The 144,179-nt window shown below is 44.3% G+C and overlaps 1 protein-coding gene across 2 annotated transcripts; it reads left to right on the top strand.

Annotated features, from left to right (window-relative positions):
• The first annotated feature begins 42,812 nt into the window (after positions 1–42,812).
• Positions 42,813–123,094, top strand: STOML1 (stomatin like 1). 2 transcript variants are annotated; one of them, XM_085643898.1, is made up of 9 exons: positions 42,842–42,976; positions 45,385–45,575; positions 46,318–46,568; positions 52,761–52,867; positions 58,975–59,124; positions 59,632–59,835; positions 60,561–60,798; positions 78,856–79,065; positions 119,189–123,094. In XM_085643898.1, the coding sequence occupies exons 3-9, from the start codon at positions 46,406–46,408 to the stop codon at positions 119,386–119,388; spliced, it is 1,272 nt and encodes a 423-aa protein (XP_085500024.1). In that variant the 5' UTR covers positions 42,842–42,976; positions 45,385–45,575; positions 46,318–46,405; the 3' UTR covers positions 119,389–123,094. The 2 variants fall into 2 exon arrangements, with proteins under 2 accessions (XP_085500023.1, XP_085500024.1); XM_085643897.1 differs by lacking the exon at positions 45,385–45,575 and having other exon boundaries at positions 42,813–42,976.
• Positions 123,095–144,179: the final 21,085 nt, after the last annotated feature.

Here is a 144,179-nt window from a genome sequence, read left to right as displayed (position 1 = left end):
TCGTCTCCTCACTCTCCCAAGGTTCAAATGTCTGTATTGGAAAAATTGAGAACATTTTTAAACATTTTCCACATATTTATTTTCAATTATTAACACAAATGCCATGTTGTGCTAACAACTTACATGGTTTCACAACATATTTTAATTTAACATTTGTTTTTCTCATTTTTACTTCGCAAATGTCATTTTTTAGCTGTCAATATCACATTTCTTATGTATTATTTACACTTTTTTGTTTAAAGGTTTAATCTGAAATATTGTCAGTGGAGGTGTAAACAACATTGCACAACTATTAGATTTAACCGCTGTTAAATAAAAAGATAAGGGATGGATGTGTTCATTTTACATCATGAATATCAGGCTGCAGATAGCAGGGCCTGACATTGAGCAGTGCTCGGTCAGAATCATGGGCCAGGCAGTGGATGAGCCACAGTGGTAAACAACTAAAGCACTGAGGTATATCTGGCATAGCAATATTTCCTTGTCAACTCAAATATGGAGGTCTGAGCAAAAATATGCTTTTAAAAGGATGACAATTGAAATGGAGAGTTACCTAACTAATCCAGCTAACACTTCATTTCTTTTTACTCTCATTTCAAAGTGTTCCATTTTCAAACTGCAGGCCCCTTACTCCCAGTTGCCAGTATTCACTGTGCCATAAGTATTTATGCAAGATGCAGCCCTTTTTTACATGTGAGATTTTAAAGTGCAGAAAAATGTTCCATGATATAAACTGTTAGAATATTTTTCTGTACTTTTAAATTCCCCCAATTCAAAAGGACATACAATTGCATGTTTGTGTCATCCGTGTAACGGTGCCACATATGTCAAAGGTGTGTCCTGTGCGACAAGTACATACAACACAGACTCTGTCACCTGTACATTTCAATCCCTTTCATCCGTGCACATGTTCAAGCATCCCCAAAGATCACGCTCTCACTGACACACATAGCAGCCATTTCATAGTGCCCTAAGTTGTAGGTAGTTCAAACTATAGTATCTGGCTCTATGGAATTTAAGCCTCGTCAATGAAGCTGGCCGTAAGGGTGTCTAGTAACAATGAACAAGTTGTTTATCCTTCAGTAGTTCACAATGTTTTTCACTGATCTGACATAGCTCACATCACAGAAAATGGCCTGGATTAGTGAGTTTAGCACAACACAAGGGATAAGGGTACTCAACAAGTCACTACAAAAGTGTGTATTAATATATTTGTTTTGGTCAGCATATGAAAATACACATGTTGTATGGTAACTTATGAGTCATGCATGTGATATATGTAGTAAAATTGTGTTACATCAATACAGACAAACAAAAAGTCACAAACCATTATTTGTTTTCCTTCATTTCTTGTATCCATACAGGTCCACACCCATCACAAGCAGGATATCTGGATGGCCATCGCCAGGAAGGTGCAGACCTTGGGGTCTACAAGTGGCACCGCATCCATTGCAGGAAGAGGTGGGAGGAACTTCGGCACTGGAACAGAAACTTAGCCGAAGTCCAGCTCGGGCAGTCCTCCCAACTTGAGAAGCTTGTGCACCACACCTTGACCCTCTTTATGGCCTGCATTCTTGTGGCGGCCTATCCCCAGCTTGATGGGTACTTGAAAGCCCAACAGCAGCAACAAGGAGGTAAGTTCTTCTTTGAGTTTCACAATTTACATGACTAATTTTTTGCTACAGCCAGGATTTCTACCAGCAACATTAGGGTGACCGATGTCTAACTCTCAAGAAGAGTTCTAAAAGGTGTAAGTTTTGCACAACGTGTATGACGATGTGCTTTGTCTATTAATTTGTTGTAAAAGATCCCACCTGATTCCTGTTCAATGCCAAAGGACTGGCATGGAGGTCTCCTGCTCAACATCTTCTTCACAGGCCTCTCAAAGCGAATAGTCCCTAGTGGTGGCAGACCCTACTGCTCCAGTTACATCTTCATCCTTGTCTGCCACCCATATATCCATCTCCACCCTCCCTCTTGCTCCTCCCCAGTTGTCCAACCCTGCACTTCTAAAAGGGTTGGGGTCTCCTTTGCCCTTGTTCAACCGTCTGTGCTGAGTGAGAAGGCTATTGACCTCCTCTGCAGCATTCCTGTATGCCATCCAAGGGCTTAACTGCCATATGCAAGTGTCAGTTTACCTGGAAGGCATTCATAGTGGTATGTCTAGCCTACAGCAGTCTTTTCAAGGTCTAGCCTCCTCAGTGACTGCAGCCTTCGCACCATCCCAACCTTTCACCCCACTTCCTGCCTCTTCCCAATCCCAATTCCTTATTCTAAGCCTTGTCCCAAGCACAGTCACACCTTTACACACACCCAAACCAACAAACAGCAGACACAGACAGCAAAAACACAGGCACACACCCAGAATTACAGACACCACACTCACCACCACACCTACATGCACCACCACCAGCAAACCCACAGATACTGCACACACCACCATATCCACATTCATCACCACCAGCACACCTACATATAGCGCACCCACCACCCCACATGCATGCACCACCACCAGCACACCCACAGACAGCACACCCACCACCACTTACATATGCCCAGCCACTAGCACACCCACAGACATCACACCCACCACCACACACACATTCACAACCACCAGCCCACCCACTGACAGCGCACCTGCCACCACATACATATGCACCACCGTAGCCGCATGCACCATAACCACACCCCACACCCAGCACCTCCACAGCATACCCATACACACACAATTAGAATCCATACACAGAAAACACAAATGCCTATACTCACCCATACAACAGATGCCTAGAAAGCAGCACACACCAAAACGTGCATGACGCACACCAGACCCACAGGCATCTGCACCCTCAACAGACACATTCACATGAGCCACTGCTACTCCCTCTACCTCCCAAACCAAACTCCCTGTTGAATAGTCTACCCGTTTTCCCATAGAAGATGTCCTTTTTGCCCTTGCCCTAACCCCTTTGAAACACCAACCCACCCCTACCAAAAGCAAAAAGTCACCTTCCACACCCCAAGCCACCCCATCCACATCCCACCCCACCTCTCCCAAATCAGAAACCACCCCTACTAAAACCAAAACTACCCATCCCAAACCCAAGACCACCCCTATCAAACCCAACCCCCCCCCCTGCCAAGTAAGATCTTTGAGTTGCCTGCTCTGCCCACTAGATGCCTCTTCCTGAGGAGGTTCCCCTTGGCAGTGAATTAGGAGGCAAGTTTGTGCCACCGCACAACATTGCACAGGACTTTGTTCAAATGTAATGGAGTGCCATTTGACTTTTAATGTATATTGAGAGACTTTTCTCATTGTTTGGAATAAATCAATAATTTGAATTTCACCAAGTTAGACCTGGCTTTAATTTCCCTTTGCAATGGTTTCATAACTAGCAATGATTCTGACTAAAATGTGGAGTACTTATCTTACTATACCATGATGGCAGGTAATACATCAAAAAATGTTAATGTCTACTTTGTTAAGTGCATATATTGGTTAACATAGTATGTGATAGCCATTCAAATTGATCTGTAGGCATTTATCATAGTAATGGCCACTTACACCATCAAATTGATATTCAAAACATTTTGGGGATGTGTTACTACAGGTGTATTTGTTTCACCTTGATTATTGATCAGTATGAGCACATATGCATTACACCTTATAAAATATAATGACTATTGAAATTGATTTACTGGTGATTTATAAGGTAAAGATTACACCTTGTCTAGTTCAATTTCTACATCTTGTTACATTGTACTTATGACATATGTTTTTACGGTGACAGTTTGCAAAATGTATTTAAACACACCTGTATGGTGACTTTTAGATTTTTTAATTGATATCCGTTTTTGTACAAGTGTCCTTTTTTTTAAGGCAGCTTGCACCAAAGTTATGCATACAATGTGATCATGCAGGTGAGTTTCGTGAAATTTCTTAAACATCAACATTACAGACATATGTATAGCACATTGGTATGCTATTGCTTCTAAGAGAGATTTAAAAATGTAATAGTCCAGTGCGAGTTTACCGTTGATTCTGTCCAATATGGTGTTGATTTTGTTCGTAATCAAGCAGTAGCGACAGCACTTGGAAGATCAGCTCCATGGCAGAAAAGGAAGTGTGAAAGTGAGAAAAGGTGAGTTTCTGCCTCATGTATCTCTTGCAATCCCGCCAAATCAGGTGTGGAGGTTTGACCGCCACAGTCACGCTGGCGTTATTGGCCCGGCGAACTAAATGGTATACCTTCTCCGTCAGCCGCTTTTGCCTATTGCACCATCAATGCGGGTGTACTCTGGCTGGTCTTTAGTCCGTTCAACCACCAGCATCTAAATTGAGCAGGTGGACTGCCTAGTAGGCGGGCAGAGAAGCTGTAAAAAAAAGGTGTTGGGGCCTGGTCCGCCAAGATCTAAATGTCAGTCAGCAAACTGTCATAAGGGAAAATGGTGAATGTTTTGTATAATGGGTCTATGGGCCACATGGGAGGGGGTATATTGTTGACACAATTATTTGCGTTTAATAATATGCTATAGTGCAACATACTTAAACCATTACTTATACTTATATGAGTGTATGCATTAATTTACTCCTAGATTTAGTGAAACAAGCGATTTTTTATTTTTTTTATTAACTATAGGAAGAACATTTGCATCTTAAAATGGACATGAGTCAACATTAGCGTAGGCACTCAACTCTACATTGAAAATAAAACGTTGCTTTCTGTTTGCTGTGCATAACTCTAATATTGTATCCAGACATATGACTCACTAATCAACATTACCATCAAAAAGCCAGACCTGTAGGGGTGACCCCATGATCAGGGGACTGAAGTGGACTGACCAGCATGAGGACAGAATCTCCTTATATGCGGATGATATCCAGTTATATGTAGCAGCTCCTTCGTCCTCGATCCACAGGTTTCTGCACATCTTTGCAATCTTTAGTGCCCATTCCGGATATACTATTAATTGGACAAAGTCTGTTTTAATTGTGCTGCAGGGCCCTGTACCGCGGATGCCCAAAGACACCACTATAACAGTTGCTACTGAGGGCTTCCGGTATCTCGGCATGTACATTACGCCACACCCGACACACTTCTATGATGTCAATCTTAAAGCCCCATTGAGCAGGCTTCGAAAGGACGTACTTCAGTGGCGGACGCTGCCCCTCACTTGGCTTAGAAGAGCGGCGTTGTTCAAAATGCTGCCACTTCCCCGGTTTCTATATGTATTACAGAACACCCCGCATAGGGTCCCAGATCCTTATTTTACCAGTGTGGAAAGCGAGGTTCGAACTCTCCTATGGGACGGGAAAAGCCCACGCATTGCGATACATAAACTGACCAGAGGGTGGTACGGCGGTGGGATTGTGTTGCCTGACCTGAAACAGTGCAACTGGGCTTCTCAGCTCGCAGTGGTTAATCAATGGGTCTTCGCTTCACCGTCTGAGCCGGCGTATCGCATGGATAGATGGGAATGGCCAGGGGAGGGTACCAGCGCACTCTATTCCAGTCCTAAACGACAGCGCCTCACCGGCCCCACGGCTCAAACAGTGGCACTTAGGCACTTTGCTACAAAGAAACTAGGGTGACACAAGAAATTAACACTGCTCACTCCCCTATGGGAATCCGAGCAATTTGGCACACTGAGTCGGTGTCCGGGCTTTGACAAATGTGATTTAATTGGGATTTCCTCAGTGGGGGACCTTTGGAAACGAAATGCTATGGTCTCATTCACAGCTCTCCAAAAAGAATATCAGTTAGCGCAGTCTGAGGCATTCCGTTACCTCCAAATCCGACATGTACTCACCACTGTTGTTGCCGGCGATGGGGCTTTACCCGAGGCCTCCCCGCTGGAAGACCGACTCCTGACAGACCCCCTAACACGTAAAGCGATTTCGCTTACCTATCGTAAATTATTAAACTATAAACCTGACCCATTGATACATCTCCAACAACTGTGGGAAACAGACCTGGGGTATCTAGAGTATGAAGACTGGCAGGCAGCCCTCTCCTCCCCCAGGGAAGTTGCCATCCCAATGCGACTACGTCTCATTCAACTTAAAATATTGCACAGAACATATCTATTGGCACACGTACTGGTTAAGATGAGTCGTCAGCCGAATACTGGGTGCCTTAGAGGGTGCACAGCTGAGGGTACCGTCTTCCACACGATATGGAAGTGTCCGCTACTCCAGCCTGATTGGGTGAAATTAGTCTCTACACTAGCGAGGGTCAGTGGGAAAGCCATCGACCTCTACCCATGACTCTGCTTACTGAATGTGTGGGAAGCCACAGACTTGACTCAAACAGAATGCAAATGGGCGTTCCTAGGGTATGTCCTTGCTAAAAGGAATATAGCTCAGGGGTGGGGAGATTTGCCTGTTTTCTAAATGGGCCAAAGATATGGATAATGCTATGATTGCAGAAAAAGATGCATTTAACCATAGAGGTTGTCCTGGGAAGTGGAACCACAAATGGGCAAAATGGAATATATTACGAGGTGAACTATGTATATCTCCCTCAGTTGAACTGTGGACACCTGACTTGGACATTGATCTTCTTACTATCTAATGTTGTCTTGAATCAAGAGTTAAGGTGTGTGTATGCTCCTGTGCCTTTGTCATTGAACGATACTCCTATGTGGCTTTGTGGCCCGCCACTGTAACATCACTATTGTTTAATAAAAAAAGAGAATTAAAAAAAAATTAAAAGCCAGACCTGTGATTTAAATATTACTAATGACTGTTGGATGGAAGTGGCCGTCAGAGTGTTTCAGTCAGTCACAATCTCTTTTCAGACTGTCCTTTGCAGTTGTTCACTCTTTTAGCCTCTTTCTTTCTCTCTCCACATCTTTCTGAAATTTCCATTATGCATATGTCACGTCTTCTCATGCCTCTTCCTCACTGTCTTTGTACTCTGTCCTTCTGCATGTACTTCCTAATGTCAGCCCCTTCGCCATGCTCTTGCTCACACACATACATGGCCCACTCTCTCCTCAACAGTAAACATGTTTTCTTTTCTTTTGCTACAGTCAGCATTTCAACAGCTGTGTACCTCCTTCACACAGTTCCATATAATATGGCATTTACAATTATCATATGTGATAATCACTTTTCTCTGCAGAGAGACATATGATTGGATGAGCAGGTAGTCTGAATACCATTATGATCCACTGGTCGGCAAGGTGAGAAACTCGTACTGTTGAAACTTACAATCTTGCTCTATCATTAATCTCTTAGCTGGTAAGGGGTTTATGATGGTGCAAGACTGTGAATACCTCACTTGTGTGGATAGACCTAGTGCCCAGGACAGGAAACAGTCCAAATCACAACATGGATACATCACATTTTTTTTTCTCAAAACGGGCCTGTTGGTTGCAAAGTGGGTAGCAGTGGATTTTGGGCCCTAGCTCAGCCAGCACCCAGGGAAAACTAGCAAACCTGCACATTTTTTTAAACTAAACACCTTGGAAAATCAAGGATGGATGACTTGCATGGCTCTTACCAAGTTGTTTTTCGCAGAATCCCTTGCAAACCTCAAACTTTGACTAAAACAAAACACATTTTCCTCACATTTCTGTAATGGAAAGTTCTGGGATCTGGGGGAGCCACAAACTTCTTTCCCCCCAATCTTTCCCTAAGTCTTTTAATAAAAATGGTAGCTCACTTGTGTGGGTAGGCTTAATGCCTACAACAGGAAATGGCCCAAAATTTAGCATGTTTACATCATTTTTTTCCACTCAAGACTGACCTGTTTTTTGCAAAGTGGGTAGCTGTAGATTTTGGGCCCCAGTGCAGCCGGCACAAATGGATACCTAGCAAACCTGCACTTTTTAAAAACTCGGCACTGAGGGGAACACAGGATGGGTGAATTGAATGAATCCCATGAGGTTTTTCTTTTTACTCACAATGCCCTGCAAACGTCAAACTTTACCTGAAATCACGCATTTCCATTGCGTTTCTGTGATGGAAACTTCCAGAACCCGCAGGAATCCACAAAACTCCTGCTACCCAGCATTACCCCACGTATGTTGATAATAACGCTGCCCAAATTCTGTGGCTGGGCCAAGTGTCAGCGACAGGAACGGATCAAACCGTGGTCAGTGGGAGCGCTTGCGTGGATACTCCCTTTGACCTAAGTTTGATCTGTACCTGTCACTGGCACTAGGCCCAACCACACAAGCGACACAGCATTTTTATAGGCACAAGTGGGGCCTGTTGTTATTTCTCGGCTCTAACTAAAGAATTGCGAGCCTTATACTAGCCGGGGGGGTTGAGCATTCCCAGTGGCTACTCACTGTGTTGTACTTAACCAAGGGCATCGATTATAATGCTTGAATAAACTATAAGACCAACTGAGTTCAATGCAATGATATTATGAGCGAATTCTCAAATGTATTCTGTAGTAAAATGTTTCACTTGTGCGTTGCTCATTGGTGGATTCAGAACCATGTACATGCTTAGCAATGTATGATTCATTTTCCTCTTTCTAGCGTGCGGCAGATTGCCGGAGGAAGGGGGAGGGATCATAAAGCATGAGGCTTCAAAGCATGAACAGGACAGGCAGGGAATGCCAGGTCTGCCTGCCCCCATTCCCTCTGACCCAGTCAGATAGGAGGCTTAAGGAAGGATTCTGCAGAGTTGGTTTAGTTAGCTTTTAATGCTCTGCTGATATTTCAGCCATCATGAATTTTGGAGGAATGTTGCTGTCTGGGACAAGATTATGCCACACTTTGGAAGAAGTGGCCGTGCTTTGAGGTGTTGGTTTGCACCTCATTGTCAGGGGTGCTCCCTTGCTTTACCCCACAGAACACTGAAAAAATATGTGAGAGGTGTAGAGCCTCTCAGATCTGCTGTTTGAAACTAAAAGAAGGACTGCCATGCTAGAAAGCTGAGTTGCACCACAAAGCCCTGCATTCTGACTGACTGTGCCTGCTGCACAATCTGGAATACTAGCCCTGTGGCTGTACCTTGTTTCAAAAGGATTAAAGAGTGGACTCCGTGCAAGCTATAGGTTAACAGAGCTCACCTGCATACACTCCACAAAGAGTCTTTGCCTGGAGTGCATCCAGTGGACTTTTAAGGGTTTTAGCCAGGTGCATTGTGGAAATAGTGGTGCCAAAGTTTCAAAGACCATCCTGGAACTTCCAGACCCTTGGATTGTGTTTTGGACCATTTTGACCCTCAAGTGGAACTTCAGAAGGAGTTCCAGAAGTTTGAAGCAACTTTGGAAAAAGCTCCAGAAGTTGACCAACTCAACCGCAAGGACCAAGCCGGCCACTTCAACCCTGGATTCCAGGTTCGTCCCGCTGAAGAGCTCCAGAAGTCCTACTTTCAGAGTTTGACAGGGAGCTCCCTGAAAGTTAAGTCTGTAAACCCTCACCGAATCCAGACTGGTTAAAAGCAGCGAGGGACCCCTGTGGAAAAAGTTCCAGAAACGTTTGTAAGTCCAAAGGTAAAATTTTGACCTGTGTCTCCCGCTCAGTGTATCTGCGCAGGGCTCCACAGTGGTTGGCCTGAAACATTAGACCAAGAAGGGGGACTGTGGACTATTAGAGAGGTCGGGCATACATGCCCAGGTTAAACATGACGAGAAAGGGTATGCAGTTCCTGATATAGGAGGGCTGAGGGGGAGAGAAGGGGGACTGGAAAGGTCCCTGACTACACACTGGTAGTATTAATGAGAAAGGGGAGGGACGGGGAAGTCCTTGCTTTCGGAATAAGGGCCCTCACACTCCCAGCCTGCTGGGCGTCATGCTTCATCATCGGGCATGCTCCTCATCGGGTCGACGCTGCAATACCCGATGGGCAGCCTATGCAGGGGCTCTCTGGCGGAGATCTTTTTATTCCTTTCCGTATGGTGCAGTGGGTGTAAGGGGCCTTGGAAGTGTAGGAGTGCAAAAGTGTAAATTAAAACAGGGAAATGGAAGAGTCAGGTAAATTAGATTTTAATAGTCCTGCCTTCCCCCTGATTAAAAATGGAGTTGGCGACTCACTGCAATAATGGGATCATCACCTCCCGGATCCGGCAGTGCGGATTGAACAGTCTTGTTTCTCGTGTGAGAGATATGAGATGTTACAATCGCAAGACAGTATGCGAAATATAATACGTACAGCGTAAGCAGTAAGAAGAAATAATACTGCAACAGCATTGTCTTCTAGCTATGACAAATATTCATATACACATACATAAATAACATAGGCTAAAAGTGGATACTCATTTGATACTTTCTAAATCATTCTACCCCAGTGTACCTAACCTAAGTGTTATACAAGATAAGAAGTAGGTGCTGTATTCTATAGTATGGTATGCTATAGTTTTGTATGCCAAGAGTCCCTCTAGGTTCTTGTCAGCTCCATACCTTAGAATGAGAGAGGTGGGAACCTCTTTCCGGGTCTCAAACTCTAACACCCCGCGAAGGGAGTCAGAACACTGGAAGCTGGATTCTCTGCGGGCAGGGATGACAGCGTATGGTCAGTGCATCAGGTGGGGACTCAAATTCTTTCAAACTTGCTGTGACGAGCCGTATCGAGCTGTGCAGCTGAGCCATGGTTTGCCATGGTAAGGCAAGGTATATTTATACCTGGGAGGTGCTTAGGAATGTTAGCATTGACGTTAAGTTGGGTAGAGGAAGACGTCATGAATGAACCCCCAAGGAATAGTAGTTCATGCATAATAGATGAGTTCTTGGAGAAATCAATAATCCTAGCTAGGAAAAGTCCCAAAGGCTTAAGGGTCTGGTTTCTAAGAACCCGTTGGGATGGACGGATGTAGGTGACCATGCCTGTATTTGGATAGCATGGCTAATGCCTAAATAAGGACTGGGATTCTATGCCTAAATAAGGGCAATGCGAATTGTGCCTATATAAAGACATTATTCAGGAAATCCTATGTACGGACATCTAATTCGAGTCACATCAACCACTCCACTTTCGAATGAACCATAAAACTAAATGCTAAACATGAAGTGCTAAACATTTCAAACTGAGTACCGCATGTTTGCTAAAAACATTTGTAAAAGCATACTAAAAATAAGTATTTTTAAAAAACTTTTGCTAGACATGAAATGCAAAGGTGCCGTACATATTAAAGCAATGTTTCATTCTAAGCATGTGTCTACAGTAAATGCTAAATGAATGGACATAAATATATACAGTGATGAAATGGCTCACGATTACAGAAGAAAAGGTCAAAGCCATTTTATGATATGGTACATAAAGAAATTGTGGTGAATAAAGGTGACAATGTGTTCCTGGAAGTGTTCAAAGAAGTCTTTTCTCTATGAATAGTTCTACTGTAAGCAGATTACTATGCCATAAAAAAGAAAAATTCAAATTTAGAAGAAAAAATAAAATTGTATGAAAAAGTTCCATGGTTTTGTCTTTGTTTTGAAAAATGAAGGCCAAATTCGTAGCTTTCCCGGTACACTGTGAGCCGAAGCAAAAGTCAGTGTAAGGGGCTGGTGAAAACATGAAATCCTCTATTCCTGTAGACAAAAGATCGTCTACCGATGTTGGTGATAGTTGGAATACCTCGTTTAGAAGATTAACTGCACATAGATGTGAAGCATTGCCAGTAGCAATGTTCGATTCCGATGTTACCTGTGTGCCTGTTGATCCATCTCGTACCTCAGCAGTAGCATTTTGCGTCTGTGAGATCTCGACGAATGCCGTTATCAGGATTGGTAGCCTCTGGGGACAACACAGAGCATGGGTCATTATCGGGTCCAGCAGAGTATCGATATCCGTTGGCATAACTGATGGGAGTGTTAGACAGATGTCTAGCACGCATTCTTCACCGCAAAGCAGGCAGCGTAGAACAGGTAAGATGCAATCTTTCCAGATTGGTCTGAATGACATTAACCATGTGGTATTTAATTCTCATAGACGAGGTAAGCCCAAAAGTTGTACTATGCGCTCACGACACTTCCTTTCCAGCAGAGCTTTCACCAAGGTGCTGGGAGTGACGCTGCTGGATTGGCTTGCCATAGCGTAGTAGTAGGAATAAAAAAAGGATTCCTGCAACAAGTGCTAGAATTAGCGGTAGACCACCAAACACTGAGTGCACGAAGTTTGGAATGATTCCAAGGACTGCTTGAAAAGGTGTTAACAGTCCTGAACATATGGTCTTAAATACATGCACAATATAGCTCGTATCAGACAATTTAAAGATAGATCCCAACATTTCTGTGAAATGCGTAGGGCAGTTTGTACTTAATGAAATAGCCAGAGGCAGTTCTGTCAATGGTTGAAATTGCATCAGGATTCGTTGAAATCGCTGGCACCAGCTGATCACGTGTTACGTTGGTGTAGACAGGTGTATCACGACGAACTGTTATTTGGGTTTCAAGAGGAATGAGTTCCATAGCATTGTTGCTCAGTCCTTCATTTCTTACTGCTGACTCCTCGATGGTGATGAGTCTTTCAGTTTGAACCTCTTGGATAGTAGCTAGAGGAGTGTGTCTGCTACTTGGTCGTAGTCCACAAGGCCTACTGCTTAGTATTGTCTTCATAGTGTGGTTTGATGAGGTCGATCGACACAAATCTTTTCTCCTTTTTTCCAGCAAGGGGCGGCAGAAGTACTGTTCATGTTCCGTGGATGGCTAGGACAGGTACTGGTTGACTGTAAGAAGGACCAAATTCCTTCTTGTCCGCGATCTTCTCTCTGACTAAATCCCCAAGCTTTGGAATCCAGACAGGCCTTGCTGGGACGGCTGGATTTTTCCCAGTGGTGGTTGGCTTCAGGAACACGTTGCTTTGTTTCGATCTTAGTTCATTTAAGTCCTGTAAAACAGCCAAACGATCTTTGATATCAAATGGTTTATTTTCCACCACTGTGCCTTTACATTCGACATCTGGAACCCACATTCTTGTCCCAAATAGGACTTCATATGGAGTGAAGCCGTTTGCAAAGCCCCCTTCGCGGCTTCATCAGCCAATGAATTCCCTGCAACGTGAATGCCATCACGTTGATGACTCAGCGTGTGTATCACTTGAGTGTTTTGTAGTCCGTTTTGCAACTGAACTACTTGTTCCCAAAGCATTTTATGCTTGATTGTGCCACCTGTAGCATCTTTGAAACCATTTTGAAGCCAGTTCTGTAAATATTCATTGTAGGATTGAACACAGTAAAAAGAATCGCACACTATAAGTGTGGGGAATTTGCGATCCGTATTTTCAAGTGCCAATTTGAATGCTTGTTGTTCAGCTCGCTGAGCTGTACAACCTCCTAGAGATTGTGTGTTAGTGACCATTGGTCGGAATTTAGCATCGCGCATGTGACCTTTAACTATTGCGCACACTACACTGTAAGCTTGCTTACTTTCCGTAGCGGGTTGTGCTGATCCGTCAGTATAAATTATAAATTCGTACTGATCAAGAGGGAGAATCTCAATATGCAGAGGATATTCATGTTCATATTAAAGGAATGCTTGTGTTTTTAAATAGGGATCAAAAACATATTCAACATCTGTTGCAGCAATAGAATTAACCCATTGTATCCATCTTGGATGTAAAGCTTTTGCATTTGGAATGCTCACTTTTGTAACTGCCTCTAAGGCTGGTACCGGAGTCGCGACAATGATGCGTTTCCCCTGAGCTAGAGCTCTTTCTTTTGCTACAGTGGTTTGAACTGCTGTCAGAATTTTTTCTGTCGAAGTGAAGCGCATTTCCGCTTGTGTATGCAAATGTGATTTGTATGCAATTGGTATTGTTTCACCTTCATTAAAAGTTAAGTAGGTGAATCCGCATTGACCCGAAATTACTCGGATCACTAAATTGCGTGTATTTACGCGTGTTTGTAAGTGATTTGTTGCTAACATGTCAGCTTGAAGTGAACGCAGGATATATGTGTGTTCCTGTGTCCAATTTTTGATTTTGAAATCAGGTTTGAATAATTCGTAGAGAGGTTTAACCCTTTCTGCATAATTCAGAATGGAAGTTCTTCCAAAATTCACGAAACCTAGAATCAACTAAGTTTTTCAGCGTTTTTGGAGGTTGGAGCAGCGCACACTTTTCTAAAAAGTTAGCTGCCAGGCTTTTGCCTTCACTTGAAAGCTCATATCCTAGGAAAAGGACATTGAGATGGGCAATTCTTGATTTTTTAAATTGAATTTGTAGCCCTCAGAGGCGAAGCCCAGTATAATGGTATTCACCCTGTTCAAGTGCTTATCCAGGTCATTGTCTGTCAGATATATAGAATTGTTTCTGTCGAAATGAAGCGCATTTCCGCTTGTGTATGCAAATGTGATTTGTATGCAATTGGTATTTTTTCACCTTCGTTAAAATTTAAGTAGGTGAATCCGCATTGATCTGAAATTATTCGGATCACTAAATTGTGTGTATATACGCGTGTTTGTAAGTGATTTGTTGCTAACATGTCAGCTTGAAGTGAATGCTGGATATCTGTGTGGTCCTGTGTCTAATTTTTGATTTTGAAATCAGGTTTGAATAATTCGTAGAGAGGTGTAACCCTTTCGGCATAATTTAGAATGTAACTTCTTCCAAAATTCAGGAAACCTAGAATCAACTGTAAGTTTTTCAGCGTTTTTGGAGGTTGGAGCAGCGCACACTTTTCTAAAAAGTTAGCTGCCAGGCTTTTGCCTTCACTTGAAAGCTCATATCCTAGGAAAAGGACATTGAGAAGGGCAATTCTTGATTTTTTTAAGTTGAATTTGTAGCCCTCAGAGGCAAAGCCCAGTATAATGGTATTCACCCTGTTCAAGTGCTTATCCAGGTCATTGTCTGTCAGATATATATCATCGACATATGACAATGCCTCGTCACTTCATCATAAATTTGTAGTAACTCTGTTACTCTTGCTGAGAATAACCCCGGGCTGTTCTTGAACCCTTGTGGGAGTCGACAAAAGTTACCCTGGGTCCCCATTATTGAGAAAGTTGTCAAGTACCTACTTTCAGGTGCTATGTTTTGACAAAAAAAACATTTGAAATGTCTAATGTGGTTTTATATTTTTTACGCACAATGTTATTTATTAATGCTGTACTGTGTGCATTTTGCACTGCAAATGTCTTAGAACAAGTGTTCAGGTGTCTGTAATCCAAAACTAGACGATATGTATTGTCTGGTTTGCAGACAGGAAACAAAGGATTGTTCATTGATGAGGTGCATGTTTCAATTGCCCCTTGGTATTCAAGTTGATCTAAGATCTCCCTGACCTGTTTTTTTAGCTTCTTGCTTAATTGGGTACTGCCTTTGTGAAGTAGGTTGATTTTTTAATTGTATTTTGTGGTGAGGTGAGTCCTCATCTCATCCCACATGATTTTTGTATAATGTTGGGGCCTGGGCAACTGCCCATTTCCTGGCATATGTATATTTTAGTTGTATTGGAACATGGTTGGTGAAGGCTAGCATAATGATGTCTTCGCCATGTGGGCACTCCATGACAAATTCTGGTGGCCAGTCCTGATCTGCTAGAAGTATACCATAACCTCTTGAAAGTTTTTCCCAAAAAAAGTGCTCTCACTTTTCTTGGTATGTCTCCCTCCATCCGGAGTGTTATTTCATATAGCCTTTGTGCAGTACTAACCCTGGTGTCTACAGTCCCAACTGTGATGCACTCATTCAAGTCCACTATCTCCAGAAGTTCCTTCAGGTTCTGGTGAGCTATTGTTACTTCTGCTGCACTGTCCAGCATTGTCTGAGCCCATTCTCCGTTCTTGAGTTGTGTTCGCAGAATTCTCGGCATGTCTGATCTTCAGACCTGCTAACTTCTTCTTAGTGAATTGAGGTTTTGGTTTGTTTTTCAGAACGTGTTGTTCGTTTTTTGGACTTTACGCGTTCTTCTTTGTGATCTGACCGTCCTCTTCTTTCGGATGTCTGTGACGATATCTGAAAGGTACGAGAGGAACGTGTATCAGTATCTTGATACCTGTCAGGTTTTCTCAAATTATCCCTATTCCTGAGGTTATGCCTCCTTTCAGAGGGCTCCTTTTGAGGAGACCTACCTCAGGATTGAAAACGTTTCTCTTTTGAATGTTGTTTGTTATTTCCCCACTTCTTTTTAGGAGATGTGGGATTGTGTTTAATAGAGTCCTTCTCAGGACCTTCCGACAGTTGTGGTTTAACTGGTTTCCCACCCAAACTATCTCTGCCTAATTCTTTATAGGATTTTTCTATTATTCTAGGTAGTTCTTGTTGATGTTCTGTTACATCAAATTCCCTTAAGCGTTGGTGGATCACCACTGATGCTGCCTCCCCTTTAATAATAGATAATATTATTGTTGAGACCTGGTCGAAGTTTTTAGTAATTTCATACTTAAATTCAGAGCAGGCTCTGCCCCGTATTCATTTTGAATTTGTTTCAGGACATCAGGTATTACTGCAATAGACGGAACGCCATGTGTTTTATTATAGATGGCAGCAAAGACTGTTCCCCAAGTGGTGAAGTCTTCTAGATGTGGTGTGATCCCCATTGGTAAACAGATTGTTAGGATTCTGTGTTTCTCATAAGGGCTAGTATTTGGAAATACAGCTTCGATTTGAGTAATTTTTTGAGCTATCCAGAATGGAATTTGTTCACGTTTTGTGGGCATTTTACCCATGACTGTGTGTAAAGTCTGTGGAGTAATTTTTAATGTATTCCCCTGATGAGGGGTTTGGTTTGGAATGGTTAATGGTGGTTGGACTGTAAAAGTCCGCATGACATATTGGACTAACTGTCTGTAAATTTTTATTAACTCTTTAAGTTCAGTGAGTAATTCATCGTCTGACATCTCTTCGATGTCAGGATGAGGTGTGTAGCCGGCTAAAATCGTCCATGTTACTCCTGGTCTACCTAGTGGACCGAGCCTGGTAATGTGATTGTAATGTTTTAGGGCGCCTTTAAACCAGAGATTATGCTCCTGGTATGTGAGTGAAATTTCAACATCCTCGAAGGGAATATATTCCTCAGGTGGTTCATCTTCTTTATAGAAGTGAAACACCTTTGTTACTGGATTTGATTCTGGGAATACTATCCATGAATAGAATACCTCTGCCCGAAAGGATTCATGTGCCTCTATCACAAAAACTGCTCTACCACCTCTTGGTGTTAGGCCGTGTTTTATACGTTTTAGAGTGATGGCTCTCCTTAAATTTGGATGGATGTTTATAACACCCTCATCGGTTTCATTTAAACCTGTAATATTAAAAGCTGTTACGACTTGGTCAGTTGCAGCTTCACCGGTCATGGTATTGTTATCCCCGTTTGGGACATTGTTTTTGTAAAATGTAGAACAAGTTTCAAGCAAACAAACATAAGGTGCACAATATTTTGGAACACTGTATCCTTCAACATTGAACAAACCAAAGAGGCTAATAAATAGGATTTTAGTCCTTCTCAGCTATGGCGGATATTAACCCTACCCACTCCAGATGTCATATGGAGTATTATGAGTAGGGGTCTCTGAGAAAAGCACGACTGAGTTACTTCAGTATCTAGCGTTAAATTAGTGCCTTACCAAACCCGGGCGCCATGTAGTGTAGTTCCTATTTCCCTTATAAGCTCTGCGCATTGGAATAATATACACTATAGTTGTGGCATAGGACTGAGGTCAGTATGCCTATATCGAGTATATTAAACTTAAATACTTTGTGTGCCAGCTAACTCAGAGGCCACTAGAACCTCCTTGAATTAACACGAAGGGAGTAGTTTCTGGAAACCGCATAAACATGACAACTTTGTTTCCCTTAGAATCGGAACATGTCTCAGAATCGTGGAAACAACAGATAACAGTTTCACTCAGTCAATCGTGCATGCTTAGTTTCTTCAGAGTTACACAGAAAGAATAGACAAGTGTTTTCAATAAAAGGATTTATTGAACAGTCTTGTCTCTCGTGTAAGAGATATAAGCTGGTACAATCGCAAGACAGTATGCGAAATATAATACGTACAGCGTAAGCAGTAAGAAGAAATATTACTGCATATATACACATACATAAATAACATAGGCTAAAAGTGGATACTCGTTTGATACTTTCTAAATCGGTCTACCCCAGTGTACCTAACCTAAGTGTAGTACAAGGTAAGAAGTAGGTGCTGTATTCTATAGTATGGTATGCTATAGTTTTGTATGCCAAAAGTCCCTCTAGGTTCTTGTCAGCTACATACCTTAGAATGAGAGAGGTGGGAATCTCTTTCCGGGTCTCAAACTCTAACACCCCACGAAGGGAGTCAGAACACTGGAAGCTGGATTCTCTACGAGCAGGGATGACAGCGTCTTGTCAGTGCGTCATGCGGGGACTCGAATTCTTTCGAACTTGCCGTGGCGAGCCGTATCGAGCTGTGCAGCCGAGCCATGGTTTGGCATGGTAAGGGAAGGTATATTTATACCTGGAAGTTGCTTAGGAATGTTAGCATTGACGTAAAGTTGGGCAGAGGAAGACGTCATGAATGAACCCCCAAGGAATAGTAGTTCAGGTATAATAGATGAGTTCTTGGAGAAATCAATAATCCTAGCTAGGGAAAGTCCCAAAGGCTTAAGGGTCTGGTTTCTAAGAACTCGTTGTGACGTTGGGATGGACGGATGTAGGTGACCATGCCTGTATTTGGATAGCATGGCTAATGCCTAAATAAGGACTGGGATTCTATGCCTAAATAAGGGCAATGCGAATTGTGCCTATATAAGGACATGATCCAGGAAATCCTATGTACGGACATCTAAATCAAAACACAACAGGACTTCCCAGTCCCTCTCCTTTCTCACTAATACTACCAGTGTGTAGACAGGAACCTTTCCAGTCCCCCTTCTCTCCCCCTTAGCCCTCCTATATCAGGAACTGCATACCCTTTCTCGTCACGTTTGGCCTGAAACATTGACTTTTTCACGGTCAAGCGCGACCAGATTCCTCAGAGTAGTGCTACAGGTTTCTATATGCTAGTAAGTAATTATTCTTTAAAAATTCATATCTCCAGTTCCCTACATTAGGTTTTTGTCATTTTGGTATCATTTTAATGATAAAAATATTTCCTATTTTTATAAATTGGTGTGGGATTTTTATTGTGTGCTGTGACTTACTTATTAACTGAATTGTTGTTTAAATGCTTTACGTACCTGTCTCCTAATTTAAGCCTGCCTGCTTGTGGCCAAGCTACCAAGGGTTGAGCATGGGAATAATTTATTGAGAACTATACTAGACACTAGATTGGGTTGTTGGCCTTATCGCCAGTGGCGGTTGCCTACTTCCCACTACTGATAACTGACCTTTCAACGTTTGGTGTTCAACAGCGTGGATGCGGACTTGTGTTTAAAGTACACCCTAGTGTAAAGTAAGTTAAGATCTTTAAAAACCCTCTAAATTGTCTTAGAACAAAGCTTCTGATTTTGAATATTTGAAACAGATTGTTAGTCCATTATTTTGATTTTCTAAAGTTGGTCTAAGTCTGATTGATAATTGTTGTGAAACAAAACTAGGGATACCATGGAGCTGGACCTGGCTAAACTGACTAAACGCAAGATGGCTGAGTTTACGATATAGTGTAGGGCAAGGGGGCTACCTGCATCCAACAAGATTAGGAAGGCAGGGTTGATTAAGTCCCTGAAGGCCTGGGCTGAGGCATCTGCAGAGATTCAACGGGAGGAAACAGATGACTCACCAGCATCATCCAGGAGTGGGATGATGATGCCTTCTCCATTGCTTTCAGTAGTAGGTACATAATTCCAGATGGTGGGATGGGGCAATGCCCTACAAACAGAACCCACCGCTTTCCCTTGTAGAGAGACAACTTGAGGTGCAGCTAACTTCCATTGCCTTAGAGAAGGAGAAACTGAAATTAGCTAAGAAGAAGTGGCAGAAGGAGGAGAGAAGAAACGGTGGCAGCGAAAGCGTAGAAGAGGTTGAGATGTCCTAGGGTGGTGGGTTTAAACTCCAGCTTGCCAAGGGAATAGTTCCCAGGTACACAGAGGGGATGACATAGATTAGTGGGTTACAGCCTTTGATAGGGGCCTTAGGATGAGTAGGGTACACTCTAAGTGTTGGGGTGCAATCCTGTGGGAGTAGATTCCAGTAGCTGGGAGAGATAGGCTCCTGACATTGACTGACTCAACCATGAGGACCAAGCCAGACACCATCAACTGCGACTTGACCCATATTCCCGGTTCGTCCCACCGAAGAGCTCCAGAGGTCCGACTTCCAGAGTTTGACTGTGAGGTCCCTGAAAGTCAAGCCGGCAAACACTCACCGAATCCGGACTGGTGAAGAGCAGCCAGGTACCCCAGCAGAAAAAGTCAGAAGGTAAACTTTTGACCTGGGCCTCGCACTTGGTGTATCTGCGCAGGGCTCCATCGCGGCTGGCCTGAAACATTGCCCCAGGCAAACACGACCAGATGTCCCAGAGTGGCGCATAGGATTATAAGTGCTAGAAAGTGGTTATTCTTTAAAAATGTATATCTCTGGTTACCTACAATGGGTTTTTATTGTTTTGGTGTCCTTTTAAAGATACAAATATTTCCTATTTTTATAAATTGGCGTAGGATTTATATTGTGTGTTATGTCTTACTTATTTACTGAATTGGTGTTTTTAAATGCTTTACATACCTGTCTCCTAAGTTAAGCCTGCCTGCTCGCAGCCAAGCTACTAAGAGTTGAGCATGAGGATACTTTTTTGAGACCTAGACTGGGTTGGTGGCATTATTTTCAGTGGTGGAGCCTACTTACCACTACTAATTACCCACCTTCCAACAGCTACCCATTGATTGTAAAGGTCCCTCATTCAATTGAAATCCTCATGACTCACACTTGCACGTAGCATTTGAAAAACAGCCGCTTAACCCGCTATGAATCATTTTGACTGTCGAAAAGGTCTCTATCAGAAGATGTAATACCGTAGACCCTGCTTCTCAGTTACTAACTCCAGAGGGAGACAAGGAGGGGGACTTTGGCCATGACTGACTCAGATTACCGAGTTATGCACAAAACCAAGGCCCGGCATACTGAATGTAGCTCTTGCGGAATCTGATCATACCCTTTTTGTCGATGGATCTTGATTGAGAGACCAATGAGGCATTCTAAGAGCCGCCTTTGCTTTGTGCACCCTAAGTGGGGTTGTTAAAGTATCTTACCTGTGCCATGTAACATCTGTGCAAATAGCTCCATTGATTTCCCTCACCAGTACATCAGAAAGCTCTTGAGTTACCATACATACTGACAGCCAGTATGGGTCCTGGTTTCTGCACAACTTTGGGCATTTATGGTCCCAGCGAGGTTTCTTGACCTCTGCTGGGTCCCCCATTAGAGACAGGCTATAGGTCTCTAATCTATTGGAAGCCTTGCAATTGCTGAAAGAAAGTGTGCTCCACGCAAGAGTCACAATGAGTTTGTCACCAGAGGCAACTGCTGTGTGGATGAAATTGCCTGATATTGTGCTCTTGACTCCCGCAGCTTTCACACATGGACGAGCTTTACAATGCAGCAAGGAAAAACTATGACAAATATGCTGTTAAACACCTTACATACTTTCAGTGAGCTAAGAGAACTGCAACACACTGCCCTAGAAATAGAGAATGCAAAATGGAAAAAGATGGGTTGTGTAAGGGAAGCCTGTGATATTTGGGTGTCTAGTGATGGTAACCCAGTACACCCGGATTTGATGCTACCTGTCATGGTACAACACATGCATGGTCCAACACATGTATGCAGAGATGGGATGGTGTCTACTTTTTGGCAGTACTGGTATAATCCCCATTTTCAATCAATGACAGAAAGTTTATGTTAGTGTTGTGCTACTTGTTAGAAAAATGTGGGCAAAAAGGTTGTAGTGACCAGGAGCCACATTGGGAAGTCTGTTGGTCCCTTCAACCATGTCCAGATCGATTTTGTTGAGATGCCCTGATGTAAACAATTGAGGTACATCCTCGTAATTGTATGCTTATATTCCCGCTGGGTAGAGGCATATCCCACCAGGAAAAGTGACAGACGCCAAACTATTGTCATAGGAGTTGGTACTGTGGTTCAGGATGCAAGTTCATCATGAATCAGATCAAGGCAGTCACTTCATGAATGAGATGAATGAGTGTGGACTGGACACCGATCGTGATGGCTGCACGTCGGTGAAGCTACCACCTTCCATGGACTCGCCCAGCATAAAAATCCATAAATAGATCTGCAAATTACCCCAGACAAGCGTCGCAGGGACAGTCCCATCGACGCCGCGGAAACGTGACCGCGAAGCACGCCGGCTACACAAGAAAACTGCACTAATTTAGTGCGCCCGTGATAAGACAAAAAAGCCCCGGACACGTGTTGGGAGCCACCCCGCCACGTACTTCCATCGGGGGCGATCCCCGTGACCGGTGCGCCACGGAAAGAAGACAATTACAGCGGTGCACAACAGAACAGTGCCACGGCTGCTGGTCTCATTTAGGGACGATCTCCCCTGTGGTGAAGGGACGTGGGGGCCAAGAAGAGCGGGTGCAGTGCTCACCTAAGGTCAGGGCTGGCAAGAATAGCGAGAAAGGCGGGAGACTAGTGGGATCTCTGGTGAACCTCCAGAAGACCCGGGGGTGAGTGCAGACAGCGCTGGAACTGCAGTACAATGGCTGACAATCACGCGACAACCTGGTCCTGGGCATGCTGTAGATGCGATCGTTGTCCGCCCAGAGACCTGGAACCAGCACAGAAGTTCCTGCCCACCTTCCTAGGCGCTATTGGGCTGGCGGACGCATGGCGGATTGGCCACCCAACTGAGACCCAGTTCACGTTTCACTCCAGGGTACACAATAGTCTTTTCCACATTGACTACATCCTCAAGCCTGCAGACCAAATGGGATACATCACAGATGTTAGACAACTGGCACGCGGTATATCTGACCACTCTCCAGTATGGGTGCAGGTGGGGACGGGTGAGGGTCAAGTAGGAAGAATAGCACCTCCCTGGCATGTGCGCAACCCCACTATAAAACAGAACATTACACGGTCATTTGAGCATTATTTCTAGGAAATGAAGGGTAGGTGGGGTCAGCAATGAAGCTCTGGGAGGCCTTTAAGATGGTTGTTCGGGGGCAGGCAATCTCTCAAATAGCTGGGGCAAAAAAAGAGAAAAATGCGGAAATGTACAAGCTGGAAGAAGAGATTCAAAAGCTAGAGGGAGGAACTGTTGAACTCCGGAGAACTCGATATTACGCACAGACTTAAACTTAAAAAATAAGAATTTAAAAGTGTGGCTACAGACAGAGCTGAAACACTTGTCAACAAAAGGAGGGATAGATGGGTAGGTTTAACGAGGTCCAGTGTACATACCCAAGCAACTAGTAAGACAAAAAAGGGTACAAAGTTCCTCAGATAAGTTAAGAAAAAGTAGTGATTTCAGCACAAAATGTCGTTTGCCATGAAAAAAGGCGGGGGGAAACCCTTTAGTTGGAACTAGGGCCCTCACACACCCAGCAAGCTAGGTGTCATGCTTCATCATTTGAGCCTGCCCCTCGTCAGGTCGGCGCTGCAATTCCTGACGGGCTCCCAAGATTGGGGCTCTTTGGCGGGGATCTTCTGTTCCTGCCGAAGGGTGCTGTGGGGGTAAGGGGCCCTAGGATGTGTAGATGTGGTGTATGAATAAAATAGGTACTGTTAGTCCACAAGAATTGAGTTTAATAAAGTGGTAAACAGCCTAGTTAAAAGGAAAGTGAGGTGGGGATAGCTACTAGTGATTATGATGCTAGTTGTGTATGCCCTACTCTCTGGAGGATCAACATGTTTCTTGCCCTTCAGGCCAGTAATCGGTCACGGCAATTCATCAGGATCAGGGAAAACAAAAACTATCTACAACAAGGTATGTGTGTTCTACGTACCGAAGAGGTGCTCAGGAGTCACCTAAGAAAAGATTGGAGACAGAAAACACATGACAAAACTGTACGGATAAGCAATACATACATAACAACATCAGCTGAAATCATCGAGAGTCTTATTCGGTGAAGCTCTCAGGGAGGGTATTAAAATAAAAAGCTCTAAAAAGACAGGACTAAGGGCTGAGACAGAGCGGAAGTTGTAAACTCACCTCTTGTGTGAGCAAGGTAATCTTGCAACAGTCTCCGGCGGGTACAAAGGACTCCTAACGTGGGTCCTGGAGTGAAAGGGAAACCAGGTGGGGACAAAAAGGAATTAGCAATAAAAAATATAAAATGACACGGTCCGCCCGGCAACCCATGTGGTGAGGGCAGTAACAGAGGGTATTGATAGCCTTGAGTGTCAAAAGGTGCTGACAAGAGCGATTAAGTGTGCAGCCATGGTGACCATCATGCTCAGGGGCCAGGGCATATCGCCGCCTAAAAGTGGTCAATGCGGTCAGGAACAAGATGCCACAAAGGACCCTAGAGCACAAATGGGGGGCGACCGCCATCGCCCCTGGTAGCGGATGGATCAGAGCAGGACGTCCTCACTCAAGCCGCCAATGAGGTCATGGAGGCGTCAAGAATCCTCCTTGAATATTACCCAAACTCACCTACTGGACGACGGTGTGTACGAGCCCTGATGCACTCACCTGCGTCAAGGGACGCGTGGGAACGAAGACCTACCCCTACCGCCGGACCTGGGATGGGTACCGAGCGAAGTAGGTGTTTTTCACGGGGGCCGTGGTGGGTTAACAAAGTCCCACGAGGATAGATACACTCACGCGGTCGGTTGCTATGGCAATAATATTATTAAAGACAGGCAACGCGTAAGTAGCCAGATGCCATACTGCAGGTAACACAAGGAGTGTGAGAAATTAAAAAGGTATAAACAAGGTGGTGAGATTCACGGGGGCCGTGATCGGTTAAAAAAGTCCCACACATAGTAAATGGGGACACAGCCTATGCAAGGGGGTCTGAAAGGGGGGGTTCACGGGGGTCGTGATGGGGTATCAAAGTCCCACACAAGTATTATGGGGATGTGGCCCATGCAAGGACTCCATCATTATTAGGGGCAGATGGCAGCGCGGCAACAGGTTCACAGTCGGATGACTGGACAGCATTGACACACTTGAAGAGGGAATGGCTTAAGATCACCCTACATGGGGCACTTATGACAGAGTACCTGCGGGCTAACATCGCACCCACAGGCCTCATTGTCAATAACTTTCCTAGACTGTTTCTAGAGGATGCCACTTTCAAGAAGGAGTGGTCCCTGGTGTCATGGAAATGCACCAGGGACTGGCTGGTCTTGATCATTAATACCGCAAAGAGATTAGCAGACGCCATCCTCGTGAGGATACAAATTGCGGAAGGGGCCCTTAAAACAACTATACAGCTAACAGCCTACAAAACTAGGCTAGCCGAGATCAACGCCGAAATTTCTGATAATAAAGACTACCTGATGAAACAGAAAATATCAAAATTACAAAAAGACATACAGAAATTTGATAAGGAAAGGGTCTACCCATACCTGAAGGCCGATTACACCTCGGATAAAATCAGCTACTCCTCTGACGAGACCTCGGATAGGAGAGATTCCAGCGATAGTAATTCTAGCACTAATAGCTGGGGAAGTAATAACTCGAGGAAAAACCAACGGAATAATCGACCCTACAATGGCCCTCCCTTCCAGGGCCCCCCCATGTTCCAAGGTCCTCTCCCGCCACTACCATACTGGCAGTTTCCTCAATACCAACATGGCCCCCCCCCGTTTTTCAACGGTAACAGCCAGCCTTTTTTAGGAAGAGGTTGGGGCAGAGGAAGAGGGCGCAACAGAAGAGGCGCACAGAAATCGGTCCACTGGCAAGAACCACCGACCAGCGGCATGGACACCAGGAGCAGAACGAAGGACAAGAGGAATTAGTAGTGAACCTCTCACATAGGGTCCTCAATGCTTCTGAAAAGTCACTACTACAGAAAGGCCTCGGTTTTGTCCCCACCCCTAGGGTAGACAGATTCAGGGATCACTGCGAAATCCACAGTCTTTTCCGGAAGATACGCCTCAAAGCCTTCTTTCAGGACCAACCTCACAATGAGGTCATAGACTCTGGATTAAGAAACCCCTCCACATTCACTCCACAGAACAACATGGTTCCTGTGGAGATTCTAACATTTGAGAAGGCGGTGTTGAAAGAGCTCAATTCACCCCATAGGGAGGCTCCTTACCACAATTTGACTGGGCATGAAACCATACTCCTAAAAAACCTCTCTGAGGACTCCACGATTACTATTAAACAGGCGGACAAGGGCGGTGCGATCGTAATCCAGTCTACAACAGATTACGAGATTGAATGCAGACGCCAACTCTCAAATGAGAGATACTACACTCCCATTGCGTCTGACCCAACTCCCCGCCTCGAGACCACCATCTGCACTATGGTCTATGAAGCAGAAGCCAATGGCTGGATCACCCACAAAGAGGCTGATTTTCTGATTACCCGTGAACCTAAGATTCCCTTTTTCTACACCCTCCCGAAAATACATAAGGGCATGACTCCGGTCCCAGGACGACCGATTGTATCTGGCATTGGCTCGCTCCTCGAACCTCTGTCAAGATTTTGCGACCACTTTCTGCAACCTCTAGTACGTGACATACCCTCATTCATTAAGGACACCACTGATGTCCTTAAAATCATTGATGACCTTGCAGACACTAGCACCATTAACTATCTTTTGACCTTGGATGTGGAGGCCCTCTACACTAACATCCCCCAGAGGGCCTCCCTGGCTGTTATAGAGTCAACTCTGCGGGCACTAGACTGGTCTTCACCCACACCAGTCACCTTCATCATTGATTGTGCTACCTTGGCTCTCACTGAAAACTTTTTCGAGTTCAACAAACAACTATACCACCAGAGCCAAGGCACATCTATGGGTAGTACCTTTGCTCCCAGTGTAGCATGCCTCTATATGGCTGATTTTGAAAAAACTGTGATCTCTTGCACGTCTAACCCTTTCCATGATAACATCTTTCTTTGGAAACGGTTTATAGACGATATACTCGTCTTTTGGAGTGGCACACATACTGAGTGTATGAATTTCATACAGTGGATCAATGAGCAGAATGAGTTCCTGAAGTTCTCCCATACGGTATCAGAACATTCGGTACCATTCCTGGACCTGAACATCACTCTTTCTGAAGGCACCCTCACCACCACACTGTACAAAAAACCCACTGACCGCAATAGTCTTTTACGTTATGATAGCCACCACCCTAAAGCATTGAGGGACAACCTGCCCGTTGGGCAATTCCTACGCATCAGACGTAACTGCACTCAGCTAACAGATTACAACTCAGAAGCTAAGTTATTAGCATCAAATTTGCGGGCTAGGGGTTATCCATCTAGGTGCGTTAGTAACTCTATGAAAAGAGCCAGAAACAACCCACGGGAGACACTACTGGTAACACACACTAAACCCGACACTGATGTCCTTACCTGTGTCACATCTTTCACGTCTGATTCAAGTAGGATCAGGAAGATCATTTTGAGAAACTGGGGCATTTTAGACAAAGGGAATCTCAACATACCAAAACCTAGATTTGCCTACAGACGCACACAAAACATTAAAGATCTACTTGTTCACACTAGACCTAGACTGCACACCACTGGTCCACAAAGGACGCTATGGGAACTACCCCCGGTTAAGGGCCATTTCCCATGCGGTTCATGTGTAGTGTGTAAACTGACTAGCACCTACAAGGACATAACTTTTACTAACAACTTCCACTGGACACTGAATAGACACACAAATTGCAATACTAAGAACTGCATATATATGATCAGGTGCCCGTGTGAGTTAGTATACATAGGCATGACAACCCGCATGGTAAAGACCAGGATTATGGAACATAAGAGTAACATTCGATGCCAGAAAGTGACCACTAAACTCTACACCCACTTTAAAACGATGAAACATCAGACAGATTCCATTAACTGGTTGGTCTTGGAAGCACACCCTGAGATGTCCCAAAATTCATTGTTTAAGCTTGAGCAAAGATGGGTACTGAGAATATCTTCACACGTAACTGGTCTCAACGACGACATCCCTTGGTCCACACTCATTAGATAAGTATGCTCCTTGGTAGGACCTGTGACCCTTCTGGAATTCTTTATTTGTCCTGGTTATGCCTACGACCACCTTGGCAAAACCTGTTAAACGTTGGATGCGTATCACTAATCAACAGCAGTGATTTTCCCTGTAATACACCTCTTGAATAGATCAGGAACTATCTAGATCCTTGTTCCACTGCTTTAATAACAGATACACTATACTGGTATCTTATTTTTTCTTGATGTGCCTTTTTTCCCCCCCCTGTGTGTCTTTATATGTCGGTCCCCTTAACGTCTGGCGGCCGCCCTGTTTTTAGACCCCCCCTTGCATGGGCCACATCCCCATAATACTTGTGTGGGACTTTGATACCCCATCACGACCCCCGTGAACCCCCCCTTTCAGACCCCCTTGCATAGGCTGTGTCCCCATTTACTATGTGCGGGACTTTTTTAACCCATCACGGCCCCCGTGAATCTCACCACCTTGTTTATACCTTTTTAATTTCTCACACTCCTTGTGTTACCTGCAGTATGGCATCTGGCTACTTACGCGTTGCCTGTCTTTAATAATATTATTGCCATAGCAACCGGCCGCGTGAGTGTATCTATCCTCGTGGGACTTTGTTAACCCACCACGGCCCCCGTGAATCTCACCACTTTTGTTTATATCATTTTTAATTTCCCACACTCCTTGTGTTACCTGCAGTATGGCATCTGGCTACTTACGCGTTGACTGCCTCTAATAATATTATGGCCATAGCAACCGACCATGTGAGTGTATCTATCCTCGTATAATCACTTCCTGATCCCCATAGTTTCCCTGGATCACCTGCACTAACATGGCCGCACCTATTTTGTTAACCAATGGGATTGTCACAATTGTTCTGACAACCTATCCCTGTAAACACCCCGACCCACGGAGTTTCACTTCCCGGCTCACACCGGAAATGGATGGTTGCTCGCTCCACCAGTTCCAACATGGCCGACCCGTAATTTTCTTCTCGACCAATGGGCTTGTTACTACCCTAGTCATGTGACACATCCCGACATCCTTATGTAGCCAACACCTACTTCGCTCGGTACCCATCCCAGGTCCGGCGGTAGGGGTAGGTCTTCGTTCCCACGCGTCCCTTGACGCAGGTGAGTGCATCAGGGCTCGTACACACCGTCGTCCAGTAGGTGAGTTTGGGTAATATTCAAGGAGGATTCTTGACGCCTCCATGACCTCATTGGCGGCTTGAGCGAGGACGTCCTGCTCTGATCCATCCGCTACCAGGGGCGATGGCGGTCGCCCCCCATTTGTGCTCTAGGGTCCTTTGTGGCATCTTGTTCCTGACCGCATTGACCACTTTTAGGCGGCGATATGCCCTGGCCCCTGAGCATGATGGTCACCATGGCTGCACACTTAATCGCTCTTGTCAGCACCTTTTGACACTCAAGGCTATCAATACCCTCTGTTACTGCCCTCACCACATGGGTTGCCGGGCGGACCGTGTCATTTTATATTTTTTATTGCTAATTCCTTTTTGTCCCCACCTGGTTTCCCTTTCACTCCAGGACCCACGTTAGGAGTCCTTTGTACCCGCCGGAGACTGTTGCAAGATTACCTTGCTCACACAAGAGGTGAGTTTACAACTTCCGCTCTGTCTCAGCCCTTAGTCCTGTCTTTTTAGAGCTTTTTATTTTAATACCCTCCCTGAGAGCTTCACCGAATAAGACTCTCGATGATTTCAGCTGATGTTGTTATGTATGTATTGCTTATCCGTACAGTTTTGTCATGTGTTTTCTGTCTCCAATCTTTTCTTAGGTGACTCCTGAGCACCTCTTCGGTACGTAGAACACACATACCTTGTTGTAGATAGTTTTTGTTTTCCCTGATCCTGATGAATTGCCGTGACCGATTACTGGCCTGAAGGGCAAGAAACATGTTGATCCTCCAGAGAGTAGGGCATACACAACTAGCATCATAATCACTAGTAGCTATCCCCACCTCACTTTCCTTTTAACTAGGCTGTTTACCACTTTATTAAACTCAATTCTTGTGGACTAACAGTACCTATTTTATTCATACACCACATCTACACATCCTAGGGCCCCTTACCCCCACAGCACCCTTCGGCAGGAACAGAAGATCCCCGCCAAAGAGCCCCAATCTTGGGAGCCCGTCAGGAATTGCAGCGCCGACCTGACGAGGGGCAGGCTCAAATGATGAAGCATGACACCTAGCTTGCTGGGTGTGTGAGGGCCCTAGTTCCAACTAAAGGGTTCCCCCCGCCTTTTTTCATGGCAAACGACATTTTGTGCTGAAATCACTACTTTTTCTTAACTTATCTGAGGAACTTTGTACCCTTTTTTGTCTTACTAGAGCTGAAACACTACATAGAGATAAACTCAGGAGGATATATGAGCTGGGGGACCTAGCAGGCATGTTACTTGCGTGGCTGAATCGACGAGATCACGCAAACCGTTTGGTCACAGAACTCACAGCTGAGACGGGGAGACAATTTCAGGCACACAGTTGATAGCAGATGAGTTTGCTAAATATTACACACGTATATACCAATCGCACTCTACTTTTCCAGAGGAAGAGTCAAAGGCTCTTTTAGCTGACATGACACACCCAATACTATCAGAGGAAGACAGTGACTTACTAGAGAGTGAATTCACGGATGAAGAGGAGGCACAGGCCAACAGGAGCCTTCAATCTGGGAAGGTGATGGGCCCTAACAGTCTCCCAATAGAACTTTACAAATTAAAACCCGACAAAATAGCCCTCTACCTCAAATCCATGTATGAGGAAAGCCGAGAGATCGGCTGATTTCCCCAAGACCAAAGGCTCGCCACCATTGTGGTCATACATAAGGAAGGGGAACCTAGGGACCAGTGCTCCTCATATAGACCCATTTAGCTATTGAATGCTGAAGCTAAGATATTTGCAAAACTGTTGGCTATGCGCCTGGTTGGAGTAATCTCTGGACTGGTCCACCCAGAACAATCGGGCTTCATGCCATTTAGAAATACCTCCTTAAATCTTTGTTGACTCCATGGAGTGCTGGGGAGAGTGGATACGTTGAGAAAGGATGCAGTGGTGGTGTCCTTGGACGCCACCATGGCATTTGACACAATTGAGTGGCCCTACCTCTTCGCCATACTGGACACGTTGGGGTTTGGCCCTGGATTTATCAGTTGGGTGAGGCTTCTCCACTCAGACCCGTTGGCACAGGTAGTAGTTAACAATAAAAAGTCAGAGACCTTCACCCTCGGAAGGGGAATGAGACAGGGATGCCCTTTGTCCCCGTTGCTTTTTACTCTGATGCTGGAGTCCCTGGTGAGCTGTATACATAAGGACCTCATCGTCGGAGGTTTGAGATTGTCAGAGGACTGGGAAGATCGCATCTCCCTCTATGCCGACGATATCCTGTTATATTTGGCATCACCGCGGGCCTCGATAAACGGAGTCCTAAATATATTTACCAACTTCGGCAGGTACTCAGGGTGCACCATCAACTGAGCCAAGTCGTTGATCTATGTGCTTCGGGGGGGAGGGGTTCTGCCCCTGCCCAGGTAATGTAGAGTGACGGAAGCAGTGGATGGTTTTAAATACCTAGGCATTTACATTGCTAGGGACCCTAAGCTGTATTATGATCATAACCTCCTGCCACCACTGCAGTGACTTGGGAGTGACATGGAGCACTGGAAGACTCTCCCATTGTCCCTATTGGGTAGAGCTATGATTTTTAAGATGATGTCCCTGCCCCGCTTCCTGTATATTTTGCACATCTCGCCCGCTCCTGCCCCAGCGACATATTCTGTGGCAATGGAGAGTGAACACAGAGCTCTACTATGGGTAAAAGGAACACCACGAATATCATTCTCTAAATTGGTGCGTGGTTGGTATGATAAAGGGATTGGGCTCCCAGATATTAAAAAATACTACCAGGCTGTGCAGTTGGCGGCCATTAACCAAGGCACATACCGACCATATGATGATCCAGGATACCAAATGGATAGATGGCTCCTACCAGGTGGATCTTATACCAGGGCACTCTACTCTAGACCCGCTAAACTACAACTGACTGTACCTATGTGGCATTCTGTCCAGATATGGCATGCGACTCATAAAAGTCTAGGTTGGGCCAGGAAAATCACGCAGGCCACCCCCTCTGGGACTCTTACCTGCTGTGAACCCTTCGGAACACTAAGGGGTGTACAAATGGGATGTGATCGGTCTGTTTAGGCTGGGTGACATGTGGAGGGAGGGCAAGGTGATAGCATTCTCGGTGCTGCAATGAGAATACGAACTGGCAGCCACGGAAAGATTTGGATACCTCCAGGTGAGGCATGCCCTGTGTGCATGCATTCCGTTAGGGGAAACAATAGCTGAAGCAACGCCACTGGAGGATAGACTCCTCGATTGGTACATGCCTAACAAATCAATATCCCTGACCTACCGGTAGTTAATCAATCAGGCTTCCAATCCGCTCATATGGCTCAGTTGGAAATGGGAAGACCATCTCTTAGAACTGGATGACGAGGACTGGCTGGAAGCGCTGGCTTCCCCCAAGGAGGTCGCAATCTCATCAAGGCTCAAACTGGTTCAATTAAAAATACTCCATAAAGTATACTATTCAGGACCAGCGTTGGTCTGGATGGGATATGGGGAGGACTCACGATGTAGGCGAAAATGTGGGAGAGAAGGCACGTTCCTACATATACTGTGGGAGTGTGCCTACATCAGTAAATATTGGACAGATGTTCTCAAATGTATGGAAGAAGTGCTGGGGCCGGACCTGACCCTAGAGGCCAAGAGGTGTTTGTTGAATGTGTGGGGATCATTGGATTTGAGTAACAAAGAGAAAACATGGGCAACCCTGGGTCATATGGTGGTGAAGCTCAATTTTGCCAGAATGTGGGGGGCAAGGTATGCTCCAGGTCTAAATTCATGGAAGCAGGACATGGATTGGTTCATGTTTCGTGAAAAAATAGTGTATGTTTCCAGGGGATGTCCGAAAAAGTGGTCTCAAACATGGGGTAAATAGAATGCCTATCGAGGAAATATCTGTGCTCCCCCTCTTCTTCCCCCCTTCCCATCCTTGATGAACCTGTACCTGATGAACACTGCAAAAACTAAACTAACATTACTGTACATAACATGAGTGATCACCCATAACTTTTGAGAACAAAATTCTGTACTCTCTAAGCACCTAAGAATATGTATGTAATACTTACTAAGTCGCTACTAATAAAAAGATTAACAAAAAAAAAGAATGTGATGATGCAGTTACTATGCACAGCGCTATTATAGACCTGAGGCTTCAGGTGTCGTAGAGAGACTGAATGGGACAATCAAATCTAAATTGGCTAAAGCCTCTGACTCTCTTTCTCTTGAATGGCCAAAGGCCCTTCTTCTGGTGTTGATGAGCTTACGAAGTACACCCTATAGATAAACAGGGTTTTCACCTCATGAGGTATTGATGGAAAGAGCCATGCAAATTCCTGCTGTTCCAGCTGCTGCCCTTGTGAATATCACAGATGATCTTATTCTCGAGTAATGCAAGGGACTGGCTGATTTGGTACGTTCTATCTCCCATCAGGTTGATGCTGCTACTCCAGCTTCCTGAGAGAATGAAGGACATGAACTGAACCCAGGTGATTGGGTTCACATAAAGAAACACATTCTCAAGTCTTGCCTGGAGGAGTGTTGGAGAGGTCCGCACCAGGTGATCCTGATCACCAACGCTGCTGTGAAGTGTGATGGTCTACTGAACTGGATACATGCCTCCCAAACTAAGAGAGTAAGATGAGAAGGAGAAGAAGCAGAGAAAACATCCACAAGCTCCTCGAGTCACCCTACGTTTGAAATCTCAGAGGCTTCAGAAGAAGAGGAAGATCAGTCGTAGGGCCCACATTTGCCCACAGTAAAGCATCAATAGGAACGAATGCCATGCAATTGCATCATCAATCCAGCAGCAGCTGCAGCCCTGTCCATGGGGCTAAGAATGCACATTCACAGAGACAGTAAAAACTCCTTGAGAGCTGAATCAAACACTCCAGAGGAGTCACGGGAATCAGAGAGTGGGACAGCAGGAGAAGATTCCACCTCTGAGAGTGAATCAGCCCCATCAAAGCCAGAGATCACAAGCACCTCTCAGGGCGGTGGCTCCACTGAGTAAGGCTTGCCAAAGACTACAACAGACCAAAAGTGACTGTTGATGACTGGAAAAAGACCAGAGACAATAAGGGAAGTTAGTGTGCTTGAAGAACATTTGCTGTCAAACAACTCACACAACCCAAGTGAGAGAGAAAGGTCAATCAAAAGTACTCAGGTCCGGATTGGACCAATCTTGCAAAGATCAATACTAATTCTGATGAGTGTTGGACCAACATTGATGAGCCTCCTTGAGGTCAGGACAATCTCAAAGGGAGGTCACTTACGAAAATCACTGGCATACGTTGAAAAGGACGATTAGAGAGCTAGGGTATTGGTCGAAGGCCGTTAGAGCCTTAGGCCTCAAGCTGATGCAGAATCAAAATCACTGTAACTTTCAAAATAGGGTAGTGACGTTAGGGTAAAGATCAGACGACTATTGCTTCACTCTGAGACGACGATCTATTTCTTTGATCTGATTTAAGCTAACATGGGGCAGCAATGCTGCAAATTCTTACTTGTAGCTCTGCCATTTGCCATTTCATTTTCTATAGTTGGATGGTTGGTGGGCATCTATTTCCTGGGCAGAGAGATTCCTCTTGCTCCTGTAAATACCACAATTAGACCCGTTATCAATAAATCATCGCGTGAAACAAAATTTCACACGTCCTGGAGTCCTGGAGCACAAGAGTGTTTATAGTTGTAATGTTCATTTCCAATTACTAGCTTAGTGTTAGAAATGGGATTTCTGGTTGGCTAGGGCAAGCGCCTAAGCCAGGCAGAAACCACCACTCTATTCAGGGCAAGGGAGTTACATGCTGAAGATAACCCCTGCTCACCCCCTTGGTAGCTTGGCACCAGCAGTCATGCTTATCCCAGAGGCAATGTGTGAAGCATTTGCGCAACACACTCACACAGCAGCGACACACTAGGCACAACACAAAAGAAACTCCACACAAGGTTATATCAAAAATAGCCTTTGTATTACTCATAAACACATTAGAATGTAATCACATATGTACACTGTGTCACCTGGCACTAGGTAATGCTTTGCAGGGGATTATAAAGAGGACAGGGCCAATCTCGTGAATAATCTAGTAACATAAACGCTTCGCACTGGTTAAGCGTGCAGGGAGCATATATCTTGACTCTCGCATTCTGATCTTTACTGCTGCTGCCTGTGAGGTCAGAAACGGGGGGCTTGTTGTAATTTTTAAAATCGCCGTCAAACTGTTTTAAAAATTTGGGGAAGAGAGAAAATTGATAAACTTACCCGCACTTTAAAAAATCTTCATTCATCTCTCTATTTTAGCGAGAAGTAGAGAATACTAACCTTCCTCAGCGCCATCTTGGTCAGCGCTCTAGCGGTTGGCCAGCTCCCAACTGGCTTCCTATTTAGGAGGAGCTATGCAAGCGTGCATTTACTCTGAATCATCTAGTAACATAAACGGTACGCGCTGGTTAAGCGTGCAGGGAGCATATATCTTGACGCTCGCATTCTGGTCTTTATTGCTGCTGCCCGCGAGGTCAGAAACGGGGGGCTTGTTGTAATTTTTTTAATTGCCGTCAAACTGTTTTAAAATTTTGGGAAAGAGAGAAAATTGATAAACTTACCCGCACTTTAAAAAATCTTCATTCATCTCGCTATTTTAGCGGGAAGTAGAGAATACTACACTTCCTCAGCGCCATCTTGGTCAGCGCTCTAGCGGTTGGCCGGCTCCCAACTGCCTTCCTATTTAGGAGGAGCTATGCAAGCGTGCAGCGTGCGCGTGCAGCGGTTGCGCCGGGGGTGTGCCGGAGACGTGCCAGTGGCAAGCCCGTCTGCGCCCGTCCGCGCACCGGCCACGCCCAGCGCCAGCAGCGCTGCCCTTTTAACAAAAAAGAGGATAAGCTACTCTAAAGAACTACTGCTCAGTATCGGTGAGAGGGAAGGGGGGGGAACATCTAGCAGCCCTGCCAAAGGCTAGTGTTGTATTAATGTGTGGCCTGATCAATAGCAGATCCTTGATAAAACATCACCAGGAGGTGTCAAGTCTGCTAGAAGATATGGATCTGGATGTTTTATTTATTACAGAGACCTGGAGCAGCACTGACTCCTCCGTTGAGCTGGGCTTTGCCTGTCCAGGAGGCTATAAGATATTTCACAAAACTAGGGTCTCTAGAAGAGGAGGGGGGGTAGGGGTAATATTCAAAGAAAGATTGAACTTCGCACCCCTAGAGAATGATAAGGTTGCTGGGATTGAGCTACTGGGCTTTACTCTGCAAGAGACAAAAGGAAGGTTGCTAACTGGTATGGTCTGTTATAGACCTCCAGGCTGCGATACTCAGTACCAGGCACTGCTCGACACCATTGCTGCTCTGACCCTGACACACTCTAGAATGATGCTCCTAGGGGATTTTAATTTATGGGACAATGGGACCTTAGGGAACCATCTTAGAGACCTGTGACATACATGTGAGAACCTTAGCCTACATCAGTTAGTACAAGAACCAACTCACTCAGGCGGACATGTGCTGGATCTCGTGTTCGCAAATCAGACCGAGACGGAGGTGATCGATATACTGCCCCAAAGTAGTACTGACCATTCATTAATCCACTTTAGGATTTATAATGCCCAACTCCATGAACAATAACAATTGCTCAGTGACCTATCGAAAGGGAAGACACTGGGCCAAACTATCAAAGGAGGGAACAGACCCAATATTTCCCAATCAGACCTTCTTTGCTCCTGATGATTCAGTGGACAAGAACTATGAAAATTACTGTAATTATATTACTAAGGTTTTAGATAGACATGTCCCCATGAAACGAACAAAGAATAGACAGAAACCCTCAGCCCCTTGGTTTAGCGAGGAGCAAAAATTAATGCGAAATACATGTCGAGAGGCTGAGAGGAGGTGGCGAAGATCTTATTTAGAACCAGATAGGAAACAGCTGAAACTTTAGTGCAGGCTCATAATATGGAGACCATCGCCAAGTCCAAAGCACTCTTTTATGCTAACTCCATTTTACATGTGCCTAATAGCACAAAGACTCTCTTTAATATCATAAGAGATCTTTCCAGTCTCGACTGTATGGGTAACAAAGTGGTTGCATCACAGAAACTATGAGATGAAATCGCCACTTTCTTCGACGAAAAGATCGCCAAAATTGTTGGTGGGCTTGATCTAGGTAGTACTAGCAGTCAGGCTGTACTACCTCAGATACTAGCTGAGGAATCTTGGGCAGAAACGTCTATTGAGTGCTTTCAACCTCTCACTAAGGAGCTTTTTAATAGTCTTGCTCAAAGTGGGTCCTCTGGGTCCCCCCTAGATCCCCTCCCTCAAAAGATCTGGAAGGAGTATGGACCAGAAGTATTCCCTTGGATGCGACAGATTTGCTGTCAATCCCTGGAAGAAGGTGTGGTCCCGGAGGCATGGAAGCAGGCAGTGGTAACCCCTCTGCTCAAGAAACCCTCCCTGGATCCTACAAACCCAGCCAACTTTAGGCCAATATGCCTTTTGCCTTATCCTATAAAAAATTTGGGAAAGGCCATCAGCACATCCCTTTCATGCTATTTTGAAGACAGTCACATACTGGATAGGGATCAGTTTGGTTTGCGCCCAGGCCATGGGACGGAAACAGCCCTGGCAACTGTACTGGACAATCTGCGAATGCGAGGCGACAGTGGTAACTCTTCTGTGTTTGTGTTGCTGGAAATGTCGGCCGCATTCGACACAGTGAGCCATGCAGTGCTGATGGGAAGGCGGGAGAGACTGGGTGTGAAAGGTCGAGCCCTGAAATGGTTGCAATCGTACTTGTCAGGAAGACGACAGGCTGTAACCATGACACCATATACCTCGTCGAAGTCTCTGGTACGTCATGAAGTGCGGCAGGGTTCGGCAATAAGCCCCATTCTCTTCAATATATATCTACGACCCCTGATTCCCATTATAAAATCCTATGGGATTGATTTGGTCAATTATGCCAACGACACTCAATTGGTGTTCTCCCTGGAGGGGAAGCATGCGGTGACCATGGATACCTTTCAGAAATGCATGTGTCGGGTTTCTGCCTGGCTTAAAGTAAACTCTCTGCAGTTTAATGGGGGGAAAACGGAGATGGTATACTGCGCTGCTGCTAAAATGACACAGTTTTTACCGCGCGAGTTTAGACTTACCCCGAGGGATGACCCCCTGGTCTCAGTTAAAACAGTACGCAACCTGGGCGTCCTGATTGATGAAGATCTTCAAATGGTGTCACAGATCTTGGGGATCAAGACAAAACCACTTCTGGTGGGCACTCAATATTTTATTTACAGTGCACAACAGTCCCCTTTGACATTGCAGGTCCTGGCCCCAGACACACCACAGGGGCAGAGCCAGGATTGTACAAGGCAGGCACAGACCTATTCAGGGTCAGGGCTACTCCTCCCACTACTCCAAATGCAGATCTGCCTATTCAGCCTAGCGCTGGCTCACCCAGCCCCTCTGGAGCCACGGCACCTCCCCAGTCTCTGTCACTCCAGAGCCAGACATGCAATACACATCAGGCAGGCACAAAGACACATAGCACACAGAAATGCCCACTTCTAAAAGTGACATCTCTAAAATAGTGACAATAAATCTGTGCACACCATTACGCAACATTTATTACCACTATTCCAAACATACCAAACTTGATCACGCTGCTCCTCTCATATCAGGAATTACCACTGAAACACTTATCAGGGAATCCCCAATGCATTCCTATGAGAGGGCAGCCTCACAGTAGTGAGAAACCAAAATGGCTGTTTGTCACTACCAGGACATGCCACACAGTTAAAGCACATGTCCTACCTTTTACTTACAATGCACCCTGCCCATAGGGCAAGCTAGGGTCTACCTTAGGGGTGACTGATAGGTAGTAAAAGGGGAGTCACAGGCGTGGCACTCACTTTATGTGCCATGTCACAGCGGCAGTAAACTGCGTGTGCAGGCCTTGCAATGGCAGAGGCCTGAGACAGGTTTGAAAGGCTACTTTGGTGGGTGGCGCAATCAGCACTGCAAGCCCACCAGTAGCATTTAATTTACTGGCCCCAGGTATCTGAGATACCACTTTACTAGGGACTGATAGGTAAATTAAATACGCCAAACAGGTGTAGACCAATCTTACCACATTTATCCATAGAGAGCACATGCACTTTACACTGGACAGTAGTGATAAAGTGCCCAGAGTCCTAAAACCACCAACACCAGGTTAGAAACAATACTAGGAGGAAGGCAAAAAGTTCAGGGATGACCCTCCAAAAAGGGTAAAGTCCAACACTTAGGGCCTCATGTAGGTAGCATACCAGTTACCACTTCTAAAATACCGAACGATACCGAATCGGTATTTTAGAAGTGGTAACTCGTATGTAGGTAATGAGTCGGTATTTTTTACCGATTCGTTACCATTCGGTAATTACCGAATCGGTATTTACCGATTCGGTAATGAGGCATACCTTCCCATTGATGGGAAGGTATGCCTCATTACCGAATCGGTAAATACCGATTCGGTAATGGGGGGAACACATACAAGGGTGGCAGGGTGTCACATTGACACCCTGTTGCACCCCTGATTCGGCCATGTGTGCACATGTGGGACACATACATGCCCTAAGGGCATGTATGTATGCCACATTGCACACTGCTACGCGCGTAAAAATGCATTAACACATACATTAATTATTTACCACCAACTATAAGTTGGTGGTAAATACCGACTCTTAAACACACACACACACTCCCCCTACATCTCGATTTTGGTTTCGGAATTTACCGAATCGGTAAAATTACCGATTCGGAAAAGTTACCGATTCGGTAACATTACCGATTCGGTATTATTACCGAATCGGTAATTTTACCGATTCGGTAAATTCCGAAACCAAAATTCGTCCCCCTACATACCAATAGCCAAAATACCGGTCGGTAACGGTATAATTACCGAAAATCGGCCGTTACCGACCGGTATTTGGCTACCTACATGAGGCCCTTAGTATGGAAAGTTATGTAGGTAAAGAACTGTTACACCTCTGTGGTTGACGGGATGGCATATTTTTAGTTGCCTCTGTCTCCTACTCCTTCTCCTGTTCTATCTATCTAAACCTATTTGATAAGCAGAATTCCATTAAGTTGTTTTATTCCAATTATAACAAGCCTTAAGAAGATGTACAAATTGTGACTGAGGCAAATATATATTTGTGGGCTACTAAACATGTTTATTTGTCCTCCAAGACTTTTAGATCAACGGATCAGCGTAAGTATAAGATGAAATTCTTTACTCCCATAACTAACATGAGCATTACAAATCAAAGCATGCAAGATGCAATCTGCAGAATTAGCCTTATTAAAAGAGTTGTTTTAGATTAGTTGAATGAGAGGATAATTACAGATGAAGATAAAGGGGAAAAGAAAGTTGACTTCAAACATGTTATTGGGAAGGGAACCACCCCCAATATTTGGTAATAACATTGCTAAAAGGGGAACTTGGTGTATAATAAGCAGGATGGGAATGAAACTGGTGAGGAATTGAGGTGGAGTGAATGTGAGCATAGTTATTTGATTAAAGGCACAACTTCTACTGAATTAGAAAGGAGTATACAAGTCATCTATTACGTATGTGGTAAGTCAGCTTATTTTGAGTTATCACATAACAGGGTAGGTAGCAGATACGCAGCTTTAGTCTTCCCCGGAATCTATTACACTAATGAGTTAGACTCACCCCTTGATTGCCACATTGCTATATTAATGTATGCCTTCTATAGGAGGTGCACTAAACAAAGTTAACATTAGAAAGCTCTAAGACCTAGTAGATCGGCTTGCTACTAAGACCGCAGGATCACTAACAGTAAGAAATAAAGAATTGCTTGCTAGGAGAGCTATGATCATGCAGAACCGCCTTTTATTAGAATTGCTGATTGCGAAGGAAGGTGAAGTCTGCACCATGCTGTACCACACCACGTGATCATTCTTGTTGTTATTTCTTAGGGCTAACTAAAGAATTGCAAGCTTCATACTAGATGATGGTGAGCATTCCCAGATGCATCTCACCGCTCCGTTCCTGACCAAGGACATCCCAACTGTCTCAGACTATCGTTTACACAATGGGTCAATTATAGTGCTTGAAGAAACTGTGAGAGCAACTCAGATCAAAGTAAGTGTATTAAGAGAGAATCCTCAAATGTATTCTGTATTCTGTAGAAAAATTGTCTCACCAACGCTGTTGGACGACCGACACCAAGCCGCTGCCTGCATCGTGCCGCGTGGGCACCGCATGCTGCACCGCTTCCACTTCACATCGCAACCACTGACATAGATTACATTGTGCAAGGTTACTGTGAATCTTTAGAAATTATGCAGCACTCCTTGGGAACGTTATCTTCTTGCTAGTCACTGTGTCAGGTCTGCCAGGTTTACTGTAAAGTAGACTGACCTCAGTGCCTCTCTGAGTACTGCTTCACTAGTCACAGAGTTTGTTGCTGGTATTTCTATGGCCGCCTGGGATCGAATTATGTGAGGGGGGAGTGCTTTTAATAGACCTGTACTGTCAGGTACTGAGTACCTGCACTTCTTTATTTTGAGGGGGAGAGTACCTGCACGCACTTCTCAACAGAGGTTCAACGCTTTTAATTGGAAAGTACTGCTGAATTTTTAAGCAAAAAATGCCTTTATTTTGGCTTAAATTGCCTCCGCTTCAACAGTAGTCAACAGGAGAAAACATTCTCCTTATCATGTTTTCTTAAATCTCCTCCTTTCCTCTTCTAAAATTTGGCATGTGTGAGTGTTGTAGCAAGTGTGCTATGTCCCTGCGCCTCAGTTCAAACAAGGAAAATGGGATACCTGACTGCTGGTTATAAAAACAGCAGTAAAGCAGTAATAAATAAAAGCAATAACCAGAGTACCACTGTACTGCTGCACCATCATTGATAGCTTGGTCCCCTGATAGTAGTTCATTTCCAAACAAACCCTGTAAAGTGCACACACGTCCTAGAATAAGATATGTGCTCTATATACATTCAACCAATAGTGGGTGAGTTGTACATTTTTGCTTGTAAAAATCATCCCCAAGAAACCTTAACCTATGTACTATGATGGATTAATGCTTTAATGACAATGTGCTAGAGCAGTGGTTTATTAACATGTGGTCCAGGGATCCCTGGGGATCCGCAACGCCTACATAGGGATCCGCGACTGTGTCAACAATTAAATAATATCAGATAATTAAATTGCATATAAATAAAAAAGCAGCATATAAAACTGAGTCTAAAAATTAAGATTGTATCCCCAGATTAATTTGTGAGGACAGTGCAAGTGCTTCCTATTAAAATGTTGTTGTTTTTTCTTTGATATTAGTTTGATAATTAAAAAAAAGTCATCATTTGTGTATTTGTTTGAAAGAGTGTTACTGTATTGTTTTGCGGTTCAAATTATCAAAAATGCTTACACCGGCTTAAAATAATGACTTGGTGGGGTCCTTGGATTCCAATAATGATTCAGTTCGAGTCCTCGGATTCCAGCACTGATTTAGTAGGGGCCGAAAAGGAAAAGGGTTAAGAAGTAAGAACCGCTCTGCATTAGGAACTCCGAAATAAATGTCAATGGAGCCTAGAACGCTTCTGAGCTCCGTTGTTCGTTACTCCTCCGGCCGCTAGGGGGCAAAGGGAGGTTTGCTGAATGTATGCAGAACAGAGCCCTTCTATTTGCTACTCCTTGTGCTTTGCTTCCTGTTAGATACCGGCAGACAGGAAACACAACAAGAAACCAGGAAGCACAGATGACAACAGTGAGAGCAGCCTCAGAAAACGCAGGGAGGAGGGAGAGATGGCGCCAGAGAAAACTAATAACGTACACTCTAGATCCTGGAGCTATGCTGTATGATCCCGAGCCCCCTCCCCAGGTGATCCCTTCCTTTATAAGTAACTTTTATTGTCATACAGTCTGGTGCATGCTCCTGGTATCCTGTTGTTATTAGTGCTGTGTTATTGATGCTTGTATAACACACAGTCTACCGTTAGTAGGGCCTTGTATCTGTAGTGTGATACACTAAGATTAAAGAAGTGGTAATGCTTAGGATGTTTTTATTCCATGCAGAGATACATTGAGATCAAAAGGTTAGTAATATCTGGCGTGTTGTCGTTTATTACCTGTCATGACACAAGGGGATAACAGGGGTGGGGTATGGTAAAGTGCTTAGAACTGCATTATTATCTGTAAATACGGCTGCTCGACTATAAAGTTCTTAGCACCCATCTCAAGAGGCATAGAGGTTAACTCTGCCTCCCTTTCCTAACTCTACTCTTAGTCTAACTCTTCTCCTCTCCTAACCCTATACCTCACTTATCTGTGTTCGCTTTTATTATCACCCTTCAACCTCACTCCTGATATGTATTTCTTTCCAGTGGATCTGAATGATTGATTTAGGGTTTAAAAATACAACTCTACACACTCGTATACCTCCTCACTAAATGGGCGAAGAGTAAAAGGCATTGTCGTTGTATGATATAGTCTATAGTCTAAAAACGGCCATGCCTTTTACTCTTCAACAACATTCCTATTTATATTTTTGTAGCTATACTGTAGACTCTATATAACCAATATCTATATATTCTAGCCTGTAATATCTGGCCTCAAAATGTAATATATTTCTTTTCACCAAGTTATTTTTCATGCCTCTTCTTCATTACATCCCCTCAAATTATGAGTTTACTTTTCGAACAGTTTGCCGCTTTCTGTACCCCTCATCATGTGTTGTATGTTTTCTGCTGTATTCTTGTTCTGTTGACTGATCCTACACACTCGAAACCTAGTTCATGCTCACCAAATTATCAAGTAAATATGTCTGTTAATATTATCTGCAAATCTAGAATGAGATGAAAGGTGTATAAGGGTCACGTATCTAGTTGTATTACATGCAGTGTTATGCTGTGAAATACAAAGGAAAAATGAAAGGGGTGTAGAAGCGTGGGGGTACACAGTCAATACCAATGGCTTCCGTCAGCGAAAGGGACATGCTTCATGACCAGCACACCCCCACGTGGCCTTATGCAAAATTGATAGTTGCTTCCTATTAAAATAAACATTTGACTTAGATCATGTCCTCCGTTAAACCTTGGCACTTTGTCACACTTACAAGATTTATGGTCTTGGACATGCCAACGTCGGCGCTTCTCAACATCCCCCTCATCAGTGCATCTTTTTGTCCCAGTGAGTGGAATATTCCCTCAACATCGCCATCCTCAAGAAATCCATTGCAAACCCTTCCATAATAGCCATTTTCAACCTATTTGTGGCCTAATACGTTTCCAAATTTCTCCAAGTCAGTCGATTCACAGCCTCTTCTCTTCCTTAGAAGTTCACCTTCGGAATCCACCCTTCTGAGTTTTATTGAGAAAAAAACATTACACCAAAGATCACGCTGCGCTGCCTCTCTACTGCCTGTGCAATCTGTAGCCACAAGATACTACACAAGTGAATAGGCAAACATGCTTGGATTCTTTGAAAGACTTTTAGTTGGTTCACGCCATTCCCCATTAACATAACCCACCTGGTCAGAGACATCACCTTACTCTCTGAAATCTCCACCATCACGTGCAGAGTGCTTCAAGCAAAGGATTTATTCCTGACCCTGTTCATCCCATGTGGCCAGCCTATCCTCCCAGCAATCATAAAATCAATCAACATTGCCCATCACTTGTGCACTGCAAACCCTTAACTACACCTAAAAGTACATGAAAGGTCTCTGAATCCGAACTAAGTCTTGGCATGCCTGATACTTGGATACAAGAATGTATACACCATTGCCAACCGTCAAGGCAGTTATTGTGCTAAGGGGTACTACGGATCCCATGACGCTTGCATACATCTAATGAGCCCCACCTCAACCAGTACAGATATTGCTAACATAGTGTTAACTATTTCCGAACTGAACTTCCTCCCTCAAGTCCAACTGATCACTATTCTTCCACCATATGTGCCTTTTACATTGGATTGCCCCCCTCCTCGCTCCTCCTACCTTGAACTTACATGAATGCACCGGCTCTTGCAGTTGTAAAATCATGCGTGTCCGACACCATTTGCGATTATGTAGAACTGTCGTTCAAGAACATTGGAAAACACTACAAAATCTGGATTGCTCCCCAGTATAGATCTTGTTCGCAGGTGCAGTGTAAGTGATCAAAGAAATAACCCTATGCAAGACTTTCCAGTACAGACGGCGGGCGGTAGATCACAAAAACACCTCATCGTGGTTATCCGCCCTTTGATTACCAGACACCAAATATCAGCTAATCTGTGACTTTGTTGCAGATGCGTCAGTCCTCATTTGCAAATGGAAGGTATAAGCATAAGAATCTGAAGAGTTGCAAAGGATTTGATTTGCCGGCAGTAGGAAAGAGGAAAGAACATGCAAGAGAAAAGTAAAGAAGATAAAAAGAGGATGCAAAGTGGAGGGATGGCATAATAGAAGAAGAGTTAAAAAAAAAAGAATGTAGAGAGAGGTAAGAGTAGTGGATAGTAATCCAAACGGCATCAGGTAAGTCTTATTGAAATCTAGGAGGATGTATTATGAAGGATTGTAGTGAACTAGTTTGTTTGAAGAACTGTCAGAGGACAGTTCTGTTTGAGTGTTCGCAGTAGAGACACAGGTTGCCCTATGATATTCTTCCTCTTATGTTTGTGGCGACCCGCTCTTGTAAAGGAGAGTTAGTGGCATACGAACTTAGAGTTAACATATTGAGCTAGAGAGTGACACAAATGCCGTCAGTTGTTTAACAAAGTTTGACAAACACTAATCTATGTTTCCCATTATTAGAAAAGTACCTTTCAGAGTTAGATGGGGGACCACTGATTTTAAATGTAGAGCTAGAAGTCCCCACACCACACTCTAATTATATGCCCCTCATCTTTCTGTTTCCGTATGGGTTTATTGCAAGCAGTGCCATTCAGTGACAGAGTGAGACACATATGATTGAGAATAATCCAGATATTGCTTTGCTGGACTATGGAAGAGACGTTGCTTTTCTGTTACCGTTCCCACTGTAGAAATAAGAAATGAAAACAGTTCTTATAGTGCTGTTAACATTAAGTGAGTAAGAATGTATAGTGCAGTGCTGCAAACTCATCTTCTAGGCGCTATCCTGTTGGGCTACATGAGCTGTAATTGTGTCGTCGTTTTTATTTTTTGTGTTCTTATGAATAAGACATTGCGGGGATTACTGAATTATGATTTTTAACTTGCAGCTTTCACCGCTTCTGGGTACAGTTGTCAGCGTTCTCTAGATCCTGTTCCTTCAGAGGCACGTATTGCACTGCCAGTGGTGTGAAAGACATGTTCAGCAGTTCGGGATACCAGTCTTTACCCGTGGGCGACAGTGATAGTTCTCCGTCTGACTCTGCTGTTTATGGATCTCAAAAGAGGCTTTTTGATTTTGGGCCCCCAGGAAGCACCTTTGATCCATTTTCAAAAGGTTCCTTGGCGAGTGACTTTTCAGGTGAGTCCTAGCTCCTTAGCAAATAATGGCAGCACTGCTGCAGAGTCTTAGCCATGCATGTTCTTCTCTAAAGCCCCAAGTCATGACATACAATTGTACAGAGCAAGAGATGAAGGCCTGTCTTGAGGCTGTTCCTCACATTGGTGGCGGGAGAGAGTGTGCACCTTGTGGGGAAGGCCACATTTCTGTGACTGTGGCAATCCGTCTCAGAGCACACGTGTTGAGACGTTAATATGAAAGTTTATAGGTAACTATCTGAATGACATTAGTGTAAAGGTTTTCAGAATTCTAGTTGTTGAGTGTCATTGGTGTGGCTGCTGTGTGAATATAACACTGCTTGTTAATCTAGAGCGTGTCAAATTGTATGCGGATTTTGGAGCTTGGCCTCACTTATTATCGCCACGGTTAGATGCTAGACTATGGCGTCCTTGTAACACTAATGTTCATCTGACCAATAGGCACCTTTGTCCTATTACGCTCACTACAAAGTCCATCCGTTCTACATCTCACCCTTGTTATAATGACCTTAACGCCCGACCACGCAGCTGCATTCTTTTGTTACATTCATTGCAGAGCCTGGTCTGTCTGGTTTCCTCCCTCCTTTTACACGACGGCAGAGCCTCTTCCCTGGTTTTCACCAGATGCACCAATTACAAACTCGCTGGATCTCTCCCTTGTTCCTTGCTCTGCTCCATCTCTCTCTGTGTCTTTAACGTGTCCTACAGGTTTCAGAGCCCAGCCTCCCTGGGTCTCACCCTGGGTCCACACAGCTCGTAGTCTCCTTCTCAGAAATCGAAGCGTCTGGCTGCAACTAAAATCTAAACGACAGAGTAGTGGTCTAGGATGTCTCTTACAATGCAAACATGTACGATCTTGATGTGTGATCCGCAGTCAATGTGTTTTCCATCCTAGGTGAATGAAGGGCAAGCCTAAAATGTCATCCAAGGTACAGGGGCGGACATCTCACCCTGCCAGGTACTCACACATTCATATTTGTATTGTACCACAGCAGGTTATGGAGTCGGAAACTGGTGGTTAGGAGGGGCATTGTTTTGGAGGTGTGTGAGAGCTTAGACCAACTGTTTCCTTGGCAAAAGACAGAAGAAATATCTAAAGATATCTGTGGACGTGACTTTTCTAATGCAAAGGTGTACATCCCTGTGCATTCAATAGCTTATTAGCTGGAAAAAGAGAGATGGGGGCACTTCCCTGTTGAGTACCACACATCAGGCGTTAGAGTAACGCATTTTAATGTGGTGGTCCGCATCGCCGCACTAAAATGCATTAGTGATGCATTATAGCACTCCTCGACCACCCTGGTGCGCTAGGAGGAGCTGCAACGAGTGCGCAGCTGGCAAAGTGCGCTATTGAGACAATATTGCCTGTGTTCAAACTGTCTATCAAAAATACACAATACATGAACTCTGGCCTTCCCGGGAAAATCATTAAATTACCCCGAATCAGGTGAGCAGAGCCACTAGCCTAGTGCTTTCAGTGGGGTACCAGTGTTGGTCATAAACAATACCAAGACCAGCCAGTGCCCCACGTGGATCTGGGTGGGGTGGTGCCTTGACTGTTGAGCTAATGAACTTCTGCTTCATGCAATCAAGTCATTAATCACCCCCAGGTCAAGCGGAACCCGGCTAGCACGTGTCTTCATTGTTGCTACAGAAACAAGCATTGAAAATGCAATAGGTCTCGCCTTTGATTAAGTTAAAGCCATTTGCTTTGCTAATGGTATTGTATAGCAAAGCAAATGGCTTTAACTTAATGAAAGGCGAGACCTATTGCATTTTTAATGCTTGTTATATTAGTGAATGCTTGACAGCTCCCCCAAAACAGAAGTTCTACACAAACCAATCACTGACAGCCAAACAGGTGGTAGCAGAGCCAGACATATTGGGATTGCTAGTGCTGGCTTTAATGTGAATAGTTTCTCATTTATAAAGATACCACTAAGAAGTTGGACTTTATCTCCCAGGACATACATGAATAGGGTTACATCTCTAACCACGGATATTAAGGGGTGCTTTAGCTTCACCCTCGGGCATCTAAGGATGCTCTAGAACCAGTTCCAAGAATGCCACTTGTACTACATCGCTAGCAATAATGAGCATGGATGTGACGGGACTGATTATGTATGCTTTTCTGATTGGTTAGTCCCTCTCTCATGTTCTGCTACATAATGCAAATCGCCCTCTGCTGATAGCCATGAGTTCAGCCTGGGACTGGATACGTCAACCATACATTATGAAGTTCCGCTAATACACCAGGATTTCCTAGCGCTCGCCAAAATTGTACCTTTAACTCAGTTACTCATCAGTAATATACTCTAGGTGGGGAATGTCTGAAACTTGGAACAGTTACCAGGTTTACTTTCATCTAAACATGCACTGTGAGCGACATGGTCATAAAAACATAACACAAAGAAGCTTACATTAGAAACTTTCGAGCTAGCACCCCATTTCAGGAAGCTCTGAAGACCAGCCACTAAACATTGACTGCCGCATTTCAGTAGTTACAAGAAGTCTGACAGCAATGTCGGGCGCTTCCTGTCACATGCCCAGAGCGGCGGTGGAGTAACTGGACTATGGGTGGAAGAAGTAAACTGCCTGTTTCAGTTGAAGGCCAGGAGGAGGCTACATACAAGACCCCGGTCTAGCAGCTTCTGCCTGTCTCAGCTTAACCTGCTTTCCCGGAACTATGCTTAAACTCAAGAACTTCACTTTAAATAAATAAAATAAAAAGTAGTAATAGGTCTTTTCACATTTTTACCTAGACTGGACCGACTCCTTCGAGCTGTAATGGCCGACACAACAGCATGCAGTAAACGCACACACTGCTTGACTGCGCCCGGCACCTGGGATAGAAACGGCACAACACATAGAAGGACACGTGTTCATTAAAATGTGTGCATCGTAGTAATGTCAAATCACGTGCCACTCCCTCCCTAACGAGACGGGGTCGCTCAACAGACTGCTACTAAATAAATGGAGGCAGCGAGAACCTTTTTATTTTATTTTACTTTTTTTAACTATCCCAATTGTATTTGTGACGTATAATTACGTCAATCTCCGTATGTAACATACTTGGTTCTATTGTAAAGCGCTCCGACACCTTTAGTTACAGTCCGCGCTATATAAAAAATGCAATAAATAACCAACTTCTGACCATCGACACACGTCCATCAAGACACAACAAAGCACTTTTGTACAATAGCAAGTAACACCCGAGAACGATAAAAAAACTTTTTCCGACAGTCCCCTGCAGTCCAGGAGTTAACAGGCGCCAATCAATCCAAACATGTTTAAAGTGCGGCAGATCACTTGTGGGGGCCTCGGAGCGCTTGAGCTATGTGATGCTGCGTGGAGGTTTGGAGCACTCCGACATCCCGGTCTTTAGATCGCTTCTAAATTGCCGGAGCGATGGGGCAGTCCTGAGGTGCAGAGAGGGGGTCATTCCAAGCCACAGCTCACCGCACGCCAGTGCAATGTATACTGCTTACAAACAAGCACGGTCCCGAAAGTGAAAGAAGACCGCGCTGCAGCCGGAGCATGGGGATCTCTTATCTTTATGGGGCCATGTGTTTCTATTTAGAAGCACATGGCCCCATAAAGATAAGAAACTGCTTTGCAACAGCAGCAAAGCAGGCGAGCCAGTCCGACATGCAGGCGAAAAGGCGTGAACCAAAAACCCTCATTTCCAATGGCAGGCCACCGTTTAGAATAAACGGTGATGCCAGCCAATGGAAGTGAGGGGCGGGGCTTAAAGCCCTCTTCTGAAAGTCCTTGTTAGCAATAAATCTCGCCGAGCAAGCAGCGCATGTGTGCGCTGCAACGCTAGGCGAGACCTAAAAACCAATAATTGCTGTCACCGGGCTATAGCAGCTCACGCAGAAACGGAGGCTGCGCCTTGCCTATTGTTGTTTTATGGCAAGGCATCTGCTCCACTGCACTGACCACGCACAGTGATTGGCCCCAGAGACAGACTCTGAGGGCCGGCAACTTTGCTCTTCCTTGTCTGCCGTTGTCAGAGTGTGGCTTTTCCTCTGCACACAAGCACCTGGAGGAGGTCGTACTCACTGACTTGCACTGTCGGTCCTCGTGTGATTAGTGAGTACAGCACTGATTTGAGATGGCAGGTGGACAGAGGGGGCAGTGTTGGAGGACGCTGGATACTGTTTACTGGCGTCAGGGAGAGCCATGTGATTGCTCTCTCCAGTCCCTGCAGGCCTGCACTGAACCTGGATTTAGCGGGCCTCATAATTTTATAGTTTTAATATTCACATATTAGTGACACTCTCATGAGTGAGGAGAGTAAAACTGATGCCTGTGACTCTCCTTAAGTTCGACTAGGACACAAACTTAAAACTGACGCCTACTGCTGCAGCCCTAGCCCCCGCCATGCCCCTTCCGGTTGAAGAACTTCAGCCCCAAGACATCTCACACATCGTGATAAAGCAAGCCAGCGAAGTGCTAAGCCTGTAAGACACACTCCCAGACTCTTGTGGACAGACAGCAATCTGGTGACTCACGTACTCTCAGTCTAATGACTGCACCAACTTCATCCGCTCTCTTCAGCAATTACGACTTGAACATACTGGGCCACACTTCCTGGCAGTTTACAGCATTCAGCCCATGATTTCCTTCATTTATATGTTATGCCAGGAACACCGACATTTGGCGGGGAATGAAGGGGAGGGGGATTTATTTTGTGTTTCACAAGTAGAATGAATAGTATTCATATATTAATGGCCATGAAAGAAATGTGGCAATTTCCATCCCGTGCAACTGTGAAAGTCATACTGTCAGAATCATTTGAAATAAATGGCTCAGATGCCATGCTCTGAAGCTAGTCTTACATATTTGCTAAAAATTGAAACTGCAGAGGTTTTTAGGGCGTACATGGGCATTAACTCTGACTGCTCCAGCAGCAAATGCTGCCTAGGTCTCAGAATCAGAAACAGGAAAACAATATTCTATAACTATTTTGTTCATCTTTTATTTTAGGTAACTACATAGAAAATAAACACACACCTAAATGAAAGATGATTAATCACACAAGTTAAAGAAATGTATGGGAAATACATTCTTTTATGTTAACATCCTGAAACCTCAGTTGGTTAATGAAATAACTGCAAATGTTGTGTGTTTAACTAGAGAGAAACTGAATTTTGTCCTGCTTGGCACATTGGGGGATAGTGACTTCTGTGTTGCTATGATGTCCCAGACTGCGACTAAAACAACCGTGAATATACACATTGTTTTAAAATTGTATTACATACAGTATAAGATGGACTGCCGCAAAATATGAAGAGAATTAGTGGCTATTATAAAGGAAGTGTTAACCTGCTATTCAGGGGTTTTGCAGCAGTTTCAAGATATTTTTAGAGCTTTTCAATGCTGAAAAGGGTGTAATTTGTGATATTTATCTGTTCTCATGCACTTCATTGCTTGGTTTTACTTCAGACAAAGTGTCAGTCTAAGTGTCACACATGTGACAGTTCAATGTGACTCATAAGTTCACATAAACCACGGAAATGTCACACATAAGCAATCTGAAAACTTGCCATATATGTTTACATATTTCCCTTGTCTTCATTGCTTGATTTTGCCCGTAAGAAAGGATCACTCCTAGTCGTTGAATGTCACTCATAATTACAATGAAATTATGAAAATGTTTCTCATAAGCAATCTGAAACCTTGACAGCTATGGGAATGTGAAGGGAGGGGAAAGAGAGGCAAAGACCTATAAGAAAGCAGGACATAGAAAAGGTAAGGAAGATTTGACTCAAGATGAAAAAGGAACTGATAAATTAAAGAATGATTGAAAGAAATGTAAGGCTGGAACAAATAATGAGAAAATGAAAGAGAAAAGGAGGAAATGAGGTGAGAAACACATAAAACGACAATAAATTAAGGAAGAAAGACTGATACCAAGTTGAAGAATTTCAAAATGCAGGGGTACACTCTTGAGACAAGAAGCGAAGCAGAAACTAATTACCCAACAATCTTTGTAGGTGGACTTGTGAGCACCAGTACTAATGCATATGTTTTAGTACTCTGTGAAAAAGAGGGGCATTACATTTGTTGCCTTTGTAAAAGAATAATTCCATTTGCAGTCTGGTTATATCACACGTTGTAAAGGGCCAGTCATGATACAGCCATATCTTTTTATCTGATCATTCTACAGATCGCTCCCAGAGCTGGCTTTCATGGATGTGTCATGGAATCATCTCATCTCTCGTCTTAATACTGCTTATTATCACTTTCCCCATCTCTGGATGGTTTGCGCTAAAGGTAAGGACGACAGCTTGCCTTATGTTGTAAATCCATCGCCAGTTCCATTACCCTTTCCATAAATCAAGACATATGTGTAATTATGTATTTTAGTCCTATAATGCCACTCATAGATTTTGCAGGAAGCTCCGGCTTCAGTAAGAGTTTGTATTCAGGTAGACTATGAAGCCATCTCTTCCTTTCCTCCTCGTTTTTCCATTGTCTATGCTGCTATGCTGAAATGCCCTACGCCTCATGTGTCCTAAAGCCATGGCTTTCCCTAAACTTGTGAACAGCTTATGAAAGCTTGCACAGTTAAACCATAATACCAAAGGGCAAGAGGCTTGCAAGGACAGAATCCAAAAATGCTATTAGCGATTCATAATATAGTTTCCAAAACGAAGTTTTGACCTGAATGGAAACCCTTATTTAACAGAAATGTGTGTCTGAATAGCCAATAAGCAGCAGTTTAATCGGATTAACAAAACAAAAGATATCATTATTGGGTTTTAATTCACAATAATTCAGCAATTATATTTGTAATTTCAAGGAATTTCCTCTTTGCAAGTGTTCATTGTTAGCAGTACTTAGAATACAGTGGCATACCTCTGCGCCTTCTTCACCTGCCCCCAGAACCTTAAGGGCTCAGTCTTTGGCTGTGCCGGTTGGACCGTGGGCGTAGAGTGTGGTTTTTGGCCACACTGTACACAGTCCCACTGCCCCGGCACCCACGGGTGATGCATTTTGGTAATGCTCTGTTGGCTCTTGGTGAAAGCTTGGCATGTGGTAACCAACTGAACACTGGCTGCAACAGTTCCATGTACTATCACTAGAAGTTACTTTCATAGTATTGTTTTGTATGGCATTGGTTTATTAATTGCTATTGCTCACAAATTACATAACTATCACAATGAGGATGCAAAGATTAAACTTTAATTTGGTTTGCACTTAAAATGTTTTCCACAGTAGTGTAAGAAAAATCATGAAATAAGATCGTCATAGTATGAGCCGGATGGTACCTTTAGATTAAGGGGACTAATTACCGCTAGATGCGATGGGATAAATGTGAACAGTGGCCATATGGAAAGTAATCAATTACAACGTAATCAAAAAGTGTATAAGCTCATTATTGGCATCACTTTGCGGGGCTAGTTCTGAAACCTGGATTGAGCATAGAAACAGGTACCCGGGCATAAAATGGCCCCCAAACCAAAGGGTAGGAAAATGTTATTGTCAATCCATTGATTCTATTGGGCTTCGCTGATGTCATCAATGTGTTTTCTGATGTCATCTGTTTACGTAGATAAAAAGGTTGCTGTAACTGCATGCACGAGCAATATGTGTTGCTATTTGCAATCTCATACATGAGATTGTGAGGTCATAAGTAGTGCACCGAGGGTAATGGTTGCGTAGTTCACCATAACACAAACATTTCAGTGAATTTTATTTTTGGGTCATGTCCAACACTTCAGTTCAATTAAAGTTTAATAACAGCGTTCTTTTTGTTTATGTATGATGCTGCACGCCTACTGATCTTAGTACAGAACTAACTTCCTTAAACTGTTCTTTCACAAGATGAGTCTTGGGGCCAGATGTAGGAACACAATTTCCCATAGACACAGAATGGGTACAACTGTTTGATACATCTGGCCCCTAGGGATTTTTATGACATGGGTTAACAAGAGCAAGGAATTTACTTGTGCCTGCTCGGCTCATGACTTCACACTTAATATCATATGACATCACAAGTCACCACTGGTGGCAAGATAAATCATATCAATATTGACAACGGTGGGCTTGGCCACCAGGAATTTTCCAGTATGCGGGAAGCTGCTTTTGGGGCCAGAGGGGCTGCTTGTCCATCTTTGAACGTAATTCTGCTATAGTGGTTGGTTCTCTTGCCTATTTCTCACTTGCCTATGGGTTACACAATTCCTGGACATTGGAGGCCCAGCCGGGGAAGAAAGAATGGAGCAGGCACAGGACCATGTGTGGATTGATGTTTGCTCTAGGCTATTTGCCCCACCTGTGGTCCTGTTAAATAAAGAGATAGGAAGTGTAGGGTGATGGAAAATACTGCTGTGTTGGCAGAATACCAAGGCTGCCTAGTCTTGGATGCTGAATGCCAAGGCTGCCTATTCTTGTTTCTCTCTCATGCCTCTTTCCTCCGTCATCCTACACTTCCTATCTCTTTTTCTCACTGCTGTAGGTTATTTTTAGCTGTTGTTTTCTCTGTTTGTTTTCCTACATTTCTCTTCCCCCTTTTTGCTCTCTTTTCCGAATTTTTCCCTTTGGCTCAGGATCAAAGTTGTTTGATGAAAAATAAATCCCAAATCCAAAAATAAGTGTTGGTGTCCGCCACCTGGAACAACTGTGCCATTTAAGCACGATATTAACACACTGGTGATTTGTGATACCGACCTCAGGATGTTGCTTTTTGTACTAGTTTTTTGTGGATACTGGCCTAGCTTCGTTACTCTACATGAGAGCCCAGTATGGAGACTAGCTAGGGAATAGTGCATTACATACTGGAATATTGTGGATACTGTCCTAAGAATGCTACTTTACATAAAGGGACATTGTGCATTCTGGCCTAGGAGATATACATACGGGGTTATTGTAGAAAATGGCTTGAGTATAGAGCATTACATGCTGGGCTGGGGCAATATTGGACAGGCTTTGGTGCTTCAATTACTGTGGAACTAAGATGTTCAATTAGGGCTTTTACTTTATAGCCCAAATATGACTGGCTTTAGTCCATGTCTTGTGCTTAGTAAGTAAGGGTGGTCAGCCCAGAGACTATTTTATCTTTGACCACAAGCTTGAAAAAAGGTCTTAACAAAGTTACTTCTAGTGCTAATTTGGATAATAGTCAAACCTTTGGCAACATATTGAGCAGGTTTAGTGATGTCATTCATGATGGGATATGTGTTCAACCAGTAATGTGATTTGAGATGTCTTTTGTAACACCATGGGAGTTCATGAACAGTGCTTTTGGGGCAGGCGTTAAGATTGTAGAGCTCAATTATCTGGTGAATTTGTAATGTGGGCAGGTTTTGTGTCATACAAGCAGCATCACAGTAGCTTTAAGATATTTTTGTTTTAGGTCTCTTGAATGCTTCCTAAACAACCTTAGCCAACGTTTAATTGAATGTCAAAGCTTTTTGTAAATTTGTATACCCTGTCTCTGTACTTAGAACACATAGTGCATGTTTTTTCCAAATACAGTGGGCATAGGATGCAGGGCATTGGCTTTGGACATGTTTGCTACCAGTCCTTCAGCCTCCAGAGCATCACTGGCCAGGTAACGCTTTGAATGTCTGAAACGGCCAAAGGATGCATAGGACGCATATGTGGTACCAATGCTCAAAAGCGGTGGCCGCTAAGCACTGTTTTTTGTTTTTGTGCTTTGACACTAGGCAAACATACACCTTGTTTCCTTGCCAGAAAAAAAACCTAAGCTCAGCCTAAAGACTTGTGTAATGAGCATTCACCACAGTATGTGGCCTTGGGTCAAAACCAGTGCCTAGTCCCGTACCACATGGAAAGCCTTCCACCATGTTGATTGGGCAGTGGGCATAGGGTATGTTTGTTTGCCATGCCCTTTGCCAAGTTCCAGTGTCTCCAAAGTCACTGATCATGACCTTTGGACATGTGCAATAGGGTTTGGCTGGACGGCGTAGCTTTTGCCATGCTCTGGGTTTAGTCTCCTGCCCAAGAGCCGATCCGATGACACACAGCCCCTAGTTGTGCATATTGCGCTCGCAGTGCAGGGCGTACAATTCACCCTTCCATCTCTCAGAGCCGGTCTGTTTGGCTGTACACTATGGACTGTAGGCACTGGGCATCGCCACTTTCATTGCCTAGTCTCTGCTTGTCAGTTGGTCATTGGCCATTTAAATTCATCACTCTTTCTTGGCCAGGCAACCTATATTTTCTAATCCTACCTACTTACATTATTGAGAGTCCAACTGACCTTTGTGATAACTAACTAAATAATCAATCCTACGCCAATAGTTTAGAGATGTATCATTTTAGATTCTATTACATATTACTGTGACTCAGAAACCTATATAATCTCTGCCATGAGCTGTACAACATTGCTGCAAACTTAACACAATGTAGAGACAACAGCAGTATCTTGATGCAAAGCCATGAAACTGCTCTTTGTCCCATAATAGACAAAATGTACAGTTTCAAGACTGAGAAAAACTTAGGTTTTTGTTTAGATTCTGGACTCAAATACTGAGAAGCACATTTTGGTTCCATGACCCTGGCCCATATCTCCCTCAACCAGCTTTCTGTTTTTGGTTGCCTGACACTCGAAAACTGGTAGATTCCATTTGTTTACAAGGGTGCAGAATTTAATAAAATATCTACTTGCCCAGGGCGCAGGTTGGTTCATAAATCTACTTTCGGCCCTTTTCTGCCATGTAATGTGGTGATAAATTATGGCAGCAATCTCATTATATACGATGATATAGCATCCCTGGTTATGCCAGGGCTCATACCACAGAAGAATTTGAATACTAGCAATTTCCCTTATGTTGCCATGTTTCCGCCGATCTACATACTTGTCCTGAAGATAGTGGTAAACAATAGTTCCATGTTTTGAATGCCCTTTTGAGTCAGTGCAAACCTACTAACTTACATGTTTTAAGGGTTTTCAGCAACTCTTCTCTAATCTTTTCCCATTCTGGGAAAGGTTGGAAATTTATACCTGACAAGGACACACGTAAAACTTCTTCCAAGGTTGGGAAAAAAGTGGTAGTCTTGTTCAGTGCCAGGAACTACTGTGACAATGAGTGCTTTTTGAGTCCAAAAACTATTTTTGCATTTGCCAATGTTTGTTATAATGGTGAGGGCGAAGCAGTTTCCACTCCAAAAAGATTTTACAAAAACCATGCCAAAACAAGTCACGCATTCACAAAATCAAAAGGCTGACCACCAATTTCAGACCTACTGCCTTTGCCAGTGCTTGTTTCCCATAATCTTATTGAAACTGGTTACACTTATTTTCCATTAGGAATAATTGTGAGAAATACTGGCATACATCAACACATTTTAATAAATGATGCTGCAAATAAATTGTACCTAAACTTTTACAGTAGTTTAGCAAAATGTTTTTTTTCCTACTTTTATATTTTCGGTGAACATTTTATTTTGAAAGCAAACGATCATCATTCTTGCTTTCAAGCTGCTGCAAATATTAGCATCAGAGAGCATTCTGGGAGCATTATACATAGCCTTATATTGCTAAAGTTTGAAAACGTGTGTACACATTTTTATACTGGAACCACTGTCAGTAGTGCAGTCCGAGCTTACAACATTTATTTAGAGCGCTCACCCTAATAATAAAGGCTTTGCATTAATAAACCATAAATACACATTTGAACAACATTACCACATGATACAAATATTACCTTAACTGCAGACAGTGTCCTTCCCTTATCTATATAATATGGTACTGTAAACTGGCAGGCAAAGGGTTTGTGCTGTAGGGGGTTGGGTCTACTAGTCCCAAGGACAGAATATACATGAATTGTAGCCCTTGACTCCAAACAATCTGTCCTGGGCATCGGGCTATAGCACACAGTGGTAGTTGGCTCTCTGCTACTAGTCCAGAAAAGTAGCACTAGATATTCTAATCAAAAAGACAGTGGCTTGTTTTGGTATTTGCATTGTCATCACTCAGTAACCAATGTATTTTGTCAATTGTAGTCACCCCCTTTAAGAGTTCATGGAGCTCCTTAGGCTGCCTGGAGTTAGCTCATTTTCATATGGGGCGGGGCTCTGCATTGTTACTTCAGGTATTTCTGGCAACACAGCAAGTATGGACACTATCAAAGAGTATCATCGGCAGTGTTTCACATGACTTGATAGATATTGCCATAAACAAAGTAACTTGGACAGAAGCTTGTGTGATATGATATGTGGAGAACTCGTATATGAAGAAAGAATAACTAAACAGGTGGTGAAGCAGTGAGCACAGCTGACACTAGGGCTGAACTTTTGGATCCCTCTGATTTATCCTGTTGGGTAATAGTATTACTCTGCTTCTCAGACCAGTGTTTCTTTTTCTTGAAAGAAGAATGCTTCTCAACTGATTGTATGTGTTTTACTTCCAGACAGTTCCCAATTATGAGCGAGTGGTTCTCTTCCGTCTGGGACGGATTAAAGCTCCCCGGGGTCCTGGTCTCATCCTGCTGTTACCCTTCATTGATCAATGGCAGCGGGTGGACCTGCGTACAAAAGCCTTCAGTGTCCCACCATGTAAGGTGAGTGGTGCCCAAATGTAATGCTGTGCTCTTCACAGTGTGGGGCAAGGTTTTCTAAATCATAGGAAGTAGACAACATGCGCTCCCTTCTCAATGGATGTGGGATATTATGTCAACAAGTTCTCACACGGTTTGAGTCCTCTGCACCAACAGGGTTTATGTTGAAACACTGCTGAGGTGGTTTTATTAGAGTGAGGGAATCCTCTCCTCCTAGGTATAATTTTTAAGAGTACGACTGGTGCAAGTATTTTTGAAACCCTAGAGATGAAACAGAGTGACAATGTTATACCCCACACGCTATACAAATATATGCCTAATATAACATGAAGATACTCATCATGATACAAAACAGATATTCCAAAAGCTTTCTCTGTTGGTGGTCAGCCCTGTGCTTTTGCCACATTTCCTAATAGGCAGCAAAAGTCCATACGCTTAACTAGAAAGTGCCTTACAACTGAAGCAGAGTCTGCAATTCCGACAGAGTATGTGTCTCATGTCTCCATGCAGGTGACCTCGAAAGACAGGGCTGTGATCTCCATTGGTGCTGACATTCAGTTCCGTGTTTGGAATCCTGTCTTGTCTGTCATGGCTGTTCAGGACCTCAATACTTCTACACGCATGACGGCTCAGAACCTCATGACTGCCATGCTGATCAAGAAGAACTTGCGTGAGATTCAGATGGACAAACTGCGCTTAGGTGACCAGCTGCTGGTGAGTTCATGTAAAGCCGCTCATTGGTGAATTTAACTTTTTGTGCAGGCACTGGATCATGGCTTAGCACTTTAAAGTTCCATATACTCACAAACACACTGTGTGGCTATGATTCCTCAGACATTTGAATATGAATTGAAGCTGGTCAGCTTAATTTTGGAACGGTGTGAGGAATCTTATTTTGTCAAGTGTTATTCATTAGGAGAGACTGCTGCACTGTTTGTGGTTTTAATCACATCAACAAATGCTCAGTCTTTCCCAGTTACCGACCTCATGCTTTTTAGAGGAGTCTTACTTGAGCGAGTTATGCCTTTAAATTGCATTGTGCCAGCGACACACATGACAATGACTGAGACTATTCCAAAGCCTGTAATGTGACTATATGTAGCATCCATTGCTCTTGATGAGTTTTATGATATATGAAATGAGTTAGACCCATATTGTGCAAGTGAATCTTTTTATGTGACTCCAGCAGACATTAGAGGTGGTTGGATCAATGATGTAGTAAGTCTACCAGGAGGTCTCCTGACATTTCGAAATGATGAAGGCATACAGAGTGTAGCAGATCTTGCTCAGTGTAGAGAAAGGATTAGATAGATTATTTACCCAGGTGTGATATCTTGATGCTGGCACTGTGCTACACATTAGCATGCAGTGTGAAATGTGCATATGATATTGATTTATCTCCCATATTTAGCTCCTTGTCTTTTCCACTGTTTGCTTAGGTGGACATCAACAGCAAGACCAAGAACTGGGGCTTAGAGGTGGACCGTGTGGAGTTGATTTTGGAAGCAGTGTTGAGGCAGCCCGATGACATGCCATCCAGCAACCTCATCATGCCACCATCCATCCCAGGAATGGAAGGGCTAGCTGGGCCTTTCCAGCAGCTAGCAATGCACTTCCTCAGCAACAGCCTTGCTGTCGCAAATCAAAATGCAGCCCAAGATCGAGACTTGATTGCTGGTAAGGACTGTAAAGCTGAGTTTTGGACAGATCAATGTCTTTGTATGTAGTGTTGAGAAAATAAATGCATGTTCTTCTGCTGCTGTGGGCTGCCTAACTGAGTAAAAGACTGCATTGCACTTGCCTTGTAAACATGACTGTATCACTTAAATACAAGAGTTTCCTCCTCACTTCTTGAATTCCATTAGAAGCTGAAATCCTGGCTTTTTAAGTAGTCCCACTAGGACTTATGTGTGGCTAGATTCACACCTGTTCAGCATCAGGATGACCTCCCGGGTGATAGTACGCTGTATAAATCTCCATAACATAACAAGCTGGGAGCATTGACGTTTGCCCTGAAGGGAGTCCAATTCCAAGTTGAAGGAGTTCCCTTACTCCTTTTGCTGCAATATACCGGTATGCTCTTGCCCCTGGGTCTCATTCAGCAGATTCTCCGACATCTAAGGGTCTTTCATTGTTGCTTTCTTTCTCACTCTGCAATATCTTGGTTCGGATATTGTGAAATGTTGATATGTTAGTTGTAGTGGAAATCGGTTGTAGTAGTTTTAGACTGAGCAGAGAAGTTATCGTGCTCCCGGTAGGACTATGCCGTGTACATTTATACTCCACCAATAATACTACTTTCCTATTCTGTATCTGTGGCTTTTCTTGGCGAGATATCTTTTGTATGGCCATCTGTTTCTTCATTACAACATGGCCCTCAAGCCTCAGACAAGCCCATCTCCCTTTGCCAGTGCATCAAGTAAAGTAAAAATCTCCATAGCTAAACCCATAGGTTAATAAGATCACTGGCTCTCCGTAAGCTATCTGAATTATACAAATAAAATGGCATCAAAAAGTTAAAAATGCAAAAACTCATTTTATATATTCATAAAATTAATCATGCATTCAGCACAAAGGGAAACAGAACATAGTCATTGGTGGCAAATAACAGGACTTTATTTCTATAGTCGAGAACTATCTACTTTATAAAAAAAAAAAAAGACGAGTGAATAGACAAATGTGTTACTGAAGCTGGCATACCAGTAATGCAGAGAGAATGAAGAAGAGCCTCGGCCCCCATTGTTTGGGGAGCCTGCTCTCGCAATGCTCATGTAATAACCAATTCCAGCGTGCAGCAAAGTCTAGAAATGTGAGTTAGGCTGCCTTCAAGTCTGCATAAAGCAGACTACTGTTTCGCTGCAACCATGGCCATGATGGTCAAAGCCCTGCATTGGATAAGTGTGAGAATTGTGGAGTATTATATGGTGTGGTTACCTCACCATGTAATACACTCACAGAACTGTCTTGTGCCCTGTCAGGCTCGTATGTTAAACCTTTAGCTCAACCCTGAGTAGCTGTGGCTTCGAGCAGCAAGGCTTAAACAAAGAAACAAGTGTAAACTATTTAGGTGCACTAAGCAATGAAATAAGAAAGTCAAAACACATGAAAGAAATCTGACACCTATTTATAAAAATAGATTATAATTTTATGACTTTTTAGACACCACAATGAGCAAAATCCAACAGCGGGTTCTGGAGACATAGATTTATCAGTAAAACGCAAATCTCAGCTTTTCACTCAAAAGTGCAAACATATATTGATAACCGTAAAGTTTTATAATTTTTTAAACCTTTAAAGAGTTGTGTTTGACCACTAGGGCTAGGACTGAGTGATCAATTCCAATATGGAGAAGGTCATGGGGGCCAATAAGGAGTATTAGCACAGTTACAGTGTCAACAAAGCAGTCTCAAGCTTAAATGACCCTTGTACTGGAACAGGGAGTCCTCCGCCTGACTCTTGAAGTTCACCTTCTCTGTCTGGGGCTATGGAACGACTTTTCCATAAGTCAGGTACCACAAGCACATTCCTTCCTGTGCTAGCCCAGGAGGCAGCCTTTTCTTCATAGTGAGATTCAATCCGACTTGGGTATTATCAGGTTGGATGCCACTATTAATTGGATACCTTGTAGTACCAATTTCGGTAGTCACGTTCAGAAGTTAGCACAGCTGCGGGGTCAGCATGTAACCCTGCACTTGCCAATGGGTCTACCAACACATCCACAGAAAAAACACAATTTGTGGGATTTATTGTTAGGACAAATGGAAATATATGTCCTAGTTAATAATATACAGCACCCTGCCTTGGGGCTTGATAGACCATCCTTAGAGGTGTTTTATATGTATACCATTAAGGCAGGTTTGGGCTTTGCCATACGTTTACATGTCAAATTCGAACTGGCAGCTTTAAAACTGCTCTTCCAATCTGCAGTGTCAGGCTGGGAGCCATGATGTGCCTTGTCACAGTCAGGGTGGCTCAATCAGTGCTGCAACCCTGGGTGGACACTTTAACTGGCATGACCTGGGGACCCCTGGTACCATATATAAGGGACTTAGAAGTAAGTTAACTTATGCTAATTGGGGATAGCCAATGCTATATATACTTTGCAAAGGGTTAGGACACTGGCACTTAAGTCTGGTTAGCAGGCCTCAGTGCACTCTCAGAGTCGAAACACCAACAGCATCCGTCCAAAACGTCATGCAAAACGAGGCATTTCCTTACGATAGGCAAAGAGAGAATTGTCCAAATCTGTGTGATCCTGGAAATGTCATATTTCTTCTGCCTCACTCTATCACTGTTATTTTGTATAAGTGTGCTGCAAATTTAATTGGTGCAAAACTTGAAAAGAGGACTGCAAGTGCTACCGCCAGGCCCCCACCAAACTTTACTCTAGTACTCAAGGCACAAATATGTAGGCAGAAATGTGAAATGTACATAAAGTGACAGCATTACAGAGAGATATGGAAGAAATTTACAAACATCAAGCAAAAACTGCTGTTTGTGGAAAAACATCCACATTTTTAGAACTGTAAGTTGGACTGTTTGGACCAAATGCTCAAAATGCTCTTTTTTACTTTTGTCCAAAAATATGATATTTAAGAGGTTTGAAAATATTTAGATTCCAACTTTATTTGTGGGGTGGGAGAAGGATATTTTGCCAGCATCTTACAAACAACATGAGCTGGGGTGTTTCAGATTTCTCTTTCTGAAGTAAATTTACATATATGCCTCAATGTCAAATGCATAATAAATACATTATCTGGAAGACTGTTTTGCTGCTTTTTTTACTTTGGGAAGTAGCTGCTTCACAGTTTCTTTAGTGCAAACTCATAGTAAATCCTAAACAGAAGAAAATATTATAAACCTAGCCGTGAAGGGTAAAATGAAATAGGCACAGCTTTTATTACCCAACGTGTTTGCGAGAAGGATTATTTTCTGAGATAAGAACATTGAATATATGTTGCTCAAACATTTTTACTTTGGGAGAGAGCAAGGGCAGTTTTAATGATTTTATACAAAATACAGAATCATTATTTGTTGCTAAATGCTGTTATAAATAGACCTGCTTAATGTGTATAGTTTTTTTCTTATGAACTCTTTGTCTTTCCTCTGGTCGTCCTTCTTAATCAGTGCGTGTTAAAAAGCCAAAATCGACAATAACCCTATAGAATGCTACATGAGGGGTCTTTCATAGCCTAGTATGCCAATAATTTTACATTTCGTACCTCAAAAGGTACTTTTTCCATGCTGCGTAATTTTACCACATAATTTAGCCATTCGCTGCCATATTGTTCCAGTAGCCTTGCCCATTGCGGTGCAGGTGAGTAGGTCATAGTCGCTGTTAGTCAGACTAGGTTTTGGTGAGCCTATATACAAATTTAGTTTTGAGTTTCTTTAATTGTTTCCCAGTGTGGGATATGGCTGTAGAAGCAGGCTTTAAGTTTTGTTATGCATAGTGCAGTACTGTGTATCTTCAATATTGTAAACAAATTCTTGTCTAAAATTTAAATGGGTAGGGCAGAGTTCCAATGCCTGTAAGCTTGAACCGACTGTGAATGCAAGAACATAGTTTCCAATGAGCTACCAGACTGCTGACAGCAGGAAGGACTGACAGAATCCTGGTCCCCTAAAACAGGTACTGGTTGGGCCCACCTACACAGATTAACCTCTGGTTGTGCTCAAAATTGTGGGAATGTGCTACTGCATTATGGTAGGCATGATTTCTGGTAGACAGTAGCCACTGCTCATTGTAGAAGGTTCGTCTTATCTGAGCACTGCCCCCTGGTGGCTGAATTTCCTCAGAAGACACTGTTCAACTGTGCTTTACCATGCAAGTATCTAAAACAGTATGCAGTGAGCATGCTGGTGTGGCATGACAACCCGATTGCCATGCCAATCGATCAATCAACCAGGGACTTGTATAGCACGGCTTCTCGCCTGTGAGGGTCTCAAGGCTACTGGTCAGACTGGGTGGAGGATTATTCGAAGAGCCAGGTCTTGAGGTCCCTCCTGAACTGGGTCAGCGACGCGGATTACCTAAGGTGCAGGGGCAGGATGTCCCAGGTCTTGGCGGCGTGGTAGGAGAAGGACCTTCCTCCTGTTCTGGTCTAGTGGATCTTGGGGACGGAGGCGAGAATGAGTTGGGAAGATCAGAGTTGTCTCGCGGGTACTTGGAATGTGAGGCGGTGGTTGACGTATGCTGGTCCTTCGTAGTGTAGAGCTTTGTAGGCATGAGTGAGGAGTTTGAAAGTGACTCTCTTGTTTACTGGGAGCCAGTAGAGCTGTCGCAGGTGTTGCGTGATGTGGCTGCAGCGGAGATGTCGAGGACCAGTCTGGCTGCGACATTTTGGACAATCTGTAGTTTCTTGAGCTGTTTCTGGGTGCCGCCGGCATAGAGGGCATTGCTGTAGTCGAGTCTGCTGGTGATGAGTGCGTGGGTGACCATCTGTCTGTATTCTGTGGGGATCCATCTGAATGTCTTTTGAAGCGGGCGGGCGGAGCGTGTGGAAGCAGGTTGAGGAGACTGCGTTGATTTGGCGGTTCATAGTGAGTGATGAGTCCAGTATGATGCCGAGGTTGCGTGCATGGTCCGTCAGGGTGGGGAGAGAGCTCAGAGCAGCTCGCCAAGTGGAATCGTCCCAGGCTGAAGGGGTGAGTCCCAGGATGAGTACTTCAATCTTGTCTTTCATCCAGGTAGCAATGGCCTTCATTCCATTGTGGAAGTTGATTCTAGCGATTGTGGGTTCATTGGTGAGGGAGAGGATCATCTGGGTGTCGTCGGCGAAGGAGTCACAGTTAAGTCCAAGGCTTTTGACGATGGCTGCATGGGGGCCATGTAGACGTTGAAGATGGTGGGGCTCAGGGAGGAACCCTGGGTTACTCCACAGCTGATCTCCGTGGGTTTTGAGAGGAACGTCGGTAGTCTGACTCTCAGGATCCGGCCAGTGAGGAAGGAGTGGATCCAGTTCAAAGCCTTGTAGCGGATGCAGATGTCGTGGAGTCTTGTGATTCGGGTGCGGTGGGAGACGGTGTCGAAGGCGGTCGAGAGATCAATTAGAATGAGGGCTGTGGTCTCACTCCTGTCGAGCAGAGAGCGGATGTCGTCTGTGGTGGCGAGGAGTGCAGTCTCTGTGCTGCGGATACTACGAAGGCTGGATTGGGAGGTTGTCCAGGATGTGGCTCATTTCGATGAACTCGGAGAGTTGGGCGTTGATGGCCTTCTCTATGGGTCTCTTGGCTGGGAAGGGGAGGAGTGAGATCGGTCTGAAGTTCTTTCACCTTTACCGTTTCCTTGACAAAATACGCATTTTTCCCAGTACTTTTAGCACCAGCTGCATTAAGTAGTAAAACACCTTTGACTTGTCACTAGCACATTTCTGGCTCTCTTCCCACCTCGTGATATTGTGGCTCCTCTACACTGCTATTCTGATGTGGCAGGTAGGATGAAAAAGAACCAATCAGCAGTCCTCTGAATAACAAGGTATTTAAAAGCGATCTGAAGTCGCAAGTTACTTGTGAAAGAGTGCAGCTTCTTGTAAAATGCATGTGCAATCATCTCTGTATTTTAAACAGCTTTATTGTACCTCTCATATATTTGTAAATTCTGAGGTCATCGCTGCCTGTGGCTTCAAACCATGACCTCCTAATGGCTTATGGCGAGAATCTGCTTAGTTTTGGGCCACTAGGACAGCACACACTACAACTTCTTTGTCCAAGAGTGGCAGATTTGGGGGGGTCATCATATAGCCTTGAGGTACGTATATAGTGGTAGATGGTGTGAAGCGGCAGCCCACTCTGCCTATCACTACCACAAAACTCCCGGGAAGACGTTACTGGGAGCCCGGATAGCTAAGCCATCTAGGTGTTTTTTAAAACCCAACTTATATCCAGGGTCGAACTGCGGTAGGAAATAGGCCCAGGTGCCAAAATAAAAGTGGTATACATTTAGGAAGTGTGTATTAAAAAGAACTGACTCTTCTTTTGTAAATCTGGCTACTTTTTAAGCCATACTGTCTGGGTGGTCTCAGAGGGGTTGACAACCACTAAATGTATTCTTGCTGCAGGCAGTGTGTGATGATGTTCAATAAATGCGGCTGTGAAAATGTAAAAAATATACAAGCATATCATAATACTTGCGTTTGTAAAGCACACATACACCCCTTTGGTGTATCTTGGTGCTGAATTACAAGTCTGTATTGTGATCAAACTCCGTGGTACTCATTTTATCAACTCTGAAGGATGAAAATGAGTGGACCCGCTGGGATTTTAATCTTTGACCACAAGGTCAAACACAGGTTTCTGGAGTGGATGCAGTAGTGTACTGAGCCACCACACCCGGCGCACATTGGCACATCCCTGCTCCTCTCACCGTAAAGTGCAATTAGGACAACCATGCTCCAGGCTACAAGATATCAGCCTGCACAGTGCTGCTTTCTGCTGCTGCCTAGTTTTTAGGTCTGGCCTGAGCCAGCGCGCATGTGCTTCTCTCTGAGGCTTTTAGTAAGGACTTCCATCTCACACATCTTTTCCTCATGTGTTTTTTTTATTCGGCCACGCGTTTGTTTGGCCATTTGCGTAAGGTTTCCACAAAAGAAAGCACGCAAATGGCCAAAGGCTCGGGTATGTCCCGCCTTATCTTTAAATGTTCCCTCCCATAGCCTATGTGTCTCGAGAGCACGCAGCGGCGCCATCTGTTTCCAACTATCTCGCCTGCGTCTCACGGTCGCTTTAATTGGAAACAGATGGCGGTCGCGCTGGCCCTGGTGCACCTTTGCTCCAAATGCGGCGCTTTCACTATCGCCGCCGACCTGGCACGCGTGGCCACGCTTGTTCAGAGTGCTTGCGTGTGCAAAAAAGTGCAAATGTAAGCAGCCCCTCTCTGCCCTGACCCCACCATCCATGCCATCACGGAATAAAAATAAAAAGTGCCAGCATTAATCACATTAGCGGTGGGACAGATTGTTGGGAGCCCTGCGCGTTGTCATCATCCGCTTTTAGGTCTCGCCTGAGCCAGCGCTTTAGCGCTGCTCTGGCGAGAGTTTTACTAAGCGGGATTTGGAAGTGCAAACTAGTGGCTTTTCAGGCCTCTAGCTACAGTGCATGTGCTCCGGGCGCGCGCACCATTTGTCTGCCTGCGTGATCACTTTCGCGGCCGCTTTGATGTTCTCAGTGAGCTGCGCGGCCACTGAGAACATCAAAGCGGCTGCGAAAGTGCACACCATATGCTCTGCTCGCATCTCCCTCCTCCCATTTCGGAACATGGTTCGCGGCCGCTTTGACATTCTCCTATCGTGCAGCTAACATTTCTCGTTGGCATCAAAAGGAGCCTGTCTTCTGCAATCTGTCCTACGTTTTTCTCACTCACTCTCAAGAGTCTTTGAATAAACTGCCCGGAGTTGTACAAAATCACGAACGCAAATGGCGTTCAAGTCCGTAAACTTTAGCAAATGCCATCGTAAGCCAGAGCTGACTAATTCATTATTCGGAAGCCAGCTGAGGTTTGTGATGAAGAGGGGGCTATGCTCGCACGTGCGCAGGCTCGTATCCATTTCACTCAGGGCACAAGCCCTAAACAAGCATTGGCATAGCCAATAGGTCTCGCCTTTGGGACCTTATAAGTGTTTAGCCATGCAACAGTTGCATAACTAAATACTTATAAGGTCCCAAAAGCGAGACCTATTGGCTATGCCAATGCTTGTTCTTATTGTAAGGGAATCCAGCGCGCGCCTGCTGGGGAGAGATAAGCGGCTCTTATCGGGTTTGGCAATCTTTATCAGAATGGGGATCAGGGCCCGCCGCTTATCAGCAGCTGACATCTAGCAGCGAGCACAGCAGAGGAAGAGCGGGCAGCCCGGCTCCTGCGGCTTCCGCGACTTTCCATCTCAAGTTCGCCTGTGTACATGTGTGTGGAAGAAAGGTCTCCGCACAACAGGAACCGCCACAGCGTGGCACTGGGCTCGAGGCTAGGTGTGATGCAAGGCATCCTGAGTGAACCGTGTGTGGGTGTGGTTGCATGTATGAGGACACATCCTATGGTCGGGCCAACTGGAATAATGCTGCTAGAGAGGACCAAGTTATGCGGCAAGGATGACTGACGCAGAACGAAAATGCTAATTATTGGGCATGGTGCTGCACATTTTGCGATAGTATCAGTTCATTATTTTGCCATTTTTGCACGTTAACAGTGGACAAAGGCTTCACCGTATTAGTACTAGCTTAACGCCCAAACACAGCAATATGCAACTGAAAGGCATATGAAACTGAAGGGTGAACAGTCAACTTTTGCGAACTGCCATCCCCTGCATAGCAACACGCGTCACCGCATTTTTAGAAACTTTTGATCCGTTTGAGCTTAAAACTATTTTTTTGTTAACATTTTCAAACTATGCAGCAGGTGATGGATTATGTGGCAAATGCGGCAAATCCATAACTATGCAAAAATCACCGTAGCCACAAAATCAATTCCGGTGGCCCGCCCATAATCCACATTATAACATGCGGTGGTAATAACAGTCCAGTGCTACCGACTGGAGACGGTACCCAAACCCCAGTAAACACCCATCATACATTTTTAGGCTAGAATGGGAAATAACAGGCAAGTCCAAGACTTAATGGGCACTTAGTGCAAGCAATTCACCCCACCCGTGGCCCTTTTCTGCAGACATCTTACAGATATGTTGCAAATGTATGCTGACAAGTGAACGATGTTACCAGGTGCAAATTTGCACTCGGTAAAACGTGTAATTGCGCTGGCTGGTAATTCACCATCATTCATCACTGTATGTTTTAGATTGATTCGACATTTAAATTAATGACCATTCTGCCAAACTTGCCTATTCACGAAATATTCCTACCAATGCAAAGCGCTCCGACGCCTGGTTGGCGCTTTAAAATGTCCATGAATACAAATATGTTTCCTCTGATTTGCTTGGATATGAATAGAGATGCTCTATAGATGTAGTAAGGGGGTGGGGTCATTGGGTCTAAAGTATGGTTCCTGCATCAGAGCTGCCCCCGGAGCCCCCCCCCCCTTATCTGGTGGAGCCCACTGTAACGGCTGAACAAGTTCCACATAACACTCATGATTGAAGTTAATAAAAGTGCTCAGGCCCTATCTTTGCAGAATCCACTCCCAGTCCTTATCAGCCCCTCACATCTCGCTAAAAGCAGAACAAAGAGACAGGCAGGCTGCTGCAGTGGCCGAGGCTGTTCTCTCGGCTATGATAATATATGGGGGGGGGGGGGGTGAGGAGGGAGGGGGAGGGGGAGTCAGGTTTAAGCTTCATCATCAATTGAAATCAAAACTCTTTAGATTATCAATGCCCATAATCTACCACTAGACAAAAGAGAGCCGAGAGTACACAGAAGAGAGTCTCACTTCAGCTTGCAGCCAAGCTCCACAAAGGGTGCTCCCTCTGGAAAAAGTATATGGGAGACTGCTGCAAGGGTGCCCCCCTCCTCCTTGGAGTATCAGAGTGCTCGCAGGAGTGCTCCCCTTGAGTAAGTATTGGAGTGTCTGCTCGCAAGGGCGCTCTGCTTTGGAGTAAATATCTGAGCGACTGCTGGCAAGCATGCCCCCTTTGAGTATCGGAGAGTGATCGCGTGAGTGCTCCCCTTGAGTAAGTATTGGAGTGTCTGCTCGCAAGGGTTTTCTCCTTTGGAGTCAGTATCTGAAAGTCTGCTGCCAGGGTGCCCCCTTTGGAATACCAGAGTGCTTGCTTGAGTGCTCCACCTGAGTGAGTATTGGAGTGTCTGCTCGCAAGGGTGCTCTGCTTTGGAGTATATATCCTAGAGTGCACTCCACTTTGGAGTAAGTATATAAGAAAAGGCTTGTGAAAGGGCTTGCCTTTGGAGTAAGTATCAGAGTGCTCGCATAGATGCCCCCACCTTAGAGTATATATCTGAAATAGTGCTCATGAGTGTGTGCTCCCTATGAACTATTCAAGTGCAAGCCCCCGAGCGTGCCGCACTTTGGGGTAAGTATTGGAGATTGCTTGCATTGTGTTGTCCTCAGGACTATGCATCTGTAAGAGTGCTTGTGAAGTTGTGAATGTGCACCCATCTCTAGTAAGTACATGTCAGGCGCGCAACACCCATTGGGCTCACCGGGCTTCAGCCCCCCCCCCCCGTCATGTGTGTCAGCCCGGCTGAGACAGCCTCGCGGGCTGGCGTCCGTCTAATTGCAGACGGACCCGAGTACTTAACAGGTCTTTAAAAGACCATTTACTCGTTAATGAGGCTTTTGTTGTATTTTCACCCCTTTTTACAGCCGTTCTGCCTGTGGCTAGAAGACTTAGCCCCCCCTGAAATTTTATCAACTCCCCCCCCCCCCCGCCCCCCCCCCCCGAAATTTGGCTCTAGTTGCCCGCCTGGTACATGTGTGTCATCATAGGCCTAAGTATCTAAAAAAGCGCTTACAAGTGCGCGGCCGCCTGGAGTATGCACCTGCACAAGTTCGCACTAGTGTGTTCCCTTTAGGACAAAGTACCTGAAAGAGTGCTCCCCTTAGGAGAAAGTGTTTGAGAGTGCGCTCGTCAGTAGGCGCCCCTTTAGAGTAGGCATCTGGGAGAGCACTTACAATTGTTCTCCATTTTGGAGTAAGCATCTGGAAAAGTGCTTGTGAGTGTGATCTCTCTGGATTATCTGAGTGAGTGCTCTCAAGTATCCTCCCCTCTGGAGTAAGTATCTGAGAGCATTGGCGAGTGTGCTACCCTCTGGGGTGTGCATAGGAAAGTGCTCACGAGGGTGCTCCCCTTTGTACCTGAAAAGAGTGCTCACGTGTGTGCTCCCATCGGCAGTAAGTACCTCAGGAGGAGTGCTCATGTGTGTTCTCCACTCTGCAGTAAGTACCTCACGAGTGAGCTCCCCTCTAGAGTAAGTACCTCAGGGAGAGGGCTCACGTGTGTGCTCCGCTCTGAGGTGTGTATAAGAAAGTGCTCACACCCTTTGTGCCTGAAAAGAGTGCTTACAAGTGTGCTCCCCTCTGGAGTGAGTACCTCACAAGTGAGCTCCCCTCTGGAGTAAATATCTCACAAGTGAGCTCCCCGCTGGAGTAAATATCTCACAAGTGAGCTCCCCTCTGGAGCAAGTACCTCACAAGTGAGCTCCCCTCTGGAGTAAGTACCTCACAAGTGAGCTCCCCTCTGGAGTAAGTACCACAGAGAGAGAGTGCTCACGTCTGTGCTCCCCTCTGCAGTAAGTACCTCCGTTGGAGTGTTCATGTGTATACTCCACTCTGCAGTAAGTACCTCATGTTGTGCTCCCCTCTGCAGTAAGTACCTCAGGGAGAGTGCTCACGTGTATTCTCCGCTCTGCAGTAAGTATCTCACTTGTATACTCCCCTCTGCAGTTCGTATCGGAGGGAGCTCTCGCCTCCTGGCTGTGGTTTTTCATCTCATTGAACACAGATCACACGTGGTGCCAGCTGCCTCTGTACTGTCCAGGTCTCCCACAGAGTTCTCAGGGGAGTGGGCTGACCCACAAATCGCCAACCACGAAAATATCAACCACACCTGGAAGTAGAGGCCCATCACCAACTTCCCCTCACACCAGGGGAGTTAGGAGGAGTTGTGGGGGTGATTAGGGACCCTACAGGGTCCAGGGGTGTGTTTACACAGGGTGAGGGAGCAGAGACACAGAGGAAAGTAGAGCGAACGAGAGCAAAAGAGAAAGCGCGAGACAGAGATTTTTGGGGTTGAAGATAAGGGGTTTTTGGGAGGCAATGACAAGGTTCAACGCATTCAGTATGACAGTTGAATGGGGGCTACATGGCAGTCTGCGTGGGTGGGCAGTGCCCATCTAAGGTCCATCAGGGGCTACAACATTGCCTATCTGTGGGATGTTGTAGGATATTTTGGGCGCCACAGGTCTCTTAGGAGGCAAAGCAAGGGAATGTGGAGGGGCCAAACCAAAGGTTATGCTGGGGGCGCAGGCAAAGTTCTGTTGGGGCTTAGGTAAATTTTTTGGTCGATGCCTGCAACAGCAAGGTCATTCAGGAATATTGGAATGTCAGTGGTTGTACCCTCTGACCCAGGCACGGGCCTAGACGAGGGCCAGGCAAGGTTGAGGGCCAGGCACAGGCCTAGTCGAGGTCTAGGCACGGGCCTAGTCGAGGGCCAGGCTCAGGTCTTTCCGGGAAAACTCTGTGAACAATGAGTGATGTGGTAGAACCCAAGGTTTTTTGTTTTTGTGTTTTTGCCAGGGCATTCTGTATTGTGGTAGGGACTTGAAGCTATGCCCACTCTCCACCCACATTTTTCATTGGCTTGTGTCATTGTTCACTATAAACTGTGGATGTTCATTGATCAAAAGGCTTAGTAGTCCCTCCTTAGCACCGCCTTGTCTCATTTTGTAACCTTCCATGGCGACATCCCCTGGTTCGTGTGTTGTTGCTCGGTAGGCTTTATTTACAGCCTCCGAGGACTATTTTCTGAAATAGCTTTCTCCTGCCTGCTGCTGCAGGAAGGACACGCTCTCTCCTAACACTTTTAAAAAAAATTAACGTCACACATTTGCAATGAAATAGGTCTCGCATTTGCGAGAGTTTAAGCTATTGGCATTGTAAATAACAATGCCTTTTATTTATGTGTTTTAAAGACAACACATGAATAAAAGGCATTGTCATTTACAACGCAAATAGCTCAAACTCTCGTAAATGCGAGACTTATTGCATTGCAAATGCTTATTATTTAAAGATGTTTATTACAGCAGCCACACGGTGCCACAAGGTGGGTTAAGGACACATACACAGTAGTGAAATCGTACCACACATAATCTGTCTGATTACCTATTTTCAGGACCCCTGGAACTATGCGCATTGGAGGGACAACTTATGCGGCGAGGTTTAGTAAATTATGCGGTAAAAAAGTCAAATTATGACGAACTATGCAGCACCTTTTTTTAAAGTATTAACGCTGTCAAGGCATTAGGTGCACCTTTTAAATACCATTCTAACACCCAAATTCAGTAATAAGCTACAGAAAGATGACCAGTCAACCATTGCAAACAACACCACGTGTTGTTGCATTTTTAGTAACGTTTTGAACCGTTTGAGGTAGATACAAAATGTATTTTTGTTAAAATCTGCAGATTATGCAGAGGATGATGGATTATGTAGCAAATGCGGAAAATCTATAATCATGCAAAAATCACCGCGACCGCACAATCGCATAATTCCAGTGGCCCTGCCAATTTGGTACTGCCAGACTGGCCAGTCCAACCCTTCCTTATGGTATGCATTGTAAAATGGTTACAGGTGGTATTGCGCTTCCAGTGCCACAAGGTGGCAGCATTGAATATAACAAACATTTTTCCTCTCAAAGCAACATATGTGGTAAAGTTGCTCATAGCATTCAGTTGAAAACAGACAAGGTAAACAGAAAAGGCCGTTTAAGTGGTAAAGGATCAATGACACAGAACCTTAAAATTTGCCAGTTAAGGAACTAAGCAAATCTAACTCCCACCGCACCATGAATTGCTTGGGACAATATCTGTCGGTCGGTCTGTCTATCTATCTAATTTATTTATTTTTACTTCAACATATGTTTATTAAGGTTATATAGAAATATTACATGGTTGAATATTCTCATAGATTAATACAGTACGATTATATACAAGCAAGATAGATTTAGGGAACCATATAAGAGAGTGCATTTCTCGAATGTTGGTAATAACTGCGTAGAAAAAGAGAGCGGTATAAAGAGTCAGAGAGAAAAGAGCAAGAAGCATAAATAAGAGGGGGGAGAAACAAGGGGAGGTCTAGATAGGTAGAAAAATGGGGGAAGACTTGCGTATTACGGTTGCATGGTGTTAATGGGTTACTTGCACACATGGATATGCTGATGAAAAGGTAATATTTCAGGTAATGAGGTAATGTTGCAGGTAGTGGAATGACTTGTGAACAGTGAGAGTTTATGGTCGTTTGATAGTTTTTCAAGGTATGCATCCAGTTACGTACATAAAGTTCCAGAATCTCCTTCAGCAAACTAAAAATAGACACATTTAGAGTTGGCCTGGACTTACCAAACTTTAACAACTACCAGATAGCTTTCCTTGCCTCGCAAGCAACCTGACTGCTTAACCCAGAGACCATCCCTCCGCCCCCCCCCCCCGGGTTGATATTGAATCAGATCCAGTCAAACCTCTCTCACTTACAAGTACATCTCCTTAAAGTCCCTAAAAATCCCACATTCACTACCCACTATCAAAGACACTGTACATGCTATTAGAGACCCCGATAAACTATTTCCAAACAAAATGAAAGGCTCCATACTTTCCTCCTTATGATGCAACCCAAATATCACGATCAGCAGACTACGGTGTTCCTGGGAAAAATGGATATAGGCGGGTATCCTTTTCATTCTGAACTATATACTCAATTATGAACATCTTATTGACATGGATATATTTCTTGCCTTAAGAACATGCAATTCTCTTTCCCATAAACATAGTGCACACTGTAAATTGTCAGACAAAGGGTTTGAGCTGCAGGATGTGCGACCTACTTGTCTTTGGCCCCAGAGAATATGTCCTCTGCGTTAGTTGAAAGCAATTCCATAACCCTAAGGGTTACAGAATCAGGTCCTGGCCAAGTGCCAGGCCATTCTTGGAGTATTCAAAGTAGGTGCTGCTTCCCTCGAGGATTGGTGTAGCGATGGTGCAGATGCGAGAAGCACCTAGAGTCTGCTAGGAACTACTGAAGTGGTTCTTGTACTCTATACCCATTCTCCTCCCACCCAGGGCTTGTCTTTTAGTACTGCCATGAGTTTTGCCTAATAAATTGCGCTGTAGTGTCCTTGAGTGACAACCGTAATGTCAGTGATGATGCCATGTGTTATGTTAACGATGGTATTTATGATATCATCTGCATTGTTGTGTGTGAGATGAGGAGCAGTGAAGTTGGGGTGAGTTGTGGTTTCATAACTGCCGATAACATGAAAATGCAATGATTTTTAGGTTTTGCATTGTAACCATAACATTCCTTCAAATGAGGTTTTGCTAGAAAATTCTTATGATTTTATCTTACTGATGTCGGTTTGTTATTATAAAGAAGACAACTATAACTTCAGTTAAAATTAAAGTTTTGTCATTAACTTTCAGACTTTTTTTTATGATACACATGAACAAGTGTATGGCATTTGCCTCTGCTCCTGCCCTCATCTCTCATAGAGCACGTTGTCCATGGCATGTCTTATGACTGGTTTCAATTTGTGGCCATGCATATTTGGCTTTGAACGCAGGGGGCGTATTATACAAGTGCCCCGGGGGTGCATCAGGCGTTTGAGCCAGCTTTGCACGTCCCATGTGCACTTTGGTATTTACAGCAGGTGCCGCAGACACTTGTGCAGCCTCGTTTTTAATTTAATACCGATAGTGCTAGCGCAAATAAAGCACCAGCCCTATCTTCAGAGGGGAGAAAGAAACAGCAATGTCTATGCCACCCAACCCCGCACAGCTATATTAGCACAGTAACAGCAACGTTGTTGGTGAGAACACAAGTAGAAAATTGACATGGTGTCCATCACCACAGGTGCACAATGTTATAACGTAGTGTCTTGATGATTTGACCGACGAGAGTGCAAGAGATAGATGGTATAAGGAGTATTAAGTTTGTAGATAATCCTTAGAGAAATCCCAATAGTTTAAGATAGGTTTGGGAAAGAGTTTTATAACAAGTCAACATGCAGTGACCATCGCCGGTCAAGTCAAACACCTGTGTCCCTTACAATATGTACACATGTACAAATACCATTTATTAATATTGTTTTGTAGCCTTGAAGTCTTCGGACGAAACACTTGTCGGCTGCCTATCTGTAAAGAAGAATGTACTTCTACTGAACAGCTACATGTCTGTCCAGATAATAAATCACCTTTAACACTACAATTCTAAAACAAGAAGATTATTATATGGAACGGATACTTCAATCATGGACTGTGTGTGTGTGTGTGTGTGCTCGGTTTTTCTACTGACTGTCTTTGGAGGGTGTTTTCTCATTTGCTTGGGGGGGTTCCCATGCAAATGAGGGAATCCCTTTGCCTCTTCGTCGGTGCTGTATTACAGACGCAGAAGCAGAGGCAAAGAAGCTCTCAAGAGGCGCACTGTCCGTGTGCCCTGCCCCTTGATGGCAGCCCTCTGGAGGAGTTAAAGGGGGTCCCATGGACCCCCAGACATCACCTTGCAGGTGGGTACAGTCACTCACTGCACCCGTGTGCAAGGATATCTCTATTCCCCCTTCAAAGTGCGGGCGGGTTGCCGCCGGCACTGTGAAAACACAGAGCGGCTTCAAAGCAGACTCTCTTTTTTTCACATGAATGCTCTACCCCAGGGCCGTTCATCATAATGTGGCGCATTTTCCTTCATTGCGCCGGGCACACCTTTAAAAGGTGCGCCCGGTGCAATGAGGGAAGTGCACCGCATGTATAATACGGCCCATGGGTTGGCATTTGTCCTATCCTTACACTCAGCCTTTCTCTGCCATGAATTTTTATTTTATTTTACCTAACATTGTCTATAATATTTATGGAAATGTGTTTATCAGTTTGTGATCCAGGAAGTCTTGTTCACAGGACTTGTGGCAGTTCTCAAATGAGTTCACATACTCCGCAGCGGAAATTAGAAATTTTGGATGTTTTGGGAAAGAAAAGGCTTTTTCTAATGTGAGCCCTCGTCCTCCCTCTGGATAGGATCTGCTCACCGTGCTCCCACTTGTCCCTGCAATCACCTTTTCAGAATGTGGCTCATAATGTAGGAGAGTGGTTCACATTCCGTGAAAGGATATGGAAAGAAAATAGTTTCCCTCTTCTTAGCCAATCAGATCCAAAGTTTAGTTTGTTAAGTTGTTGACAAACTGTGCATCTAAATTTAGCCTGAAACACCAAACGAATCAATGAAACTGCATTGGATCATACACTATTTTAAGGTCATATATACTGTGGGAGCTTGAATTGGTGACCTTTAATTTTCGCTTTTAACTCCACCTCAACTAATCTGCACCATACTTTCTTTAACTAAGCTTGGGTGCAGGCATGCACTTTTGGAAACTTTCATGCAGGTTTAAAACAGGGCAAAAACTTATTAGCAATCAAATGGACTAAGCATCATAACATTCACATCCGAGTCGCTGTTGTCCATTCTTTAAGAAATATGTAGTAATTTAAAGCATCCAAATTCTCTAGTTTGAGTCAACTAAAGATTGTAATGAAGGAAGGAAGTTACAAGTCACAATTTTTAAAGTCACAAGGACTCCTAGCTAAGGACAACCTATTACTTGGCTCTGAGCATAGTCGTAAGGCAATTGTTTTAAAATTGTGTTACATTCATGGAAAGAGAAGAAGCGGGCCGTTCTGTTCTGAAGGCTGAGTGGATGTAGCGCTCCAATGTGGTTTGTTAATGTGCTCTGATGGCTACTGTACCTACTATAGCCAAGAAGAAAATGTAGTCTTTTACTTATACAAAGTGAATAAAATAAAAGTGATTAACTTTGAATCCAAAAAATAATTATTATATATACCTTGCTGAGTTAGCGCTATAAAAGTGGTTGCAATTTTATAATAAAGGCTTATTAATTTAGACCATGAAATCATATATCAATATTCATGTGTCAGTCCTGCGTTTTGTACTGCTACAATGGTGACAAAGGGTTTCCAGATAAAGGTTCTCTGTTCTAGGCTGCTTGCACTTGCTATTTGCTCCTGGTTCATGGCTCTAACTTGCTGTCTGTACTACATTTTTCTCTTCAGAGCCTCCATCACAAATGATAGAGATGGAGAATGAACTGGCTGTTCCATCACCCTCTTGCAAAGCGGCAGGTCTTGGCGCAGATGAGTTGCTTTCTGCCATTGAGCTCTTCCTTTCTGAGTCTTTGGTCAGTCAAGTTGGTGCTTCGTACCATTTCAACATCTTACTTCCTGGGGGAGAACAAAGGACATACTTCCTTGACCTGACATCAGGTAAAAAGAATAATCATAGTTATCCGACCCCTCCTGTACTCCCTCTCCGCATCTTTCTCACCTTCAGCCAAAAGCCCTCTCTTTGCATCTTTCTCACCTTCAGCCCAAAGTCCCTGTCCGTCCTCTCTCTCTCTTTGGTGTGTTCCAGGACCGATGTGTTCTTCAGTAAGCAGCATGTGTCCACATCACCTCTCTCTGCCTATCTCTTCTTTCTTTTTGTGCCTTGTTCTTTCTGTATGTCTCTATACTTTGATTCCTAATTCAAAAAGGCTGGGTTTGGATGTGTATAAATAATGTACACTGTAGCTCTTCCTCCTGTTGTTTCTGTTCTCTGCTGTAATCTTTTGTGCTCTCTGTTCTTATGTAATCCTTATTATATTCTATGTAAAGTGCAATAATGCCACTATAAAATGAAGAAATAGTAAAATATCACTGCATGCAGCACATTGTACATCCATGAGAACTTAGCACTTTCTTGCAGTGACTCAGGTCTCTGAAAAAATTGACAAATTAAGATTTTGAAAAAATTGTACTCTGGAATATCGAGCACAAGAATATTTTGGCACATTAATATTGTGAACGAAATATCTAGGGACAAAATATTGAAAGGTAATTGCTCATAGAGAAGTAAAGATTACTCTTTCTGACTCCACATCTATATACCTTGGCGATATACATATATTGTCAAGGTACATAGACGTGGATTCAGGTATAGAAGATCTATACATACGAACCTTATGATATTTTGACAGTGTCCCGCAATTTTGTATAGTCAATATTCAGGATCCACCCTTGAAAATTACATAGCAATGTGTGACAGCTATGATTACTGTATAGGATATTAACCATATTAGTCTCCTTTTATAAACGGATGGTGATATACATCATTGGTTTGTGACATGAGATCGAAAATAGACGTCTCCATATGAACCATGTGACATCAAACCCTACCCTATGATGTTATTATTCAAAGTGAGATGGAGGTTTAACAGTGGGTGGGTATGGGTGTGTGTCTATATGTGTTTGTATATATAAATATATAAATTCATATTTATATTTATATCAGTCGCATAAGATGTATAGTGGACATGATGTTTACAGATTTATCCAAGAGCGTTGGACCATATTCTTATAGAATCATGATCAATCTTTGAGTGAGATATTTCATTATCATTCACTTGATATTCTTCAGTCTTCACAGATTATAAAACATACACTTGACATAACCGATATTGACATTGTTTGAAGATGTAATCGGATTTGTGTATATATACTAGGGGCTCATTACGATGTTGGTCAGTATTGCCTCTGACCGACACCGTCGCTGTCTCAGGACTGAGCAACCTCCAGTCGGCGGTCCCGACACCAAAAATATGATGCGGCCGCACATGGTGTGGTCGCATACGGCCATTTCTCTATGGGAGCTTGTGATACTGCCGTAGCACAAGCTTCCATAGATAAATGGTGGATTCTGTTAATCCCTGCACCGCATGGCAGGCACCTCTAGGTGCCTGCCACGTGGTCTAGGGATTAGCAAGAGGGCACCATAGGTGCCACCTTGACCCCCAACTGGAGGTCTTAGTGAGAAAGGGGCCCTGCTAGAGGCCCCCAAAGTTGCTTTCCGAAATACTTTCCATGACGGAAAGCCCGGCATGAAAAGCCTGTCAGAAACCAACATCGTAATCCCGACGGCTGAAACACCATCCTATTGGGATTACGTGCCGGTTTCGACTGGCGGACGGGCTACATGAGCCAGTTGGAATCCAGCTGGAATGACCAGCCGATTTCACTTTCAAATGCCTAGATTGTAATTAGGCGGTCGGAGGTGAAACTGTAGATGTTGGTTGAAAAGCCTCCGATCAACATAGAAATAGGCCCCAAAGTTCTACTCTAATTGATTAGATTTCTATTGTGTAGAATTATTGGAAACCCTCTCTAAGCACTCTTCTGCTATGTAAACTTCCAGGCTCAGTGAAATATGAGAACTTTAATCTTGCTCAGTAGAGACTGTAAAGTAGTCCTGCGTTATGATTCTAGTTGAACCCAGTCTTGAAGTTCACCCGCTGTAAAATATTTTAAACTGCCCTGTTGGCACAGATGATTGTCCAATGATCTAGGTAGTATGATGAGCTAGCTAGCCTGCCAGCTGACATAAGGTTAAAAATATTTTGGCGTCATCTTCACTTTATACATTTGAATAAGGCAAATATATGTAAATAAAACCCCTCTTTCTTCTATAAGCAGTTGAAGGATTCTTCTGGCCCCTTTATGTGATCAGATCCATATGCAAGACCCAAAAATTACTTGATTACCTGATTGCCCCCTCCTCTTGTCCGTTTCCTGTAGCTCTCAACCCACATGCCTTTGGTCAGTGACACACGCCCTAATGGGCTCCCACAACCACCCATCCACCCTCCTCTCTTCTTCACTGACCATTCCCCTTTGTGCTACAGGTTGTGGTTGCATTTCTAAGGCTCTGACACCGAACAGTCAGGCAGTTTCACAGCAGAGAAATAAATACTGCATGACGTAGGACATGCATTAAAGCAATGTTACTTTGAAAAAAAAGATCTCATGCAAGAATTGATGTTTATTCTATCCTTCAAACAAGTACAAAGATTAGTAGCCTAGCAATAGACTTTTTTGCAATGTACAGTGTTCTTTATCACAAGACCACAAATATGTTCAGAAATTAAAGTAATGTCACTTTTGGGTGAAAATTAATTTCAGGAGTGTCCCTAATGTGAATTTTGATATGAATAAGACCACATCTCACCCTCTAAGCTGTTACAAAATGTTCATGAGTTTCCTCAACCTTTTCTGTTCCTTCACTTGCTAATACCTTAGCTGTTTGCATACCTCACCCCTTCGCTCTCCATCTCATCACATTCAAATATCCTTTCCTATTCTATATTTGGCTTGTTTCCTTCAATACTCCCACAGAAAACTCTACTTTGACCTTGCTACTCTTCTTAATCCCTCCCTATAGATCCAGTTTTGTCAGTCAAGTTTCCGTTCTCCCCTCACTGCAAAGTGCCAGCAGTAATTCTGTGCTTTGGATACTGTATGTCTGTTCATCATTTTTTTCTTGATACTATGCTGGTCTTTAAACCCTCTTCGGCCTGATCCGTGCTATGTGAAACTTAAAAAAGAAAGATGTAAAACCTGACGCAATTACGTTTAACATGATTTCCTTATTTCTATACAATTAGTGGTACAATAGCACTCTCCTTTGAAAAGTATTAGGTAAGACATTATGAGGTGGAGAGACGGCATTGAAATCGGATGATATTACTAGAGTTATGTCATGTTAGAAAGTGTAGTGAGGAGCATATCTGAAAACAATGTTTTGTCATTGACAATACTCCCAACCACCAATGTTTGGATACAAAAATCGTGCCATCCCAAATGATATAGAAGTCTGCTTTGATCTAAAACTATCAATTTATAAAGCTAAAGCAAGAAAGGGGTAATGATCCAGCTAAGGGAATGTGACAATGTGAAGAATTCATACAGTTATCAAACAAGGTTTCAGAGAAAAGATTGTATCTCTTTGTGTTTCTAACTCTTGGTATGTATATAATCCCAAATATACTTTTTTATCCTGGATGCACAGTTTAGAAAATACAAATTCCATACCTTGAAATTTACCATTTTTTAAATAAATCTTTTGACCTCCTCAACCAAAATCTGCAGTTTTAACTTTGTTTTTCTAAATCATTTCAAAATTGGGATATATGAGGACTTTCTCCACAGTATCCTTAGAGGCGCCCTCCCCTGCAGCAAATGAGCCGTTGCATTGAGGAGATGGACATTCGTACATGGGCTAGGACTGTCCGGACCTCTAGCAGTCCATACAACTTTCACCATTATATATTGACTCTGGCAGTACAAGGCAGATGCCTTTCATTTCTCAAAGCCTGATCAAGAGTGCAGGGTGAGCCAGAACATGGCTGAAAGGTTCTGTCATACTTCTTCTTCACAAAACTTTATTCGATCTTTTAAAAAGATCGTAAAAGCACAAATTCATCCAAAATATAAAAAAACAACTTGTATAACCATGTGTACAAAAAGGCTTAAAGCAAATTCATAAAATTAGCCATACACGTAATAGAGATAATATCATAAAACCATTAAAAAACAATTAAAATCCTAATGGTCTGTTGGTAGCTCTTAGGCCCATGTTACGTAAGTGAGCCCAGTTGTATCCTAATTGCTGCTATTTAAGACAACAGCCCCCGAGTTTTCCTTTTTCTCATTCAGGCCCACAAAAATTAAGCTAGAGAAAAACGCACAAACGGATCCGGGAGAGCCTTTAGGAAATACCGAGCCACCCTACATTGTGTACATTTATGGGGCCTTAAAATTGGAAGAATAAATGCTTTTCTTTCATTAAAATAGTACTTGCAGAATAGTATTAGATGTAGGTCTGACTGAGAAGACTGAGAGTTTATATTTCCTCTCTGTTTACCCTAACATCAGTGGGATAAGGTTCAGTCGAAAACGCAATGGAATAAATCTATGCTGTGTATTTGTAATACAAGAGCGGTACAAAAAACCTTCCCCTGATCTTGGTGGAATAAAGTCGTATGCAAGCGATGTTTTTTGGAGGTGATTTTTTCCCTTCCGGGCATAATTAGCTCTCTGCATAAATAATTAAATTATTTTCTGCTTCGAGACCCTTCTACAGGAGTGGGATCCTGAAATAATTCGCCCTGCCCCAATGCAGTCAATTCTGCCTCTACATATGTAAGCCTACCAATCCTCTTATAGTAATCCAATTTCCGACAGTCCTTAATGATGCGTTGCGTTAAATCAATAGGGGACCTACACCAGATTGAAAGCCATAACAGGATTAGAGCCAGTCTTATAAAATCAATCAAATAGGGTAGCCCCAATTCTAAATGTAAAATGTAGTTTGAAAATGAGTGTGTTAATGATACTCGATTTTTGAAAAAGCTATCTTCTAGTTTCTGAAATTGCTCTACGTTTGCCATGCCCCATAGGTTGTTCAGCCTTAGTTTTTGCGCGGTAGATGTTTTTAATCATGTCCAGAGGGCTGGTACCTAGCTTCTTAGCAAATCTTTTAATAGCTTGGAGACTCCTTTCCATACCTTGGGCACTTGTTGCCACCAAGTTAGACCAAGAAAGTTTTTTTATCAAAAAGTATGCAAAGGAATCTACCACCTCGATTTTCTTTGAGGCTAGATTGAAATAGGGGTGTTTCTCTCCTCTACCCGCTCCCCCTATGATTATAAAAGATGTAGATTAATTTACTTTTAAGTCTAATGAGGCCATACATGATGTGTACGATGTTATAAGGGATTGTAAAGCTACCCCAGTTCTAGCCAATAATTCTGCGTCATCAGCGTACGCCAATATCGGAAGAGGAGTGTGATCAAATGTAGGCACATGCAAAAGTGAGGTGGTCAGGGAGGCCTCCACCCCGTTTGTATAGATGGAAAAGAGAAACGGGACGAGGACACATCCCTGCCTTACTACCTTCTCGATCTTGAAAAAACTTGTGAATTCTCCATTCATGCCATACCCTACACAGGCAGTGGCGTTGGCGTATAGCTGGCGAATAAAGCAGATTATCAGGGGATCAGTCCTCATCCCCTCCATCATGGGCCACAGCTTCTGGTGGGAGACTGAGTCAAAAGCCATGAAGGCCATGTAAATCTTTTCGCCTTTTGCCTTGGTGTTTTTATCTATGCATAATGAGAGATTTAGGCATTGATCCACCGTCCCCATTCCCCTCCGGAAACCATATTGTACCTGCATGAAAATGCTATGTTCTTCGGCCCAAACCTCCAGTCTAGCTAATACAAGCCGTCCCATAAGCTTGGCGGTGGTGTCCAGAAGGGAAATGGGGTGGTTCTTTGGGGACCCCCGTCTCCATTTTTGTATATAGGCACTACTACACTCTGTTTCCAGGATGATGGAGGACCCTCTACCACAATGGTATTAAAGACATTTGTTGGTAGGGGAACCCACATATCTTAGTTCTCCTGGAAAAGGTCAATTGGCACCCCATCAGGGCCCGGAGCCTTTCAAAGGGCGCAGGCCTCCAGCCCACTTCTAACCTCAGATAATGAGAAGCTTAGCCTGCCATGGGGTACGGGGTCTGGCTCGGGGGTAGAAACAGTAGGGAGGTGCTGGAACCAAAGATATTTTCAAAATGTCCCACCCATGCTTACTCGTCTACGTGTGGATTTAGGAATGGGTCTTTGGAATCTTTAAAATAAGGGGCATTTACAACTTTCCAAAAATCCCTACTACTACCCGAGATAGCTGCTTGTTCAAGATCTTCCCAGACCTGCTCCCTAAGATCCTTCTCTCTTCTTCTTCTCGCTTTTTTATAGTCATTACGTAATACTCTTATCATGACGGGATCTCTACGGTGGATTTTTAAAGCATTGACGAGGGCTCTTCTAGCTGAAGAGCATAATGAATCAAACCAACGGGTCGTACGGATAGTGTTTGGTGACTTCGAGCGAGTAAGAGACTCTTTTAATTTCATCAAGAGGGCTCTAAACTGGGTGACTAAGAATGAAGGAGAAGAGCCCTTCTCCAGACAATATGTGATTTCTTCCCTGGCTTGGGCTAGTATTTCGGGGACCAAGTTCAGTTTCTGTGCCTGTGTCCACTTTAATTGATAGCCGTTTTTTAGGTCTCGCCTGACCCAGCGCTTGCGCTGGTCTGGCGAAACTTAAAGTAAGGGCTTCAAAAAATGCTACCGCCGTCCACAGCTTGCAGTGCATGTGCGCGGGAGCGCGATTGAGCAGAGGCGCCATATGGCGTGATTACTGCTGCGTGCGCACCACTCGCGCACATGCACTGCAAGCTGTGGCCGGCGGTAGCATTTTTCCCCCGCCACGGCAGTCATTTCTCGAAGCGGGCGTTTGCTTTTTTTTCTTCTGTTTATTACTTCTATGTAGTAATGGCGGCACCCGTGCTTTAGCTTAAACATCTTAGGCAAAAGTCGGGTGCTGCGATTGCTTCAAAAGTAAAGACAATTATTTACTTTTGAAGCAATTTCGGCACCCAACTTTAGCTTAAGATGTTTAAGCTAAAGCACAGGTGCCGCCATTACTACAGACCAGTAATAAACAAACAAGAATTGGCATAGCCAATAGGTCTCGCTTTTGGGACCTTATAAGTATTTAGTTATGCAACTTTTGCATGGCTAAACACTTATAAGGTCCCAAAGGCGAGACCTGTTGGCTATGTCAATGCTTGTCCTGGTTAGGGTTATGTTATCCATTACCTGTTGATGTTCTTTCCCCTTACACAGGATGCTTAAGTGGATAAAAAAGGTTGCATGATCCCTATGATAAGAGAATAGGTTAGCTATGTGGGCCACTTTCCCTGTTAACGTGGCAGAAGCTAGGATGAAGTCAATCGTAGACTCTTGATTTCCTCTCCTGAATGTTTTCCATATCTCACCTGCTTTTATATCATTAATTGTTCCCAGATTCCACTTATGTAGTAGTCTATTTAAATCGTCGCCATATTCATTATGCATGAAATGTAGAAGAAGGTTACCATGGGGGTCATCTAAGCTACACACCATAGCCTTGCTATACTTACAAAGATGCGTATTGAAATCCCCCACCCAAATGATGTCAACGGGGCTCCTATTATTGTTTGCAATGGTTTTTTCCAACTCATTAGCTTGTTCTTCTGCCACTGACTTCATATTTCTCCCAAATTCATTGTTGTAGTAGTTAATCACGAGCCAGATCTCTTCTTTCATATAGTTGAGTTGGAGGAGCTAGAAATGGCTATTTAAAGAGCCAACCTGCCTTACTTGTAAGGGTATAGCGTTAGAGGTTAAGGTTATTAATACCCCCTTCACTCTATGTGACAAGGAAGGTACTGCGGGCATGTGAAAAGTACAGAAACCTATGAAAAAAAACTGGGTCCTTAGCCAACGTCTCCTGGAAGCATATAATCTCCAGTGATTGCCAGAATTTAGGCCAATGGGGATTTCCTATCTTGAAGGCTATTCCTGCCACATTCCAGGATGCTAAACTAGTCCTGTTTTTGTCTGCGACATTCAGTGGTGATCTAATCGAGGGAGTATCCTGCAAATCCGGCACCAGAGTGACTGCTGTAGAAGCCCTCCCTACAGATACTGGGATTGGTGAGATCTCCTGCAAACTAGGCACTGGGGTAACTGATTTAATTGCCCTCCCTACTAATGAGGGGGCTGATGGCGATAGTCAGTCGCAAGATTCTAGATCTGAAAGGGCTGTGAATCTATTATGCAACCTTATTAGAATCCTCCATAAATCTCGGGAAGGGTTGTTCAGGCATTCTCCTGACCCTATGACCCATACCTAACATTTGAACCTGCTTATAAAAATGCTCCAGTGGTAAAGGATCAATCTGCGAGCTCCTAGGAGAAAATCTATGAAGATTGTCTTGGAGAAAGTTACCCGTGGAGGTATTATTGAAATTTATCACCACGCAGTCACCAGTTATGGCTTTGCTAGAGCTGCCCACCCACCCCACTCTCCTGACCATGATAATTTTGTTGGCCAGTTGGTGGCTCCTCAATCCTGAGTTCTTAAGGTTATTTGATAGCCAGTGGAGACGTGTATCCATTAATTGTGTCGTGGATTTGTTCTGATTTTCCCGGAGCGCAGGAACATTCGTCAAAACCAGTACCAGGGGGGGAGGCTGCTGGTGGAAGATGAAGGACTTGTTGCGAATAATTATCTGCAGCTACAGCACAGTTTTCTCGTGTTTCTACTGGCTGGGCAACCACTCTTATTTCCTTCTGGGCTGTTGGAACCTGCTGAAATACATCCCTTATACTCATTCCTTGGGGATTCAGAACCTTCAGAGATGCATTAGAATTTGCACGGCCAGTTGGAAGCTATCCTAAGACCCTGGTAATAGAGGTAGATGGAGTTATCATGGTCGGTAGAATGGACAGTCTCTGATCCTCATTTGAGTGGGCTGAAGTTTCATTTATGGGTGCATTTACAGGAGGATGTCTTGGGGGATCTGCTCGGGATAAGGCCAAATAATTCTGCGTCTCTAGACCGGCTAGTCTCTGTTCAATTTGTGTCAGTTTGGTTACAATGGGCTCCAATATAATAATTATCCTTTTACTCACTTCTACCTATAATAACTCATCCAGAACTGGTGTGTCAGTAGAATAATTACAGTTGATGGCGGCGCTGGCATTATAGAATTCGGTGTAACCGCCGTGGTTTACAGGCCTTTAGGTTTGGGAACACAAGTTATTTTAGATTGTTTTGGCTTTGGAACCCCCACACCCCACCCTGCGGCGCTTTGCTGGGGGGTTGCGCATAGGTTCCTTTGGAGATGTATTGGAGGGAGAGGGTTCCAGCTCCCTCCTCGTTGTAAACTTAGGGACTAAAGTGGCCGGGGAGTGTCCACATTGACCTGGTGGACAATTGCATGATATAAGCAATGGTGGTGACTGAGTGTGAGGAGAAGCCGCGTTTACACTTCCTATAGGCGACCCCAAAGGGAAAAGAAGGGGTTCCTTTGATAAGCGCCTTTCAGTTAGTTCAATTTCATGAGAAAGGACACTAGACAAAAACGCATCCAACGTATCTACCGTCCTTCCACCCATTTTTTCAGCAAGTCCCGCTCGTTTTACCATATTTGCAGGTCTGGAGAAAAAACTGAAAGTGACAATACCTTGACTCAGGCGCACACGTTAGAGGGGGGGCCCAGCCCAGCCTCCTCAAGGCGTGGACAGGCCCTTGTTCTGTCATACAAAGTAGGTGTTTGTTGCAGAATTTGAATTGAGCCTCAAAGGGGGCACAGTCGTATCAGAGATTGTCATATCTTAATGACATCTGCCAAAATGGTCTACCTTTGCCTGGGCTGTTAATGCATACATAATGACTGTTTCAAGATCTCCCATGTAAAGCAGAGGGCGCTAATGTACTTGTCTTGAAGAGAGCCAAGCCTACATTGATGGTTTCACACATTCTTCATATTAAATGATGTCTTATGCATGTTCACTTCAGTCTGTTATACAAGAATGTCCTTGGGGTGTCTCTACTTGAGGTTCTCATGTGAATCTTCCTCATGTGTCTGCTCTCTATAATAATTGATGTTTCCTTTACAGGCTCTTTAATACAAATCTGTTCCGTGTGTTAATTTTAGGGATTGGTGATTTATTTGTTTCATAGTGTTTGTGCATGTGAATCACAGCATGAATCCAGAAATGTCACCAGAATTGCATCCATTAACAAAAGGCAAAAAAAAAAAGTTGAACTGCAGGCTGAATTTTAGAATTGACCCCCAGACTATTACACAATTACAAGGTCACAGACCATTTGAGCAGTCCAAGTGGTTCAGGCATTTCAGACTTTGAAGATTAGAAATCTTTGAAGACTATACATTGCCTGTTTCTCTAGTTTACTTAAGGAGCAGAATTAGGCTGTGTTTCTGTACAATTTTGTTAAGCATATCAACTGAAGAAATTGTGGGATTATGTTCAGTTTTCATTTGACACATTGTTTGCCAAACCCTAGTTCTGTTGTCTTACAGTGTGTTAAGTTTATATACTTATGGAAGCTCATGCTTGCAGAGTTTCGTGGCATTAAGTAAAACACAACAGTTAAAATACAGATACTTATAAAGAGAAATGCACCTGGCTGGTCAAAACATTCAATAAGGCATCCGTGGTTAAAAAGCCAGCTTTTGAAAAATCTATAAATATTCCTGAGACCAGATTTATCTTGTAGAGCAATGGGTTAGAGTTCAGTAGTTGAGAACTGCGGCAATAGGGATAGACTGGTCACTGATTTGACTTTGAGAATCACCAGGAGACATAGGTTTGAAGTGCATAGTATAAGGTTAGAGTTGTACCATGTAATTTGGCGGCGAGAAACTCTTTAGTGTGCAGGTGTAGCTCTTTATGTATGATTGACAGATGTTTGAGGCACTCTGCTTTGCTTGGGTAACCAGTGCAAAGATAAAATCACTGGGAACTATGTTTACTTCCTGAAAGCTCCTTGATCAATCGGGTGGCAGCTTTTTGTACTGATTGGATGTGTTTCAGGTTTTCTTAGGCAGAATTATAGATTGAAGTGGTGTGAATCATAGTATTGATGGCTGGGATGTATAAGTAGTTGTCAATGAAAATAAAGTTTTTTCTAAAATTTCTAAGTTGTGACAAGTAGATGTTGGGAAGCTTAGCCACCCAAGTCTCAGGAGACAGATTGTTATTAATATAAATATAAACCAATATAATTGCCCAAGTTCCTGTGTGCTTTGGTCAGCCTCGACGGTGAACATTTTCTAAAGATCAGACAATGTTGCTGCAGTGTGAGACATTGATTTAGATTAGTTTAAAACATATGTGTGTGTATAGTGCTTGATACCCATGATGAGGTGTTGAAGCAATGATGAGTAACACCTTTATTTTCTTTTAATTGAGCTCCAAAAACTTGATGGCTGGAATGTTTAACTGAGCACCAATGAAAAGAAAGATTTTTTTCAAAACTCTAAGGTGTGAAAAAGAGATGTTGGGGACCTTGGCCACTTGAATAACTGGAGACAGATTGTTATCAATATAAATATGAATTTTGAAAAATGGCCACGTTCCTCTCTGTTTAGTTTGGCTGCAGTGGTAGATCCATATCTAAATGCAATGTTACTTTAGAATGAGACATAGGCTTGAAAATACATATATATAGCCCTTGATACCCATTATGAGGTGCTGAAGCAGTGTTGAGTAGAAGCTCGACTTTTGTTGAATTGAGCTCTAAAACAATTGAAGGACATCCACAACCATGTAATGGCTAAGCATTCCAGGCCTAATTTGTGTTGAGGGTACATTGCTGATGAAATAGCCCAACACTTGGCTAGGTGTCAACCTCATACATATAAACCTTGCCTGGCCAGATGTTCAAGTACAGATTAAATATAAAAGGGAAATGTCCCCGGTGATATACCACACCTGAATTCCTGGAATTCTGAAGAAGATGAAGAAGAATTAGAGACCTAGGGCCTCATGTAGGTGGGCTTGCATTTACCACTTCATAAATACCGAATCGTACCGATTCGGTATTTATGAAGTGGTAAATGCAATGTAGGTAATGAGTCGGTAAATATTACCGATTCGGAAAAATTCGGTAATTACCGAATCGGTATTTACCGATTCGGTAATGAGGCATACCTTCCCATTGATGGGAAGGTATGCCTCATTACCGAATCGGTAAATACCGATTCGGTAATGGGGGAGCACATGCAAGGGTGGCAGGGTGTCACATTGACACCCTGTTGCACCCCTGATTCGGCCATGTGTGCACAAGTGGCACACATACATGCCCTAAGGGCATGTATGTCTGCCACATTGCACACTTCTAAGCGCTATTAAATGCTTATACACATCCATTCTTTATTTACCACCAACTATTAGTTGGTGGTAAATACCGACTCCAAACAACACCCACACACTCCCCCTACATCGCATTTCTGTATTCGGAATTTACCGAATCGGTAAAATTACCGATTCGGTAATTTTACCGATTCGGTAAATTACCGAATACAGAAATGAGCCCCCTACATGTCACAAGCCTAAATACCGGTCGGTAACGGTATAATTACCGAAAATCGGCCGTTACCGACCGGTATTCGGCTACGTACATGAGGCCCCTAGATCCTAATGTAAGTTAGGGAGGATTTCAGCCAGTCCAGAACAATGCATGCAAACTTTTCTTCGGGCCTGGTTTTAGTCAAGATATAATGATGAATGTTTTAGAGGGCAAAAAATAGGTCTATAAGTGCTGCGGCGAGAATTAAACCCCATTTGAAATAATTCAAGCGGCTTGGACTGCTGTAGTTAGCTGATGGGCAGTCTTTGCTTTAATCAATGAACACAGATAAAGTCTAATCTTCAGAATCTGTGAACTTTGTATCTCCGCTCCAGATTCTGTAATGTGAAACTGTCTCGTATGTTTACACTATAGACTTAGAAGAGAATAGGTGTTCATCATATAGGTCAGGGCAGAAGTGCATATCCCCAATAGTCTGTACCTTCACGCCAAATATATATATATTTATCTATCTTGACAGTCACCACTGCCCGCACCTTGTGTCCCGGGTGCACGTCTCCAGTGGTAGTGAGCCGCTACACATAAAACCACAAAGGCAGACAGTTCATCAGCCAAGAATGAGTGAACTCGCGGGAGAATTATAGCGAAAGCGAAATACGCAAGCCTCTAAGCACTGACAGATGTGTTTCGACACGATGCTGAGCCTACAATTTTGTTTCTTCCCCCTTTTTGGTTGCTTTTCCCACTGTATTAATGCTTTATCATTTTTAATAAATTCATTGGATATTCCATTTGGAAATTTGACATAGAATTCATCATATATCTATGTATTATGGTTAATGGTATCTCGGTATAAGGGACCCTTGTTCCTTCAAAATACTCATACCCATAGTCCCTTAATATTCCTTGGGTTTCCCTTCTATCTAAAAAACACAAACTATTGGCTGGCAAATAAAGCCAGAAAATTTGAGTGTTACAGACATGCAATGAAGTTTTGAAGTAATGGAGAAACGTAAGGCATGCAAGAATGTAAATGAGAACACTCTAAATGGGTGAATGCGAAACAAAATTGACCAATGTTGAAAGTGTAGGCACAAGCATCTGATTACATTACGTTAGATGGCAGTATTTTAAAGAGGGCATGCAAGCTAATACAACTGGAGTTTTTAAGAAGCATTTTGGCCCATTTGACTAAGGAAGGGTATATGGGAAGCTGAGCCAGAAAGAAGAGAAATAAGAAATCTTAATGGCAGCCGAAAGTGGACCAAGATTTATCATGAATTGTCAAGGATTGTATTGCTTGAGCCAGCAGTGATGACCCGTCGAGTGTAATTTGTGTGTCCTTTACCAGCAATTTAGTTCATAGCGATCTGGAATTAATTAACCATTCATACATTAGGTTCCTCAGAGATTCTGGGACAGGATTAGAGATGTGTCTAAGTGCATGATGTTTTTATGAGGACATATTCCAGAGAAGTTACTATCAGGTAATATTCAATTCAGAAGAGCAATTTAACCATATTTAGAGGCACTCTGTATTTGATATTCCAAGACAATGTTATACGATTGAAGCATAGTGGAAAAGTTTAGCTCACAAACAGAATGATGAAAAAAGGCATTGAAATGTCACTTTATAAATGGCAATAATCTATCTAGGAAATGTTGTGAGAGTGCTACCAGATGGCTGCTCCTGTCCCTTCTTCTAAGAGCATGTGACCCAAACATATACCTTATTTCTGATAGAGACTTCGAGCAACAAATTCCTCACCTTTTGAAGATTTCCCAGGCATCAGACTGGATCTGGAAACTTTTGACAAGTGCCTTGGTGTATTGTCAGTTGGCACTGTGCGGCTGCGCACTGACGCTGTTCCACTTCGGAAATAATGTGAGGAGCCTATATTGGCACCACCCCTGTGTGCTGAAGTCAGTTCCTTTCTTTTTACGCCGCTAGATGCAGATCCGGAGCTCTCTTGGTCTCTCTCTGAGAGATTCATCTTTAAATTTTCTCCAATGTGCAAAAGATGTCACACTCCCAAAATAACCAGTTTTAAACCCTGTAGGGACTGTCACAAACAAATATCTACAACAGATCTCTATTAGGTATGCTTGTGGTATCCAGGGTCGAATCAGGACTCCAAGGCCTGGAGCGACTGTGCACCGATAAACCTGAAGGCCATCAGGGACTGCACGCTGAAGCTTTACATCAGCAAGCATAAAATGACTCCTTGCCAGGACTGCACTAAGTGGCAGTCCACATCCAAAGTTCAATTTTGGTCCCTTTCCCTTTGTCAATGAAGCCGTTCTAATGGTCGGTCTACATCATGGTCAAAATAGTCAGGTAAGTCAAAGAGAAGCTAAATATATCTAAGCAGGATTCCTCTTCCTCGCACCATTCTCATTTGCCTGAACAGGCATGGTGACACCACCTCACCTCTTGATCTTGCTCCCGGAGTCGGCCGAATTAGGAGCCAATCCCGCAGCTGGCTGTACCTATCACTCACTGCAGGGTCACCCCCGAACGTTTTTCCTTTTACCCTTCACTTTTGCTGACTTTGTTTTGTTAGCCCCAGAACTCCATGGACTTTACCACTGCTAACCAGACCTAAAGTGATTGTACTTTCTCCTGTAAATATAATAAAAGTGGCTTACACCTGATTGCCATATTTAATTTACTTTTAAGTCCCTTGTAGAGTGGTATACCATATACCCAGGGCCAGTAAAGTAAAAACTGCTGGTGGGCCTGCAGCACATATTTTGCCACCCACCTAAGTGGCCCCTTAACACATGTCCCAGGCTGCCATTGCAGCCTGAATGCAGTTTCAAACTGCCAATTCGACTTGGTTATATAACTCCCTTGCCGAGCCTTAAACTCCCACTTTATTGCATACGTCAACTCTGATGTAGGCCCTAGGTAGCCCATATGGCACATGTACTTTTACGTTTTACATACCTTGGTAGTGATTAACACCACAATGTGTTTTTCACTACAATGAGGCCTACCACTCCCATAAGAAATCACTGGGGTGGCTTTTTACATTTAACAAGTGATAACTTTTGATTTAGTACAGATAAACATTTCATGTTTGGTATCTATAAAATTGTAATAAAAATCCGCTTTAATGGTAAAGTCCGATTTTAAATTGCAATTTTGAAAACACCACTTTTAGAAAGTTTACATTTTCTTGCTCTTTACCATTTGCTGCCTGGAGCATGTCCTAGGTCACATGACAGGGTGCAATTGGCAGTTAGACATTGTGAATTCTTACCATCCCAAACAGTCGCGCAATAGAGGGATTAGGAGTGCCTGAACAGGCCATCTGCTGGCAGGATGAGGGAGGGGCAGAGCTGGCCACCGCCTCACCGGCAACTGAATAGGCTGTGCTCTGCCATCACGTATAGGACTTGTCACCACTGGATTATTCCTGCATCCAGCTTGGAGCCAGGACAGGGGACTTCTCCTACTTCAAAGAATGCACCAGGTATAACAATGGGCCCTCAGAGACACTCTTGAATTCATCTTCTGGTTCTGCAGAAGTACTCTCAGAGGACTGCCTGTTGCTGTGGCCTGCTGTGTATTCCACAAGACTGCTTTGCTTCACATGGAAGGACTGCTTTTCTGCCTGGAGCCTGCCTTGAACCCTCAGAGGCCTCTCTTGCTGCTTGATTCCTGCCTCTTCACCTGAGCCCAGGACTACCAGAGTGAGTCCAAGGGCTAGTTTGCTGGCCTCTTGTTCAGAGTCACATGAAGATAATAGGCTCCCACCATCTCGAACCCCCACCTGTACCCAGCAGCAGTGAGGTCTTATCCTCCAAGTGGTGCCCCTTCAATCCTTCATTCTTGGTCGTGGTGCTAAAGGGACTTAGAAATGTTTTAGATATAAACTCCTCTGAGAACTGAGAGAAGTTTGCTTCCCACGGTGCAACACCGGAGCTCCCACTACATTCTTCTCTGCTGCAGCAAATCCTGGTCCGCTGGCCTACGCCAAAGGAGTATTCAGCATCCTGGAACTCTCGTCAGCTACAGCCTCCTACCTCGTTCCACTGGACATTTTTGACTTCGAAAAAGTGACTAAGCCCAAACATAGAATTCTTCTCTGTGGCGTTGTTCAGCAGCTCCCCAAGGACAACGCTCCCTCTTTGAACATCGCCTGGAGCCTTGCCCCACTGAACTTTACCTTCTCAGAAAAGTTTTCTTGAAAATTCTTCGAAGGTAAGCGTTGACTCGGGCTACTCGATGTTCACGGCTGGTTCTTTGATTTTTTTACACTCTAAATTTCTACTAAAACCTTTATACATTTAGAACTCTAGTTCTACTGATTAGATTTTTGTCATTTTAGTGTCAACAATGTACTCTGTTATTCTGAATTGGTGTGGGATTTTTCTTGTGTTGTGTTTTCACTGTATTGCTGTTTGTATGCTTTATAAATCCTTTACACATTGCCTCTAAGTTAAGCCTGACTGATTTTAGTGCCAAACTACCCAGGGTTAAGCATAGGTTAATTTAGTGACTTTTTGTGGTTCACCCTGACAGGGATTGTGGCTGTTGCTTGACTAGGGTTAACGCCCCAGTCAACCAACACCCCAATTTCTCACACCGAGTTTCCAGGCCCAACAACCACGCCACATTATATCAAAGAGTTCAGCCCTGCTATGCTCCAGCTCTTCAGATCCCTACTGATTCCCTAAATCGTGCGCCTTCAGGCCACATGGAACCAAGAGGCCCTCCATCTGGCATACCTTTGATGCCAGATGGACCCTCTTAGTCGGTCTTGCCTCCAGCTCCCCTTCCGAACCCACTTCTGACACAACGGCCTATGCCTGGACTTTGACCCTGATGTTGACTCCAGAGGAGGAGGTCCAGATCGGTCTCACCGATGCCAAATTGATGCCTGTGTGACCTTGATGGAAGTTATGCCCGATACCACCTCAGGCATCACATTCACCACTTGAATTACCCCTCCACAAAGAAGACAACACACATTGGATTCCCTTTTTAGGTCTCGAGCCTAGCGTTGCAGTGCGTAGCACTACTCGCGCAGCGCGAGACATTTAGTAGGTAAAAATGGGGTTTTAGAAGTTGACCTAGGAATGGCACACGCACGAGCGTGTGCTTTTCCTTTAGGGGCACGCTATTGTGTGTTTTTTACCAAGAGAGCACGCTCCGCCCATGGCCTATTGGTGTCTATTACGCGCACCGGCCGTCATGTGGTTTCAATTATCGTGCCCAGGACACCTGCGCGATAATTGAAACCACATGTCTCCCTGTGGCGCGCGTGCGCAGCACTCGCACAGCACTCGCGGGCTTCTTCTGTTTTTCGATCTATTTCCCAGGGAAGCAACTAAATGAAAGAAAGAAAGAGAGGTGGGCTGCTCGCACGCACCACTCAATAGTAAGGAATGAAGGTTGTTTTGGGCCATGGGGCTGTGACATTCAGGTCAGAGAACAAATCATTTGCAAATTTGCTCACGGTGTGGACAGGGGAAGGGCTTCCCACAAGGTAAAATGTTTTCCCTGTGAAGGAAAAGTGTGTTTGCACTGGAAGAGTATTCCACTATGCTTAAATCTGCGCTCCGCATATGTCCATGCTTGGGGAATTGGAGGCCAGCAGGGCTCCTTCAAACCTTTGTGTGGCACAACTTTATAGTTGTCATGGTTTCGGGCACCCTCACATGTTTCACAGCTAGCCATATACTTCCAGTGCTGAAGTTCACGTGTCTGCCGAATACCCTACCTTCTAAGAAGCTCTCGCGATCTAAAATGGGTATTTTTCATATGTAGTGAATTATTCTGTAGCGCTAACTTCGGTCGGAATGGTAATCATTGCTTGGCGCTACATCTCAGAAGTTTCCAACTATCACGTTCTTTTCCCCTTTACTGCTTCCGCCCTGAAACCAAACCTGTCAGGGGCTAACCCTATTTTAAACCAACGTTGTTCCTATTTTTAACGTTTAAACTGTAGAAAGGCATATGTTATTGTCTTTTAATATATGTATTTATGTGGGGACGTAAGGCTAGATTCACAGCGGTGGCCTTGGAGACCAGCACAAACGAGGCAGACCTGTGTTTAAATATATTTGCAATGACAGTGGAGCTCTCCAGGGAAGGTCTGAACCGGAGACAGCATCTCAGCCAGCCCCAGAGAAGCGAGGATGAGGCGGACAGCTGCCCGAGCCCCCAGCCCCCAGCCATGTGCTCGGCTCCCCGCTTCGTTTCCACTGGAAAGGGGCTGCTACAACCCCCCTCCCTGCCCTGCTCACATGTCTCTTCCTCATCCCAGTAGAGGGTTTGTGGGGGAGGGAGAGCCGTGCGCCTTAGTCCGAACCCCTGCGCTATGGTTTTTTTTAATCATGTGTGCACGCGTTTCGACGGTGAACTAGTTGTTTAGTAATCTCATAATCCTGACAGAATTGAACAGTGTAAATCTTGGGAACACGCTTCCCACCTGAGAAGGCCTAAAACATTGTGATTTAGACGGCACAAGCATGTATGCAGCACTTCCCAGGTGGAATTCGACTGAGGTATATGTCTAACTATTCAACCATTCAGCCTTCCGACTCGGCACACCTACCTTTTCATCTATTCGCATGCTTATCCATGTATGCATCAACCTATTCATCCGTCCTTCTATACACCCTGCGGTTAATACATCAATATGCCTTCCATCCATTCCACCACCTATATTTCTCCATCTGTTTTGCCACCAATTTATCAATATATTAATCCATCCATTCACTTGTCCTACAAATGATTTGTGAATACATCTATCAGATAGTCATCCATTCCACCCAATGTTTAATCGCTCTACCGGTCTGTCAACCTATACACCCTTCTACAAATCATTCACTCACTCACCTTACTCACCTATTTATCCCTTAATGCATCATTCATTCACCAGCATCTACCTATTCATATGTCCATCTGCCCATCCGCTGTACCTTGAGATCAGTGTGGAAATCCACCCTTCCACCTGGCTGCCTGTCCAAGTGTCCATCCAAGCATCTTTCACCTATTCACCCTCTATCTAATATCAAATCTTCAGCAACCATGCCACGCGCCTCACTCTGCCTTGCCGTGCAACAAGTCTCCCTGATGAGTACCCTACCTTTCCTGGTCCAGCAAGCGTTAACTCAATTAGGTGGCTTTATGGGAGAGATTTTCGTTACATTACACAGAGAAACATCCTGTATTTGAAGCACAGGGTGATTAAGCAATTTCCCAAGAATCACAGGATGTTGAACCGTCGCTGAGACTCAAACACAGTCCCCTAGTTCCAAAGTCGGCAGATCTGGCCACAATATGAAATGCCTTTTTTTATTCAAACACATTCCACCAATGCCCCAGGTGCCTTATCCTTCAAAATGGCGACCAAGGCGCTGGGACAGATAGCGTGCTTTGCTCCAGATCACACAGTTCCGTTGCTTGAGAAAGAAACTCAGGATTATAGCCTGGGCCTGCCATGTCCTATTGATATCAGTTATGTTAATTTCAAGATCCTTACCAGAAAATTCATAATTCGTAGATTTTAACAAAAAAATGCTTCCAGCTCAAACAGATCAAAAGTTACTAAAAGTGGAACAGGACATGTTACTGTGCAGTGAATAGCTCTTTGCGAAGATTGACTGGTCACCTTCCAGTTGCTTGTTGGTATGCTTGGGGTTAAATTTGAAAAGGTGAACCCTTTGGCCATACTCAGGGGCATATCAACAAGGCGGCCGTTTTTGGCCGAAAAGCGGTGATAATTTTATCGCTATATCAGCAAGGTCACGCTATCTTGTGAATCCTTGCCTTAGCGCCCTTTTCCGTAACGCCCACCTTTGCATCTCTAATGAGATGCAAAGTGGGTGTTCCGTCCCAAAATAACTGGTGAAATGTCGCTAACCGACATGTCTCCAATTATCAATAGGCACGCTAACAAGCATAGCGATAAGAAAAGTAGAGCTTACCATGGTTATCGCTACTTTCTTACGCCTGCTTTTAGTTTGACTTAGCCATGTTATCCAATGGAAGGTGGATATCATGGCTGAGTCTGTCCTGCCCTATCAGCAAGCTATCGACAAACGTTGTGTGATTATCGCTGTATTTCCAGCGATAATCGCACAATTGCCAGCTTGCGCCTGGAATTTTATCGCTTTTGAGATAAGTGTTGCTAATAGCACGCTATCTCAGCGATAAAATTTGGCGATAGCCGGCGATAATTATCCTAGCGCTAAATGCGCTTAGCGATAATTATCGCCGGTTGTTGCTGATATGCCCCTCATTACTTTAAATGGAAATATAGGAGTGCAGGTACTCACTATTTTAGAGTATCTGTTTGCTCCTGGGAAGTGCCAGTACGCTCCCATTAAATGTATTTCAGCAGTGAGGAGAAGTGCCGGTATTCTCCCTTTCAAATTAAAAGAAGTGCAGGTATTCAGTACCGTACAGTACCGTACAGTATCTGCCCATTTAAAGCACTTTATACTATGTTAACATGAGTAAAACGATGCACGATGCCTACTTTGTCTTCTCTTACTGCATAATATAGGCAACTCTGCTACATAAGTTGGTCTTCCCCTGTTGCATAATTCCAATAAACTGCTTATAGGCAGTCTTTCTGGCAGTTTCAGCAGTGAGGCGCAGGACTGGATGGGCAAGGACTTAGTGCTGTTATATTAACCAATGATAGCGGGGTGGGTGTTTGGACCACTTTTTACTTTCACGCCTTTGATTTGTCCATACATTGGTGAGCTGAGGCACATAGGTGATTTTTGGGAATGAAGCAACAACTGAGAATGAAGGTTGCCCAATTTTTGCTCAATTTGTTTATTTAAAAGCAGCTTGCAGTGCTGCTGCCTGTGTTCAGTGGCTGAGGGGTGCTTTCTTTGCCGTACCTGTTCTGTAGAGGAGAGTGTGCATTGATGCACAATGTGATCTACATGCAGTGTATCAGAGGCACGCACACAGATACTGCATGTTTCAGCTGTGAGTGCTAAACACGGACAACTGCTTCTGGTGCATTCATTGTTTTGCGTTTAAACGGAGTTTGTATTGCTGCTGTCTTTTGCCACACATGCCCTAGGGATGAAAGGTTGCACTGCTGTTGAATGCACTGCACCTGTGAGGGGAAGCCTGCACTGGTGATGCCCACCATGTCGTCCGTCTGTGTCTGTAAGAAGTTTGCAGCGTTGTTAGTTGGTATTTGTTTGTGTGTGTGCAGATTTATGTAGCGCGAACTCGGCCCGAAGGCATCAGAGCGCTTTACATGAGCAACAGTTGCATTGAAGACAGACACATTCATTTTTAGGGATGGGGAGATTAAGTGATTTGCCCAGAATCACAGGATGCTTGAGCCTCCCGTCAGACTCGAACCCGGTTCCCCACCTTCAAAGTCGGCCGCTCTACCGTTAACCTACATGGATATCTTCTGTGTGCTAGAAACTTTTGTGGCTAGTGCGTCTGCGAAGCTTGAGCACCTGTTTGTATATGAAGGAAATGTGCAATGTTGTCTGCTTCATACCTGTGCCCCAAAGAAGCTTGTGGTATGCCCCAAAGTTTAAAGAAGCTTGCAATGCTTCTGCCTGTGATGTACCTGATGTGTGAATGAGAGACACTTTCAATGCTGTTGTTTAACATGGACCTGTTCTTTGTGTGAGGGAAGCTTGCACTGTGGATATCTGTGTGGTTCTTGTGTTCTGTGCATGAAAGCGGGAATACCACTGCCTGCACTGTGCTGATGTCTATGAAGGAAGCCTATACTGCTGACGTCCATGCCACGCTTGTTCTGTGTGCGAGAGAAGCTTTCACTGTTGGTGTCTGTACTGAATGAGCTAGGTGTATCAGAGAAACAGTAAATGGCTGCTCATTGTACATGTTTGTGAGTGAGGAATGCTTGCAAGGCTGCTGCCTCAGCTGTACTTGTTGTGTGTCAATGCTTAATTTGAGCCGGACGCTTTTCATGAGCACCAGTTAAGGACAAATTCATTTATGGTTGGCACGGGGAGATTAAGTGATTTACCCGGAATCACAGGGTGTTGAGCGGATGTGGATGTCGAGACTCAAACCTGGTTACCCAGTTCTGAAGTCAACAGCCCTGTCCATTATACCACACCACACCCTCTCCTCATTTTCATCGTTAGTTGTTGGTTCTGTTTTAGGCCGCACTAACAGGAGAAACGAGCTGGTGCAAGCTGCCTCCTGATGAGAACCCGGCACATATTTTTATTTTAGAAATTAACCACTGTTGTGTGTATAAATGAAGCTTGCAGTACGGCTGCCTTTAATGTACCCACTCGGTGCAAAGGAAAGTTGCATGTCTGCTGCCGGTCCAGTGCCCGATCCATGTCCGAAATGCCTTTTTAATGATTTTTGCTGGGCGAGCTCTGGTTCTGGGTGGGTTTATAATGGATCACGACTGAGAGCTCTGGGCTGAGGCTGAAGGCAGTGCAAGTGTCTCACCATGCCTGCCAGTGGGACACAGAGGTGTACAGTCTCAGACGACTTGCTCGTGCAGTCCTTGGCCTCTCGGCAGAGCGTGCAGAGTGATGGTTGCGTATTTACATTTGATTCTAAAGGAACGTTTGTGAAGGGGGTACAGCAAACGAGAATAAAATGCTTTATTTACAGGTGAGGAGAGAGAAAGACGGAGCGGGGCGTGGGAGTGAGGGCACGGTGAAGGAGCGCTCACACAAGGAAATATAAGCAGAACGACAAGAGTGGACTGACGGTGCTGAAGAGGAAGGCCGTGGCGCGTGACGTGCACATGGGGATACGGAGAGATGAAGGGGTCGGTGTCTCACGCAGTGAGAGTGCACAAGGCAGCGTTGTGAGATGGAGGGTGATTGTGTGATCTCTGGACACACTGGCACAGCACTCAGGTGCTCTGCAGGGGGCCTGCGTGGTGTTGAGGTACATAAGTAAGCCACGGCATGAAATGCACAGATCCGCCCTCTTGGGAAGATTTTCTAGTTACGCTTTTTTGGCCTCGGACGTTTTACAGACACCCCTCCCCCTTTCAGCCATCTTTAAGCACTGAGTGAGATTGCACCCAGTGGGTGAGCAGGCAGAGGCAGTGAGGGGGGAGACATAATTTACCACACAGTCTTTAAAACGACCAGCCTGTACAACAAGGTTACAAATGCAAAAAAAGCATTTGCAATGCAATAGGTCTCGCAGTAGTGAAATTTTGAGCTACTGGCGTTGCAGCTAATAATGCAACGTCAATAGCTCAAACTTTCAGTAATGCGAGACCTATTGCATTGCAAATGCTTGTTGGTACAGTCTCCAAAAAGGATTATGATCCAGGTGATGAGTTTGCTCAACCCTACCAGGATGATAACTGGTACGATGGCTTACAAGAGGCTAGTTGTCTCAATACCTCCCCAGAAATGGGCCTACTCTGTGCGCTTCCTATGCCATGGTGATGCATAGAGTGGCTAAAGTGCTTGACCTCCAGCTTCCCACTTTGGAGGCTAAGACCAACATTTTGACTGAAGTCCTCCAACTGGGGCAAACATCTTCCGAGCCTCTTCTTCCATTTAATGATGCTCTGATGGATACATTATAGGTGCTTGGGCCAATCCTTCTTTTGGTGTCCCGGTTAATCGACAGATTGCCAAATGCCATTGCCCTGCTCCAGGTGACCCTACTTTTCCCTCGCAACATCCTACCCTTGAAAGTCTAGTGCTGCAAGCATCCATGACCAGGTCTAACCCCATCACCTTCCCTTTCACTGCCCCGACAGGGAATCAAAGGTGGTGGAAACGTTTTCCTCTACCATTTTAAGCACTCAGCATTGTTAACGCCAGCTGCTTGTTGCACCCTTTGGAACTGAGAAGTCCTCACTGGGGTGCCTGAAGATCTTCAACCTGTTCTCACTCAGGTGATTCAAGGCAGTCGTGATGCGGCTAAGTTCACAAGTTCATTTTAGCTTGAACTCCACCAATTTCATCGGGCGAGCCATCGGCACCTGTGTTGCCATTTGTGCCGCCATGCGAGGCTGCGAGCACCTGGGTTCTCAGGCAATGTCCATTCCTCCCTCATGGACATGCCCTTAGATGAGACCCATCTGTTTGGGATCAAGATGATTCCACTCTAGAGCACTTTAAAGAGAGTGGAGCTACTGGATGCTCTCTAGCTTCTGTCAGATCCAGGTTCCTCGGGAGCAGTACCCTCAAGTAGCCCACCTTCTGGCAGCCTCGACTCTGTACAAAAGTAACAGAGGATCAAGATGGCCAGACGAGGGGAAGGGAAATTAGGGAGGGTACTGCTAGGAAGGAGATCTGTAAAGGAAAGCAGGTTAAATTGCACAACACTATATTCAATTTACGTAAAACAATCCAATATTAATCACATTGATTTGTACAGTTCTTTAATAAGTAGTGAACTTCACACAATAAATGATTCTGGTTCAAATATTAATCCTGCGACCACTTCTGTAAAGTTCTAATATGGAAAGTAGCGACTGAAGGTCTCCAGAATGTGGATAGCGTTGAAATTAGGCCCGGGGCATATCGGATCACTCCCCGATATTACTACAATACACACGTTAATTTCTAAGTCCTCAGCACACGTAAATAGTATAAACTTTCAATCTATATATTGTAAGGAAACATCAATACAATGAGAACAGAACACGAATTTTATATGAAAAGTCTTCTTCTTGTCTTCTTTATTGTTTAGGATTGTTCAAGCGAAACATCAAAGTCACAGCCAACACGTGTTTCGTCGCAATGGGAATGTAGTCCCACGACTTTCTCAAGGCTATCTTCTCACTAGAAGTATTTTGAAATGTGGTTGTAATTCCGTCCCACATGGGGGTCTGACGTCTAGGCGAGGAGCGGGGAAATTTATATTCCTGTAACCACAAGGCTCGTGTGTGGCAAAATTCTCCGATATCAGCCCGTATCCCGTGCCCTCGTCCTCGTGTATCCGGAGCGGTGCGGGTTCGCCGAGTACAGCAGCCCGTCAAGTTTATACTATTTACGTGTGCTGAGGACTTCGAAATTATTGTTGCCAAGCTTTTGCTTACCATTGTAGAGTGTGTGGTTTCTCTACGCCTTACAGCACCGTCATATAAGTGAAGTAAAAGAACTGATGTGCACTTTCTCTGAGGCGCCATTATACCTATAACCCATACCACAGATCTGTCATAAGAATACAATACACGCGTTATCATCTGACTAGACGCCGTATTTATCCCATCCACCCGGGTTATCTCCAGGTCCCCGCAATCAGCAGTGCGCTCGGGAAGGCGACGAGTCTCTACTTTCAGGAGAACGCCTCGTCGGTTGGCTCCCCCGCTATCCTCTGGGAAGCATACAAGACAGTCCTGAGAGGGCAAGCTATTGCGTCCATTGCGGCGCACAAGCGCGAGAAGCGTCTGGAACTGCGGTCATTGGAGTTAGACCTGGCTGCGGCGGAGGCGCAGCAGGCCGCGGACCCGACGCCGGCGACCTCCAGAGGCTTGCGAGTGGCGCAGGCAAAATACAAGGAGCACCTGGCGGAGCTCACTAGGCAGCGGCTGGAGGCCACGCGGCACAGAATCTATGATGTTGGGGACAAGACTGGGAGGTTGTTGGCGTGGTTGGATAGAAGAGAAAAAGGTTCTAGGTGGAGAGCGCGGATTAGCCCAGAGACAGGTCCGGCAACGACTGACCCGCGCGACATAGTGAATATCTTCGCTGGACATTTTCAGGTGGTCTATTCTTCCACTTCCTCTATGACGATGGAGGAGGCGCTGACTTATGTTAAAGATCTAGTCATGCCCAAATTGGCCCCAGAAGCAATGACGGCTCTAGACGCCGATCTCACGGTGGAGGAAGTGCAGGCTGCGGTGGGGGCATTGCAGTCGGGTAAAGCGGCGGGTCCAAATGGCATCCCGATCGAGTTGTACAAGAGGACGGTGGGGACACTTGCCCCCCACTTGCTTACCATGTTTTCAAACAGCCTGCAGAGCGGCGAACTTCCGCCTGATCAGCGTACGGCCACCATTGTGGTAATCCCAAAGCCAGGCAAGCCGGCGGATAAGTGTACTTCCTACCGCCCCATTTCGTTACTTAATGCGGAGGCAAAGATCCTGGCAAAGCTGTTGGCGACTAGACTAGCACCGCATCTGTCCGAATGTTATACATCCGGATCAGTCTGGCTTAATGCCCGGCAGAAGTACGTCTCACAACCTGAGGCATTTGCACAGCGCACTGGCTCGGGCGGATCACGTGGGGGAACCAGCGGTGCTCCTGTCACTGGATGCACAGATGGCGTTCGACTTGGTCGAATGGCCCTTTTTGTTCGCAGTATTACACCATCTGGGATTTGGGCCCAAATTTATTGCCTGGATTCGGCTTTTGTACACCAAGCCGGTGGCTCATGTTACAGCTAACGGGCATATGTCCGCGGACTTCCCCCTGACGCGGGGCACGCGTCAGGGCTGTCCCCTATCGCCGTTGTTATTTGCCCTGGTGCTCGAGCCCCTGGCGGCGTGGATACGCTGGGAACCTTCGATAAGGGGCCTCAGGTGGTCGGATGGTTGGGAGGACAGGGTCTCGCTCTACGCAGATGATGTCTTGCTGTATCTGGCCTCTCCGCGGCGCTCCATCCTAACACTACTCAATATTTGCAAAGTCTTTGGCAGGGCATCGGGGTACACGATAAACTGGTCCAAATCTGTACTATATGTGCTGAGTGGTCCTCCGCCGCGGCTGCCGGCGGATTGCCCCCTTAGAGAGGCAGACGGATCATTTAAGTATTTGGGTATTCACATCACGGTGGATCAAGCAGATTTTTTCCAAAAGAATCTTCGGCCCCCACTGGACCGTCTTAAGCGGGATATTCGCCATTGGGGTGCGCTGCCGCTGACCCTGCTGGGAAGGGCGGCGCTCTTTAAAATGATGGCCTTGCCCCGCTTCATCTACGTGCTGGAAAACACGCCGTATCCAATACCACCGGCGTACTTTCGTACAATATCGGCGCAGGTGATGGGCCTTCTGTGGAGTAATAGACCGGCGCGTATCTTGCAGTCCAAGCTAACCCGCAGCTGGTATGACGGGGGGATAGCACTTCCTGACGTCCAGCTTTATTATTGGGCGACGCAGCTAAAGGTCATCAACCAGTGGCTCCACGTCCCGCAATCCGACCCAGCATTCAAAGCAGACAGGGATATACTTGGCACGCGGGGTATGTTATCACCCTTGTACGCTGGTAGGCTCGCCCCAGACTTCATTGGCCCCCTGATGCAGACTGTGGCCATATGGCATGCGGCCCAGGCCAAGCTGGGGTGGAGAGGAGTCCTGACACAGCTTACGCCTTTGTGGGATACGAAGCGGCTCGGGAGGCTTAGGCGCAGTAAGGGATTTGATAATTGGGACGACATTGGCATTTCCACGGTGGGCGACATGTGGCATGGGGGTGCAGTGGTCTCCTTCTCGCGACTGCAACAACAATATGAGCTGGTGCCATCGGAATGGTTCCGTTACACCCAAATCAAACATGCATTGCTGTCGCAGCTAGAGCCTGGCGCCGAGGTCCCGGAGGCATCACCAATGGAGGACAGATTGCTTACCGACTATATGCCTAAGAGGGCCACATCTTTCACGTACCGTAAGCTCATAAATAACCTGCCTGACCCTATGGGTCCCCTACGGGAGAAATGGTCCAGTGATGTAGGAGACTTTGATGACCCGGAGTGGAGGGAGGTACTGGCGTCCCCCCGGGAGGCAGGGATACCCTCTAGGCTCCGGTTGGTACAGCTCCGGATTCTGCACCGGTCCTACTACACCAGATGCACCCTGCACAAAATAGGTAGGGCGCCCCACCCATTTTGTTTGCGCGGTTGCGGGGAGGAGGGTACCTTCTATCACACCATATGGGAATGCCCTGTCATCCAAGAATACTGGAAGCGGGTGATGCGGACGCTGTCCCAGTCGGGGGGAGTGTCGCTGGTGCCGGAGCCCAGGCGATGTCTACTGAACGTGTGGGAACCCAATGACCTTAATCGCCAGGTTCAGGGCTGGGCCACGCTGGGGATGGTACTGGCTAAGCGGAACATAGCTCAGAAATGGGGTACGGGAGAGGCACCGTTGCTGTCAGTGTGGGGACGGGACATGGATAGGGCTATGTTGGCCGAGAGATCGGTGTTCATTGGGCGGGGGTGTCCACAAAAATGGAATAAAGTGTGGGGGGCGTGGAACAAGTACAGAGGGGGCATATGTGAACCACCGCCGACACAGGACGATGAAGCCTCTGACACTGACTAAGGAGAGGGTCTCGGGGGCATGGACGTTGGAATTGAGGCCTTGGGCGGGCGCACTGTGGGAGGGGTGGGTGATGCTGGTGAATGCTGGGCAACGATTTTGCTATCTTCAATTAATGTACTGTACCGTTTTGCGGAAAACAATAAAAATCTTTTACAAAAAAAAAAAATGTAGCGACTGAAACTAGAATGTTAGAAAAGAGAGTATCTCTATTTAGCCATTTCTTCACATAAATGAAAGGAGTTTCAATACATGATTAATCATGTGGTGCAAATCATTAATCGGTAACCAAAATCTCTGAACATGATTCCCCAATCTTTAAATCAAGACTTGGAACTTTCCACAAGGACAAATAAACTAAATTAGTAGCGTGCGTTTAAATAAACACTAGCTATGAAGTTAAAATGACAAGCTGCTGGAACACGAGTCTCTAAAATAAACATGACTCGAATCGAAGATCTAAAATCAGATTTAGTACTTCCTACCGTGATGCTGGAGAAAAGGAAATGGCTCGAAATACCCAGGAACTGACACCAAGGAATGTTTTCAGAACTCGGCAAGGGAAAGCACGATCTCAGAAGAAAAACGTTCCGAAAATCAGAAGGCTCCAGAAGCGAGCAAGGAAACTCTCAATTACCCGCAAGTACGTAAGGGTGGGGCTGCTATTTATAGCATTGTGCGTCTCTACGGCAAAAGGCTCAGGTCAAAAGAATACATACAAATGCCCAAATAAATAGTGCGCTTCGCTTGCAATTGTTGAATCTTAATAAACAAAATATCGAGCAACAAACCAAATCATTATTTCGTCTGAAACAAAACATCAGGCATCATGACCAATGTTAACATGTCATTTTGAATTGTGAAAATAAAGGCATTTTGAATTGTGAAAATAAAGGAAACCTTTGCACCATGACATTTAGCATAAATAAAAAGGGCACGAACAAGCGCTATAAAGGACTCAAGTGCTACGATCTTTTTGCACAATAAACAAAATATAATGCCGGACATGCAAATCAGGTTTAAAAGTCTAACACACACATGAATACTTTTAAGTGGCAAAGAGAGTCATGACAGTCCTCCCCATTAAAATCAGAGCCACCCTTCCTCCCACATTTATGCTGGAGACTGAGGATGAACGGCATGAAATTGTCGCAGTAAGCGTGGTGCATGAATAGCATGTTTAGGTTCCCAAGAATCCTCTTCAGAACCATAGCCTTTCCAGGACACTAAATACCACACTTGTCCATTCTTAAATTTGCTATCCTTGATGCGTTGGACTTCGTATTCCAAGTGGTCCCCCACTACTATAGGAGTTTTTTTTGCAGATTTCGTATAGTATTTTGATACTCTTGCAGGTTTAAGTAACGATGTATGAAACACCGGGTGCACTTTGAGAGAAGACGGCAATTGAAGTTTAAAAGCTACTGGATTTACACATTCAACGATAGTATACGGCCCAATGAACCGTGGGTGAAAAGGACTTCGCTTTTTAAACTGTAAATTTCTTGTGGAAAGCCACACCTTGTCTCCAGGTTGATACATTGGTCCTGGGGTTCTTTTCTTGTCCGCAAAGTTTTTATAAGCCACTTTGGATTTGGCTACGTTTTGTTGTAAAGCTTTCAATATAGTTTCCATCTTTTTTAGTTTTGTGGCCACATGAGGAATTTAAACGTCCATCAAAGGTGTCAGTGGTAAGGACCGAGGGTGCCAACCTTGTGTGGCAAAAAATGGTGACATTTTGGTGGAGGTATGCAGCGCATTATTGTATGCGAATTCAGCTTCCCATAACATATCAACCCAAGAGGCATAGGTTTGGTGCAGATAGCATCGGAGGTATTGTTTTAGAACCTGATTTACACGTTCAGTTTGTCCATCCGACTCGGGATGAAAGCTGGTGGATAAGTTACTTTGAATTTGTAGGGCTGAACACCATGTTTTCCACAGTCTGGAAGTGAATTGAGACCCCCTATCAGTGGTTATGGATCGTGGTTAACCATGTAATCGAACCACGTGAATAAACAGCATATCCACTAAAGAGGCAGTGGTTGGTAATCCGTAACAGGCAATAAAATGAGCCATTTTTGATAAGCGATCTACTACTACCAGAATGGCTGTCTTGTCTTTATCCTTTGGGAGATTAGTGATAAAATCTAAGGAAATGTCTTCCCAAACATGTGTAGGAGTTGGTAAAGGGAGTAATTTTCCTCTCTTAGCTACATGTTCAGATTTGGCTCGTACGCAAATGTCACAACCTTGCACATAGTTTATGGCATCTTTTCTCCAAGTTGGCCACCAGAAATTTCTTCGTACCAAATCTAGAGTTTTGGCACAACCTGGATGTCCCGCCATAGGATGAGTATGACACCATGACAGTACTTTGTGTTGTAATCTTTTCTGTGAAACATAAAGAAGACGTCCTTGAAATGGAAGACCATCAATCATTTGTCTTCCTTGATCTAGAGTTTTCCAGTTTAGTACCTTTGCCATTGGCATAATTTTTCTGATATCATCCAAAAATTCCCCAGACATTGTTATTCCAATTATGTGTTCTTGTGGGACTATGGATCTTACTTCTTGTTTGTCACATGAATTTTGCGTATCCTCGTAGCGTGAAAGAGAGTCAGCTTTTGTATTCGCACTACCAGGACGATAGGTTATGTGGAAATTAAATTCTGCAAAGAACAATGTCCATCGCAATTGCCTTGGGGTTAAAGCTTTAGCACAACGAAGGAATTGCAAGTTGCGGTCATCAGTGTAAACCGTAATTGGAAGGCACGCACCCAGCAAATAATGTCACCATTCTTTGAATGCTAATCGAATTGCCAAAAGTTCTTTTTCTGCAATAGTATAGTTCTTTTCGGCAGGCAAATATTTTTTTGACAAAAAGGCTACTGGGTGCAAATGATTATTCTCATCTCGCTGTGACAAAATAGCTCCGACCGCTGTGTTAGAGGCATCCGCCTCGACTATGAAAGGTTTAGAAAGATCAGGATGTTTTAACACAGGAGCTGTTGTGAAGGCCTTTTTTAGATCTTGAAAAGACTTCTCAGCCTCTGGAGACCATAAGAATTTTTGTCCTTTTTGAAGGAGTCTAGTCAAAGGTGTAGCTCGGTCCGAGAATTCCTGAATGAATCGCCGATAAAAGTTGGCGAAACCTAGAAACCTTTGTATGTCTTTTACTGATTGTGGCTGAGGCCAAGACTGTATTGCTTGTATCTTTCGGTCTGCCATGGTTATTCCTTGTGGTGAAAGGATAAATCCCCAAAATTCTACTTGACTTACATGGAACTCACATTTTGACAATTTGCAATATAGACCATGTTTTCTTAAGGTAGTTAAAATTGTTTTGACATGTTGTTCGTGGTGTTCTTCTGAATTAGAATAAATGAGAATGTCGTCTATATAGACGATAACAAATTGGTCCAAAAATTCTTGTAAAACATCATTTAGAAAAACTGAAATGCCGCCGGGGCATTACAAAGCCCAAATGGCACTACACAGTACTCGAAGAGACCATAACGAGTTCGAAAGGCTGTTTTCCACTCATCTCCAGAACGGACGCGGACCAAATGGTAAGCGCCTCGTAAGTCTAATTTGGTATAGATCTTGGCTGATCTAACCTGATCGAGGAGGACGGGGATAAGTGGCAATGGGTATCGATTTTTTACTGTGATAGAGTTTAACGCTCTCTAATCGATACACGTGCGTAAATCTCTGTTATCTTTTGGCACAAAAAAAAGAGGAGACGCTGCAGGTGACTTAGAGGGTCTGATAAAACCGTTTTTAAGATATTTATCAAGATAAGCACGTAGATGATCACTTTCTGCCTCTGGGAGTGCATATATTCGGCCACAAGGAATCTTTGCTCCTAGTATTAACTCGATTTCACAATCGTAAGGACGATGTGGAGGAAGAGTTTCAGCTCTAACTTCACTAAAGACATCCAGAAAGGTGGCATATTGAGATGGTAAAGACGTATCTTGCTCAGCGGCTGTGGCAATAAGATGGGCTCCTAATACTGGTGATGGAACAACTGAATTTTTCTCATCTTGTGCTCCTTGTGGAGCGAGGCACTCTTGGTGACACCAAGTAGAAGTTAAAGATAAACATCTCTTGGCCCAATCAATAGTGGGGTTGTGCTCAGTGAGCCAAAGCATACCCAAAATAACCCCAAATTGAGGTGCATCAATTATATTGAATTGTATTTTCTCAGAATGTCTCATTTTTTCGGCTTGACAAACCATAGTAAACACAATAGTAGAATGAGTGATAGGTCCAGATGACAGTACTGACCCATCTACAGCATAGACTGATTCGCACCTAGTCTTTTTCACTGTCGGAATCTGTAGTTTGGTACAATAGTTAGAGTCTATAAAATTTCCGGTAGCACTTGAGTCTACCATGACAACTACTTCATGTTTGAAGAAGCCTTCTTTAATAAATTGCACATTTAAGGTTAAATGTGAAACAGAAACTTGGAGCGTATTAGCTAAATATTGGTCAGAGGAATCCAAAAGATCATTCGGGGAATTCCCCTGTTTGTTCCTCAAGTAAATTAGTTTTCCTGCTTGGGTGGAATTGGTTCTAAACCTTTCTGAGCTTTAAATCCCTTTGGTCGAGTGGGACACTCTCGAACAAAATGTCCTTTTTTCCCACAATATGAACACATTCCTAATCTTCGACGGGTGTCTTTTTCCTCTTGAGAAAGAGGTTTCCGAATACCACCAATTTCCATGGGTTCACTAGTATCATTTTGAGTGGGATAAGATCTTTCTCGAACTCGGACAGTAGATCTGAATTCTATCTTCTTTTTATCTCCTTTCCTTTCGTTAAGGCGATGGTCTAGCCGAAGTGTTAGTGCTATTAGCTCAGAACAATCTCGGGGTTGCGGATCTATGGAAGCTAGTAAGTCTTTTAAGTCATCTTTCAGACCTTGGTAAAAGAGTGCTGACCTTTTTTCTTCGGGCCAATTTGTCTCAGAAATCAGTCTATTGAATTGCGTCAAATAATGGATAAGGTCTTTATTTCCTTGTTTTAGTTCCAAAAGTTCTCTGTCTGCTGAAACCGTGATTGATCTTCTATCAAAAACCTTTTCAAATTCGTCATTAAAATTACGCCAGCTATATAAAATTGGATCATCTGCATTCAAAAGAGGGACTGCCCACATTGCAGCATCGCCACTTAGATAAGATATTAAGAATGCAATTCTTGATTGAGCGTTAGGAAAGGAAGCTGGTTTAACCATGAAATGCAATTGAATCTGAGTTAAGAATGTTTGAAACTTGGATGAATCTCCAGAAAACTGCTCTGGGGAAGCCAACGGTACTGTAGAAGGAACAGTAACTGAAATACTAGGTGTGGCCGACTCTGACGAGGCTCCTCCATGGTTTACAGAAGGACTTGGAGCGATCTGTAGTTGAGTTTGAATATGAGCAACCTTATTTGCCAAGGTTGCTGTTTCCAACCGAGCTGCTGATAAATCTTTCTGCATGGAACCCAGCATTTTGCAAATATCATCCAAGGAAGCCATCTTGGCGGTACTGCTCAGGAGGAACGAAAATCCGTGGGCGGGTAATTCTGTCAGATCCAGGTTCCTCGGGAGCAGTACCCTCAAGTAGCCCACCTTCCGGCAGCCTCGACTCTGTACAAAAGTAACAGAGGATCAAGATGGCCAGACGAGGGGAAGGGAAATTAGGGAGGGTACTGCTAGGAAGGAGATCTGTAAAGGAAAGCAGGTTAAATTGCACAACACTATATTCAATTTACGTAAAACAATCCAATATTAATCACCTTGATTTGTACAGTTCTCTAATAAGTAGTGAACTTCACACAATAAATGATTCTGGTTCAAATATTAATCCTGCAACCACTTCTGTAAAGTTCTAATATGAAAAGTAGCGACTGAAACTAGAATGTTAGAAAAGAGAGTATCTCTATTTAGCCATTTCTTCACATAAATGAAAGGAGTTTCAATACATGATTAATTAATTATGCGGTGCAAATCATTAATCGGTAACCAAAATCTCTGAACATGATTCCCCAATCTTTAAATCAAGACTTGGAACTTTCCACAAGGTCAAATAAACTAAATTAGTAGCGTGCGTTTAAATAAACACTAGCTATGAAGTTAAAATGACAAGCTGCTGGAACACGAGTCTCTAAAATAAACATGACTCGAATCGAAGATCTAAAATCAGATTTAGTACTTCCTACCGTGATGCTGGAGAAAAGGAAATGGCTCGAAATACCCAGGAACTGACACCAAGGAATGTTTTCAGAACTCGGCAAGGGAAAGCACGATCTCAGAAGAAAAACGTTCCGAAAATTGGAAGACTACAGAAGCGAGCAAGGAAACTCTCAATTACCCGCAAGTAGGTAAGGGTGGGGCTGCTATTTATAGCATCGTGCGTCTCTACGGCAAAAGGCTCAGGTCAAAAGAATACATACAAATGCCCAAATAAATAGTGCGCTTAGCTTGCAATTGTTGAATCTTACTAAACAAAATATCGAGCAACAAACCAAATCATTATTTCGTCTGAAACAAAACATCAGGCATCATGACCAATGTTAACATGTCATTTTGAATTGTGAAAATAAAGGCATTTTGAATTGTGAAAATAAAGGAAACCTTTGCACCATGACATTTAGCATAAATAAAAAGGGAACGAACAAGCGCTATAAAGGACTCAAGCGCTACGATCTTTTTGCACAATAAACAAAACTTAATGCCGGACATGCAAATCAGGTTTAAAAGTCTAACACACACATGAATACTTTTAAGTGGCAAAGAGAGTCATGACAGCTTGTCCGCCCCACCTCACCAACCGTCACAGTTCCACCACTCTTCTTGGCTTTTGGCTAGGCGCCCCATACCATCAGCCTGTCCATCCACCACAAGGACCCCAGCAGTTTCGTGGTCAAGGCTGTGGTGCCCACCGCCCAGGCTGCAAATGTCAGCAGGTTGCTGAGTTTGCCACGCTCCCTCAGCCCCACCTGCCAAACCCCTTTAGAGTGTCCTTAAGGAGCACAGCAGCTTAGTGGGAGGCAGAATTGACCGATTCTTCCCAGGTTGGCTATCAGTAACATCGGAAAGGTAGGTTCTGCAAATTGTTTGCATGGGCTCCGCCTTACCCTTCCTTTGTTCCCTGATGCATCTTTCAGTGTCTGGTCTGCCCAGGTACTGACGGAGGTCCATCTCTCCATTTCACGGCAGGAAGTGCAAGCCCTTTTGGCAAAGGGGCTGTCGATAATGTGCCAGTGCCAGTTGGACTTGGTTGTTTTTCCTGCTACTTTCTGGTGCCCAAGAAACATAGAGGTCTGTAGCCTGTTTTAGACCTGCACCTTCTCAGTGTTCTCCTCCGGAAGGAGGAATTCAAAATGCTCATGCTCATACTAGCCCAGGTTTTGTCTGCCACTGACACTGGAGACTGGATGGTGGCATTGTATCTGCAGGATGCTTTTTTCCGTATACCTGTCCTGCCAGGCCACCTGCACTACCTGCGGTTTGTAGTGGGACAGGGGCATTTTCAGTTTGCAGTGCTCCTCTTTGGTTTCATCAGTGCCCTTCGGGTCCACACCTTCGGAGGTCAGGGGTGCCAGTCTTCTCCTCCCTCGAAGACTAGCTGTTGAATGTGGGCTCACCCTATGTAGTCGTTAACCACCTCCTGTCATCCCTGAGGTTCATTATTGATGTGCTGAAGTCAAAGCTGACTTCTTATCAGATGCTCCCTTTCAGCTGATCACAAATGGCAGTTACACCTGGACGTGGTAGAAGGCCTCTCCCACAAATGGGGGACCCTCGGCTTAATCCAGTTGCACAACTGAAAACGTGCAATGGCAGCACTTCTGATCATTGGAATTTCCAAGACATCTCTTGCTCAGAGACTCATTCTGCCTCAAGTGGAACTAGTATCTCCTGTATTCCTTTCCGCCAATACCACTCTGGCCCCAAGTTCTGAAGAAGTTCAGGACCTACTGAGTCCTCCTAGTGTGTTCGGATTGAGCATGGAGAGTATGGTATCCAGAACTTCTGGGCTTAAGCATGTGTCCTCTGATCAGGCTGCCTCTCCGAGAGGACCTGCTGTTGCAGCAACAGAGGCGGGCTCTGCTCCTGGGCCTTTCACAATCTCTAATTTCATGCTTGGAGATTGAGACAGCTGAATACCTTTTACCTTCCTCCGGAAGATGTTGATGTCATCTTGGCAGTCAGACTTCCCTCAATGAAAACTGTATATGCCTGTCGCTGGTACAAATATTTGGTTTAGTGATGTAAACACCAGATTGACCCCCTCCAAGCCAATATGTCTGACATTCTGTTGTTTGTTCGTCTCTCGCCCAGTAAGGCTTTGCGTTGAGCACAGTCAAGGGTAATCTTTCAGCCTTTTTGTGGTTGCCTGATCACCCCTCATTGTTTAGGTCATGGGATCTCCCGCATGCCCAAGAAAGCTGTAAAAAAGCCTTGGAATCCTCGTTGACGAGGATCTCTCCATGAAACCACAGATCGTAGCAGTGATTTCCCTGTGCCTTCTCCAACTACGGTGAATCAGAAAAATCAGGACATTCTTTACCTTTGAAGCAATCATCCAAATTCATCATTGCCTTCGTTATCTCCCAGATAGATCACCAAAAACACCCTCTATTTGGGACTCCCAATAGGCCTCAAACACTGGTTACAAATAGCATAAACCCAGGCAGCTATGCTGATCTTCTGACAACTCAGATATTGCCATATCAAGCCATTGATGAAAAAGCTACATTGGCTCCCAGGAGCCCAGAGGAGCATCTTCAAAACTAGCTGCATCACAGCTAAATCTCTCCACAACAAAAGCCTGGTGTTCATATCCTCCAGAGTACAGAGCTACACCCCCAATCGTAACCTAAGGTCGGCCTACCTGAACCTCCTGACTATACCAAGATTTCAAAGGAAGAAGTTGGGCAGTGCTAGATTTTCGGTGATTGCCCCTCGCTCATGGAGCTCTCTTCTCCCTGACATCAGATCGATTCTAGCTATGCGAGGTTAAGGCAAGTCTTAAAACTTGGCTGTTTAAACAAGCATATGGCTAATTCCCCTGACAGCGTTCTGCCTACTAATTACATTAGTGCCAAGAAACCTATCTGATGTACGTGCGCTCTACAAATTCTGAGTAACATAACATAACAGGTCACCAGTGGTGATGTGTTTTTTGAAAGGGCTACAACGTTTCCCCCTTCTCCTTTGTAATGCCCCAATGGGACCTTAATCTGGTCCTCAGTTAATTGATGTGTACTCTGTTCGAGTGGCTTCACAGCTGTCCCTGAAGGCTCCCTGCGATGCTGTTCCTTGTCACTGTCACCTCAGCACAGCATGTGAGTGAGCTTCAGGCTCTTTGTGTCACTCCACCATACACTATCTTCTTTCCAGACTAACTGGTTCTGTGAACGTGAGCGTCATTCTACCAAACGTTGTGATGCTGTTCCTTGTTAGTCTAAGGAGGAAGAGATGTTTATTAACTTGAATCCCATAAGAGCACTCAGCTTTTACATTGATTGTACCAAAGACCAGGTGGATGATCCACTTCTTTTTGGGGTTCTCTGGAGTGTAAAATGTTAGGCTGTACAGTAGAGCGCCATCTCTCGCTGGATTCTGGTTTGCATTAAGATCTGCAACACACTGGCCAAAAAGAAGCCTCCGGAAGGACTGCATGCTTATTCTACCAGGGCCAAAGCTGCTACCACTGCATTAGCAAGTGGCGTGCCTGTCCATGCCAGGTAGCTACATGAGTATCCCTCCATACGCTCATGGAGCACTATTGTCTGGACAGTCAGCTTCGTTGAGAGGGGCATTTTGCCCTCTCGGTCGTGCAGGACTTTCTAGTTTGAGTCCATTTACAGATCTGCCCCCAAATAGGTACGTTTTTGGTATCTATTCAAAAGGTGAGGAATCTGCAGCTAGAAGTCTCTATGACAAGAAAAAAGTTATTTACCTTTGGTGATGCTATCTAGCTGCAGATTCCTCACCGACCCTCTCTATTCTGTGATTTAACTCCATCCATTAATAAGATCCCAAATCTAGGCATCTGCACACTGGTCACAACCAAATTTCTCTTGGGCCTCTGCATGTAGTGGTGCTGACAGCCTCGAAAGCAACTGACATCAACGCACAGGGATGGTACCTGTATAGGCTCAACACATCATTTCCAGAGTGGATTGGCATCAGTGCGGAGCGGCACTGCATCACCTGACAGCACACCAAGGTACTGCTGAAAAGTTTCCAAAACTAGTCTAATGTCTAGGGAATATTCAAAAGGTAAGGAATCTGCAGGTAGATACAAGTCTCTTCTAGAAAGTGCATTACCGAAGGTTAGTAACTTGTTCTTCAAGGTTAGTAACTTGTTCTTCAGTGTGTGTTCACAATAGAGGTTGTATCGGTTTACTTGTAAATTGTTTAGATTAAGGTTACTCATAACAAGGCTGAGCACGCATTTATGCAGATTAAGGGCAAAGGGACTAAGACTGTCAAATTCCAAGCTAGATAGGTTGGATTACCATGAGAAATCTGCAGTTTACTTGAATTTGAATTGTCACGATAAACCACAATACAGTGGTATTTGATGATGAGGCTTTTAAGACGTTGGGCAGTTTTCATTAGGAAAGACAGTTCAAGGGCAGCATGGAAGCCATTTTTAATTTCAACCAAAAGGATGGAATCTTGTGACTGGAAGTTAGGCACCAGAATAGAAGTAGGAAATAACAGACATATGAGATCTAAATTAGTATACCCCATGGTAATCTGGGTGATTGCGCGACAAAGGAAATGTCCTCCTCAAAGACACTTCTAACGTAGCTAAAACTGTGTGCCAACTCATGCTAAGACCTACACACAATCTGTTTGACTGATCATTTTTCAACACTATGATTTTGCAGAGAGTGGCTGACCAGAATATGGGTTTCATTTTTATGAACATCTTTGGTTCCGAGTTTTGTTGTTTTATTCACAGAAATGGACTTGTCTTAGTATTCCTTATTTATTACTGCATCTTACTGGAGCTTTCTCCCTGAGTTTTGTGCGAGGGACTGAAGGGGAGAAAGCATCATAATACTCCAAACTCAACATTGGGTGACCATAGGAGAAGCACTCTGATGAGGTGGTCGAACATTATGCTGGTGTTAACACATTTCCCTCTTGAAGCTACCAGTTAAAGTATTTAAAGTCATTATGTGTCTCTTCATCTTACAATTTCCTCAGTAGACTCTGTAATTTGAACACGCCCCGTGTGTCTTAATATGTAATATGATCCTTTCTTATGTGTTCTCTTTTCAGACTTGGATATTATTTTATCCCTTTTGTCTTCACTTTACAGGCTCTGGAAGAGTTGGTCGTGGGGAGCTTGGAATCAGCCCAGACGTGACATTGGAAATGACTGAAAGTGACCTCCAGGCCATGTTCAGTGGTGACCTGCGGCCACTAGGTGCCTACATGAATGGAAGGCTACGAGTAGAAGGAGATCTGCGCACTGCCATGAGGCTGGATGAGGTCTTCAAGACTGTGAAGCACCGATAGGTGTTCAATCCTTCTTCATTTGGATATTTCATACTCTCTAAGATCTCAGGGACAATATATATGGCAGAATGACTACTGAGATTGTAAATATGACACAATAAGTGACCTTGGTTTTAGAATCAAATGCATCCTGGTGTGTGTTAAAGGAAGTCCCGCAATAGTCCAAGAGTCAAATCGCACAACTATTTCATGAAACAGCTTCATGAACGATTCTTTAGGCTTAGATTAGTATATAGAACCAACATTATTAAAGTCAGGATAGAGACTCAGCAAGCACTTGATTGAGGACATTCCATAGTGTGCTGCATGTCCTGAGTTCTATGTTCACAGGACATTAATCCTCACATTTTCTCACTCCTCTCTCGCCTTTTGATTTGTCTTCTTTGCTCTCTGGAATAGCTATATATTCTAGACCGTTTCTCAGTGCCCTTATATCCCAGCTGCTTTGTTCACCAAGGATTAATGTTAGACTGCAATGGCAAGTATGATGCATGCATAAATAATGGAAATCCATTATCACAATTACCTTTAATTCATCAGAGAATTTTCAGATTGAATTGTAATTATAGAAGATTAGGAAGATAGTATCGCACTATATAGAGGTTGTTAATATGGACCTACAGTAAAATAGCATCCACCCCATTGCCTATCACTAAATTGGTATGGTAAGTATATATTTACTGTTCTTAACTCTACATCTACTTAACCTATATTTACCTTGTGATATGGTAGATGTAACATTTTTGTCATGTTATACAACACATGCAATATACTATGGGGGTACCTTTAGAAACATAGAGTACATGCAGCTTGTTAGGGTCTCTGAATCCTTTAAAACCCAATACAGTCCCTTTGGCTTTTTATGCACAACATTCGGGTTAACCACTTGGGTCCACAGTGACCCTAGGAAAATGAAAGTTCCCGGAGTTAACAGCCTGGTTTTATGTGTAAGAGCACCCAGTGTCTTGTATTTGAGTGGGCCATCCAAGTCTCTAATGGCTTGATAGTTTGTCTCTTATTTTTGGGCTTACCTAGGGATGCTTTTGAAGCAGGATGTGCAGGATCCATTTTGACTGAACGACTCCGATACTGATTCTAGTCTTCCTCCTCCCTCTCCTACCTCCAGTGCTATCACTCTACAATGACTACTCCTCCACAAATGCATCCCCTTATATCTCTGCATGAGAGGTATGAAAGTTTATCTGAGAAATCCCTTCCTTCTCTGCCTAGGTGCACATAAAGTTCCCCTTTTCCATGCCCATAGTATGCCATCAATGAGGAGTTATGGAAAGAGGAGTGGTGCATGGCATCTCCAGCACTAGGGCTCAGCAGACATTACTTTTTTATTAACCACATTACCAACTTTTCACCTCTAATTACTTCCTCCAACCTCAATTTACTATTTTGTTGATGGCTGTTTAACATTACAAATATCATCAGCATCAATATGACTGCATATTTTGTGGTCTTGGTGCCACTGGCAAGCAAGACCCCAATTTCATCACAGTTGAGAATTATGGTTCTCTTCACCACACAGTGTACCTTCAGTCCTTTAGCTCTGACTTTTTACTATAGCTATGTTCCCTTTATCAGTCTTTAATCCAGTACATTAATATGTGAGGAGCAAAAAAAAAAAATAAGTGAAAAAATAGTTGGGGACAAAAAGCAAGAGGACCGAAAAAACTAGTGTGTTATTTGTAAATTGAAAAGGTTCCATATTGTTTCAGGGCAGTTTAATCTAGGGCAGGGGAATAGCTGCATGTCTAATAAATCTTCAAATATTTTTAAAATAGTTGTCTAGATCGCTAGATCCAGATTAGGGTAGTTCATGCATTTTGTCCTGGTGCGTCTGCGTTCCTGCGATAATCGTAAAGTAGGACTCCTGGAACTTACCAGGCTCCCATAGTAGAGCCAGAAACATCTGGCAATGAAAGAATTAATCATTAAAATAATGGGTCCTTCTGAGGTTTGGATATTCCTATCAATAGATTTGTTTATTCTAATGTGGCTTGTGGATGTTGATTCAGTGGTTGCTATACACCTACTTCCCAGAGAGGTGCCTGCTTAGGATTCAAGGTTAGCTATCATTGACCAGCAGCCCACTGTCCTAGTCCCAGTAACCCCTTTTCCACCCCTTACCAGGTGCTTAAGATGACCTTTAGAAAGCGTGGCTGAGATTCTCTCTTTGTCAACAGTGGCTTTTTGTCATGCTTGCCTTCTTTCAGCCAGGTGAATTTTATTATCAGATCATTTTGCTTAGGTTTATCAAAACAAGGAATCTGCAAAGCTTCCGAACATCAATGGATAATCAAAGTTTGCCTTCTAGTGAGCTTGCTGTGTTCAGGAAATATTAAACCGACATGGGAGGACCTGTTCACTGACGGGGACCTGGGCAATACTGCCTTTTTGAGAGATGAGCAAGTTGCTCATCGGTCTCAATCCATGTTTCCTGTCCTGGGCTTTCCCGACTTAAATCAAGTGTTCAGTGGAAGTAGACCATGATTACAATTTTCAGAATGCATAAGATTGTTCAATTAAAGCCTAAGCCTGTATTCTGATCACAGAGAGCTAGGTGACCACTGCGGACCTAGCGGCAAGCATATGGTAAGAGAGAAGACTGATCACAACTAGTCAGCACTGAGTGACCTGTGCTGAGCGGTATTCAGGGTATGGCCTCTTGACAGATTATTGACCAGAAGTTCCAAAAAGTAGAGCTGTCCTCAGTTAATATGGAAGCTTAGGTACTTCTAACTATATTTGTAGTCCATACCTAACTTTATAAGCAGCGTATAGAGAAAGAAAAGCCATATAATATTTGCTTACCTTCATAAAATCATTTGGTTTTTTTCATGTTAAAAGTGTTTACTTGAGAGAGAATGTGTTAGTTGTGTTGTACAGTAAGTACAAGAGTCTAAGTGTACCGGAGCTTGGGGGCGTCTCCAGCATTATTCGTCAGTAATGTTTGGATTTAGGTCATCCCCACCTGTCTATTTCACTGTCTTCAATGAAATAGACGAACACTTTGATACTGAATAATGCAGTTAAGCAATTTGTGCTGTGTTCTCCCTCATCTTCATTTCACAAGCTTGGGCTGTGTGCCAGGTAGTAAACTATCCAAGGTTGAACTTGGAAGAGAAAATATAACCTCCTCTAACTAGCACCATGACGCGTGTTCTTGCACTTTCAAACACTGATCTGGATTTAAATGCGTTTTGCTCTTTATGTGTAGAAAAAGTATGCCGACATTGCTGTGTCTGTCTGTACAGGCGTGTACTGCGTTTTCCTTTGTTGCTGTGCTTGGTTGAAGTGCTGCAGTGCACACTTAAAAAAATTGTGAAACTCATTTCAGGTTAAATAAAGTGCTGGCCACATTAAAGTTTGTATCAATCCTTCTTGACCCTCAGGTAAGCGCAGGTATGGATCAACGTGCCAACATGGGCATAAGGAATGGACAATTTGTAACCCATGCATCTCTCTCAATTATGCCTGGAGATAATATGTATTGGACACGCAACAAAACCTGTCGGAGATTGTCAGACATTTTGATTTATTGTTGTCTGTTCTGGCTGCTTTTTGCCCTAAGTGTGTGCACACAAGAAATCCACACTATTATTTTTAATGGTTTATTGTAGACCGGTTTTACTGCAGAAAAATGTAGGAGTTTAATTACATAAATCAATAAAGATGTAGTGAATGTGATAGCACAGAATATAAATATTACATGGTGCGTTTTTTAAGGATCCTGAGAGGCCTAATGTTTGGCATAATGACAGTTCTGCATTTCAATGTTAACACATATGTGTACCTGAACTTCATCGATTTCTCCAGTCCCAGGCCTGTCTGTCAGTCGAAGCCAAATAATGTCTCTGCGGAAGGATTGGTATGATGTCATACTGAACTTGGTGCTGGTCTGTGAGGAGCCACGGTCCTCTATGTTGTTGTCTCTCACTTAGAGGGCCTTGAACAGCTATTTTATACTTTCCAAACTGAGAAAGGTAACACTTGTGAGTCACGGTGCCAGGCAGGAAAAATGCCATGATTTGCATTTCATGTTCAAGACTAAAACCATTATGCCTTTTCATAAGCATCAATAATTTAAATTAATACATAAATATTCTAATTTACATCATACTATCAAATTGTACAATAAATGTAATGCACAATAATGAACATAAGTGCATCAACTCTTGCAAATGAATAAAGCTTATATAGCATGGTGCTACAGAAACACCTAACTACAGGTGTGATAATGGGGAGATGCTAAGAGATATGTAAGGCAAAATGTATAACACTGTAACATTCCTATCACAAGCCAAGCACAACATGTGCAGCATTCCCCAAGGCTCATCCCAATACTCTTCGTCTACATGTCACCACGCGCAGACACCATCAGATCGCACAACATCAACAACATCTCCTATGCCGACGACACCCAGCTCATCCTATCGCTCTCAGCTGACCCCACTACGGCGCAGACTAACTCCCACAACAGAATGAAAAGCGTATCAGCATAGATGAGGAAAACTGCCTCAAGCTCAAAACGGACAAGACTGAAGTCTTCATCTTTGTCAAACACACTGCCCTCTGAGACTTCTCCTGGTGGCCTTCAGAACTCTGACCCACCCCCACACCAAAAGACCACTCCTGCAAACGCAGCATCAGCCTAGACAGCGAACTACCCATGAAACGCCAAGTCAACTCTGTATCCTCAGTCAGCTTCCACACGCTCTGCAAGATTTTCCACGCCCTCCACAACCAGAGACCTGCCTACATGAACCACCGCTTGCCCTTCCACCGACCACCCAGGAAGCTCTGCTACGCACACCTCGCCCTCGCAGAGATCCCCCTCATACTCCAAAGCTGCACCGGGGGATGATCTTTCTCCCATCTTGACTCCAAAGCCTGAAATGGCCTCCTCCTCCACCTCTGCACGGCACCCTCGCTCACCGACTTCAGGAAAGGACTCCGGATGAATAAGCCCAGCAGCGAGTGCCTGGATACCCTTGGGGGTGACAAGCAGTGCTATACAAATACCTCTTGACTGATTAATAACATTTCACTTCCTAGAATATAATGTAAAGATCAGTAAATTATGTCTGGCATGGTCACCGATCAACTAGAGGGTAAAGTGAGATTGAAGATTTATAACTCAACAACAGTATTGAATAAATACAGGGCATCCGGCCTCCTGATTATTTGAGAATATTGCAGCTCTCTGTTGCTGCTGCATCCACCTGTAAACATCAATGGACGCAGGCCTGTGTCTAGGAGCGCTTCCTGCTTTCTTCTGGAGGAATTGTAAGCAGTGTTCCATCTTGTAACAGCCTTTTGGGACCTCTGTCGTAGTGAATTCTTATCTTGTTTAAATGCTGTTCGGTTTAAGGCGTCAGAGATAGGAAGTCTAACTGAAAAAGGTTAATCATTTATTTGAATCTGTTGCTAAGAGTGTTGAAATATTATTCATATGGCATTTTGCCACTGAGGATTTCATAGATCACTTTCACAGACATGGGAGGGAAACCACAGACTGGGGGACAACTGACATGGGGCCACATAAACATGGACAGGCAAAAACAATTTGAGACTTAGACACAGAAAGACAAAACGCTAGTGTGCACGGATACCATGAGATGTTTAAAGCAAGAAGCTCAAACCGGCAAAAACAGTCAAAGTGAGACACAGGCATGGTGAGTGCAAACCGAGGCAGATGCTGACAGGGCGATGGTGAAATTGTAAAAGGTAGGAACAGATGCTAGAAGACACATACATTGGTAGACAGGGACTTGAGGTTGGATGATACTGGGAGACATGAACATGCAGACAGGCACCAGGAGGACAAAAGTGAACATGGGTAGAGGCACAAAAGGAGACACAAATACAGGGATTTAGAACATGGAGACAAAGGGACACTAAAAGATGAATATGGGGAAACTTGATAGGAAGATGTAGATACCTGGACAAAGAAAAACACAAACATGAGGGACACCGACCAAGTATGACATACACTAGAACACATGAACATTGGGGGAGAAGGGCAGGAAAAGCATGGGTAGAAGGAGCCCTGTGACAGTTAAACAGGAGAACGTGGCCCTCGGGAAACAGACAAAGAAAACAAAGACTTGGGGCTGGACATAATGAGATGCAGACCTATTAAGTAGCTGAAGGCTCATCTCTTCGAGAAACGTTATCCCACTTCACAATAGAAATGCACCGGTGACATACCTCAGTAAAGGACCCTGCTGTGAATGAAAAGTCACTGCATGCCTCTAGTGTGCGCCTCTGCCTTGACATCCTCATAGCAACTTATGTAGGTTTTTCACTTGTTCTTGTAATATAAATGTGGGGTTGAGGTTTCTTGAGTCTATGGCAGTCATGTTGGCAGGAAAGGAATGAATGGTTTGTGGACAAAAGTAGGAAAGTGTTTGAATTTCAAAAGAGTGGCAAACTGTCCTAGTGAGAGTGATGGAAGGGGATTGCAGGGCTTCTTGTGAGGCCTGGATTAAATCCTCATGCAAGGACATCAGGTACAAGGATTTTGAGGCCAGGGAAGAAGGTCACAGTACACTAGGTGAAGAGTTCTCTGCAGAATGTTGAAGGTGACGTGGCAGATAATGTGTGTGTGTTTGGTAGATAGGTGAATGAACATAGTCAAAATCACAATAATTAGGTTGCGGAGAGATTGAAGATGGGGACAAATAAATGTAAATTCCCTGTTTATGGATTTTCCTATGTAGGAAGTGCGTGTGTCATTATGGGAAAATCATGTGTCAGTTTTGTCTGGGGTGTGAAATGTGAGAATGAGCATGTTTTGAAGCCAATGGGAGGCCTATTTCTGTGCCCTGTATCTTTCTTTAAACATAACGTGTGTTTGTAAAGCGCACGTTCACCCGTAGGCATCTTGCACTGGATAACAGATGTTTCTTGGTACCCAACTCAATGGTACTAATTTTATTGACCTCAGATGGATGAAATGTTGAGTGGACCATGAGGTCGTGCACAGGCCCCTGCAGTGGACGTATTAGTCCACTGAGCCATCAGACTCTGCTTTAAAGGGACCATCAGGATGTTTACACTAGCCTAAGTTCCATCTGCCCTGGATACAGGAGACCCAATGGAATGGTTAATCTCCAGGACACCTGTCTTCATATCCCTGTGTTGCAAGCCCACAGACACTACCTGTGCTTCAGGGTGGGCCTCAATCATTTTCTGTTTGCCATGCTCCCATTCAGCCTTGCCATTGCCCCCGAGATATTCACAAAGGTAAATATTGGTGGTTGCTGTACATCTTCAAAGATCGTGGGTTTGACTTCTCCTACTCGATGACTGGTGAAGATGAACTTGCCACACTTTCTTTGCAGACCATCACCAGTCGACATCTAACAACCTGACATAACTGTGGTTCTAAATCGGCCTGTCGAAGTCACACATGCCTGCTTTGCAAAGGCTTCCTTTCATCAGAGCCATCCTAGATACGGTGCACTATCGGGCTTTCCCTTGGATCAACAAGTTCAGGACATTTGGAATATAATCTAGCTGTTTCAGCATCTGTCTTGGGTCTCCGTGAGGATGGCTCTGAGGCTTTTTAGCTTACTGGGCTTCTCCATCCTGCTCGCTGACCACGCCAGATGAGCTCTGCAGTGGGATTTGATATCTCAGTGGGCCCAGTATCGGAGGAATCTGTCTGATTTCATCCAGGTTTCAGATGAGACTGCAAAAGATCTACAGTCGTGGATTCTAAATGGCAATCGGACCAATAACTGACCCATCTCCCTCGCCCTCCCATATCTGAGGGTGGTAATGGACTGACCACTAGTGGGTTGTGGAGGTCATCTGGGGGAGGCTCGCCTCCACATCAGCCTACTGGAGTTGCAGGCCATCCACTTGACACCAAAGGCCTACCTGCCATCCATCAAGAGGAGGCTGGTTCAGGCTCTCACGGACACCATCACTTGCATGTGGTACTGCAACAAGCAGAGTGGTGTGGGGTCCCAGGTCCTGTGCCAGGGGGCTCTTCGCCTCTTGAATTGGCTGAATTGTCAAGACATTTTCCTGATCATAAACCTCCTAGAGGGATCCTTACATACCAGTGCGGACAAACTCAGTTGGCGATACCTAGCGGATCACAAATGGCAATTGCACCCCGAGATGGTTGAGGGCGTCTTACAGCAGTGTGAAGAACCCTTGCTTGATCTGTTTGTCACTGTCGAGAATACACAATGTTAGCACGTTGGCGTGTGGAATTTTCAAGATGGCTTTCTCTCTGCGATGTCTTTAGCCTAAAGTGAAGCACAGGACTGTTGTATGCCTTCCTGCTGCTAACTTCCCTACCCCAAGTCCTGAACATCATTAACGGCTGGACCCAAGTTATCTTAGTTGCTCCAGATCAGGTCATCAATAATGTGGTACCCTAAACGTCTGGGCATGAGCATATGTCCTCTGATCAAGCTGCAGCAGCAGGGCAGGGCGCTGCAGCAGCAGAGCAGGGTCTTCCACCTGGGCTTGCACAGTCTACACCTTCCTGTGAGGAGACGGAGCAGCAGTGTTTAATCTGGCCCCAAAAATAGAGAAAGTCATCCTGCTGCCAGGCATTGTTCTACAAATCTGCACACTGGGACAAGTTTGTGGCTCGGTGTGGCTCTCATAACACGGACTCACTGCAAGCATGAACTTTTAGTGGGCACTGTTAAAGATTAGCTGTTGGCTCTTCTGGTCATTTTACGTTTAGAGGACCAATCGTTTAAATCATCTGTTGTGATGTGTTCTCTCAAAGGTTTGGTTCATCTGTTTCCTCCGAAATCTGTTGTGATGCCAGAGTGGGACCTTACTTTGGCCCTTACCTTCCACACGTGTCTACCTTGTGAGCCAGTGTGCAGTTCTCCTTTAATTCTCTTGACATTGAAACAGTCTTTCTGGTCATGGTAATGGCAGCACATCACGTGAGTGAGCTGCAAGGTCTCTCAGTCTAGCCACTCTATATCACCTTCCTTCCAGAAAGACTGGTGTTGGGAACCCGAACTGTGTTCTTGCTAAAGGGTAGTGTCGCCTTTTCTTGCCATGACAAGCTATCACCCTTCCAACATTATTTGGTCCGCTTCCCTTGAAAGAGGAAAAGAGACTCCATCGTTTGGACCCCAATAGAGCGCTGAGCTTTGCCATCGATTGCACCAATGACTATTGGGTGGACAATCAGCTCTTTGTGGGGTTCTCAGGAGCAAATAAAGGCAAGGCAGTCCAGGACTACTTCATGATAGATTGTCCACTGTATTAAGATATGTTATACATTGGTTATGAAGCAGCCTTCAGTAGGTGTGAACGCTCATTCTCCCAAAGCTGCTACCACTTTATTGGCATGTGGAGTGCCTGTCCTGAATATCTGTCAATCTGCTTCGAAAATGTGTGTACAGATGTTTATGTAGCACAGTCCAGTTTCGTTGGGATAGGCATTTTGCCCTTTCGCTCCTACAGGACTTTTTGATCTGAGCAATTCCCACAGACCCACCACCTTGGGAGGTACTGCTTCAGTATTTGTTCAAAAGCTGAGGAATCTGCGATTAGACATATCCAACAGAAGAACAAGTTGCTTACCCTCTTTAATGCTCTTTCTGGTAGGTACTCCAACTACAAATTCCTCACCGATCTCCTACCTCCCTATTCAGAGAAATGGTCTAATTTACCAGCCAAAATGTCTAAATCTGCACACTTCCAATTTGCTGGCAGGGTCAGTGTCTAATGAACACTGACAAGCCTAAGAAAGAAACTGACATCGTACATGATTGGCGCTTATATTTGGCCTCATTTGTCCCTTCTGGAATGGGACGAAGTCGGCACAGAGCTGCACAACACCATTTACCCGTGAGATTGAGCACTGCTTTTTGAACTTCTGGATCCGGTCTGATGCATGGGAATATTTACAAGGTGATAAATCTGAGGTTAGATAGATTATCAACCAGAAAGTGTGTTCCCGAAGGCGAGTAACTTGTTATTTAAAAATGAATCACTAGATCAGGCAGATGTTCTTCAACTGGGAATTGGTACCTTATATAGCACTTCTCCTTTACCTGAAGGAAATTCAAAAAAGAATATCTTTCCTTTTGCGGTGATGAACTGGTGTTTGCATGCAATTTAATCTAGGAGCAGGGAAGTTTCCTGCATGTAGCCCTGATAACCCAGTAAGTAAATTAACCCACTTCTCAAGTTCACTGTAAGATGCATCTTACCAGGGAAATTAGTTAACCACACTCTCTCATACCTGGCAGGTGGACTGATGAAAATGTCCCTTTTGTGAAGACCGGCATTTATCTCCCATTTTGCACTATATAACTGTAAGTAGGTCTATGAGGTCCATGAGCTAACATGACTTTCGAACAAAAGTTTTCGAGTTGTTGGGTATTTTGAATGATCTTCTTGTTAGTATGCTTTGAGACATTTTTCATGACTCACTTAAGGTGGATGTTGTAGTGTCGTGTGAGTTAGCAACAACAGAACCCTTTTGGCTCCTGATGTACTCCGTAGAACTGAGACGTAAATGTTAGAGCGTAGTGAAGTGAATGCAGGTTTAGAAAGTTGAGTTTGCGGTTACACACAGGTGAATAAAGACTTTTAATACCAAGCTTCGTGGCATAGTCATTGGTGAGTAGCCAGGCTGGGGAGGATGCAACAGATATCCTTTTCTATAACTTCATACACTATTTCCACAGGAGAATTTTGTCTGTGGCCATTCAGTTGGTGTGTTGGTACCAAATATTTAATGGAGGAGGCATGCCATACTCACTGGAGTTTCTCTTCATTATATCATTATTTTATTTTTTTGAGGTAATATGAGCTATGTAGTTTCCTTGGCAAGGGATTTGTTGGATAACAGTTTTAAAAAATTGTTTTGTTATTGTTTATTACTTATTATAATGCATGGACACTTGACCTCGTTGTAATCCTGATAAGGGCCAGTATTTAAAGGCCGAACGCATCAACTTTCAACAACAGAACCACAGCAACCTACTGATAAAGCGACAAAGAACATTTTACTGCAGGATATAGAGCCATTACTTTGGGCACAGACATACCTCCAAAGCACATGCCACTGTTATCTAGAGGTTGGAAGACATAACGAAAGTAAAAAGTGGACACATTGTAATAGACTGTGACTACAAGGAGGACCGAGCTCCAATGACTTTTTCAAAAAAGTGCAATAATGTTTTGGTAGAACGTATTATTAAAATATTTTTTAATGTAATGCAACATACCCTATTGATATTGTTTTCTATATACTTACCAAGGCAATGATCAGCATTGGTGAAGATTTGAGTGCAGTATTTCTTTCAAGTAATGATTTGAGTTAAATAATCTGGCTGGTCTAATGCAATAAGTGCATATCTGTAATTTATCTCCACACAGAACCTTATTTTTTAGTATTACAGTATAAGCTTAGGTTCTGTTGGGGTCATACAGGCTACCCTCATTTTGGTTCAGATTGCGTGCATCGGTGGTGCTTATATGCGGGCTCCATTTGACACTTTAGGACAAAGTCAGCACAGCTGCAAAACACCACCCACCAGTGAAAAGGAGCAATGCTTTAGGTGTTTCTGGATTCAGTCCAGTGCCTGGGGATATTCAAAAGGTGATGAATCTGTGGTTAAATAGATTATCAACTAGAAAGTGTGGTGACAAAGGTAAGTAACTTGTTGTTTAAAACAGAATCGCTAGCCCAGGCAGATGACCAAAAACTCTTCTTCAAACTAGCAATTGGCACCTTATATAGCATTTCTCCTTTACTTCAAAGAACGTCAAAAAGAATATCTATGCCTGTTTTTTATCAGCTACCTTGTCTATAGGAGAAACTGGATGATGAAGAAGTAAGCAGTTAAGTAAACAGGACTATCTAAAATGATCAGTTTGAGTCTTTAATTCATGTAGGCAATTAATGATACACTGTATATCACATAATGGAAAAAATGAAAATATACATTGACAGAATGACATTTAGGTCTTAATTATGAGTCTGATGGTCCACGGGCCGCCAGACTTGTGGAGGCACGGAGGTGGCATTCTCCAGACTGCTCTATTACAATAAGGGCAGTTGGACCGCCATTGCTCCGCCGCAACCACCAGGGAACGGCCGGTCCCTGGCAGTGTTATGGTGGTGGGGAGGCAGCAATATGCTCGGCGGGACCACCATGGTCCCACCAAGCATTTACAAGTTTCCTCTCTGCTACCTTTTTCATGGTGGTTCCACCACCATGAAAACCATGGCAGAGAGTAATCAAAGGGGGCCCTACAGGGCACCCTTATGCCACTGCACCATGTGGATGCAAACTAGTTCCTGCATGACATGAACTTTACAGTCCTTGCCGTGCAGGAACTGTTATTGACATTCCCTTTGCGTTGCTCATTTTCAGGGTACCGCCGTGGGAACATAAAAAAAAAGCCCGCCAGACAGGAGGAAACTCCTAATCTGGCAGGCGGCCTGACTACAGCTTTGGCACTGTGGCAGTGGGCGTAGCAGACCTGGCACCACACCACCATAGTCATAATCAGGCCCCTGGGGTCTTTAGAAATAGTAGAACACTCTCAAAGTGCTCCATAGTCTGAATCTTTGTGTTGTTTGTAGGCCTGGGCGAAGCACTACGCTACGCTCGCGTAGTTTGCGAAGTTCGCGCTACTTCGCGCTACGCGAACTGCACGTAGCACAGTGCGAACACGCGTAGCGTAGTGTTGCGTAGTGCTGCGGTCATTTTTTGCTTGCTCGCGGTCCTCAACGTCAAGTTGGCGACCGCGAGCAAGCAAAATGACATCCTGGCGAGACTTTTTCCTTGTTCGCGATCGCGAGCATGGAAAATAAACCTCCCGGCGAGATTCCCAACGCGAGAAGGTCAGGTTTCTCATTGCGAGGGGTCGCGTATGCTCGCGACCGCTCGCGATGAGAAACTACCAGTTCGCGTTGAGAAAGCTGCAGCTCGAGTAAAAATCTACTCGAGCAGCAGAAAACTACAGCTCGCACTGTGCAAGATGCCATTTTCAATGATTGCACAGTGCCGGTTGCTTGTCCGCACTGTGCAATCATTGAAAACAACATCTTGCACAGTGCGAACATGTTACTTCGCAGTTCGCGAAGTGCTACGCGTAGCTCGCGTAGTGCGAACTTCACTTTGCGTAGCTTCGCGAAGTGCTACTTCGCGAACTACGCCCACCCTTATTGTGCTTGGTGCCAGGGCTGTGGTTGGGGGTGGGGGGAGAAAGACAACATGTCAAAACTTAGGCATTTTGTCTTTGTCCCACCCAGCACAAAACTGACAACCCATATGGCCACTCCTTTCCCTTCCACACTTGGGTTGGGATAATGTACATTATGAATCAGACTGTGTGGTTATGCTTTTCCATTTCATCTAAAAACTACAAAATCCTTGTGCAATTTCTTGATGAATTTATGGAAATCACGTGAGCGGTGGGCGAGGGCTTTCTGCATGAACAGGTATCCCTAGAGCTTTGCGTTGGCAGTCATGATAGATGGTCACTGCCGTTTCGAAGAGCAGATCCCGCTGAAATTTCATATTGGCAGTAATTGCGAAAGTTGATTCATGGCACAAAATGGTCACTTAGCTGTTGCGAAGAGCCCAAAACTTCTGTATCTTCACCTTTTCCTCAGGAGGAGTACATTCTGATGCCAGCCAAAGGTCGAGGACTTGGGGGCCCTTCTTGGGGATCAGAAGCTAACATCAGGATCCAGTAGGAACTGGTGAGCTGGGAAGTTGCAGGAAGGCCTCTGGAAGCTTGTGTCCCTGCAGCCAACTGACCCTTGGAGTTACTTCTGGAGATGGATGTTCTAGGCAAGCACGTCCAATCTTCCGTCTTCAGGCAGCAGGGAAGTCCTTCTGAATCTTCCACAGGACCCTGAGTTTTCTAATGAGAGGCTCTGAAGGTCCTACATTTATACCTGGTGCCAGTCATTGTGTGGTGGAATTCTCTGACCTACCCCAAAAACTATTTCTGTTAATATCTTCCCCTTCCCCTTGTCCAGTCTCCAAGCTGTCTAATCTGACAAAGGCAAGAACAGGCCTGGTGTCAGGTCCTTTATGTGTGTTGCAGACAGGGTCTTATCAAGTGTAATCATGGAAGTGCACAACTCCTCCCCAGCTATCCTGTCAAGAAGGCCCTCTCCCCTTGCACTTAGGCCTCCTTTGTCTCAGTGTCTGAAAGCAATACACAACCCACAACAGAAGATCTATTAATAGCCATGTGACCCAGGACACTGTCAGAACTGCACAGTTGGTTTGGGCAAAAACATGCCAACATTCTAGAAGTGGTATTTTCAAAATTGTAACTTAAAATCCGACTTTACTATTCAAGAGAATTTTAAGTACAAATCATTTGAGTGGAAACAGCATTTCTGTACCTGGTTCCAAAGTTAGCAATTCATAAGTGTAAAAGTTAACCCAGTGCTAGTCTATGGGAGAGATAGTCTTATAGCAGTGAAAAATGGTTTTAGGAGTTTTTCACTTACGGGAGAGGTAAAACTTAAACCCACATTTGCTCACCTCATTCGTGGAATGTAACTTTGTTCTCAATCATGCACAATCAGGCTTTAGAACCTCCTGCAGCAGTAAGTCAGCCCTGGTGACAGTTGTAGACATTTTTTGCTGGACAGTGGGCTGGGTTTGCTGTGCAGCCCTGATTTCTTTAGCTCTATCTGTCACTTTTGAAACCATTGCATGTTAAGTCCTAATCACCAGGCCTCGTGGGATTTGTGTCAGAGGCTTGACTTTGAATTGGCTTGCTTGGAAGACCTCCAAAAGATTTTCATCGACAAATTGCAGGTGTGATGCAAATGTGGGAAAAAACATTGAATGTAGGTGAAACTCATAGCCATGGCTCGGAGCGTATGCCATTGAACCCTTTTAGCCTACACATCAATGCATTCTGGTAGTTTCACATATAGATTTGGGATGAAAAATCCCAGAATGCTAATCCTTGTTTGAAAACCCTAAATAATAATGCTTTGTGTGTACAGCATCACTCTACTGCCCCTTTCCTATGCTTAATCTAGGCTTGGTAATCTTTCAAATAAAAAGGTCAATGTACTAGGACTCAGATTTAGCTCAATAGATTCCATTGCTTAATTTTACAATGACTTGAGTGGTGCCTTTAATGGAAGTCCAGCTATGTTCACCTGTGTGTTTGCTTTCATACTTTTCTTTTTGAAAAAGATTCTGTGCCTCGCTCCTTGTCTTGCACTGGGTATCTGGAAAACCATCTTGAAACTTTCTTCCACACTGGTTCCCTCCTTGAGGGTATTCTACATGCTGCATGATGTCTCATTAGGGCCTGAAAAAAGGAAAACATCACTTCACCCTAATGGAACTCCACAGGCCTCCCTTGCCAGCCTGCACCACCGTCAGAACCAGCTGCACCATCTACAAAGCCATCACAACTGGCACCCCTGCCTATTGTATGAAACGCTCACCATCTCTGGTTGCTCTCCGCTCGCCTATAGCCAGGACACCCTCAAACGGGAGAGGAAGTGCAGAAAACAAAAAAATAGGCAAAATACCTTCTCCATCTATATACTGAGGATCTGGAAAGATATCCCTGGATCCATGCGGATGCCCCAAAACAGCTCCAATCTAGGAAACAGATGATTACTCACCTCTTTAAAGAACCCCAGATCATGATGAAACAACAATCCACAAACCAGCTACCAATACTAACACATACTGTGTCAGTGTTTGTGGGTTTGACCCTCTTCAGCTCTGAGATACCTTTGGGTTGGATTTGGGATATAAAAGTTACATATAATAACAAACTAATCTTAAGAACGTTTTTAACATTTGAGTAAAAATATAAGCTTTGGAGAGACCTGAGCCAAGCTTAAATAATGTATTTTCTCTTACCAAAGTTTTGAAATATATGTACTCATTCTTTCAGAGTTGATATTTATGTTTTTATTTTTTTGCTGATGGCAGCAGTGTCAGCAACAGGAAAGTTATCGCTTCAGCTCTCCAAGAGGCTTGATAGTCAATCGATCTTACTTCCTGTGATGTGACTTCCTGTGATGTAACATTGTATGCAAATTAGAGGGACCTCACACATTCTCTTTCTGACTGGGGCTACAAAAATCCTAGAACTGGCATTGCCCTCGTGTACCTTCTACTCGTTCTCGTCCAAATGTCGACACCGCCATCAAGGCAACTTGTCCATTTCATATGGAAGGAGCCCCGAGTCTGCAGGGGCACCACGGAATGAACTTTGCCAATGGTACCTTGTTCCCCAAGCCTTAGCTTGCTTTACTTTCTCTGCAACCAATGGTCTTTCCTTGCAGTCGACAGGTCCTGGTGCTGTGCTGTGTGCACTGCTTTAGTGCACAGAACGCTCGAGACCATTTTTGGTACAAACGGTCAGTCACTGCCTCCGCACCACCGGACTATGATACACTACAAAAATAGAAGGCAGCTCCACTGGTGGTCTGTCTGTAGACAGACGTGGAATTGGAGTGGAGAAGCCTGGCCTACCTCAGAAAAATTCTACGTCAGTATCTAAACCACTCTGCTGGCCAATGAACAGAGGGCAGGCTCAGATTTTACTTGCAAAAACACAAAGCTTTTTTTAAAATTCATATCTGAATCAAATAAATATTTTTTTCATGTGGCACTGTGAATCAGAACTATTACAGGCAAATAAAAGGGAGAGAAATTGGAAGACATGTAAGACGATAGAGACTAGAAAGAGAATCTTTGTTGATTCAGGGGTAGCTGGTGCTAGCTACATAAAAATGAATGCCTGGCGGCTTCACCTTGACTTAGTGCTTATTTCTAGAAAGACTTCTTGTGTCAGCTTCATTTAACTTTTGATACTATTGGGTATATTTACTACGGGATAGCGCAACCAGAACGTCACTTTTAGCGATGTTCTGGTGGCCCTATGCCCTTCTCCGTATTTACAAAGCGGTGCTAAGTCACTTTGAGTGGCTTAACGCTGCCATACAAATATGGCCCCTTTACACGCATCACTTTGCGTGAAATGGTTGTGCGATGGGTGTTGCTGTGGGCATTCCACCGCAACACCCATTGCGTTTTGACCAGGCCTGGGTGGTGAACTACGCTCCATTTGCTGAGTTTCCAGAGTTTTCCGCACTCTGCGCACCTTAAGGAGATCCAAAAAAACTCAGATCTGCGGATTGGTGTTTTTCCCTCGCTTGTGCTCACTAACGTCAAGGAAAATCCTCCTCCCCACGAGATTTCGCAACGCAGGCAGTCACGGATGGTCGCGACAGCTCGCATTGAGAAAACTTCCGTTCACATTGACAAAGCTGTTGCTTGAGTAGAAAATCTACTGGAGCGGCAAGAAAAGAAGCAGCACCCTCTTGTGCTGCGAATGGTGTAGTTCGTTCTGATTTTACAGCACAGGACAAACACCTGATGCTGAAAATCAGCGCGCATGCATGACCAAACGCACTATGCTGCTTGCGGAACTCCGTGTAGCGCAGCAGAGTTTTTTGATCACTTCAGTTCCGCATAATGGAACTCAGCGAACTCTGCCCAGGTCTACTATTGAAGCGGCCTCAGACTTACAAGTATGTAAAGGCAGCACCAAAAATTAATATGTATATTTACTAATGTAGCTCCACCAATAATTAATCACAAAACTCTGTATTTGGTGTTAAACAGAAGAGAGGAGATGCCCAGGCAGTGGCTGACTTTCACTGTGTGAAGCCAGAAAACCTGGCTTCTCCACATTACCAAATGGTGTGATCCACAGCAATTACTCTGCTTTTCTTCTTCTTTAACTGATCCTCACATTTGAGAGCACTTTGAAAATATCAGTTCAGGCTTTGCACAGTCTTCCATCCTGTTTAAATGACTATAAAGTTTATCCATGTATACTATTACTAATGCCCATAATTTTGGCCACACAACAACTGACTTGCCTCTCGGTGCATGAGTGGCATTGTCAGGTCAGAGTGGGTGGTTGTCTATGAATGTCTATGTATGTTTCTATGTTAACCTTTAGAAACTATGAGCATCACAAAAAAATGATGCAGCGCCGCAAGCTATTTTGCTGCGCCAAGCTGTGTCATTTTAAAAAAACAAAGGGATGTGTCGTATTAACAACAAAACAATGCATCCGTGTGCTTTCCACTGCCCTGGTGCACAATTGGCTGCATGCGCCAGCGCAGGCACCCTTGCGTCATGTTGCAAGGGTGCTTACTTTGGGTGAAGGATTGTTTTTGTGCAAGAAGGTCTTCCTTGATGGCATTTTACTCTTTCTATGCATGCTGCAGAATGCAGAATTCAGCACGCATAGAAAGAGAAACAAACGAGGAGAAATAAAAGTGTTTCTCCTTGTTGCACCACTCCTACGCCTCCCCTGGGGAGGCATAGGATTTTGAATTATTCCCAGCTTTACAAAACTTTGTAAATCTGAGAATGTGTCATGTTCCATGGATGGTGCGTGGGAACACCCACAGCAACACATACTGAACGCCCCTTTCACTCAGAGTAATGAGTAAGGAGCCCATATTTATAAGGCCATGAAAAGTCACGCAGTGTGACTTTACATGGCCTTGTAAATATGGGCAGGCACACTGTGCGTCAAAAAAAGGGACGCACCAGCGGCACAATGGCCTTGTAAATGAATCCCATAGACTTCTGATAAGTATCACTGAATTTATGAAATTAAAACACCCTCTGATGTTAAAGAAACCAATACTTTGATGGCTCAGCTTGGCTCGTGCTTTGACCCTTGGCTCAGCGCTCCTCATCAATTTACAGGCTTGCAAACCTCTGCATGCACACAACTTCGCAGCCTGCCAAAGAGACTATATGGGGAAATGAGCCTGCATATATGCATACATTTAAAGGAAGAAGCCTTCACATACAGACATTATAGAAACAGCAGCCTGCACATACACGTTTACATGCAGGAGCCTAGGCAGACAAAGTGGGGTGCATTTATCAGTCATTACGAAGGTGCATTGGCAACAGGGCCAAAGGGTGTGAGGTGCCCCTTGCACGCCAATTATAGCAATTTTTTTTCACTAAAGCAGGAGACGAGGGCCATGCTCTTGCTTGCATTTTGGCCAATGGCATCCATGATACGCTGCAGTTAATTGCACTCCTGCATCGCCATGGTGGTCCAGCACAAACACGGGCTCATTTATGAGAAAGTCGCGCAGCTAGTCACCTTCCTGCGCTGCATTGCGTGACAGGGAAAGGGCAGGAATATTTCATACTTAAGGCACTGAGGTGCATTCCTGCCCTTTCCCTTACCTGTCGCGCTTATGGCTGTCTAGCTCCAACGCAGGCACCCTTGCACCATGTGGCAAGGGTGCCTGTGTTGCATACTGGATTGTTTTGGTGCAGGCAGAGGCTCCTTCCTGCACAAAAACAATCCTGGGAGGCATATTTCTTTTTCCAAGTGTGTTGCAGAATGCAGCACACATAGAAAGAGGAAGAAACGAGGAGAAATATAGATATTTGTCCTCGTTATGCCCTCCCTGGGAAAGTGTAAGATTTTGGCGCATTTCCAGCTTTACAAGTAATTGTAAATCTGGGAGTGCATCTAAAACCATGGGAGTTGCATGGGAACACCCACGCAACGCCCATGGAAGGCCTTCCCAGGGCAGAGTAACTCAGCGATTCTCCTGCGTTGCATTACTCCAGATTTTTGGAGCCACTCAGAGCCATGCAAAGTGGCTTTGTGTGGCATCAAAAATGTGACTTAGAGGTTAGCATCATGCATGTACCATGTAGCATGGTGCAAACACGATGCAAGCCTCTCATAAACATGCCCCGCAGTTCTCCAAAGACCTTCAATGCCTGCCCTTTAGTAAGTGCTTGTATTTATTCAGTGCATCTCACAGTATTACAGGCTCCCGGTGTATCCCTGCCCCTCATTCCTTTCAGCCCTGACTGTTGCCCGCTTACAGCTCTGTCAATGCACCTCCATTGTGGCCCAGAGCAGCGGCACCGCCTGCTCTTCCAGGAAGGAGTCCTTGGAGCATTGTTCCTACATCTGTCCTTGAATCCTCTTGCCAGGGTCCTCTCGAGCTCTCGTCTGCCTTTATCTCCCAAGGACGCATTCCTCATCTTGTAGGCAAGGATGAAGGTCATTCCATCTCCGTGAGCAACGAAAACAAACAAGGCCTCGGCTCCGTTGCGCTCTCTGCACCTCACACTTCTAATGCAGAGCCCCGCCTTGAAGACGGGGGGCTCCCTCTGCCCCACTATGCGAGAAGGATCCCTGGGGCTCCTGGAAGGCACAGCTGAGCTCGGCCTGGCCCTAAGCCTCCTGCCCTCCTATACAAACCCTATTAATTCCTAATGCCCAAGGTCACACAGCTGGTGGATTTCTCTTGCCTGGCATCTGGGGCAGGGCGAGGGCTCTAATCGTTTTCCATTTAGAGATGAAGCCAGCAGGGCTGTGGCATGTTGTCCTGAAAGTGTATACTTCAAGCTCTGCTTCAATCCTTGCAACCAACCCCAGCAACACGGAAGGAATAGCAACTAAACCTGGCTGGGGGAGCTCAAGTGCTGCCGGCTTGAAACCGCCTAGAATAACAAGCATTGGCAAAGACAGTAAGTAGGTCTTGGCAAAGACAGCAATTGGCTTTGGCAATAAGTTTTAGCCAACACCTACAGCAACCTATCTGATGCGTAGCATGGCTAAAAATATTAATCAAAACACGCTATGATGAGGCTGTCGTGTCTTGGGCTACTAGACCCACATGGTGGGTAAAGGATCACACGGACACAATAGTTAGGCACTGGAACTGGCCCTGGGCACGTGCGCCCGGACCCTTTTATTTGCAGGGTCACTTGACCGGTGATGCCTGTGATCGGTGGGTGTAAGGTGTGTGGTACAAACAGGCAGAACACTAGAACGTGTCCAGCAGGAAACTACAGGGGCCAGTGCTATTCGCTTTTAAAAATTTCAAATAGTGGGAGCCGGTTGGGGTACGAGGAGCAAATACGGAGTGAGGGTGGGAGGAAGCTACTCGACTGGGGAAAGAGGATATGCAAGAGACAACGGGGAAGCACACGGACAACAAAAGGTGAGCAGAAGGGACTTCAGAAGTACACAGACAACACAGGGCGGGTGGGAATGGTTGGGGAGGCAAGCTGACCATGGAGGACTTCAGGAAGGTAATGGGGAGCAAGCTAACAATGAGGGTGGGTGGGGGAATTGGGCAGTAATCTGACAACCGAGGGCAGGCGGGAGAGGCAGTACTTGCAAGCTAACAATGAAGTGCAGGTGGGAAGTGCGGGGGTAGGAAACAGACACAGAGTGCCAGCGGCAGACATGCCAACACTCCCGATTCAGGCGGGAGACTACCGATTTCATGGCAAGTCTCCCGCCTCCCGATTCCTGCAAGCAAACACCCGATTCCTCGCGGTTTCAGCAGACAGGGCTTGGTATTGTGTAACGTGTTAATTCTTCCAGCAATAGTCAGAATTGCGATGCAGGAGGTCTAGAAGAGGTGAAACACCAACAAAGCCTCATTAACAAGCGAATTGTCTGTGAAGTACTGGGGGGTTGGGCGGCGGCTGTGTGTGTGCCCGAAGCTGTTTCAGCCCGGGCTGACGGGGGAGGGGGGGGGGGTTGTATGCACTGACCGCAACCTGCCAGGCCAGTTCAAACTCTTGCATCCCCCTCTTTCTCTGCCTGCCATTGCGCTCCATGCTTCTGAAAGGTGATAAAAAACACGTGAATTTGCTTTCAAATGTCCGATCCTGCAGCAGCCACTTCCAAAGTCCATACATGACAGAAACCCGATTGAAGGCCCCCTTCTCCCGATTTTAAATTTTTTTTTTTTTTAAATCTCCCACTTTGCTTTTCTGAAATGTTGGCATGTATGCAGCGGGTGGGGATGGTGAGGCAAGCTGACAACGGTGCCTGGCAGGGATAGGGAAATGCATGGATAATGGGGGGTGGAAGGGAGGGGCTGATGAAGCAAATGGACAATGGATGGTGGAGAAGGAAGAACAACAAGGCAAGGTGGGCAAGGAGGAAGCAAGAACAGCTTTTTTGGGGGGGGGGAAAAGTGGTTATACAAAAAGAAAAAAATAACGCCTGAAAAATGTCAGTGTAAGAACAGAATTAATGATCTGGTGGAGGAACAAACAGAAGAAGAGGAAAGAAAGCCTCTGAAAGCTGACGAATAAGAACCAATAGGAAGCAATCAAATGAGAGTTACAGTGAAGGCAACCAATGGTAAGTAATAGGTGGGCTCTAAGCTCCCTGTGAGCTCTCAACTCCCTCGAAGACACTTCTTATGAAGATGATGTTTTACCATCGTCCTTCATCAAATCTTTCTCTGGGCACACTCTCTTATCCTTACTGAGCATTGTCAATGCCACCCTCACTCAAGGCATCTTCCCAGAAGCTCTGTAGACAGGCCAGATCCTCCCAATAAAAGAGGGTCCCATTAGCAAATCTGATATCTTAAAATGTGGCTCAAAGTTAGAAATAGGGCAGTTTTGAATGTGTAAAGATAAGTTGTGTAGGTGTTTTGCAAGCTATGGGACACTGCATGCATTTGTGCCTGCTACAGGCAATGTTTATGGCAATATCTGCGAAATTAACAGCAAAAGCCGACCTGCCAGACCATAAAACAGGTCCATAAACATATAACAAAGGCCCAGACAATGAGCTATGAGACCAGTCCCTCTGGCACTGCCTGATTGCCCTATAGGCCAGTCCGACACTGTCCTCGCGTTGATGTTTTCTGAGTGAATCGCTCCACAACTTCCACTCTCCATGATGTCTGGGGTTCCTTCTCAATGGCTATTGACTTTAGCACCTGAAACAGATCAAAAGATACATCTTATCAATAGACTTCTGCATCCTTAATAATGGTAAGAAACACGTGTGCAGCTCTAGAAGTCATACTTAACATCCAAACTCTCCTTCCAAGAGTCCTTCCTGTTTCTCATGATTCCCGAAACTCTTCAGAAAGGAAAAAAAGGCAAAAACTGTTTTAGAAAAAAAGTGACCATCTATCTTAGTGTATACAAGTAATAGTACAGAACTGTAGAGATAACCGTGTCACTTTCTTTCTAGAAAATTCCCGATATGAATAGATTACTGAACACAATCCTTATGGAAAGCTAGAAAGAGGGAATGACAAGGTAGGTTCGGGATCTTCATAGAAAGGGGGCACTGGGAATCATGGCTTTTTGTGAATAACCTGTATATTTTTAAAACCTCTTATCTTCCAGAAGGGATACATTTAACACAAACAACCACTGTTATCGCAGAGGACGGGCGGCCACGATTCAGGGAATGCCACACTCACAGGACGAAAACAGAAGACATCCTTTCTCTCCACACCCCATCCCTTTCTCCCTCTGGGGCGACTCATCTCCACGCGCTGAGCCTAGCGGCTCTTGGGACAGAGACAGCTTTGCAGAGGATTTGAGAGTTATCATAAAAGTCATTTCGTCTTTCTTGGCAGCAACATTTTACACGATACACATGCTCTACAATGTAGATCAATCTAAGGGAATCCTCTAGTTCATCCCCAACCCTGAATATATTAGTCCATCAACACTGGCCTCATTGTCTCATCTGTTAACCCCAAGGTCACCCTATGGCCCTCACAGCCTTCTTTCTGTCACTCAGAGCTTACATCCCCTTCTGATGCCTATTTAGATCTTCTGGATCTCCTCACTCATCTCAATCTCAATCTCATAGTCTTTATCACTGTTGACACAAAGGCTGCTCAAGACAGCTTATCTGTTCTGTGCCCAGAGCTGGCCAAATGCTGCCCTCTACCTCTCCACTTTTGAAAGCAGCTTTTAGAGCAAATTGACTCCTTTTCCAAGTGAGCTTCTGGCCACCAGAAAAACTCTTTCCATAATATGTTCTTGTGTCCTTCCACTGGCAGATCCTCCTAACATATTCACTCTACAAGTTTCACAAATGTTCTGACTACATTTTAAATGACCAGTAGAGATTACATTCGGTCTGAAGGCCCTGCTTTTGTACCTAGACCTACCTCTGTAGAATGTAGGCTACTGTACATGGTAACATTCACAAGCCTGTACCTAGGGAAGACATGCCTGTTGCTTTTTCTACAATGTTTGTAGTCTGTCAGTCCTTTTTCACTTGTATATTAAGTGATCCTCCTGCAGACAGCAGTAAATAACTGCACCGACACAGTGGATTTATAGTATGTTTTGTTAAACTAAAAAGTTATCATGAGCTGTAAGGTCATATGACTGTGAACAGTGTGCCAAACGAAGCTTGTCACTCTAAAACAAATTATATTTTACATAGCGTTATGACACTTACATTTTTATTCTGGTGCCATAATATATTATATATAATACTAATATATAATATATTCTGGTGGCAGAAAAAGAGGTATCTCCTTCAAATTTGGATTTCTAAACCTTCTGAAAATAAGTTTTGATTAGGGAAGCAAATGTTGCATGTTTTATGATAGCACATCATAAAAGTCTTCCAAATGGCTGACCAGTTCTCTAGGAAGAGGCCAGAGTACAAAGTAAATACCCTTTTGTATCACAGAAGTGACGTTAATATTTCGATAGACAAGGGAAAGAAAGAGCAGGCCCTCAGTGTAACCTGCTGTTTTGAAACCAAGGCAAGGAAGCAGTACTTGATTAAATGAAATGCAATGAAAAAAGGTTTTGTAGAGCGCGATAGCTACCCTGAGGCGTCCCAGTGCTGCAGACAAAGACGTGGGCAAGGAAAAGCCGAGTCTAGCAATTTAATTGAAAAGGAAGGTTTTTAAGAGTTTGCGGGAAGGCAGCATGTTGGACTCCGCTCGCAGCGGGAGG

Source organism: Triturus cristatus, chromosome 3_1, assembly GCF_964204655.1.
Source record: "Triturus cristatus chromosome 3_1, aTriCri1.1, whole genome shotgun sequence".
NCBI lineage: Eukaryota > Metazoa > Chordata > Amphibia > Caudata > Salamandridae > Triturus > Triturus cristatus.
This window is presented reverse-complemented; position numbering and strand designations above follow the sequence as displayed.

Excerpts from the sequence above, each read along its gene's own strand:
- STOML1 (XM_085643897.1), top strand. The coding sequence starts at position 42,954 with ATGATCCCGAGCCCCCTCCCCAG. Across the intron at positions 59,836-60,560 it reads GCTTAGGTGACCAGCTGCTG|GTGGACATCAACAGCAAGAC; the intron begins GTGAGTTCATGT and ends CTGTTTGCTTAG. Across the intron at positions 79,066-119,188 it reads CTTCCTTGACCTGACATCAG|GCTCTGGAAGAGTTGGTCGT; the intron begins GTAAAAAGAATA and ends TTCACTTTACAG.